This window comes from Taudactylus pleione, unplaced genomic scaffold (genome assembly GCF_031769625.1).
Source record: "Taudactylus pleione unplaced genomic scaffold, aTauple2 ptg000361l, whole genome shotgun sequence".
In the NCBI taxonomy this organism is placed as follows: Eukaryota; Metazoa; Chordata; class Amphibia; order Anura; family Myobatrachidae; genus Taudactylus; species Taudactylus pleione.
Window position 1 is genome coordinate 1,343,194 of NW_028284762.1, and position 144,179 is coordinate 1,487,372.

Sequence of the window (144,179 nt, forward strand, 5' to 3'; positions counted from 1 at the left end):
GGGTATCCCTAAAAATGGCTGATAAATAGGTTCCATAGTCCTGCAATACACAACATTTCTGTGGCACACATTTTTCTCAGCATTGCAATTGAAATGTATCACATGACTTTCCGGCAAATAATCTCATTCCTCGATGTTGATAGGGCAGAAGAGTAATTACCTTTCCTAATATATGATATATAAGTTCATTCTGGGCAGCAAATGCTCTTTTCAAATAGAAATTGCATCAACAAAAAAATTGCATGAGATTTATATTATAAATTCTCATTAAATCTTTGTGTTTTTCTTCCTGAAAACCCCTTATCTATTTTCTGAGCAGATTCAGAGCCGCTCGCTCGCGCTGTGCGTTCGCAAGCGGCCCAATGTTCTGCATACGCGCATGCGCATACTTCGTTCTGCGCGTGCGCGAACTGCACACTGCAATCACATCCCTCTCTCTCTCGCCCAGCAAAGGCAGCCCAGGGTAATGAGTGACAGGAGAGGCCATTTGTGGGTGGTAACAGGGGTAGGACACTAAAAACGGGGGGTTGGAAATGCGAACGCAGGCGTGCCTGGGTGTTTCAACGCCGTTTTAGAGGCTTGTATCATTAACAGCCAGTGTCATAGTACACGTCACTTGCCATTCTTTTACACTGATTTCCTCGCCATGTTTGCGGTAGGGTAAAGCTACCTCAAGCACTGCGTTCGCATCCGATGGTGCTCGATGTACCAATGTTTTAATACACTTCCTGTCGATGATGTGTTGCTGATGGGCGGCTCTGCCTGTGCGATTGGGCATATGCAAACACAAAGTGGCTGCTCGCTAAGACATGGTGAGCGTGTTTATGCCTTGGTGAGCGATCGCTTCCAATGGCGTCACTTTGACAAACTGGCATACGCATCTAGCAAGCGTACGCAGATAGCAAACGGGTCTGAATCAGGCCCTATGTGCATATACCAAACCAGAAATGATGAAAGCTGGATTCAAAGTCAGTAAAGTGTATCATGCTTTGCTATTGCCATGAGAGAAAAGGTTACAGATTGTGGAATCCAAATACCAGTAAGCTTGTTAAGTCACGAGATGCTATCTTTAAAGAAACAACACAAATTGAAGAAAAGTCAGAAGTTGATATACAGCGTAAGTATGTGTCACTGGACATGCCAGCAGCTGAATATTTATCTGAGCCAGAGACTATCAGCGTAGAAGTTCAACCACAGAGGAGGTCTTCTGTAAGATCAAATATCAGCAAACCACCTAGGAGGTATGATGAGGATCCTGCAAACCTTGCATTCAGTGATTCTCAAGGTATCCAGAAGACAAAACCAAAGTCTGATTGGTGTGAACGAAAATCCAAAATAGAATAAGAGACTTTGCAAGATTTAAAAACCACAAGAGCAAAAAGCTTTAAGAATCGTGATAGTTGCAGCAGTCCTAAGTTCATGAGTTGAGAGACTGTTGTTAAGGAACTTTTGCTAAAGTATCTTCCGAGAAAGCTAAGTTGAAGTCATGTGATATGGTCAGTGTTGGACTGGGGCATAAAGGACCCACCAGGGAAATGTAACGGAAGGGGCCCGCTGAAGGGGCATGACCAGCCAATAGGTAGGCGTGGTCATTAACTGTAGGGGTGTGGCCAAAGAGCTTTAGGAAATTAGAGATAAAAATATTATGAATGGAGGCCAGTTTATTGAAGACAGATCTAGCAATCCAGAAAGTGCCCAAGAATGTTGGAGAGGGAAGTGGGGAGATGTAGCAGGATTACCGGCAACCAGGAGAAGTAGTAGGAATAGAATGTAGGAGGAAGATTTATAGGTGAGGGGAGTATTGTGGAAAGAGTAGATAGGTGAGGGGATGTAACTAAGGGTAGCAAAATGTATCATAAGAAATTTGTACCAGAGGGAAGTAAGGTGGAGGAAAGTGGGTGAGGTGAAGGATGAGCTGATTAGGAGGAGGTGGAGGAGGAATAGTGCAGAGGAAGCATTTTGGAGCAGTGCAAAGTGAAGGGACATAACCAAAAAAATGAATTAGATGCATGGTTGTCGGGACTATGTGCTAATATACCTGTGCTGACATTCTACAGTCCTGCAAGGGAGAACTCCGCCTGCTCTGTTAGTGGGAGAGCTTTTAGGGCCTGATTGTGAGTTGGACACTATGTTGATGCTGGACACAGTTAAGCAATTTTAATAATTTTTTTTACTGCGTATGCATTCCGATACAGAGTCGCAGTAGTGATGTCCGATACAGAGTCGCAGTAGTGATGTCCGATACAGAGCCGCAGTAGTGATGTCCGATACAGAGTCGCAGTAGTGATGTCAGATACAGAGTCGCAGTAGTGATGTCCGACAGAGTCGCAGTAGTGATGTCAGATTCAGAGTCGCAGTAGTGATGTCAGATACAGACACGCAGTAGTGATGTCAGATTTAGAGTCACAGTAGTGATGCTAGATACAGAGTCGCAGTAGTGATGTCAGATACAGAGTCGCAGTAGTGATGTCCGATACAGAGTCGCAGTAGTGATATCCGATACAGAGTCGCAGTAGCGATGTCCGACACAGAGTCGCAGTAGTGATGTCCGATACAGAGTCGCAGTAGTGATGTCGCAGTAGTGATGTCCGACACAGAGTCGCAGTAATGATGTCCGACACAGAGTCGCAGTAGCGATGTCCGATACAGAGTCGCAGTAGTGATGTCGCAGTAGTGATGTCCGATACAGAGTCGCAGTAGTGATGTCCGATACAGAGTCGCAGTAGTGATGTCCGACACAGAGTCGCAGTAGTGATGTCCGACACAGAGTCGCAGTAGTGATGTCCGATACAGAGTCGCAGTAGTGATGTCAGACACAGAGTCGCAGTAGTGATGTCCGATACAGAGTCGCAGTAGTGATGTCAGACACAGAGTCGCAGTAGTGATGTCCGATACAGAGTCGCAGTAGTGATGTCAGACACAGAGTCGCAGTAGTGATGTCCGATACAGAGTCGCAGTAGTGATGTCAGACACAGAGTCGCAGTAGTGATGTCAGACAGAGTCGCAGTAGTGATGTCCGATACAGAGTCGCAGTAGTGATGTCCGATACAGTCACCGTAGAGATGTCCGACACAGAGTCGCAGTAGTGATGTCTGACACAGAGTCGCAGTAGTAATGTCCGATACAGAGTTGCCGTAGTGATGTCCGATACAGAGTCGCAGTAGTGATGTCCGATACAGAGTCGCAGTAGTTATGTCAGATACAGAGTCACAGGAGTCGCCGTAGTTATGTCAGATACAGAGTCGCAGTAATGATGTCCAACACAGTCGCAGTAGTGATGTTCCACACAGAGTCGCAGTAGTGATGTCTGATACAGAGTCGCAGTAGTGATGTAAAACACAGAGTCGCAGTAGTGATGTCCGATAGAGAGTCGCAGTAGTGATTTGAGATGCACGGAAGCAGAAGTGTACTGAAAATGGATTGGACATTCCTTGGTGGTGACAGGGAGGTGGGTGGTCACACACATGGAGACGGTCCACCTTATGGGCGTGTTATGGGTGTGCCCCGGGCATGTCGCTGAAATGGTTCTGTACACAGACAGACACTTAATCGGTCACATTGGAGCCCATACTTAGACAGAGATTCTGCGCCTAGCATGGGGTTCACGCAAGTTCCTTTGCACCAAGATGCACCAAGCATGATAGCAGTGTCTGGCGGCGCTCTAAATGGAAGTCCCTGTCCTTACACAGTCATACACACAGGTGTGCACCAGAGGAAGCGGATGTAGCGGCATTAACATAAAGTCACAGACGTGCTACTGGCAAAAGATGCTGCGTCCCACTCTGAGGGTCTGATTCAGAGCCGGACGTTATTTGCGGTCGTTCGTTCAGAAAAAAGGGGTGGCTATTCAAATGAACCGTTCACTCTTTGCGGTCTGTTGACGCCTCTAGGTCTGAACGAGCGAACAAAACTTGCGGCCGTAATTTAGAAAAATACGCCCCCCTGGCCGCTCGCACCATACGTCATGTCCACTATTTATTAGATTAATCGAGTACATCGAACAGCGTATGAACTGCTCGCTATTCTTGTGGTTGGTTTTTCCTACCGCTATCTTGCGAGCAGTTCTGACTTTAAAATAACCAAGTGACGTGGTCAATGACGCTGCTGTATTAATTATGCACACCCTTAAAACGCCCGTCTTGACCTTTAAGCACGCCTGCGTTCTGAATTCCACTCCCCGTTTCAAGCACCTTCCCCGGTTACCACCCACATACGCCTCCTCCTGTCACTCAAAATAGCAGGCATTCACTATTTAGCGAACAAACGATTTTCGGCCGCACTGACTGGTTCGCGCATGCATACTACAATCCGTACGCATGCGCAGATGAGCGAACATCGCTCATAACGAACGAGCGGCCGCTTACGAGCGGCTCTGAATGAGGGCCAGAATCAGCCCCTTTGTCTCAGCTTAAGTAATATCCCTGCCATATGTGACGCTACTTTATAATGTTTCTTTTAAATGGCCACTAAGATATCAGTATCAATATCTTACTCCTGGCCTGCATAGAGCCTGCACAGAGCCTGCAAAGAGCCTGCACAGAGCCTACACAGAGCTTACACAGAGCCTGCACAGAGGCTGCACATAGGCTACACAGAGCCTGCACAGAGCCTGCACAGAGCTTACACAGAGGCTGCACAGAGCCTACACAGAGCCTGAACAGAGTCTGCACCAGAAGTTGTTTCCTCACAACCCCCTACTCACCCCTGGTAGCAGAAGTCTCAAGTCCATTGTGATAGTGAATTTTGGGCCTGATTCAGACCCACTCGCAAGCGGCTGTCCGCTCACAAATGGGTCGATGTTGTGCACTGCGCATGCGCACGACGGCGGGAGCTCCGTCGTGCGCATGCGCCAAACGCGACGAGCGAAGGAAAGTCCTTAGCTCGTTGTGTCTGATCAAAGGGGGCGTGCTGTCGATGTTGATTGACAGCACGCCCCCTTTGGTGGGCGTGCCGGGGGGGGCGTTCCCAAGGGAGCGCCTACCGTCAGAAGCCGGCCCACTGGCATCACTAGTGATGTCAGTGGGAGTGATTTTGGCTCTGATAGAGCCAAAATCAGTCCGGGCCTTGCGGTTGAAAACCTCAACCGCAGGCTCCGGCTCGCAGTTTCGATGGTCGCGATGGTCACGACCATCGCGGCCATCAAACTGCACGCTCGTATAGGCTGTGGGTGGTGACCCACAGCTATACGAGCGTCCAGGAGGACGCTCCAGAATTATGGAGGGCGGCCCTCATTCAGAGCGTGCGCTCTGCTCAGAGCGTACAGCTCTGAATGAGGGCCTTAGATCTTTACTCACCATTATTGTGCCTGGTCAGATGTGCCCTCCATAGACATGGCTCTCCTTCAGAGGTTTGGGCAGAAATTCCCACTGCTGCTGACACGGCAGTGGATAGATCCCCTTCCGTAGATGTACCCTGACGTCATTAGTTACTGTCCAACGTTATTCCTTTCTAAGTATCAACGTGAACATAGACGGGGAATATAAGCCTGCGGCGAGTGAAGTGAGTGCACACGTCCATCAACTATAGAGCTCAGCTCTCTAACTGTAAAGAGCAGAGCAGCATGTGGTAGGAGACTAGGGACAAGGTGCAGAAGCTGGCAGGAAAACCTGGCTTGGGGGGACCCCTGAGAGAGGATTAATGGGCAATTTAACATCATAACTAGGCTGACTGCAGCAGGGATCTCTGATCCTCACAGAACTGCTCCCGGTGATAGGCCTCGCTCCCTGCATTAGGCTCCGTTCTCGTTGCTGAGCTGCTCCATAGCAGCATTAGGCAGGGATCTGGGACACGGTGCAGGTATTGAAAGGCAGTGCCCTGCCTAGTACTGGTAATGGGACGGCAAGGGGCACTTACACAGGCTGGGCAGCAACCCCTCCCCCCTCCTGATCGTGGCCCGCTAAGCACCGCCCCCTCCGGAAAAGGGGCGTGGCCTGAAATCAGTGGGGCCCACCAGGGAAATACCTGAATTCCCAGCAGCCCAGCCCGAGCCTGGATGTGGTGATGCCTTTTCATGTGTTTAACCCAATTTATTTTACAGGTCGCTGTAATTAAATGTAAAAAACCCCTGAAATGTAATGTTTGTGTAACATGGAGAAGCTTGTAGCGAGGGTGTGTTAGATAGCAGTGCGCTCCTGCACTGTCTCCTCGCTGTGCATACATGGACCCAAAGTTTGCAGCCATCTTGTTTGTACTGTGTAGAGTGACATGGTGGGAGACAAAAGTTTGCTACTGAGCTCCTAAAGAGAACCTGGTTACTTAATACCTGCAAAAAAACCCTGTTCATTAAATAAAGAAATTCTGGAGGTTTAAACCTTTAGTCAAGGGAGAAATTCTGATGAAATGGAGCCAGGGCTGTCCAAGGAGAATAATCTATAAAACTTGAGTATCAGTGATCGACCTGATCGTCATCCCTTAAATATCCCGCCCGCCCCTCTTCCAAACGAATCTTAATGGACTGTTTCACATTCTAATTAACAGATCAGTATTTCTCTTGAGATGCTCTGTGTACTAACAAAAAAACATTTTTATTCTGCCCAGGTGAATATTATAGTGTTTTGGGAAAAGTACCGCAATAAATAGGATTTTAGGGAATTGGTGTATTCATCAACAGTCGCCTTCCGGTGTCAGTCCCTCTGAGGTCCTAGATCTATTCATGCTGGTTAATGATGAGATGGTCTCATGCTTCCTTGGATCATTCTGTGAAATTGCGATCCGGGCTTCATATCGCCTACTTGTGCGTGTGCGTGCATCACACGGATCAGCTGCTAAACCTATCATTGCATGGCAGAATATCCTGGCCTAAAATGGATTTCACTCGTGCAACCACAGCACCACCCAGGCCCAGATTAACAATGGGGCAGATGGGACTACACCCCCAGGCCTCGACATAAAAATAGGGACAGTAATAATCGGGAATCTGCGTGGGACAGTTTATCTGTGTCCTCTGCTAAATCACCCCCTAAGTCAGTGGTTCCCAAACTGTGTGCCATGGCACCCTAGGGTGCCTCAGGACATTTGCAGTGGTGCCTCAGGTTGGTAGTCCAGTACCAATAAAATGATTTTTAGTAGGGGTGTGCACCGGCCACTTTTCGTATTTTGGTTTTGGATCTGGATCTTTCTTCGTGGTTTGGATCTGGATTGGTTTTGCCAAAACCACCCTTCCATGTTTTGGATTTTTGTGTTTTGGATCTGTATTTTTTTGGAAAAAAGCACTCATTGCCAGTCTATTCTGAACGGAATTGGTATGAAATACTGCCGGCCGGCAGCGGCAGCCCGACATCAGCAGAGATCCCGGCAGCGGAAGCCCGACAGCGCTGGAAATCCCGATCGTGGATAGGTAAGTATTGTCTAACCTAACCTAACCCCCCTAACCCTCCTTAGGGGTGCCTAACTCTAACCTCCCCCCCAAGTGCCTAACCCTAATCCCCCCTCTAAGTGCCTAACCCTAACCACCCCCTTCCCCGCTGCCTAAACCTAAGTCCCCCGGGGGGGTGCCTAACCCTAAGTCCCCCCCCGAGGTGCCTAACCCTAACCCTCCCTCCCCCTAGACTAACCCTAACCCTCCCGGGGGGGTGCCTAACCCTAAGTCCCCTCCGGGAGCCCTAAACCTAACCCTCCCCCCGCGGCTGTCAGCTCGCGGCGCCCGGCATCACTACGGTCGGGATGCCGGGCGCTGGTCTCCCGACGTCGGGGAAATGCCGGGCGTCTACATCTAGGCGCCCGGCATTTCACCCTTGCCGGGATATGACAGTCGGGAAGCTGGCTGCCGGTATTTAGGCAGTCGGCTTCCCGATTGCATACCAATCTGAACACCACACAATATTGTTTTTAGGCCAAAAGGTTGCATCGAGGTAGCTGGATGACTATGCTAAGCGATACGAGTGCGTGGCACAAACACGTGGCCCATCTAGGAGTGACACTGCAGTGGCAGACAGGATGGCAGTTTGTAAAACTAGGCCCCAAAGAGTACATACAGAACAAAAAGAGGTGCAAGATGGAATTGTCCTTGGGCCCTCCGACCCACCCTTATGTTGTATAAACAGGACATGCACACTGTAACAAACCAATCATTTCAGCGCCAGGGTCTGCCACACGACTGTGGCTGAAATGATTGGTTCGTTTGGGCCCCCACAAAACAAGCTGGCAATCTGTCCCTGCACAAACTGGCTCTACGGAGGCAAGATGTCATGACAGGCGTGCCAAAGACAGTGACAGCGACAACGATGCCAGTGACAGCTACTTCGATGACAGTGACAGCGACAGCTACGCTGGTGACAGTGACAGCTACGCCGATGATAGTGACAGGTGGTTTTTTGGGGGTTTTTTTTCGGGGCACCAGCCCTTGACAGACAGCAGCACAGCACTGGACAACAGTAGCCAGCCAGCCCCTATGGTCAGCGTCAGCAGTATGTATATGGACAACAGTAACCAGCCAGCCAGCATCAGCAACAGCACCCAGCTCCCTCCCTCTTCACAGCAGCCAGCCAGCCCAGTATTGTCATGTATTTAACTATATAAGTAGTAGTGTGCTACTAAGTTTATTATTTTTATTTATTATCACAACAGTACAGTAGCCAACAGCTCCCAGCTCCCCCCTCTGCCAGCCCCAATGGACAGGACAACAGCCAGCCCCTATATGGACAACAGTAGCCAGCCAGCCTCTTCACCAGCCAGTCCAGTATGTATCACACAACAGTATCACACAACACTAGCTCCCAGCTCCCTCCCTCTGCACGCACGCTCCACAGCTGGAATGAAAAATGGCGGCGATCGTGGGACCTTTTATAGAATCCAAAACCCGCGAGAATCCGACAGCGGGATGATATAGTTTTGCCTCGATTTTAGTTCCGAGCCAGGCATGAAAACCGGAGCCGGACTCGGTTCCTGGCTCGGATCGAGGGGGTTCGGATTTCGAAATCCGACCCCACTCATCCCTAATTTTTAGTCAGTGTGATAGGCAAAATCACTGCTAATGGTTGCTAATCAAAATATGTGGACAAAAAGAAGCGCAGCCCTGTCGCCCACCACATAACTGACCCTAAGGGTGACATATAAGCACAATTTACTTCATTTCATTGTTGCTGAATCTCTCAATATGAAACATTTGGCCCAGGGGTGCTATGGAGAAAATGCTGATGCTCTAGGGCGCCGTGATTCAAAAAAGTGTGGGAACCACTGCCCTAAATTGTACATTCAGTCCAGCTCGCTACCTTTAATGCCCATTTGAGAAGACCACCATCTAGGTTAGAATGATTTATCAGGACGCAATTACCATATTTCAGCAACAGATCCATCCAAACTTCAATATTTCTTTGGTAAAATGTGTCCTATTTCCCTCATGTCTGTCCGTAAAAGCTTGAAGGCATCTGGGATATAGGGTCTGATTCAGCGTCATACACTATGCCAATGTACCCTTAGTTGAGCGATTTTTTGCTAATTCGCATACGCGGTACACAGAGGATAGTCCCACTGCGCATGTCTCCATAATCGCACAGTCTTGAGCAGACCACTCTGATTCGTTTGCGTTCCAGGGTGGAAAGTGTTTGCAAAGGAAGTCCTTACCATGGGCGTGTTAGGGGAGTTCCGAGGGTGAGTCTGCACTCGTGGCTGCGTTCCCAATTACAGAACCACAGTCTCAGAGGCCAGAGAAACTGTTGACCCAGAGTCTGCGCAGCATAGTGCTTACTCGAGTAGTTGATGTGCGTCCGATGTTGGGTGGATGGTGGTGTGTTGTCAGCCTTCGGAGGTTCAGCACACAACGCAGACAGAAGAAGTGGGTGTAGCACAGTCCCTACAACGCTATTTCAGGCAGGGCGTCTGTTGGCAGGAATTAGCATATTTTCACACATAAATTGCGAGCACAATTGCTATTGAGAATACAATAGAGTGCAACTCCAAATCAGGCCATTAGTGTGGAAAGAATTGTTGATCCATCTTGAGTCATTTTGTGATACCTGGGTATGTGCCAGGGCTACATCTGTGAAGAATGCTCATTTGACCCATCCTCTGGGCTCCAGGCCACTCACGGACTGTAGCTCCTGAGAGATCACTTCTGCTGGTGGCTGTTAAGGCTTGGGCATGACCATAGGGAATTAGTCCTGCAACAGCCTTGAGGGCAGGTATACCGTGGCTGGATGCGGCCGTGCAGTAGCCTTGAGGGTTGGGTATGACTTGGCTAGCCGTGGCCCGAGGGCCAAGGTTGAGATGCAGCCTTTGGGCCGTGGAGGCAGCCTTGAGGGATGGATTCAGCCTTTGAGTTGTGGAGGCAGCCTTAAGGGCTGGATACATATACAGCCTTCCATAAGAGGAGAAGGGGATAGATTTGGGAGGTTGTGTCAACGAGAGATCTATTGGACCTTCCAGTTGGTCTCACTATTCCCTAGTGGATTAAATGAATCATTAGAACTAAACGCCATCAGATAATCACCTGTATCTGTCTTAGTAGGGCTATCTAGTGGTCGGTCGTACTTGGATTTTGTTCAACTTTGAAGGGTTACTGGAGTGGAGGTAGATGGTTGTTCTACTCACTCCAGAGTTTGTGTCCTATTCTAATTTTAGGAGATGGGTCAATCATGTCATTATTTCGCTGTCCCATTTTAGATTTTTCGGGGGACTTTCCATTGTTTACCCTCACCTTTTCTTCCCCTCTTCCTCTTTCCCTTTCTTCCCTCCCCCCCCTTTTCCCTCCCCCTCTTCCTTTTTTCAGGAAGGAAGTCACATTGATTTAGAATAGTGAACAATTAAAGGCATTAATGGTAGCTATTGCATTTTAATTTCATTTTGTTTAATTCTGATTATGTTAGATTTTATTTGATCACGACAATATCCATTCATTCCCATGTAGCTAGGTCTGAACATAGACTTGGCATACTAGGGGTTTATATTCAAATTGGTTAACTATATAACCTGGGTTCTAGAATGGGTATAATTGTTATTTTTAAGTTCATATCCCATGGGTATTGACAGAGGAGAATACTGTGGACCGCGACGTCATTTACGCTGCACTCCACTGATTATGCCGTTTTCAACATGGAGTATCATATGATTGAATCCTACATTGCTGTTTAGGAGAGGCCTGAGTGGAACGCGACGTTGCTTACATTACGCTCCACGAGACGCTCGGGTTGATCCGTATCATCTGTTCCCTTAAGACCCGTTCTCTGTTAGCGGTTGGAGGCTGGAGATGCAACGTCATTTGGACGCCACCCCTTGCCATACTGATCTCTCCCTGCTACAGAACACGTGGTCGACATTTACCAATGAACGATAAGTAGATACTCCTTCCTAGGATGGAAGAACTATCTACATGACTGGAATATAAGTAAGTGATTTATACATTCCTCTTTTTTATATATATATTTTTTTGATTGTTTAAGTGATCGGTTTGCCTCCATTTACTATATATTTTTTATATATGGTTTATTAAACTTGGAATATATGTAGGTTTAGTGTGTCGTCTTTGAGAACTTAGATGTTGTGAGTATTGTGATTACACGCAGTGGAAATCAATCAATCTTAATGAAAGGGATTATTTAAGTGGCACTTGAGAGAGTCTAAAACAAAGCTGCTAGAGGAGCAGTGAAACGCGTTGGTGTATTACCAGGATTCTGGCACTACCAGCACCTTTACCTACACAGCCTTGCACTTCATTTGCAAGCTTAACTTATGTGGACTTACCTTCATTGGATGCCCCTACGACTTCCAGCTCAGTACCAAGATTTTGGGGATATTGAATTGCGACTTTGAGCACCCATTTCCACATCACCGCCACTGCATATTGGACTACTCCTAAGAGACTCACAGAGGTAATATTTGTCCTTATAGGAGGGTCCTAGCGGTGTGGACCACATGTGCTCAGTCCCCCATTGGACTTCCATCCTTGGCTGATGCTTCATGCTTTATCAACAAAACTATTTCCTTGTATAATCCAGGGTGCGGTTCATTGTGTAGTGCCTGACATTGGGTATTTAAGAGATTGCTCAGTCATCACGACTTTTTGACATGCATGTCGATTTTTGAAGTATTAGTGCCTTTTTTTCAATTCATACAGTTTTTATTTGTATTTTTTTTATAATTGTTTTCATACTTGCAAGTATCGTCTATGGATTGATTGACACGCACAGTCATTTTTTATCTTGTATGTATTTATATGTTTTGGTATTATCTATTAAATGAGTTTAAGGTTTAGCGCTGCTTTCTATTGTTAGTGTTTGGCTTTTCCAAGGGATTAACTACCCCCCCTTTTTTAGCAGCTGCTTAGAGAGACAACCTTGTCAGCGCCGGTGTTATCTCCATTCGTTCACTGGATACAGCCTTTGGGCTGTGGAGGCAGCCTTGAGGGCTGGTAAGTCTCTGGTGTAATATGCCCAAGGGCGTGGAGGTGCGACCAGTGTCGCTGGGTTGACACTGGTGGTGGTGCGCTGGATTGTGTACTTTAGATGCTGAGATGAGACCAATGTTACTGGGTTGACACTGGCGGTGGTCCGCCGGGTTGCGCACTTTAGACGCAAAGGTGCGACCAATGCCGCCGGATTGACACTGGCGATGGTGCACCAGATTGTGCACTTTGGACGCTGAGGTGCGGCCAATGTCGCCGGGTTGACCCTAGCCGTCGGATGCTGACATGCACCCCAGGATGAGAATGCACGCCGTGCTGCCTAGATAGCACAAGCATCTCTAGCAGATAGCGTGCGAGCCGGACCACCTGGATGGAACAAACGACAGTGGGTAAATACAGCAAAACAGGATTCTGGAATTGGACTGAACAGGAGACTGGGCATAACTGGAAACTCGAGAAACACTATCACCGGCATGGAGTGAAGGGCTGGCTGGAATTTAACAGAAACAGGCCCCAACCAGAGCAAGCCTCCCTAATGACAGACTAGTGTGCAGCTGGGCTGTGCATAGACAGGAGAATCAATTAGTGTGCACACAAACAGGTAGTAATTAGTGCAGAGCCTCAGTAGCAACTAAGGCTGAAACTGCAAACAATTTGCTGCAACCACATATCCTAACAGGAGGCAGGAGGAGACTTCAGGGAATGCTTGCCCGGCATTCACCCCGCACAGCATTGGCAGCGCGGCGGCTTGTGACAGTGGCTCCTCCTGTCAGTGTGTAGCTGTCACGTCTGCTGGTGGCTCCTCCTTTTTAAAGATTCTGTCACACGACAATGTGCTGCAATTAGGAATCTTTGATCGCTAGAACACTTTACCCGAGATCAGTAAGAATTAAAGTGATCACTTCACATCCTCCTTCGAACTGTCCGAGTTCAAGACGTCCTCCCCTCATTCAGACCGACCGCACGCTCTGTGCGACCGGCTCTGAATGAGGTCCATAATGCACCCAAAAAAGGGCCATGGCTTCATGGGGAAGGGCCAGGGAAGAGATAGGAGAGGCCAGGAGATGCTGGGGATGAAATAAGAGGAAGCTACAAGCAAGAATGATAATAAACAGAAATTTGACAGGCCCAAACAGCGACCCCTGCCCTGTGGTGCCCTGTGCGATGGCACCGGCCGCACTACCCTAGCTATGGCCCTGCCTAGAGGCTACAGGGGTTAAACCATCTGAAGATGTCGTTAGCTACTGGAGCTAAGCTCCAAAATGCTTTGCATTGTGGAACTTGGTAAATTCGCAAAAAGCCCCCATCAAAACCAATGGGGGCTGCTTTTGTGAATGAAAATAGGGGATCGCAGCAGATACCTCCAATATCTGCTGCGTTACCCTGTACATACATTCAGGGTTGCTTAATATTTGCGGCTACCTCCCAAAAATGGGTGTCTTTGGGGTATATCCCGCAAATAGACTTGATAAATAGGACCCTAAGTCCACTTTCATTGGTCACGGCGCTGGATTAATGACAGGGCTGCCGGGTAGTCGCCCATAGCCCCATGTGTACATACATATAGCTGCTTTACAGCATTGGGGGCACTCAGGCAGAACTGGGGATTCCGTGTGGCATAATATAAACTGGGGCAGTGCTCGAAGTGGGAAGTTTGAAGTGGGGGTATGAAAATTTTTGTTGAAACCACTTCCCCCCCCAAACCTTAGAGACTACTGCAGGCTCTTTCCCTCTCACCCCCTGCACCTCACACTACCATCTTCCCTTTCCCAAAGCCCTGCACCCCACACTACCTACTTCACCCAGCCCCTGCACCTCACAATACTTACTTCACCCAGCCCCTGCACCTCACACTACCTACTTCACCCAGCCCCTGCACCTCACACTACCTACTTCACCCAGCCCTTACACCTCACACTACCTACTTCACCCAGCCCCTGCTCCTCACACTGCCTGCTTCCCTCACTCATCCCCTGCACCTCACACTACCTGCTTCCCTCACCCACATCCTGCACCTCACACTGCCTGCTTCCCTCACTCATCCCCTGCACCTCACACTACCTACTTCACCCAGCCCCTGCACCTCACACTACCTACTTCACCCAGCCCCTGCACCTCACACTACCTACTTCACCCAGCCCCTGCACCTCACACTGCCTGCTTCCCTCACTCATCCCCTGCACCTCACACTACCTACTTCACCCAGCCCCTGCACCTCACACTACCTACTTCACCCAGCCACTGCACCTCCCACTACCTACTTCACCCAGCCCCTGCACCTCACACTACCTACTGCTCTCACCCACCCCCCTGCACCTCACACTACCTGCTTCCCTCACCCACATCCTGCACCTCACACTGCCTGCTTCCCTCACCCACCCCCTGCACTTCACACTACCAGCCTCCCTCCACCCACCCTCAGCCACTCACACTACCATCTTCCCTTTCCCAAAGCCCTGCACCCCACACTACCTACTTCACCCAGCCCCTGCACCTCACACTACCTACTTCACCCAGCCCCTGCACCTCACACTACCTACTTCACCCAGCCCCTGCACCTCACACTACCTACTTCATCCAGCCCCTGCACCTCACACTACCTACTTCACCCAGCCCCTGCACCTCACACTACCTACTTCACCCAGCCCCTGCACCTCACACTACCTACTTCACCCAGCCCCTGCACCTCACACTACCTACTTCACCCAGCCCCTGCACCTCACACTACCTACTTCACCCAGCCCCTGCACCTCACACTACCTACTTCACCCAGCCCCTGCACCTCACACTACCTACTTCACCCAGCCCCTGCACCTCACACTACCTACTTCACCCAGCCCCTGCACCTCACACTACCTACTTCACCCAGCCCCTGCACCTCACACTACCTACTTCACCCAGCCCCTGCACCTCACACTACCTACTTCACCCAGCCCCTGCACCTCACACTACCTACTTCACCCAGCCCCTGCACCTCACACTACCTACTTCACCCAGCCACATCCTGCACCTCACACTGCCTGCTTCCCTCACCCACCCCCTGCACTTCACACTACCAGCCTCCCTCCACCCACCCTCAGCCACTCACACTACCTACCTACCTACTGCTACCACTTTCACCCCTTGTACCTCTCATTCCATGTGCGGAGTTGGTGCTGGCAAAGTCCGGCTTCTCCTCCTCCTGTTCACCGGCTGGGCTGGCACTGAGGCTCCGCGTGCAGCTCATCACCCTCCCTCAAAGCTTTGCACTTGACCCCGGGCGGTCCGGGCTGTGAAGCAATCACAGCATGCACCAGCAGCCAATCAGATGCAGCAATGTGGCTACTTCTGATTGGCTGCCGTTCCGCAAGCCGTGATTGGCTAGCGGCTGGCACCAAATTTAAAGGGCCACCACTGATTTTTTTTTTATTGGCTGCCGGTCCGTGATTTATACACGACCGGCACAAGGTTTGTACTGTGGCTGCATCTGTTCTGGGTTTAGGACCAGTCTCCCAATGCATGGTCAAACCAGTAGTGCTCAGAGATGTGTCCACAGCGGGACACATCTCCAGCAGCTGCTCTTTAGCTCCCAGCGCTGACTGCCAAGCGGGAGTCTGAAGTGGCGGTATGGCATACCGCTGTATACTGTCACACTTCGAGCCCTGAACTGGGGGCACTACAGTGTTTGTTTATTATACATTTCTGGTGCTGGGAGTATTTACACATTGTATGTTTTAAAAAAACATTGCCAGCATATCATATTGACAATTTTGCTGGTAGGGGCTTCCACGAGTTATGCTGGCCATACATGCTACAATTATCGGGACGATCCGCCCGATATCGGCGGATCGCCGCGATAATTGTAGCGTGTGGGGGGGGCGACCGAGGGTTAAATATTGCTCGGTCGGGCATGCAGGATTGTCCAGCATGCCCGTCCGATGCGATATTTCCCGGTAAACTGTCGGCCGCATCGGGCAGTGTATGCCCAGCGCAGCCGACAGACAGACATTTCCTGTGTTCCTTCCTACGGAAGGAACAGGGAAATGTCTCCTCCCCCGGGGGCGGAGCGCAGATGTCGGGCTAATACACTGTGAGAGAAATCTCACAGTGTATGCCGGCGACTTCTGCGGCTGGCAGCCGGCCAGATAAAATGTCTGTCGGTCTGACAGACATTTTATCTGGTAGTGTATGCCCAGCATTAGTTGCACTGGTGCCCCCACATACCTTAATCTGGTCCTGATTGGTCATGGCTTCTTTTGCCCGCTCTGGAGCACATATCCCCCTAAAATGCCCTGCAAAACCAAAGCGTTTTAGGGGGTACTTTACATATATGAATTTAACAAAAATGTGGGTGGTTCTAGATTGTTCTTTATTATTACAAAATGCAGATAATTCATTTCATTATTTGGAGAATTCTGTCATAACCGATTTGCAGTTATTACGCAACTTTCAGAATGTTTACAATGAAAGTTTATGAGATTTGTAGATTTGTACCAAATCTTTTATCAGACAACCGTCCTTGTCTTCCTCAGAGGTTTATCTGTGCAGAAAATGTGAATAAGCTGCTGCTTTGCATAGGAGAAAACACTTAACCTGTTCAACTTATTGTGAAATGCTTCCAAGGCAGAATTAAATAGGCAAATATATGCTTAATATATGCAGAAATATGCATTAGAGGTGTGAAATTATGCAGCTTCAAGTCCCCAACTCTCATCGTCTCGTAGGCAGTAGCACAGACTTTGTGAGGGATATACTGTACCAACCTGAAAGCTAGAAATGGTTTAAAGAAGAACTATAGAATCATTTAGTAATAGAATGGTGCAAACAGAACATATGTGTGGTTACTTACAGCAACCAATTGCATATCAGCTTTCATTAATCTGACCAGGGCAGTTTCTAGGGTCTGAGGCTCCCAGTGCGAGCAGTCAAAATGCGCCCCCCCCCCTTCCCTCAAGAAGCAGTAATATTGTGGGCGTGGCCTAATCATGGGGGGGGTGGTACCACAGTAAGGGAGCGTTGTCTTGAAAGACCACAGAATGTCAGCTGCTGTGACTACTGAGCCCAGGGGTGGCTAACCTGTCAGAGGCAAAGCGCTGAAAAATATATGTAGTTAAAAGAAAGACAGACATCATGCGCGCGCCGAAGGCGCGCGAGCTAAAAAATTGGGGTGTGGCCTAGCTGTCACAAACCCACGCCGCACTTGTGTGTGCATGCCTTTGGTGTGACCCCATTAGTAGTGCCCCCTATAGTCTTGTGCCCCTTGTAGTCATGTCCACATTAGTAATGTCCCCAACAGTGATGTCCCCAGTAGTAGAGCCCAGGTGCCCCCAGTGGTAGTGTTTCCCCCAGCAGAAGTGCCCCCAGAGTAATGTCCCCAGTAGTAGTGCCCAGATGCCCCCAGTGGTAGTGTTTCCCCCAGCAGAAGTGCCCCCAGAGTAATGTCCCCAGTAGTAGTGCCCAGGTGCCCCCAGTGGTAGTGTTTCCCCCAGCAGAAGTGCCCCCAGAGTAATGTCCCCAGTAGTAGTGCCCGGGTGCCCCCAGTAGTAGTGCCTCCCCCAGCAGACATGCCCCCCCCTCCAAGTATTGTCCCTAGTAAAAGCCGCGTGCACACACAAAAAAAAAAAAAACACTAATACTTACCATAAGCCCCGCTCCGGCGTCCGCTCCGCTTGGCTGCTCCTCTGCACTATGGGAAAGACGTCATGAGTCATGACGTCTTTCCCATAGTGCCCACTGGGGGAGCCGGAAGCCGGAGCTTCCGTCTCCGGCTGCTCTGCTCTGCTCTGCCCTGCCCTGCCGGGCGCCCGCTGGTAACTGAATCTCAGCAGGCGCCCGGCAGTTCACAGGCTTTCTACAGCAGGGGTCGGAGGAGGCGCGCCCCGTGCGATTGCACGGGTCGCCCGGCCCTAGAAACGGCCCTGAATCTGACTACACATAGTACTCAATGCTGATATATGATTGGCTGGTAATTACCCGGGCTCAGGCTTGTTGGAGGAGCCCGGCGGGGCCTGGGTCTGACACCGCCCTCCCCCCCCCTCCCTTTTACCTGTCAGCAGCCAAGCACATGCAGCTGTTTGCTGGGCTGCAGTGGGGGACCAGGTAGTAGCAGCAGTCTTCTCTCTCCTGCCTGTGGGGGGAACGATCTCGTTGATTGCTTCCCAGCCCTCGGTTATTGCAGGATACTGAGGTGCTTGCAGAGACCCCCTTTCCAGCGCGCAGCGCCACTTTACAGATCTATAAATAGTATTTATTTATTTTTCGAAGGTGGTTTTGCCACACCTCTCGCATGCCCCCCCTGATAATAATGGAGCCAGTGTGGGCTCTCTACGGCCCTGACTAGCGGTGCGCCCGGATCCTTCTCTGCACTCCGGAGCTCCGCCTCCCAGCTCCCGAACTGTGTGTGAGAAGAGACGTCGTGATCATTGGCGTCCCTCCCCGTGGTGTTACCCGATGCAGGGAGGGACACTGCCGGCGGAAAGGTGGTGTGGCCTAGTAAGCAAAGGGTGTGGCCTCAGGTAGGGGCGTGGCCTCACAGCTTGAACCACTGTGTTCCCGTGTTTCTTATGGGGGGGTGCAGGAGGTGCGGGTGTAATACTACAGTGCAGCACTCGGCTCCTGTCACTGAGGGGGAGTCTGCACCTTGGTGTCACCCGTCGGCGGGTGACACCCTGGTGGAGCCCGCACCCCCATTGTGACGCCACTGGTCGTGATGTCTCTCCTATAGTGCTGAGTGAGGAGCGGCTGCTGAATTATGTGTACCGCGGCTGAGTAAGTCAGTCGGGACTCGGATGCACAGTCCTGACCTGCAGTGGGAGACCTCCCCATATTCCATCACACTGTGCCAACTGCTGTAGGACTAGAAGTCCCAGCATGCCCTGACTGTCCGGAGGGGACGCATGCTTGAGCTTGTCTATTCACCACAAGCTTACTTGCTTGTTGCAAGGTGACATTACCAAAACTCATGTCTGCAGCAGATTTATTTCTTGCTATATTTCAGCATATCCTTTACTTGCATTTTATTTTATTATTTTTTTCTTGTCGGTGGAACATAATCTAGATCTAATAATAAGCCATTGGGGCCTATTCATCATACCTAAAATATCGAGGGAAGTAGTTAGGTTTAGAACTGGCATGGAGTTCTACCTAATTACCAGAGGAATTCATCATTCCTCCTCCCTATATCTATCTATTCCGAAAAGCTGTCATTTTTGCGATGACAGCTTTTTGGGAAATAGATAGTTTTCCCTGCCTGCTCTAACGTACCGCAGCTGGAATCCGTGCTGCGCATGCGCTGTTACAATCGTAAAACCCAGCGCATGCGCAGCACTACTTACAGCTGCGGTAAGTTTGTGTGCGTCCCCCCAAACCCCCCTCCCCCCCACCTCCCCCCATCCTGCACTTACCTGCCCGCTTCAGCGCCTCTGGCTCCGTCCTGCTGGTCTGTCATGTGGTTTCCCAGCAGCCCACAGTGCAGTTTAGAAAAAACAATTTTTTTCTAAACTTTATTGTGTTCTGCTGGTAGAACACAATGTCAGCATAGCAGACGGAGCCAGAGGATGCATCAGAGCACCGGAGGGAGACGCCGGGGGACCTGCACAGCTGGAAGCAGGTAAGTCTGTCCTGCTATTCGCCACCTCACAGTGGCGAATAGTAACTCCATCAAATTCCGAAAATACATAATTTTCGGAATTTGATGAATACCATAATTTCCACATCCCCATACTAATGTACTAATGTACTAATGTCCCCATACTAATGTACTAATGTACTAATGTCCCCATACTAATGTACTAATGTATGGGGAGTGTGGAAATTAACGCAGGGGGACTTAGCAAGGAGATATCAGTGTTATCTCCTGTGCTAAGTGGATTCATGAATACTAAAATAACATTATTTAAGGAAAATGTCCTTAAAATTTTTATTTTAGCGTTGATGAATAGGCCCCATTGTCTCCATGTAGATCATTCCATGTCCTATGCAGAATAATCAGCAGCAAATGGGGGGTGTGCTGCAAGGCCACACCCCTTCCCACAAGACCACACCCCTTTGGTGCGCTTAAAATCCTTATCTAACATATTAGGGGAGGGTGGGCGGCGACAAAGCTCTTTCTTTCACAGGACACCAAAATGTCTGGCTACGGCTCTGCTTTTTATATCTGTCAATGCTCCGTATATATTATCTCTGCCTGACACTATGAGGTCTCCACCTGGTGTGGCAGAGCCTGTAGTATGTGTAGGACAAAGGGCCTATTTATCAATAATCACATATTCAATGCGATCTAAAAGCGATATTAGTGGCCATGATTGTATTGCAGTATGCGATAATAGCACCCGCACATGTTAAATAGCACCTGCAGGAACTGGGGCCCTGATAGTAAGTCTGACAGCATCGGACCCCCCCATAGAAAGCTGTCAGAAATGGATGGATCTGTGAGCCCTCCATAGTATGCGTGTGGGATTATTTAAAATTTGTGGGTATCACCCCAAAACGGGTGTTTTTGGGGAATATGCAACAAATATTTAATGATAAATGGGACCCCACAGCATACTTGACGGCATTCAGCTCCTCCGGGAGGGAGCTGAATGTCAGTTTACAGCGAGGGGCGTGGCTGCACATTAATGCTGTTGTGGAGGCGTGGCCCGGGTAGGCCAGGGGCGTGGCCGCTAGATTGCGTCATCGCGGCCTGCCCCCTCTACACAAAGCTGGAATAAACAGCATTGTAAAGGGAAGGGTGGGGCCACGATGACGTGATTCAGTGCAAATCGCGTCACCGGGCCCCCCGCTGCAGGGGTTTTGATCTTAACTCTGCGGGGGGCAGGGAGGGATGGCGGCAGCCGGGAGGCTTGCCTGCTTTTCCGGGGGCGGCACCCGATATTCGGGAGGCTCCCGGACAAATCGGGAGGGTAGGCACTGCCTCACAGTGTCTGCTGGTGATGAGGGGCTGTGAATACAGTAATGATGATGTTGCATTACAGTATGTAGTAATTATGTCAATATGGTCGAAATATCGGCCATTACAATGCTGAAATCCACAATGTCGACGTGGACATGTCAGTGTTAGGGTTTGGCTGCAGTTAGTATTAGTGGTGAGTGTTAGGGTTAGTTAAGGCTCAAACATTGAAAAAACGCTATATCGACATGTCATACTTCAAGTTCAACATAATGCCCATGTCGACATTTTTGAATGTCAACATGTCATACCACACCCTGTTTTACTGTACAGCTCTACCTAAAGCAAGGGACGGTGTTTAACTGCCAGGAAAGGATTTTAGGCAGCGGAGGCAGCAGTCTGGGGCATCAGGACTTTTGAGGCACAGGGCCAGTGCTGAACTTGTATCTCATTTCTGTCTGCAGCAACACGAATTTAAGCTTAATAACACTCTGAATACAAGGATTATATATATATATATATATATATTATATATATATATATATATACATATATATATATAATCGCCTAACTGCCTCTCTTCCAATCCCTGTCGCATCTCTGGATGGCGATAGTGAGGATAATAAAAAAAAAATAATTTGTCTTTTGCAAGGTTTTTTTTATTTTTTTCTATATTTAATTTTTTTTACATACAGAATCTGCAAACTGGAAGCCTTAAGCTGGCCACACACTAGACCAACTTACATCCAACCAGCCAACTTGTTGATTGGTTGGAATGAAAATCTGGTAATGTATGGGAGTAACTGGTGATCAGCAATTTGCTCCTAAATGCCAGAAAACAGATGAAAATGGTCGTTCAGACAAGTTTTTTAAATGTTTGATCTAAACCATTTGTTCAAACAACAGTTTTTGTCCATTTTTCGGCGTTTGGGAGAAAATTGCTGATTGTCATTTGCTTTCATCCCTTACCAGATTTCCATTCCAACCAGTCAACTAGTTGGCTGGTTGGACAGATAATCTTTAGATGTGTGGCCAGCTTAAGTCTGGACCTCCCAATGCACTGCACATATGATCCGGCAAGGCACGTGAAGTATATACACAGGTACTTAGGTAGATTCACAACAAAGTTTAAAAAAAAAAAGAAGCAATTATTCCACTATTATTTGCTCTTGAGCTATAAAAATAACTAAATCAGAATTAGATTGCAACGGTAATTACAGGTGTAAGATCCACTACCTGGAGTGTTCGGGACTTTTCCACATAAGTGTTTGATTTTATGCTTTGTAGCAGTACTCCTAAAATATATAAATTGTATTAAAATATATAACAGAATTGTCCATTTGTTCCTCCTCCTTTCCTCGTTATGCTGTTTAGCAGTGCTCCTCGCGGTGTAGCTGATGCAGATTCCTCCCTAAATCGCTTGAGGAAAATGCGTTCACTAAGAAGCTGCCATTGCGGGGGTGGCATTTATCGCAAGCTGCGCTCGGGTTTGCACCAGAATTTAGGGGGTCCTCCCCAGCTCCCAAGAGAGTAGACCACTTCCCCAGTGCTGGCGATTTCTGGTTTTCAAGACTTTCTAGATGACAGATTTCCAGATCTACCTGTATTACAGTATAATATCTTTGTACATAGCAGAGAGATCCGAATCTGTAATAAACTACTTTTACAATATTCATTATACAGACAATTAACTTTCGCAGAACATTTTTGTGGCCGCTCTTCTAGCCCTGCGATTTGTACCTGTCACCTATGTGTTTTGGCTGCTGTGTAGGGATTACGAGGGTCCCTGCCCCCTCCTCCAGTGGTCTCACAGGCCCGACATGCCATGTGTGGACACTATCAGCAGCCAATGTAGGGCTGATACTAAATTTAGAAGGCTCATTCTGAGCCTGGCTGGTGTGTCTCCTCTCTCCGTCCTTCCTGTGTGAGACAGCAAATCTCTGAGAGGGCCTTCGCTGAGGAACAGGTAACCGCGCTTGTTGCATGCCCTGTACATGTTACTGAAGACAGGTTTGCTGGCTGCCAGGTCTGAGGTGACAGCAGCAGAGGATACATGTATTTTCTGGGCCGTGCTATGTATATGCATAGTTAGCTGGCGTTGGACATTAGGGACCAGCTGTCTCCTGGTCTCAGTGACTTGTGACAGTCGGCTAATCCTCAGCTAGCTCAGCCCCAGAACCCAGACTAGATTTACTTCTAATCAACTTTATTTCTAGGTTCCCAATATCACAGCTTTATGAGCTGGGCAGGGCGCACTGGTCTTCTCTTTGTAACTGGCCGTAGATTTCTCCAAAGGTTACACTATTTGCTTTTAGCAATGCAAGCTGGATGAAACACTGGCGTGAGCAATCACTAATGTAACACTTTGTATACGCTGTACCGTAATCCAATGAGATTTATGTGTATATATTAGTTATTTACTTAAGGTGCATACACAAACAACGATTTTTTGAACGATTATCGTTAAACTATATCGTTTAACGATAATCGTTTGAAAAAATCGTTCACTTTCTGAGTCAAACGATGAACGATTATCGTTCATGCGCGTTCACGTTTGTAGTTTGTAGTTCAGTCAGACTTGTCAACTCAACGATTTTCATTAAGGGAATATGCAAAAATCGTTTGTAGTTCAAAAAAATCGTTCATTACACTTTAAAAAATCTGACAAATATGGAGCGTACACACGGTCAGATTTGTCAGACTTGTCAGATTTGTCAGATGAACGACTGAACGACTAAACGATTTGAACGATTTGAACGATTTGACCAAAGTTTTGAACGATTTGAACGACTGAACGATTTTTAAATCGTTATCGTCCATATCTGAAGAAAAAATCTGATCGTGTGTATGCACCAATATGGAGCATACAGACGGTCAGATCTGTCAGATGAACGATTTGAACGATTTTACCAAAGATTTGAATGATTGAACGATTTTTGACTGCATTAAAATGAATGGAATCGTCCAAGTCTGACTGCAAGCACATCAGATGTCAGATATCGTTATCTGACCATCAGGATCACGCATCGTTCAAATCGTTCATCTGACAGATCTGACAGATATGTCAGATTTTCCTTCAGATATGAATGATTGAACGAGTTTTTTAAATCATTATCGTTCAGATCTGAAGAAAAATCTGACTGTGTGTATGCACCAATAATCTGACCGATAATCGTTCAGAAAATCGTTGGTAACAAAATGTTGTGTGTGTATGCAGCTTAAGCAATGGATTTTCAAACCCTCGATTTTTGCAGATTTTGCCTGCCATATTTAAAAGGGCAACAATAGCAAATGCAAAACCAGGTTTGTTTTGCATTAAGTATGATTGCCCCTTTAAATCTGGCAGGCAAAAACTGCAAAAATCGAGGGTTTTGAATACCCATTGCTTAATAAAATATATATTACCCTTATTTTCTTTAGCATTTTGTAGTATTGTACACATTTTGTTTCTAAATACGCTTAACTCAATTGTGCTGCGGCGCTTGCTTTCAAATCTATTTGTTCCATTTGTTATGTCACAGACACGTGGCTTATAAGGTGTATATTTACTAAAGCTTCTAAAAAGACAAGTGGTGATGTTGCCCAAAGCAACCAATCAGATTCTAGCCATCATTTCTTCTAGAAAATGATACACAGAATCTGATTGGTTGCTATAGACAACATTACCACTTGTCTGTTTTAGAAGCTTTAGTAAATACAGGTTGAGTCTCCCAATATTCAGAAATACGGAATATTCCGAAATACAGAATGATTTTGGCATGACTGAGAAAATGAAACCTTTTTTTTTTGATGGTTCAATGTACACAAACTTTGTCTAAAGCACAAATTAGTAAAGATATTATATAAAATTACCTTCAGGCTGTACGTATAAGGTGTATATGAATCATAAATGAATTTCATTTCCGTAGACAAACTTTGTTTGAGCCACAAAATTATTTAAAATATTGTATAAAATGACCTGCAGGCTGTGTGTATAAGGTTTATATAACACATAAATGCATTCTGTGTGTATATTGGGGTCCCATTCCTAAGATATTTCATTATGGTATGCAATTATTCCAAAATACGGAATATTCCGTTATCCAAAATACACCTGGTCCCAAGCATTTTGGATATCGGAGACTCAACCTGTATAGTATATACCCCTAAGACTCTGACTGAATAAAGTTGCAAAATGCATCTAAACACATTTCAAATGTACAGTATATAATGGAGCATACTCACGGTCATATTTGTCAGATGCATCAGAGGAACGATTGAACGATCTGAACGATTTGATGAACGATTTGACCAATGATTTGATTCATTTGAACTATGAACGATTTTTGACTGCATTAAAATGAATGGAATCGTCCAAATCTGACTGCAAACACATCAAATGTCAGATATTGTTATCTGACCATCAGGAAAGCGCATCGTTCAGACATGTCAGACATGATAGCAATTCAGATAGAGAGAATTGCATTTTACTACGAAACAGCTTCAGTCAACATAATAATAACGTAATAATACCGCCGCGCTCGGTAGCAAATTGATATGATATGATTGTATGTCCCTATGTCATATATTCTGTGTGCAATTCCCTAAACCTGATATTAGTATGTTTTTATGACATTAAAGTGTTTTATCTCCATTTTCTCCTCGTGCATATGTGGTGCAAACCCCAGGCGCAATTTGTGTTACAACTACAGATGTGCGCTGACTCTGTGTTTTGGTTTTGGATCTGGATTCATCTTTGTGCTTTGGTTTTGGATCTGGGTTTTAAAAAAAAAAACTTGATAAAAAGTTTTTAAAAAACAGCTAAAATCATGTAATTTTTGCAATTAAAATCTGAATTCCGAACCACGGGAAGATCAGAACCGCAACTCTGAGTTCTCCGTATCTCCTCAGGACAGAACTGCGACTCGGATCTGTCCGTATTCACGAAATTCGGTTAGATTCGGATTTCTGGAGAACCGAACCGCACGTCTCTAGTTACAACAGTAACAATATGCGCAGGGTCAGTTTTAGAGAGGAGTGGGCCGGAGTTCGGTTTCTGTGTGCCCCCCCTCATCTCTCGCTGGCACAGTTGCAGAGTACACTATAGCACTATTCCAGGGTGCGCTGTTCATTCGCAGGTCTCCGATAGCATGTTCCTGGTCATTTCTCTACTGCACTTGCGCAAATCTTCAGGAAAATGGCGTCCGCCCATGCCATTTTCCCAGTGATTTCTGCAGCGCCAGACTCCGGAGACATAAGTATAATGTATTGGTGCAGGGTGGGCAGGGGCTGGTGTGCATCACACACTTTGCACCCATTGTAGATAAACTCATTGCTATGGGCCTGGTAATAGCGTGTGTGTGTGGGGTGGGGGGGCACATCCTGATTGGAGGACCATTCCTTTGGGACTGTCCCACTGATATAATTATGGTTTGGATGTCTCTCTTGCGGACATATTTATAACCATTTATTTTGTTTGAACTATGGCCCTGATTCAGAGGCGCTTGCAAAAAGCGAGCGCTTGCTCTGAATCGGGGCGGCCGTTTTTTTTTTTTTTTAAACCAGCCTCCTGGCCGCTCGCTAAGCTGTGGGTGACCACCCACAGCTTTTGCGAGCGGCCAGGTGATGGTTGCGATTATCGCGACCATCAGGCTTGCGACGAGACCCTTGTGGTAGGGTCTCGTCCAGGGGCGGATTGAAAACCAGCCCGGGAGATTTTTGAAAGCAGCCCTGATGGGGGCGGGCTCTATTGAGAGGGCGGGGTCCTACTGAGAGAATGGGATACTCCCTCCGTATAGAGCCTGATTCTAAGTTGTATGCAGTCGCGGCTACTACTAACCCCTGGCAAGGTGCACACCCCTGTGCAGTGCCCCCAGTACCAGTCCTCCCCTGTGCAGTGCCCCCACTAGTAGCCCCCTACCAGTGCCCCCAGTAGTAGCCTCCCCCCCAGCAATTCCCCCCAGTAGTAATAGAGCCCCCAATAATAGCCTCCCCCTAGCAGTGCCCCCAGTAGTAACCTCGCCCCAGCAGTAGTCGTGCCCTCAGTAGTAGCCTCCCCCCAGCAATGTCCCCATAGTATTCGTGCCCCCAGTAGTAGCCTTCCCCCAGCATTGCCCCCAGTAGTGATCTCCCCCCCAGCATTGCCCCCAGTAGTAGCCTCACCCCAGCAGTGCCCCCAGTAGTGATCTCCCCCCCAGCAGTGCCCCCAGTAGTAGCCTGCCCCCAGTAGTGACCTCCCCCCCAGCAGTGCCCCCAGTAGTGACCTCCCCCCCAGCAGTGACCTCCCCCCTCAGCAGTGCAGTGATCTCCCCCCTCAGCAGTGCCCCCAGTAGTGACCTCCCCCCCAGCAGTGCCCCCAGTAGTGATCTCTCCCCCAGCAGTGCCCCCCCAGCAGTGATCTCCCCCCTCAGCAGTGCAGTGATCTCCCCCCTCAGCAGTGCCCCCAGTAGTGATCTCCCCCCCCAGAAGTGCCCCCAGTAGTGATCTCCCCCCTCAGCAGTGCCCCCAGTAGTGATCTCCCCCCACCCCCCAGAAGTGCCCCCAGTAGTGATCTCCCCCCAGCAGTGTCCCCAGAAGTCATCTCCCCCCAACAGTGCCCCCAGTAATGATCCCCCCTCAGCAGTGCCCCCAGTAGTGATCTCCCCCCTCAGCAGTGCCCCCAGTAGTGATCTCCCCCCCAGCAGTGCCCCCAGTAGTGATCTCCCCCCTCAGCAGTGCCCCCAGTAGTGATCTCCACCCTTAGCAGTGCCTCCAGTAGTAGTCGTGCGGTTCCCCCAGTGGTAGCCTCCCCCCAGCAGTGATCTGGGAAGTCCCAGCCAATCATGTAAACAAAAAATTTAAAAATCCACTTACCTTAATCCCCGCTCCGGCGTCCGCTCCTCTGTCCCCCGGGTGGGCGTGCTCTGCATGATGGGAGAGACGTCATGACATCTCTCCCATCACCCGCTGCGGGAGCCGGAAAATGGAGCCCGGCTCTGACAGTGGGCGCAGCAGCCGATGAGAGTCTGTCTGACTCTCATCGGCTGCTAAAACAAACACACAGCTGCCGGCGCCGGCGGCTGTGTGTTTGTTCCTAGTAGGTAGTGCGGACGGCACTTATGTGCCAACCACACTACCGCCCTGCAGTGTCCGTCCCGCCCTCCCCCCGACGGCTGTGGTCCAGGAGGCGCCGAGGCGGGCGGCAGGCAGCCTGTAGGCGGAGCCGTCAGTTATGACTGACAGCTCTGCAATGGCTTAAGGGGGATCTCCCCTGTCGGCCATTATTATTATGGTCAAAACACTGCCCGATCGGAGCTGAGCTCCGATCGCGGCAGAGTGCTGGGTAAGCTGAGGTGTGGTTGCCGGCAATGTCCAGAAGCTGCAGCGCTGCAGCTGGGCCGGCAGTGGGGTCGGTGAGGGAAGGGCGGCCGTCGGCCCCTAAAGGGCATAAAAAGGGGCCGGCCCAGCGGGAACCGGCCCGGCGTCCCCGGCGGCCCAATCCGCCCCTGGTCTCGTCTGCCGCAAGCCCCAGTGAGCTTCCTGCTCAAATAGAGCAGGAAGCTCACTACTGACATCACGAGTGTTGTCAGTAGGACCGCCCACAAACGGCAGGCATTCCTTCAGGAACGCCTCCGTTTGACCAGCCACCCCCCCTCCCAGCCTACAAAACGGGGCGAGCTGTCGGTCAACATCAGCAGTCGCCCCGTTTGTAGCGAGCCCTGGAGCGAGTGAATTTCTCACTCGCTACAGGGCTTGCGCACGCGCGGCACGTGCGCAGTGCCCTACCATCAACCTGCTTGCGAGCGGGTCTGAATGAGGCCCTATATGTATTTGGTTTTAGTCTTCAATAAAACTGCTAAAACTTCTGTGAATACCACAAAAGTGACTCTCTAGTGCACAAAAAGAAAAAGGTTTCCTGAGCGGCAAAGTAATCCTCAGTATGCATCAGCGGTGCTTTTGCAAGCAACCAAGCACAAGCGACGGTCATCTTCACAACCATTCTCAACCACTCTGATCCCCTAATAATAATGGACCTCATTCAGAGCCGGTCGCACAGAGCGGGCGTTCGGTCTGAATGAGGGGAGGACCTCTTGAATTTTCAAGACGTCCTCCTTTGCGGTGGTAAGGCTGTGGGTTAACACCCACAGCCTTACGACCGCCTAAGGTGATGGTCGCGATGGTCAAGACCATCGGGGCTAACGACGAGACCCTAGGGTAGGATCTCCCTTGTCGTAAGCCCCGGAGAGCTTTCGGCACTGTCTGAGCCGGAAGCTCTCCACTGACATCACTAGTGATGTCAGTGGGGCCGCCCCCAAACGGTAGGCGTTCCCATGGGAACGCCCCCGTATGGGCTGCCACCCCCCCCGGCCCGCCTTCCAAACGGGGCGAGCTGTCAATCAACATCGACAGCTCGCCCCCTTTGGATCGAGAACCGCTACGACCGGCGCTGTCGGTCGTAGCAGGTCTCACGCATGCGCACGACGGCGCCGGCGTGCGCATGCTCTGTGGGGGGCCATCGACCCAGTCCGAGCGCATCGGCGCTAACAACCGGGTCTGAATGACCCCCCATGTCTCTGGCTGCATGTGTTCGCAACCGCCCGTACTGTGCTCACCTTATGTAAGACCGCCCATCTCCCCTCTCCAGGCACAGACAGGTAGATGTAACTGGGAGAACCATGCATGGTGCATCCGCTTTCTGGGCATAAAAGGGAAAACACGCCATGCTCGCTTCTGTCTCATATTGTTTCCCACGGAATTCCATATTAAATCTTTTATACCAGAATATGGTGTAAAAATGTACAGTCTAATCTTTCTATCTAACACATTTTTAATAACATTCTAAGACAGGATACAAACTAGAACGGTATCTTCATGATTTGTCATATTGGAACAACAAATCGTGAAGATCGTTTAGTGTATAACCACAATCGTTTAGTGTATAACCACAATTGTTTAGTGTATAACCACAATTGCGCGCTCCCACAGGTTGCATATGAAATCTTCTGGTTGGCCATGCTACGCGGCCAATCAGCAGTTATCGTATGTGGGGCTGTGCAGTTTAATAAAGGATGGAACGAGGTATCGATCCGTCGTTCATTAAATCTCATAGTGTATAGGGCAATCTTGGATGGTCCGGGGCAAAGGGAGTTCATCCCAACCATCAGCAAGATTGCCCGTCGGTTAGATGTGTACCAGGCCTTAGATTCCTGCACTTCCATTACAATACTCACCTACGGAGGTGATTCAGAGGCGCAGGGGCGTCGAGAGGGGAGGAGTACTAATTACCGAGGCCTGGGCTTGCTAGAGGAGCCCGGGTCTGGACCTGCCTCTCCCTCCCTCTTACCTCACAGCAGCCCAGCACACGTCGCTGTGCGCTGGGCTGCAGTGGGAGACACTTGCGCCAAATGGCTTACTTGCGTCCACCGAGTCTGTATATATTTTTAAGTGATGAATACAGTCAACAAGTTATTTTTCCCAATTCCGCAATATGTTTATAGCGTGATCGGAGCTTGGGGCTTCTGTTGGGCCTGACAGAGAAGTCGCAGCTGTAGGCAGAAGCTACATAAGTACCGTTAGTCGTTTTTCTTTTCCTGAATAAATATGGTTTTATAAAAGCACAGTGGTGAATCCGCTTCTGAAAGGCATCAGATGAAGCCGAGATAGCTGCCTGGTAACCTGGGAGCCCTTAGCAACGTGCACTTAGTCAGTGTGTTTGATATGGAATGATGAGAGGGAAAATAAGCTATTTCACATAAGGGAACGGCCGTTTCCCAGACTGTTCCTGAAATACTCGCTGAAATGATGTTTCCACAGAACATTTTTAAAGCCAATATTTTATGATTTGATCCACTAGTTATCGGCATTAAACGTGTCCTATTCTTATTTATTGGTGGTGTCATATCGCTGCTGAAAAAGCTAGAGAAGCGTATCGTTCATAAGTACTCGGCCGCGCCTGTGGTTGCAGAGCGAAGCGACAGAAGGACGATCCTCCGCTGTAACACTTGATGTTGCTGAGTGCAGCGTTGTCGCATCTGCGTGACTCCATCATTACAAGTTGCCGCATTTATGAATGCTAGGCTTAAGACACTTTTAATAGTCAATAATAAGCTTTAATAGAGCAAAATGGTAACACTAATAACATCATTATTAGTTAATTATTATCATATCTGTTATCGCTATTGTTGCTATTTGCAGCAATAACTGACTAATTTACTATAATAGTTATCGCATCCCAAATCTATTTACAAACTATAAATTGAGTGGAATTTACAAATACAATGTGCAATAGCCCAAACTTCGCAACTGTATGGAACACCTTGCTCCACCGCAACATAGATTTGCTGGTGGCCAGTCATCACCATAGATGCTTGGCTAACTATTAGGCCTATCTTGGTGTAGTTTCCTTTAGAAGGGAACCATGTCCCCATGCTGATCAGTGATCCTGCTCCACCAGTTAACTGACTGTTACTTTATTATACAATCTATAATTTGAGGTCTAGAACCTGACACCTAGAGGAGATGGGTGGGCCCACCGGGGGTTTTCCCCTGTGGGCCAGTCCAACCCTGTAGAGCAGGGGTCTTCAACCTTTTACACAGGGTGGGCTACATAAAAAAATTCAATGAAGCCCGAGGGTCACTAAGCTATACGCTACACACAGGGCCGATTCTAGACATTGTGGAGCTCAGGGTGAAAGTTCACAGTTGCGCCCCCCCCCCCAAAAAAATAAAAAAACAACTTTTTGTAGATGATGTTCCTCTGCACACGCTGAAAGCACACGCGCTTCCGGAAAGGGGGCGTGTCCTTGCGGAACACCCCCAATTCATCACACTGTGGGGTGTGCCCAGCACTTATGAAGGTGCTGGGCTTCCCCCAAGCTCTCCCCTCATGGCGAATAATTGCCATGTGCAGTAATGCGCCTTACACAGTAATGCCCTTTATAAACACATTACGCCACATGCAGTAATGCCCTGTATAACACATTATGCCACACGCAGTAATGCCCTGTATAACACATTATGCCACACGCAGTAATGGCCTTTATAACACATTATGCCACATGCAGTAATGCCCTGTATAACACATTATGCCACACGCAGTAACAGCCTTTATAACACATTATGCCACACTCAGTAATGCCCTGTATAACACATTATGCCACATGCAGTAATGCCCTGTATAACACATTATGCCACATGCAGTAATGCCCTGTATAACACATTATGCCACACGCAGTAATGCCCTGTATAACACATTATGCCACACGCAGTAATGGCCTTTATAACACATTATGCCACATGCAGTAATGCCCTGTATAACACATTACGCCACATGCAGTAATGCCCTGTATAACACATTATGCCACATGCAGTAATGCCCTGTATAACACATTACGCCACATGCAGTAATGCCCTGTATAACACATTATGCCACACGCAGTAATGCCCTGTATAACACATTATGCCACACGCAGTAATGCCCTGTATAACACATTATGCCACATGCAGTAATGGCCTTTATAACACATTATGCCACATGCAGTAATGCCCTTTATAACACATTATGCCACACACAGTAACAGCCTTTATAACACATTATGCCACACTCAGTAATGCCCTGTATAACACATTATGCCACACGCAGTAATGGCCTTTATAACACATTATGCCACATGCAGTAATGCCCTGTATAACACATTATGCCACACGCAGTAACAGCCTTTATAACACATTATGCCACACTCAGTAATGCCCTGTATAACACATTATGCCACATGCAGTAATGCCCTGTATAACACATTATGCCACATGCAGTAATGGCTTTTATAACACATTATGCCACATGCAGTAATGGCTTTTATAACACATTATGCCACATGCAGTAATGCCCTGTATAACACATTATGCAACATGCAGTAATGCCCTGTATAACACATTATGCCACATGCAGTAATTCCCTTTACAATACAGTATCCCCAATTCAAATTATGCCACACATTAGTCCCTTATTCATGTTATGACACACAGTGGTGCCCCTTTTACACAATGCCCAAATTAGTGCCCCTTATACACAAGGCCCACAGTACTTAGTAGTGCCCCCTTATAGACATGTCCCCAGTAGTAATGCCCCCTTATAGACATGCCCCCAGTAGTAATGTCCCCTTATAGATATGCCCCCAGTAGTAATGCCCCCTTATAGACATGCCCCCAGTAGAAATGCCCCCTTATGGACATGCTCCCAGTAGTAATGCCCCCTTATATACATGCCCCCAGTAGTAATGCCCCTTTATAGACATGCTCCCAGTAGTAATGCCCCCCTATAGACATGCCCCCTTATAGACATGCCCCCAGTAGAAATGCCCCCTTATAGACATGCTCCCAGTAGTAATGCCCACCTATAGACATGCCCCTTATAGACATTCCCCCCGTAGTAATGCCCCTTTATAGACATGCTCTCAGTAGTAATGTCTCCAGTAGTAATGCCCCTTTATAGACATGCTCCCAGTAGTAATGCCCCCCTATAGACATGCCCCCAGTAGTAATGCCCCTTATATACATGCCCCCCAGTAGTAATGCCCCCTGTAGTAATGCCCCTTATAGACATGCCCCCAGTAGTAATGCCCCTTATAGACATGCTCCCAGTAGTAATGCCCCCTTATAGACATGCCCCCAGTAGTAATGCCCCTTATAGACATGCCCCCAGTAGTAATGCCCCCTTATAGACATGCCCCCAGTAGTAATGCCCCATTATAGACATGCCCCCAGTAGTAATGCCCCCATGCCTCTCTTCTGAAAAATAAAAAATACAAACACAATACTTACCTTAGGCCCCGCTCCTGCATCCACAGCCGTCTGGTCCGACCACGGCTCCACCATGGATCAATGGGAGAGACGTCATGACGTCCCTCCCATAGTGCTCTATGCGGGAGCCGGAGCTCTGGAGTGAGCTTCAGCTGCCTTTGCAGGGAGGGAGCCGGGTGCCCGCTGATAACAAATATCAGCGGGCGCCCGGAAACGCGGGGGAGACCGGCGCTGTTTTTTTTTTTATTATGGGAATTATTTTTTTTTACCTTCTGGGGACTCAGTGGCGCCCTCTAGGGGTCGGCGCCCCGGGCAACAGCCCTGTTGGCCCACCCATAGAGCCGCCACTGGCCACACATTAGCACAATCTTGATTCACCCAATTCACATTACACCACATAGTCATGTCACATAGCAGTGCCCCTTTTACACAATGCCCACATTTGTGCCCCTTACACACAATGCCCACAGAGGTGCCCCTTACACATAATGCCCACAGCAGTAGTGCCCCTAAAGCAATGCCCACTGTAATGGTGCCCCTTATGCAGTGCCCCCAGTAGTGGTAGTGCCCCATGTGCAGTGCCCCCAAGTAGTGGTAGTGGCTGATATGCCATGCCCCCAGTAGTGGTAGTGCAGTGCCACTTATGCAGTGCCCACATTGAACCCAGTAATGGTGCCCCTTATGTAGAGCACACAGTGGTAATGCCTCTTATTTAGTGCCACCAGTAGTGGTAGTACCCCTTATTCAGTGACCCCAGTAGTGCTGCCCCTTATGTAGAGCCCACAGTGGTAATGCCCCTTATCCAGTAGTGGTAGTGCCTCTTTTGTAGTTCCCCCAGGAGTGGTGCCCCTTATGCAGTGCCCCTATGCAATGCCCCAATTAGTGGTGCTCCAGTATTAGTGCCACCAGTAGAAATGTCCCCAGTACTAGTGCCCCTAATAGAAATGCCCCCTAGTAGTAGTGCCCCTAATAATAATGCCCCCTAGTATTAGTGTCCCTAATAGTAATGCCCCCTAGAAGTAGTGCCCCAATAGTCATACCCCTAGTAATAGTGCCCCTAATAGTAATGCCCCCTAGTAGTAGTTCCCCTAAAAGAAATGCCCCCTAATAGTAGTGCACCTAATAGTAGTGCCCTGTAGTAGTAATGCCCCCAGTAGTGAAGCCGCTTACAAAAAAAAAATACTACTACTTACCTTAAACCTCGCTCCCACGTCTGCTGCCTCCGGTCCGCCCGGCTGCACTTCTGTGAACTATGGGAGAGACGTCATGACTTCTATCCCATAGTGCACTGCACACACTGCGGGAGCCGGAAGCCAGAGCTCAGGAGTGAGCTCCAGCCTCTGGCAGGCGATGCAGGTAGGGAGCAGGCGCCCGGCAAATGGAGGCTGTTGGCTGGCCGTGGGGAACAGCTCCCCCCAGACGGCGGGCTATCTGACAGAGCTCCGCAGGCCACGGGTTGAAGACCCCTGCTGTAGAAGATTGTGATGATTGGTCCAAGGAAACATCCATCTGTTAACATTGAGTCAAAACAAAGGGGTATATTTACTAGCCAGCGTGTTTTCTAAGCCGCCGATCATTGACCAGGGGCCCATTTATCAACAAGTTTTATAATACGCAACAAGTTTTAAAACTCGTTGCGTATGATAACAGCTCTCCAGTCAATCAGCTCTCAGCTGTCATCTCTTTGAAAAATGACAGTTGGGAGCTGATTGGCTGGAGCACCATTTATCATACGCAACAAGTTTTAAAACTTGTTGAGTATGATAAAACTCATTGATAAATGGGCCCCTAATATAGCAATAAAATGAATTGCTAAATAAGCCTGAGGTTTGAGATGGAATTCGCAATGTCTCTGCGATCGCAAAGTCCTGAGTAGACCTCTGCGATACATGGGCGTTCCTGGGTGGAGTCAGGGAGGTGGCCAAAAGTGTTTGCAAAAAGAGGTTGCCCTGTGGAAGTTTTATGGGTGGGGGGGGTTCCAAGGGTGTCTCTGCGCTCATGGCTGTGCTCCCAAGTGCAGAACTACAGTCTCAGAGGCCATTTTTTTAGTGAGACAGTTGATCTGGAAATTGGGCAGCCCAGGATTTACCCGAGGAGTCAATGGGCGCCCCCGATGTTGCACCACCATGTTGGTGGTGTGTTCTCAATCCCTGGTGGATCTGCACACAACGCAGATAAGGAAAATGGCTGTAGCACCATTTGCACAGTCCGTTGCGCACTATTTCAGCCTGCTGGCAGGCACAACTCTAAATGAGGCCCTTTGACTACAAACGAACGCAAAATTAAATCAGGCAGAATTTTTTTTTTTTAATGTATGTTATATTCACAGCGGAGAAACACAAGTTCCATCACATTGTGAAATGCTTTACGTTTAGGTATGTCAGTGACTGATTAGTGTATTTTCGGTGATGCGTGCGAGGTTTCCATTTCCATCAGCCCTCACGGTAGCACAGGTTCTTGTACCACCCTCAGGTTTGGGGAACAGGGGGACAGAGGAGAGACACAAGCACTTTACTGGCAGTTGTAGAAAATGTATTTTTGTTCAGCAGATCTTTCTTTATAGCCGTTACCAGGGGCCGCATAACATTGCCGTCCACATTGTGTTTGCTGTGCTCTGCAAGGTAAGGTTGCCTCTGGGGATGATTCAGCCTGCCGTTCAGTCATCCTGCTCTCTCTGTGCCACCACTGACAAGTGTTTATGAATGCTGATGCCCTCTCCTCCGGTTCCCTGACATTCCCTCTACGGTCGTTTGCCAAACACAGCGAGCGGCCCTCGGTGTGAAAGAACAGCTTGACTTTATGTCCCATGGCTAGTAATAAGATGCGCCAGAGAGGCCAGACGCGCACGTCTTTGAAGACTGTCCTTTCTGTCTTCTCAGTGGCTCTTCAGATGTCTTGTCGGAGTGCGGCCTTCGGCAGACGTACAGGAGATGGCTGTTGAAAAGTAAAAAGCCCTACGGCAGCAGAGGCCCCAGCCAATATGTTGTGTCATTGCTGCGCATTTTCTGACAGGGATAAGGGCGAAGTGAAGACAAACTTTAAAGAGGAAATGAGAAAGCCCTACTTAGCCTCAGCAGAGGAGCGCCTGCGATGTGCGCGTCCAAGTTGTCAGTGGAATAAACAGCAGCACGCGGGATGCTAAGTTCGAAAAAACTTGTCAGAGCGGCGTAGTACTGAGCCATAAGTATTCATACCGCGCAAAATATCCAAGCGGTGCCACGTACCGCAGGGGTGGGTGGGGGAAGGGGGGCTGTACACCCCCCAAAATAAATAAAATACTTCTTTTAGATATTAAAATAGTTTTGTTGTGATTTTGTTCCTGTTTTTTACGTACGCCTTTACATTAATAAGGACATAGGGGGAGATGTATCAAGCTTTGGAGAGTGATAAAGTGGAGAAGTTGCCCAAAGAAACCAATCAGCTTCTTACTGTCATTTTTCTAACACAGTCTGTGAAATGTCAGAAGCTGATTGGTTCCTATGGACAACTCCCTCCACCTTTATCTCTCTCCTATGGGGTAAATTTAGGTGAGAGTTTTTAGAAGTGCAGATGTTGCCCATAGCAACCAATCAGATTCTACTTATCATTTAACGGGCACCTTCTAGAAGATAATAGCTAAAATCTGATTGGTTGCTATGGGCAACATCTCCACTTCTAAAAACCCGCACTTGTTTACCTCCTAGGCCTGTTACATCCCCCTTGTAAAGAGTCTTCTAAGGGGCATATTCAAATGGGCGTGAGGTTTAGCGAGGTAAAAAATCCTCGCGCCCAATTTTGGAATACCGCGGGTGTGCGCGCTCCCGATACCCACTGTATCCAATTCTAAAAACGTGGCCGTGGGGTTTTCAACTCAGAAAACCCAGCGTCGCATAAAAAAAAAAAGAATTCGGCACTTACCTGCCCGGGTGTCTCCGGTGGTCTCCGCGGCTCCCGGTGGCCTTCCCTCTGTCTTCTCACTGGAGAGGGGGCTGCTGGGAGGCTCCAGGGGCTGGTGGGAGAGGCAATGGCTGCTAGGAGATGTAGTTTTCCCAGCGCCATTCCGGGGGGGCAACACAGACACTGGGGGGCTACACAAACCGGGGGTCACACATACACACTCATACACACTTACAAACAGTAATAAACACTCACACACTGAGATACTCACCCTGCTGCAGAAGACTCGGCTTCCGATGCTGGATGAAGAAGACAGCGCTTCAGAAGGTAAGTAATTAAGGACTAATTAAGCTAATTGGTAACTTCCAATTGCTTAATTAGTCCTCAGGGGGGGTACCGCCGGGGTACCAGAGCAAGTCCCGGGGATTTTTCCTAAAATTACCAATTTTAGGAAAAATCACACTTGCTCTGTAGGTGCATGAAAAACTCCCGACGCGTAAAAACAGAAAAAATCTGCAGCTATTTGTATAGCGAAAAAACCGTAACCCGCACCTGCTGGAAAAACCTCGCAAGTGCCGTTTTTTTGCTATTCTCGCACCCAATTGAATCTGCCCCTAAAAGCAGGTCAGCGATATTGAAACTTCAGTAGTAGTTTGTCTGTTTGGCTTCGTGTTAAAATGGAAAGTCAATCCTGTCCCCAAAGGGTCTATTCATCATATCCATTCATTTCTACATAAGTAACTGGAAATTGACATCTATTATACAGGTAATAGCTGTCCCTATACACTAGTATGGGGACCTAAATTCATCAAGTTCCTAAAATACAACATCTTTGGAGCTTGACTTCATCACAATGATCTCTCTCTCTCTTATCTGTTTGCTGGAAATTACAAAAAAAACCACCATCATGTTCCTGGACAAATATCATTTTGTAATTATTGTATTTGAAGTTGAACATCATTTAATAAAAGTGGACTACTAACAACTTGTGTTAAAATAAATTGAACTGAATCTTGTATTCTGTACCTGCTAATCAGGACAGGATTTACATTGCTGGAAACTGTAGATGCACAACCTTTGGCTCATATTTCTCCCTTTATCTGACTAGCCAGGGGCCTGGAATGCCGAGCGCTTCGGACAGCACCGTTGTTTCAGTCGCTTTTGGCCTTGCCCCCCCCCCCCCCCGTGGCATGACATAGGGGTCTAGTTACTAAGCAGTGTTAGGAGACAGAGTGAAAAGTGATAAGGTGCCAGCCAATCAGCTCCTAACTGCCATCTCACAGGCTGTGTTTGAAAAATGATAGGAGTTGATTGGCTGGCACCTTATCACTTTTCACTCTGTTTCCTAACACTGCTTAGTAAATAGACCCCATAATGCACAGAGTGGGGCGTGGCCAGCAACGGGCACTGTAATTCGAAGTTACGGTACTTCGAATTACTGCGCCCTCAGAATAATGGGGACTGTGGTCTGGCCAATTTAACAAGCTCAAAAAAGCTTAGTCCAGATATCTGATGCTGGTATGGGGGAGAGCTTCGCCGCAAGAGATCCTGCAGCCTCCACGCTCCTACCCTCCATTGTATATAGCAGTTTTATTCTGCGCAATCACTTTACTGCTCGCCTCTTCGCCAGGACAGGCTCTTATAGGAACGGCTGTCCCGGTAATAGTTCTTTTGTTAAATCTCGCTGCGATACGTGGCTATAAAACAAAAATACTTTTCTGGCACCGCTGTCATCCATGGTATACAGAACGCATAGTGCCACTACCCTACACAATCCAATCCCTTTATCCATTCTTCTCGGTCGATGAAAATAAATTGTGAAATGCCATCTCTCAGTTGCTGTCGCCCTTAGGCTCTTGCCTACTGTGGCTACGGCTAAATCTGCCCACGGTGCTATATGAAAGATTGTCAGCAAGGGCCAGAAAATCTTATTTTACAGCAGCCTGGAACCGAACAACAGATAACTACGACAGCCTCACACAGCTGCATTTGAGATTAACTTGGATAAAGGGGGAAGGGATCATCTCCGAGTAATATTTAGCACGAAGCCCGCTGTTCTGTGCGTTGCGTAGAACTGCGTCTGTGCTGTCATTATTAAATGTAAATGACTTTAATAAGGGAACAGCCTGAACTAGGAAACCCAGTGTGAGGCGAGACATTGACTTGTGTAAGAGATTTATGAATAAGAGAAGTGTCTGGATACTGCAGTACTGTGGGGGTCTGTGTACACATAAGAGATTTCTCCCGTGTAAACAGGTGAATATGTATCAGTGTCTGCGGAGTAGGAAGCTATCAGTAACCTGGGAGAAAATTACAGCTTAATACAAATATAAGTGTTGTACGCATCTTACCCAAAGAGAAATCTGAGCAGAAAGATTTCAGGTATAAGAGAGTGCGGCTGCCGGGGCTATTAATCGGCCAGTGGGCAATAATGTGAGGCATTGTTAGAGAACAAAAAGATAAAACACAGGGCCTGATTCAGACCCATTCGCTAGGATGCTTACGCTCGCTCCCAGCGTATGCAAATTCTGCTAAGTGACGGCATGGCAGGCGATCGCACGGCAAGGCATAAGCATGCCCACTATGTCTTGGCGTGCGATCGCTTAGTGTATGTAAACGCCCACCAGCCTGTCTTAAGACGCACACTAGCGAACATCGGGCCTGATTCAGACCCACTCGCGCGCGGCTGTCCGCTCGCAAGTGGGTCGATGTTATGGACTGAGCATGCGCACGACGGAGGAAGCTCCGTCGTGCGCATGCGCCAGACGCGACGAGCGAAGGAAAGTCCTTCGCTCGTTGTGTCTGATCAAAGGGGGCGTGCTGTCGATGTTGATTGACAGCACACCCCCTTTGGTAGGCGTGCCGGGGGCGTGCCTCCCTGACGGGGGCGTTCCCACGGGAACGCCCCTTGTCAGAAGCCGGCCCACTGACATCACTAGTGATGTCAGTGGGAGTGATTTTGGCTCTGATAGAGCCAAAATCACTCCGGAGCTAGCGGTTGAAAACCTCAACCGCAGGCTCCGGCTCGCAATTTCGATGGTCGCGATGGTCACGACCATCGCGGCCATCAAAATGCACGCTCGTATAGCCTGTGGGTGGTGACCCACAGCTATACGAGCGTCCAGGAGGACGCTCCATTTTCATGGAGGCCGGCCCTCATTCAGAGCGTGCGCTCTGCTCAGAGCGTACGGCTCTGAATGAGGGCCATCATCTCCAGGAAGTGTATGCAAGCATCGGTTACCATCGGAAGCGAACACAGCGCTTGAGGTTGACTATACCCTACCGCAAGCACTGCGATCACTTCAGTGTGAAAGACAACCAGATGACGTGTACTATGACGCATCTTTGCTAATTATGCACACCCATAAAACTCCGTTTTGACGCCCTGACACGCCTGCGTTCGCAGCCCCACTCCCCCGTTCACAAGCACCTTCCACTGTTACCACCCACAAACGGCGCTATGTGTCACTCAAAGTAGCATCCAGTCTGTGTACTACGAGCACGCAATTTCCGACCGCAGTGACTGGTTTGCGCATGCGGATTTTGCCTCATACGCATGAGCAGATGGGCGACTATCACCCATAGCGTGCGTCCATGGCTTAGCGATCGGGACTGAATTGGGCCCACAGATCAAAGAATCTAAACAGACGCATTCAGAAAAAAATAAAGAGCTCGCACAGGGTTGTACAGATGCGGTAGGCGGGGAAAACAATATAATTAGATGTCTTCTGCCCAATCATTATTATTACCACATAAAATACACGGTGTAATAAAAATGTTTGCGCTGCACAATAATCACAGGTGACAAATGTCACTAACTGTAGCTTTAAAGCAATATCGGAATCTGCTTCATTTTACCTCCAGTCTTCATATGAACTGCGCACTTTACTTTTCACGTAACCCGCGTTCAGCACAAGCCAGGCTAGTGACACACGAGCAGATGTCCAACTTGCCGTTTATTTAGCCAAGAGTTGGAAAAGCGGCACAAAAGTCATTTGCAAAGTTATTGGACTAGTTTGGAAATTTTCCACAGTTTAGATCGCGGCATGTGGCCCTGATTCACTACCGATCGCAACTGCGAATGCAATAACGATTATACACGCAATTCAACTGCGATAGTATGCTAATCCATTGCGATCGCTATGCCGCCGCGGCACAACATAAGGACGCCCACTTTACCTTACACACATCTGTAATGCTTAGCAAGACTGCAAAACCATCGGTACAATCGAGTACCATCGCAGCCTCACGCACGCTTGCACCTTACTCAGAAATTGCTAACTTCCTCGCACGCTATGAGACGGCATCGCAGTGGCTAATTTATACACGCCCCTGTAACGGCTAGTAGAAATTAAGTGATAATGAATAGACCCCTATATCCTTTACATGCAACAGAGGCAGACATTTTATAGGCACGTGGTGGTACAAAATGTCCCAGTGATATCATTGGTTCCTAGGAAAGGGATTGTTCCTCTCATTGGTCCTGATTCAGTGGTGCACTCGGTTCCTGCGCGGCTGCGATTTCTCTCGGATTCGCAAGTGCAAAAATATGCAAATGTCAGCTTTAGCATTCCTCGTGTATTTCTTTCCATGCGACGGGCTTAGCAAACCCTGCGGCGCCCACATTACATATCGGAACAATGCTCAACTGTGTTGGTGGTTTTTCTGATCGACTCGGTGCTCAGCCTCTGCCTGGTGCACAGCCTCCCTTGTAGCTTTCTCAAAGTATGGGCACTGTGGCTGCTGCACTGGAAAACAGACTGAAGCGGAATGCCGAAACACACCCATGCCACTCCCATAACACCCATGCCACTCCCATAACACACCCATGTCACTCCCATAACACACCCATGTCACACCCATGCCACTCCCATAACACACCCATGCCATTCCCATAACACACCCATGTCACCCCATAACACACCCATGCCACTCCCATAACACCCATGCCACTCCCATAACACACCCATGCCACTCCCACAACACACCCATGCCACTCCCATAACACACCCATGCCACTCCTATAACACACCCATGCCACTCTCATAACACACCCATGCCACTCCCACAACACACCCATGCCACTCCCACAACACACCCATGCCAAGGGTTATATTTACTATTAGACGGTTTGTTAGGCACTTGGGAGAGGGTTAGAGTTAGGCACTTGGGGGAGGGTTAGAGTTAGGCACTTGGGGGAGGATTAGAGTTAGGCACTTGGGAGAGGGTTAGAGTTAGGCGCTTGGGAGAGGGTTAGAGTTAGGCACTTGGGGGAGGGTTAGAGTTAGGCACTCGGGGTAGGATTAGAGTTAGGCACTTGGGGGAAGGTTAGAGTTAGGCACTCGGGGGAGGGTTAGAGTTAGGCACTTGGGGGAGGATTAGAGTTAGGTACTTGGGGAAGGGTTAGAGTTAGGCATTTGAGGGAGGGTTAGAGTTAGGCACTTCTGAAAGGGTTAGAGTTAGGCACTTGGGAAAGGGTTAGAGTTAGGCACTTGGGGGAGGGTTAGAGTTAGGCATTTGGGAGAGGGTTAGAGTTAGGCACGTGGGGAAGGGTTAGAGTTAGGCACTTGGGGTAGGATTAGAGTTAGGCACTTGGGGGAGGGTTAGAGTTAGGCATTCGGAGGAGGGTTAGAGACAGGCACTTAGGGGAGGGTTAGAGATAGGCACTTGGGGGAGGGTTAGTGTTAGGCACTTGGGGGAGGGTTAGAGTTAGGCACTTGGGGGAGGGTTAGAGTTAGGCATTTGGGGAGGGTTAGAGTTAGGCACTTGGGGAGGGTTATAGTTAGGCACTTGGGGAGGGTTATAGTTAGGCACTTGGGGGAGGATTAGAGTTAGGTACTTGGGGGAGGATTAGAGTTAGGCACTTGGGGGAGGGATAGTGTTAGGCACTTGGTGGAGGGTTAGAGTTAGGCACTTGGGGGAGGGTTAGAGTTAGGCACTCGGGGGAGGATTAGAGTTAGGCACTCGGGGGAGGGATTAGAGTTAGGCACTTGGGGGAGGGTTAGAGTTAGGCACTTGCAGTAGGATTAGAGTTAGGCACTCGGGGAAGGGTTAGAGTTAGGCATTTGGGGGAATGTTAGAGTTAGGCACTTGGGAGAGGGTTAGAGTTAGGCACTTGGGGGAGGGTTAGAGTTAGGCATTTGGGGGAGGGTTAAAGTTAGGCACTTGGGAAGGGGTTAGAGTTAGGCACTTGGGGTAGAGTCAGAGTTAGGCACTTGGGGTAGGGTCAGAGTTAGGCACTTGGGGGAGGGTTAGAGTTAGGCACTTGGGGGAGGGTTAGTGTTAGGCACTTGGGGGAGGGTTAGTGTTAGGCACTTGTGGGAGGGTTAAGGTTAGGCACTCGGGGGAGGGTTAGAGGTAGAAACTAGGGGGAGTGTTAGGTTGGGTACACAACTAAATGACCAGCAATCGTGCCGATGTTCAGGGCGATTTGCCTTCACCCTGGACATAGCATGATTGCCAGTACACACTTAAAAGATTTAGGGGTCTATTTACTAAACTTTGTTAGGAGATAAAGTGAACAGTGATAAGGTACCAGCCAATCAGCTCCTAACTGCCATTTTTCAAACACAGCCTGTGACATAGCAGTTAGGAGCTGATTGGCTGGTACCTTATCACCGTTCACTTTATCGCCTAACACAGTTTAGAAAATAGACTCCATAATGAATGACGGAACAATGTCTGTTACGTCCTTCATTAATATGTACAGCCTAACATGCGATATCGTGTGATTGACTGTGCAGCACGGCCGATCACACGATATCGTATGCGACCGCGGGAGCGTGCAAATCGGGCATAAACACTGCACAATATGCCCAATTTGTCGTTCTGATTTAGCCAAATTGGCCAAATCTGGCCGATATCGTTCAGGTTTGTACCCAAATTTAGGATTAGGTTTAAAAAATAAATTAAAAAATTTGTCGACCATTTTGTGTCTTCCATAAGTGTTTCGACCACTTGTCCCGTCGACTTATTGTACCCTTCGACCTTTTGCACTGTCAACCTTTTGTCAGTTGACCTTTTGTACCTGTCAACTTGTTACCTGCCGACCATTTGGTGTCGACCTACTGTCAATCTTTAATTTAACAATCTTCTATACTACACCCATAGTAAATAAACCCCTAAGACATGTTTCCCTTCATAATTGTAAACCTCATTCTCTTGCTTCAGGTCCATTTTACAGCAAATCACCATGGCATCCAGTCAAGATCAGGACAGCGACCAAGTGGTTCCTGACAAAGGTGATGACGATGACGTTCTGGCCGTCCAAGCGCGATACCTGCGCAGCCCATCACCCAGCAAGTGAGTAACTCACACCAGCGAACTTGCCCTGCAATAATAACTGGCGTGTAAGCTTAGTGTGGTTGATCTGGAAGAATAACTGGCGTGTAAACTTAGTGTTATTGATCTGGAAGAATAAATGGCAGGTAAGCTTAGTGTGGCTGATCTGGAAGAATAACTGGCGTGTAAGCTTAGTGTGGTTGATCTGGAAGAATAACTGGCATGTAAGCTTAGTGTGGTTGGTCTGGAAGAATAACTGGCGTGTAAGCTTAGAGTGGCTGATCTGGAAGAATAACTGGCGTGTAAGCTTAGTGTGGTTGATCGGGAAGAATAACTGGCGTGTAAGCTTAGTGTGGCTGATCTGGAAGAATAACTGGTGTGTAAGCTTAGTGTGGTTGATCTGGAAGAATAACTGGCGTGTAAGCTTAGTGTGGTTGATCTGGAAGAACAATTGGTGTGTAAGCTTAGTGTGGCTGACCTGGAAGAATAACTGGCGTGTAAGCTAAGCTTAGTGTGGTTGATCTGGAAGAATAACTGGCAGGTAAGCTTAGTGTGGCTGATCTGGAAGAATAACTGGCGTGTAAGCTTAGTGTGGTTGATCTGGAAGAACAATTGGTGTGTAAGCTTAGTGTGGTTGATCTGGAAGAATAACTGGCGTGTAAGCTTAGTGTGGTTGATCTGGAAGAATAACTGGCGTGTAAGCTTAGTGTGGTTGATCTGGAAGAACAACTGGCGTGTAAGCTTAGTGTGGCTGATCTGGAAGAATAACTGGCATGTAAGCTTAGTGTGGTTGATCTGGAAGAATAACTGGTGTGTAAGCTTAGTGTGGCTGATCTGGAAGAATAACTGGTGTGTAAGCTTAGTGTGGTTGATCTGGAAGAATAACTGGTGTGTAAGCTTAGTGTGGCTGATCTGGAAGAATAACTGGCGTGTAAGCTTAGTGTGGCTGATCTGGAAGAATAACTGGCGTGTAAGCTTAGTTTGTCTGATCTGGAAGAATAACTGGTGTGTAAGCTTAGTGTGGTTGATCTGGAAGAACAACTGGCGTGTAAGCTTAGTTTGGCTGATCTGGAAGAATAACTGGCGTGTAAGCTTAGTGTGGCTGATCTGGAAGAATAACTGGCGTGTAAGCTTAGTGTGGTTGATCTGGAAGAATAACTGGTGTGTAAGCTTAGTGTGGCTGATCTGGAAGAATAACTGGCGTGTAAGCTTAGTGTGGCTTATCTGGAAGAATAACTGGCGTGTAAGCTTAGTGTGGCTGATCTGGAAGAATAACTGGCGTGTAAGCTTAGTGTGGCTGATCTGGAAGAATAACTGGTGTGTAAGCTTAGTGTGGTTGATCTGGAAGAACAACTGGCGTGTAAGCTTAGTTTGGCTGATCTGGAAGAATAACTGGCGTGTAAGCTTAGTGTGGCTGATCTGGAAGAATAACTGGTGTGTAAGCTTAGTGTGGTTGATCTGGAAGAACAACTGGCGTGTAAGCTTAGTTTGGCTGATCTGGAAGAATAACTGGCGTGTAAGCTTAGTGTGGCTGATCTGGAAGAATAACTGGCGTGTAAGCTAAGCTTAGTGTGGTTGATCTGGAAGAATAACTGGCGTGTAAGCTTAGTTTGGCTGATCTGGAAGAATAACTGGTGTGTAAGCTTAGTGTGGCTGATCTGGAAGAATAACTGGCGTGTAAGCTTAGTGTGGCTGATATGGAAGAATAACTGGTGTGTAAGCTTAGTGTGTCTGATCTGGAAGAATAACTGGCGTGTAAGCTTAGTTTGGCTGATCTGGAAGAATAACTGGCGTGTAAGCTTAGTGTGGCTGATCTGGAAGAATAACTGGCGTGTAAGCTAAGCTTAGTGTGGTTGATCTGGAAGAATAACTGGCGTGTAAGCTTAGTTTGGCTGATCTGGAAGAATAACTGGTGTGTAAGCTTAGTGTGGCTGATCTGGAAGAATAACTGGCGTGTAAGCTTAGTGTGGCTGATATGGAAGAATAACTGGTGTGTAAGCTTAGTGTGTCTGATCTGGAAGAATAACTGGCGTGTAAGCTTAGTTTGTCTGATCTGGAAGAATAACTGGCGTGTAAGCTTAGTGTGGTTGATCTGGAAGAATAACTGGCGTGTAAGCTTAGTGTGACTGATCTGGAAGAATAACTGGCGTGTAAGCTTAGTTTGGCTGATCGGGAAGAATAACTGGCGTGTAAGCTTAGTTTGGCTGATCGGGAAGAATAACTGGTGTGTAAGCTTAGTGTGACTGATCTGGAAGAATAACTGGCGTGTAAGCTTAGTTTGGCTGATCGGGAAGAATAACTGGTGTGTAAGCTTAGTGTGAGGAGCAGAACACGCTGATAAATGAAAGTAGAATCAAAGAGCTAAATGATATGTATTATCAGTAATAAACAAGCAAAACCATTTCTCCACTCCGTGCAGCCTATTTCACCTATACAGATATGTCCTCATACCCCCAGCCTCAATGCGAGTTACGGCGCAAGATGACTGGCGTGACTGAGCCCCTCCGAGAGGTGTAGCGTAGCGACTTTCTCTTTCAATTTTGCATCTTATTCACGTCACAGATGCAGCAAAACACCACTCAGTGTACTAGAGACGCCGGACTGAGACTTTACCTGCACAGGAATTCTTTTTAAACATGTACAAAGTCGCTGATGAACAATGGAACTTGGCGTGAGGAAAAGCCGCGGCCGCTGCGTCATTGCACTATTTCTTATACAGATTCAGACTCAGGGGCTTATTCATCATCGGAGGCCGGATTTAGTATTGAACTCAAGTATCCAACTCGCAGCGGGGGATAGTTACACCAGAGCAATTCATCATTGCTCCGGTAAGGGGACAGCTGCTCCGAAAAGCAGCTGTCCCCTCTGTTAGTATCGCACCTACAGAAGTAGCTACGTTACTTACCTCCTCCCTGTCGTCCCGGCTACGCATGTGTGACCCGAGGTCACGCAGGTGCACAGCTGCCAGGGAGGTAGTGAGGAGGCGGCGGAGGGATCCTCTCGGATCCCTCTTTGCATCCCCGGAACTCCTTCCCATAGGAAGGAGCGAGGATCTGAGTGCAAATGAAGATGGCGCTTGTTCTCAGCAGCAAACTCAGAAAACTTTCAGTTTTCGTAGTTTGCTGAATATCAGGGGGTCCTATCGGACCCCTGATGATGAATGGCCTGGTAAGTAAAATATGCGGAAACTAATGTTTCCGTATGGTTACTGGGCCATTTATCACTGATGAATAGGCCCCTCATTCATGCACGTATGTACAAATGTCGCACATCAGATTGATTAGTGTAAGCTAGCAAAGTAGTTTCGTGGCTTCCAGTTCTTTTATTTCTGTGAATTAGATGCGCATTTTGAGCGAAAAAGATGCTCTGTGCGGCCGAATCGCACGGGACCTGTCGCTCTGAGAGGGGCTGTTTGGCACAACTGAAGCCCAATGTATGAGGACATATCTATAGGTGACCATTATTATTATTATTTATATAGTGCACCAGGGCACTTTGTAGGGGCCCACGGCTCAGCATGACACGGTGAGACACGGCCCAAACCATAGTGGTATTGTGTGACTTTGTGAATCTTAATTACACCACACTACAGCTCCGGGGGTGGGGGGGACTACCCAAAAAATTGCGAATCCCCTGCAACTTTCAGGAAAGTATGTCACAGACCAAGCCCTAGTTTGTGGAAAGGCCACCGGGTCCGTAACAGCTGCATCCATGATAGTTCTGTGGTACCCTGGGTGTTGTAGTAGGCACAGATGAGTTAGGTGAAGATGGTACCTCACAGCTAAGATGGCCGCTCCAGCGGATCCTTCTTCTTTGGCAATGGCTCCACTAGGTTTATCCATCTCAGGCTGTAGCAGAGAGGCCGGCCCCATACACACAGTAACATGACATAATGTGGCAGCCTTGGTAAATAGAATAATCTAGTAGATTTATTAAAGGGGGTAGGAGGACGTAGAGCCAGGGATGGTCACTGTGCGAGAATAATCATCACCACACATATGACAGGAGATTGCAGCAGAAAAGTGAATATAGCAATTTCAACACAGTGATTAGCCAAATGAGTTTCTTTATCTTTTGCTGCTGCAGCACCTCTTTGGCGATAACTAGGAAAAGGGCGATGTCTTGGCTGCCTCAATAACATATACTTTAAACACACATGAATCTTTGCAAAACACAGACCCCGGCGGTTTGGTGGTGGTTTGACGGCGGGTCCTATTCTGTTCTAAACCCTGGGGTTTGGTGGCGGTTTTGTAGCTGTTTCTAAATGTCAGCCCTGTTCTATTGTATTCTAAAATGTGTTTTGACGGCGGTTTGGCGGCAGTTTTGCTATCTGCGGATTTACTAAGGCCAAAACCGCTGCAAAACTGCAGTCAAAACACATTTTAGAATAGAATAGAACAGGGCTGTCATTTAGAAACCGCTACAAAACCGCCACCAAACCCCCGGGGTTTAGAACAGAATAGAACCCGCCATCAAACCGCCACCAAACCGCCGGGGTTTAGAATCCGCCGCTTAGAAAATTTTGCCCAGAGTGTTGTGGGTGTGTAGCTTAATCTCCGCGCGATTCTGAGCCATGCAGACAGGGTCGGGAAGCCTGACTGATCACTTGCCCCTTTCATGGGGATGGTGAACGTGCCAAGCCCAATACCAATGATGACAATTGCGGTGTAAAATAATGGACGGTGCGGCTTACCACTTGCACACGAACACCAGCATCTGCCCTACGGATTCTCACATTAGCGTAAGGCAGTAAATCAGACTTCTGAGGCTGGCCGCATCTACCGCCATTTTGTGTGCGAATCAGCCCCATAGCGTCAACATACCCAGGTACTTTCTTATCACCTTTCCTGGAAATTCTAGAGGGAATATCCAAGTGACAAGTACAAGGCATGTGGGGATGTCACTCACTTCCTCATAGCCCAGTTGCCTACAATTGGCTTCGATTAGTACAATACAGTAGTTTGGGCGGTGCTACATAGCTATGGAATAAGAAATAAAAAAGTTAAACTGTCACTAAACAAATATATAATTGCATAAAAAAAAGTGTCTATATATATATATATATTAAAAAAATAATAATTTATATATATATATATATATATATATATACAAATAATTAATATTTATATATATATATATATATATATATATATATATATATATATATATTCCAGCCAATCCTTCCTGGCAGATTCCCTGTAGTGTCATGAAAGACTGAAACTATTAAACTATTGTAAAATTTGCAGAAAACTTTTGACTACAGATTTATAGAGGGATCTGTGGGATTTCTTATGTATGCAAATCAGACCATGCATATGCAAATATCCATGAATATAGCTTAGTGGCATAACTTTGCATATATAATTCTTATTTGAATATGCTAATTAATGCTGATGTTATGTAAGTGGAGAACAGGATATATTTAGCTCCCTGAGTGTGAATCAGAGAGATCTGTGTGCAGGATTGTTAACCCTTGTGCGGCTAGTTGAGAAATAATTATGGATTTGTCCACTTGTACCCAGCGAATCTTATCACCGATGAGGGAAGGGGGGGGGGAGTCAGGTTGCCAGTGCCACCGCTGCCGGTAACCACTTGATGGGGACGGCCAGGTTTCACCATCAGTAATGAAGGGGGAGATGCATCAATACTTTAAAGAGGACAGGTAGAGAAGTTACCCATAGAGCCAACCAGATTCTAGCTATTATTTTATAGAATGCACTAGATAAATGATAGCCAAGCTTATTGGTTGCTATAGGCAACTTCTACACGTGCCAGCGGTTCTGTACGCAACAGCGCATTTGCCCATACACACAGGCTGACGCACTGACGCATGCACCAAGGGGTTCTCAGAATATTTTTGCATACAGAGATGCATTGTCATAGGAGGCCATACTCAGACGGAGAAACTGCCCCTGCCATAGGGTTAGTGCGAATGATGATGATGATGCTGTCTACAGACGCACTGGGTAAAATCTCACTGACTTAAGACGCTGCAGGTGGACGTCTCACTCCTTCCACAATCGCCTCTGTGTACGGGTCTGTACCAGTCCCTGTTTCTGAAGTGAAGTTTATGCAGCGTTCTGCAGTTGGAGTACATTCTAATTTGGGTTATATTGCCCCCTAGTGGCAAGAGAACAATTAGATGCAAATTCTGCATATATATAATTGCATCCAAATTTAGTTTACACTGTTTAGCAGGGGTGTGGTATAAGAGATAGACAGTAAAAAGGTCGACAGTGTCTAAATAGACACCAGATGTTAGACAGTCAATAGGTCGACAGGGACAAGAGGTCGACAGGTACAAATGGTCGACACAAAAAATGGTCAGCACAAAAATGGTCGCCACATGGTTTATTTTTCTAGCCCTAATCTTCACCCTAACCCTCCCCTTGGTGCCTAACCCTAACCCTCTCTCCTGGTGCCTAACCCTAACCGCCCCTTTTAGTGCCTAACTCTAACCCTCCGGTAAGTGCCTAACCCTCCCTCTTGGTGCCTTAAATGTCGGAGTAAGTGCCTAACCCTAACCATTGGGGTAAGTGCCTAACCCTCTGGTAAGTGTCTGACCCTAACCCTTAAAAAATATAAAAAAATAATGTTGACCATTTTTTTTGTCTCGACCCATGTTGACCATTTGTACCTGTTGACCTTCTTACATATCGACCTTTAGTGTGACAATCTTTTGTCCCTGTCGACCTACTGTTTGTCTTACATCTGGTGTCTACCTAGGTCAACCTAACGTATAACCGTGGAGATAAAATCATATTCGCGACATCCCAAAACCCTAAGAGAACACGAAATTCTCCAGTGTGGCCGATCACTGGCAGACGGCGCTGTGCTGACCCAACTAGAATCATCATAGGTATTTTCCTGCCCATAAGATGGTGCAAATGCCATCATCGTATCCGTTGCATCGTAACCGTCTCTTTTTATCCAGTAGACCTCGGGCGGCTCTGCGTTGGGGATATGCAGGGCTTTTTTTACTGGTGAATGGCTAGGGGCATAAGAACCTAAAACAGGCAGAGGAGAATTTTTCAGTGATGGATGTGTGTATAGTGGTTAGAGCTGTACCGAGGGTGGTGTGACCGATGCCACTGCCCAGGGCGCGGGACCGGGGGGGGGGGGGGGGGGGCAGCATGGCCCCACCCATGGTACCCGAAGAGGATTGCTGCTCCCTCTCGCATGGAGATGCTGTCATGGATAGGAAGGAAGGAAAATGTAAGAAGGTGATCTGGAGATAGCAGAGTGAACGGGTAGGGGCAGATGTGGGAGAGACCCAGGTGGGCTGAGGAAGGAAGGGGGTCTGAAAAGGGTGAACAAAGTGCAGGCACGGCTCTGGGCTGGTGGCAGCTGTGGTTGGCGGGGGGTGAGAAGGGGAAAGGTGAACAAAAACTAGTGGGAGAAGGGGGACAGGGAGTGTCAGATAGGAATGAGATTTATCAGATGGGAATGGCAGGTGTAATATGTGACAAGGGAGCAGGGGAAAGGGGTGTGTGGGGGGTGTGTAGGGGCTGGAGTTACAGAGAGATGACAGAGTACAGGTATTAGGCAAGGGTACAGTATACACTACATCGCCAAAACTATGAACACCCTTTCTAATTAGTACGTTTGCCAATTTTAAGCCTCACCCACTGCTAAAAGTGTGGAAGCATTTGCGTATCTATAATGGGTGTCGAGGGGGGCCCAACTACAGTGGCGTAACTAGGGTATTTGGAGCCCAGGGCAAGATGAAAAACAGAGCCCCTCCCCAACTATGTGCACGCCGAATGCGCCCCTTATACACATATAATGCCCCTTATACAGAGCACCCAGTAGTGCCCATTATGCAGTGCCCCTTATATAGTGCTCCCAGTAGTGCCTCTTATACACTGCCCCCAGTAGTGCCCCTCATACAGTGTCCCTTATGCAGAGCCCCCAGTAGTGCCCCTTATATAGTGCCTCTCATACAGTGCCCCAGTAGTGCCCCTTATGCAGTGCCCCCAGTAGTGCCTCTTATACTGTGCCCCCAGTAGTGTCTCTTATATTGTATCCCAGTAGTGCCTCTTATACACTGCCCCCAGTAGTGCCCCTCATACAGTACCCTCAGTAGTGCCCCTCATACAGTGCTCCTTATGCAGTGCCCCCAGTAGTGCCTCTTATACAGTGCCCCCAGTAGTGCCCTTTATACAGTGCCCCAGTAGTGCCCCTCATACAGTGCTCCTTATGCAGTGCCCCCAGTAGTGCTTCTTATACAGTGCCCCCAGTAGTGCCCTTTATACAGTGCCCCCAGTAGTGCCCCTTATACAGTGGCCCCAGTAGTGCCCCTTATACAGTGCCCCCTGGAGTGCCTTTTATACAGTACTCCCAGTAGTGCCCCTTATACAGTGCCCCCAGTAGTGCCCCCAGTAGTAGTGCCCCTTATGCAGTGCCCCTAGTAGTAGTGCACGGTACACATAAAACACAGATAGTTATACCTACCCGAATCTCCGCTCCTGCCGCCGTCCGCCCCTCTGGTCCCACTCGCTCGGCACTATGGGAGAGATGTCATGACATCTCTCCCATCACCCTCTGCGGCTCTAGCCCTGGGTGCAGCAGACAATAAGAGTCTGTCTGACTCTTATTGGCTGCAGTGGTAAAACAAACACACCAGCGGTGGCATGTTTGTTTTAGTGTGTAGTGCCGCGGACCGCACAGCTCTGGACAGTGGCGTGCCCCGCACCCCGCCGGGTCTGACAGCAGCCAGGGCACCCCCTAGATACGCCACTGCCCACCGCACACTATGCACCCATATAATTATTATACTTTCCTCTCCAAAGTCCCACGTTGGCCGGAGCTGCAGACTAAAATAACCAGGAAAATGGTGCGGCTGACATTTTTCCGGTGATTTGCATAAGCACACTAGAGGCGTCGCGGGCACATTGCCAGAGTCTACTGCACTGCCGGAGAGGAGGGGGCCAGCACGGAGGCTACACACACCCCTTCCTCTCTTACACCGCCCCTGTGCTGAAGTGCATAGAGGTCCTGATTCAGCAGCGTTCGCAATTGCAACTGCTCAGATCGATTGTTTGTCATGGTGCATACTATATCAACTTGCCTACCCTACCGATTTGGGCTGGGAGCCTGACGAAAATTGGGTGCCACTCCCGGCCCCCCGGATAGGCAGGCAAGCCTCCCGGCCCCCGGCGACCCGTCTTTATAAACCCCGGCAGCGGGGGGGGTTGGTCAGACTTGGTGTAAATGCGGCGTGACTGGCCGATGTGCGTCGATGGTACCGATGTTTACACAGAAGAGCGTGGTTGGACGGATGTGAGAAAGCAGCAGTCGGCGTCTTTATGTCGGCGGTGCTTTTGCAAGCATTAGCAATCGCAATCGTTATTGAATCAGGCCCAGTAAGTGAATAAGGTCTGTCCTTGGCTGCAGCAGTCACTACAGAGATCCAAACTGCTTCTAGACGCAGCACAAGAACTGTGTGACCGCGGTTCCATGGATTCGGCTTCCATGACAGCGCAGCCGCACACAAGGCTCACGGCCCCATGCAGAATACCAAGCGTCGGCTGGAGTGGGGTAAAGCGCACCGCCATTGGACTTTGGGGAACTGGAAATGCGTTCTCTGGAGAGATGAATAAAGCTTCACCAAGTGGCAGGCTGGGTTTGGCAGATGCCAGGAGAACTTTTCTTGCCAGGATGCGACAGATAAAGTCTAGTGGAAGAGAAATGATGGTCTGGAGCTGGTTTTCATGGTGTGACCTGGTTCCAAAGAAGGGAAATCTTAATGCTACATCATACAATGACATCTATATAATGTATGCACTCCATCTTATTGCTAACAGTTTGGGGAAGGGTCTTTTTCAGCATCACAATGCCCCCTGTGCATGATTGGGTCTATTTATGAATTATCGGGTCTTAGAAATAAGAAATTAAGCTTCACCCACATTAAACAATTGTCACCTCCATGGAGAGGGGCGTTGTCCCTGCTATGTGTAAAAGTAAAGCAATGTGATCCCTTTACTTTCAATTTCGGGGGTCGACTGCGCTACTGCACATGTGCCATCTGATGACGGCGCATGTGTGAGCGGAGGGCGAAAATTTGCTAATGTCTTCCAAAAGCTTACCTGAGCATAGAGACGCCCACTGCCTATGCACACCCATGAAGCATGTAAACGGTTAGACACACCTGTGTTTCCTCTACCACCCCCTTGTTACCTCCCCCAAATGCTGAATACCTGTCGCTCACAGTGAATCCTCGGTACAAGCGTAATTGCAAACCAACCGGTGTGCGTGCAACGTACGACTGTCACGCATGCGGAATGGCTAAAAATAGCTCTTTCCCATTCTGGTGTTTGGTCTGCACAGCAACTGAACCTCTTGACCATTACTGCGTGCTTTTCACCATTGAGATGCTGCCACAGACTGGTAACTATATATTGTGGGAGGAGCAGGGTGACCAGCAGCACAGAGTATATCAAGAAATGAGTGATGTGATAGTACAGGCAGCAGTGGCGTAACTACTGCCCCCGCAGCCCCCGCGGTGGCTTGGAGGCGCTGGATAGCTTGGGGGCAACGGGGGCAGTAGTTACGCCACTCAGTGGAGGAACTCCCGTGACTCCCTCCATCTGCCGGGCACCCGCTGAGTGTGTTACCAGCGGGCGCCCGGCTCCTATTGAAACCCCCGGCGGCACCCGGAGGACGGAGCTCCCTCTGACATCCGGGTCTCGCAGGGCACTATGGGAGTGACGTCATGACGTCACTCCCATAGTGCCGAGGAGCGGACGCCGGGGACGGAGCTCAGGAGTGAGCTCCGTCTTCCGGGTCCCGCAGAGCACTATGGGAGTGACGTCATGACGTCACTCCCATAGTGCCGAGGAACAGACGCCGTGGTATGGGCGGCAGCAGCACTGGAGCGGGTATAAATTTAAGTGTTTGTGTTTTTGTTTTGTTTTTTTGTGTGTTTGTGTGCGCGCGGGGGGGGGAGAGCAACTACAGAGGGCTAACTACAGGGGGCTCACTACTGGGGGCAACTACAGGGGGCTCACTAGGGGCAACTACAGGGGGCTCACTATTGGGATCAACTAGGTGCAACTACAGTGAGCTGACTAGTGGTTGCAACTACAGGGGGCTCACTAGTGGGGGCAACTACTGGGGGCAACTACAGGGGGCTCACTACTGGGGGCAACTACAGGGGGCTCACTACTGGGGGCAACTACAGGGGGCTCACTACAGGGGGCAACTACTGGGCACAACTACAGGGGGCACTACTAAAATGGGCACAACTACAGGGGGCACTACTAGAAGGGGCACAACTACAGGGGGCACTACTTGAAGGGGCACAACTACAAGGGGCACTGCATATGGGCACAATTACAGGGGGCCCTGCATAAAGGGCACTACTACAGGGGGCATTGCATAAGGGGCACTATTACAGGGTGGCATGTGTAAGGGGCATTGCTGTGTGGCATAATGTGTTGTAAGGGGCATTCCGGTGTGGCACACTGTGTTGTAAGTGGCATTACTTAATGTGTCATAATGTGTAAGGCACGTTGCTGTATCATGTAACCACACACCTTAAACGTCGTCTTTGGGTGTGTTTGATCTTTGGGCGGGAGGGGGCGCCTGAAACTTTTTTGGCATGGGGGAGCAAAATTTATAGTTACGCCACTGACAGGCAGGACTGCATGTGACAGGGGTAAAGTCATGTTGTAAGAAGGGGACAGGAGCCACATACTGTATACCGCTTTTACACCGACAAGAAAATCCTGGGTTAATGCATCTGAACGTGCATCAGCCCGAGATTTTTTTCACTGTAAATGGATGTGCCCGGGTCCAGGGACCTGGGGATCTAACTCGGGTAGCTTGCAGTGTAGGCCACGGGTCGTTCCATCGTCACCCTGCAGTGTAAACGGCGCGATCCGGGTCACAATGACCCGGATTGTGCTGCATGCTGTCCGATTGGCCAGCTTCAGTGGCGCTTGGAGATTACATCATCTCCAAGCGTCCACTGCAACCAGGGCCAGCCCGACCAGCATGGTTGTGGATAGATCCCCTTCCGTAGATGAAGAAGATTTATACACAACCCAACCAGCACAGAGCAGCGCTGCAGAGTGAGGTGAGAGGGAGGGGGAGGGGGCCGATCGGAGTGCTGGTTACCTGCGCCGGAAGAGCTGGGTCACTGCAGACCCAACTCCGGTGTGAACAGTGCCCATCCGGGCATAGCCAGGTCTGTGCTGCAGTGTAAAAGGGCTCTGTCCCGGGTCTGTTCCGGGTTGGAAACGTGTTCCAAATCCTGGGTCAGACCCGGGACTTTGGTGTAAAAGAGGTAATACTGAGAGTTATATAGTGGGAGGAGCAGGGTGTCCCAACCAGGGGCGTAACTGGACCTAGGGGGGCCCCATAGCAAAATTCTCATGGGCCCCCCTAGGTCCGCACCCTCTTCACCTCCCTCTCCTCGACAGTAGACTTACCTGCTCCGTGGTCACGCTGCGCAGGGCAGGAACACTCCCTCTCCCAGTTGGTTCCATCTCAACCGTCCTCACTGATTGATGCTGGGAGCCGGAGGAGGCGGCCACGCCTCCTCCCAGTATCAGTCAATGAGAAGACAGAAGAGCCGGAGCCGACTGGGAGGATGCGACCACGGAGGGGGGGTGGCGCGACCACGGAGCAGGTAAATCAACTAGAGGAGAGGGGAGTGAGGAGGGTGATTTTCCGTTGGGGGGGGGGAGGTGAGCGCTGACAGAGGCCTGGCACCATAGCAGCTGCACCCCCTGCACCTAAGGTAGTTATGCCACTGCCCCCAGAAGCACAGAGTATCTCAGAAAAACAGTGATGTGTCAGTGAGGACAGGACTGCATGTGACAGGGGCAGCTCGTTGATGTGAGGAGGGGAATGGAGGCAGCAGGAAGCCACAATATGAGACATAAGGTGCATACACGCGGGACGATCTGTACCACCAATGACATGAAAGATATCTGCTACATCTACATGCTACATCTCTGAACATGCAAAGTTGACGATATCGTCCAGATTGGCCTGCATGTATGGACGATCATAGATATCGTTATCGCTCATGCGGGAACGCACATCGTTCACTGAATAAAAATGAACGATATGAATGATATATCGATGAACGATATCGTTATCGTTCATATCGTAACGATATATCTGTCCGTATGTACGCACCTTTATGTAGTGGAAGGAGCAGGGTCCCCAGCAGCACAGAGTATATCAGGAGATGAGTGATGTATTAGTGAGGACAGGGCTGCATGTGACTGGGGCAGTGACATGATCTGAGGGGGGAATGGAGGCAGCAGGAAGCCACAGATTGAGAGTTATATAGTGGGGGGAGCAGGGCCCCCAGCAGCACAGAGTATATCAGGAGATGAGTGATGTGTTAGTGAGGTCAGGGCTGCATGTGACTGGGGCAGTGACATGATGTGAGCAGGGGAATGGAGGCAGCAGGGAGCCACAGATTGAGAGTTATATAGTGGGAGGAGCAGGGTCCCCAGCAGCACAGAGTATATCAGGAGATGAGTGATGTGTCAGTGAGGACAGGGCTGCATGTGACAGGGGCAGTGACATGATGTGAGGAGAGGAATGGAGGCAGCAGGATGCCACAGTCTGAGTGGGAGATTTAATAAAGCTTGAAGAGAGATAAAATTGGAGATAAATAGCACCAACCAATCAGTTCCTAACTGTTATTTTTCAAACACCGCCTGTAAAGTGACAGTTAGAAGCTGATTGGTTGGTGCTATTTATCTCCAATTGTATCTCTCTCCAAGCTTTAGTAAATCTCCCCCTGAGTGTTATATATTGGAAGTAGCAGGGTCCCCCAGCAGCACAGAGTATATCAGGAGATGAGTGATGTGTTAGTGAGGTCAGGGCTGCATGTGACTGGGGCAGTGACATGATGTGAGCAGGGGAATGGAGGCAGCAGGAAGCCACAGATTGAGTGTTATATAATGGAAGGAGCAGGGTCCCCAGCAGCACAGAGTATATCAGGAGATGAGTGATGTGTTAGTGAGGACAGGGCTGCATGTGACTGGGGCAGTGACATTATGTGAGGAGGGGAATGGAAGCAGCAGGAAGCCACAGATTGAGTGTTATATAGTGGAAGAAGCAGGGTCCCCAGCAGCACAGAGTATATCAGGAGAGGAGTGATGTGTTAGTCAGGCAATAGTTGCCAATGATTAGGGTGTAAAGAAATGTGGGGGCAGCTGTATTTTTAGTCAAAGCTCCCTTATTGTGATATATCCAGTCACAGGCATTAACTTCACTCTGAAAGGGCACTCACTGACCACTCACTGACCACTCACTGACTCACTGACCGCTCACTGACCACTCACTGACTCACTGACCACTCACTGACCACTCACTGACCACTCACTGACTCACTGACCACTCACTGACCACTCACTGACTCACTGACCACTCACTGACCACTCACTGACCACTCACTAACTCACTGACCACTCACTGACCACTCACTGACCACTCACTGACTCACTGACCACTCACTGACCACTTACTGACTCAGTGACCCCTCACTGGCCATCCATGTATTGGCTGTCAGTGAGTTCCCTATCACAGTGCAGTTAATAATGCCTGTGACACGCAGCCCCCATCCCCAGCCACCATCACTGTATATGACGCAGGTCTCATTGGCCGCCTACAATTATATTTGAGGCCGCAGTTAGGGGAGATAAGGCCACCACACCTGCGCTGATGTACCGGATCAGTGCAGCGCTGCTGTTAACAGGCTCCGCTCCGCTCTGCCCGATCCCCGATACCACCGCTGCCACACCCAAGCACACTCCGTGTGTGCACTCTCTGCTGACTAGCCGGCCACCGCTACCCACAACCCCGCGGTGGCCGGCCTTTAAGTATCATGACGTCATGCGTCGTGACGTCATGACGTCCCCCCCCCGCAGACTCCGCCCCTGACAGTCCAGTTTTGCGCATAGGTTTACAGAAACCGGGAGTTCAGGTAATGTTTGCGGGGGAGCGGGAGGCTTTATTAAAAACTGGGAGACTCCTGCTAAAATCGGGAGGGTAGGCATCTCTGAGCAGGAAGCCACAAACTGAGTGTTATATATTGGAAGAAGCAGGGTCCCCCAGCAACACAGAACAGTGATGTATTTGTGAGGCAGGGCTGCCGTCAGGGGGCGACTGCCGGAACTGGAGTCCTGGGCCCTGGTCAGAGAGGGGGGCCCACCCACAATCCCGCTGCCCGCCCACCGCCATGCTATAAAGTTTTCTTTGGTGGAGCCCCGGCCCGTGACGTCACACCATGCCTCTGAGAGAGAGTAGCCGCGTCGCGTGAGGAGTAGGACTCGGTGCAACAAGAAGAAGGTAAGTGTGGGGGCTGGCTTTGGTTGAGGCTGGAGTCACAGAAGGGGGCTAGGCTGGAGACATAGAAGGGGGTCTGGCCGGGGACACAGAAGGGGGACTGGCTGGGGAGACAAAAGAGGGGCTGACTAGAGAGACAGAATGGAGGCTGGCTGGGGGGGCTGCCTAATTTGTCAGTCCCAGACCCCAAAATTTCTGATGGCAGCTCTGCAGTGACATGATGTGAGGAGGGGAATGAAGGCAGCAGGAAGCCACAGACTGAAAAAGAAGCAGGGCCCCCAGCAGCACAGAGGGCTCTATTTACTACAATCCGCATTGGTAATGCAGATTGTAGTGTGATATTACCGAGTGAATTCGCATTGCGAATTCAGGCAATATCACAGGGATTTACTACAAATCCCTTGCAGGGACACAGCTTGCGATAAAGCTCTGTCCCTGCGAATCCCCTCCGCACACTAGTCACGGTATTTTTGCAAAAAATACCGTGCCAAGTGCCCCGCGCATGCGCCAACCACCGCCGCTGCTACCCCCGGCGCTAAGCCCCACCCCCGTTGCCAAGCCCCACCCCCCGCGACCCCCCTCTCCCTTAATTACACTTACCTGCATGATCCGGGCTCCGGTAATGTCCTCCGGTCAGCTGACATCCCATACTGCACTGGGACCCTGTCAGGTGACGACCGGGCCACAGTGCAGCATGGGAGACCAGCTGACCGGAGAGAGGACATTACTGGAGCCCCGATCATCGGTCCTTGGACTCAGGTAAGGTTTTGTTTTTTTGTACTTTTTTTGCATTGTATCAGCTTGCGGTCTGTTTAGACCACACAGCTGATCACTGGGACCGGCTCCAGGCTCTGCTCTGCCCGTTATAGTGGAGCAGGAGTCCGGTAACCGGGGGAGACCCTGGATAATGCCACCTCCAGGTGGCGTTATTATCACAGGGCTTTCCCCGGTATTTTTTCACAATTTATTTTTACTTTTTAGTAACTTTGGTCGGATCACATTTTCCATTACAATTAATGGAAATGCGATCTGATTACTAAAAATATGTGATACTTAGGGGTTGGAGTAGAATTTTACGAATTCTACTCCAATTGCCCTGTAATAACTACAGGTGATACTAAAATAATGTCAAAAGGGTGTGAAAACACAAAACAGCCTTTTTAATTTTATTTTAGTAAAAATAATGTTAATAAATAGAGCCCAGAGTGAGGCTACTGTTGATACAGTAGATGCAGAAGGATTATAGTGATAAACGTTCTTCTATATGATAAGAGGTTCATACGTCCAACGTTTTGTTCAGGGATACAAAGAAAGTCACCTACAGTAATCCTGAAAGGAAAATATTCCTATTATTATTGTACTATACACCGAAGGTTGCAGAGCTTCGTATTCTGATTTGTATTCACTTTAATTGGATCACATTTTATAAGCATTTTTATGCTTTAAGGTTTTGAGCTGAATGGTTTTGTATAAGGATTTGTAACCTGTCTATAAAGAGGAGGCAGAATCTTTTATTCCTGAAGGAAGAGACGTTGGTCTGTGAATATATTGCGAGCGTCCTGCTGATTTCTATGCCTTTATATTGTCTGGTTTATCATACCCTGTGCATTGCGGAGATGCGTTTCCTGCAATGGTTTATTTCACTGGGGCACAGGGCTGTGTAACCAGGGATAATAATAATAATGGGCTTTGTGAGTGAGCAGCCAGATCAGCCTATATACCAGCGCTACTAACATGCGCTCCCTGTATATTTATTCTCTGTAATGATATTGTAATCTCATGGCTCATCCTGAACTTCCTGTCACCTTAAAGATGTATTATCCTTATATTTCCGTATATTTATACTTAGGGCACTGTCTGTTATCAATGGTATAATAACAGAAATCATTGTGTACGCACAGACAATCAGGCTGCGGCTTTTGTTAACTGCGAGGTAATTTGCAGAACCTGATCTGCACATGGGCAGCGCGGCTCCTGCACATTTCTTCAATCATCGGAGATTGACGGGAACATCGCAGTTCCGTAAATCTCTGTATCAGGCCCTCTGTGTGCACAGACTATAGACACATGCGCAGTACATCTTAAACGCATGCACAGTAGGAAAAAGTAGCTCAACTGCGTCAGAATCACGTCCACAGTGTGGTGTTATATAAGGTGGCCGCAAACACTAATTTTGCTCTTTTTCCCCCACAAATTGTTGTACATTTTGCAAATGCGCATGTAGACCGGAATGCAAATGTCCCAGACACATATATTACTGATCTCTCCTGGTATAACCCAGGCGTATATACTACTGTTATCTCCTGGTGTAACCCAGGCACATATACTACTGTTCTCTCCTGGTGTAACCCAGGCACATATACTACTGTTCTCTCCTGGTGTAACCCAGGCACATATACTACTGTTCTCTCCTGGTGTAACCCAGGCACATATACTACTGTTCTCTCCTGGTGTAACCCAGGCACATGTATTACTGATCTCTCCTGGTGTAACCCAGGCACATGTACTACTGTTCTCTCCTGGTGTAACCCAGGCACATATACTACTGTTCTCTCCTGGTGTAACCCAGGCACATATACTACTGTTCTCTCCTGGTGTAACCCAGGCACATATACTACTGTTCTCTCCTAGTGTAACCCAGGCACATGTACTACTGTTCTCTCCTGGTGTAACCCAGGCACATGTACTACTGTTCACTCCTGGTGTAACCCAGGCACATGTACTACTGTTCTCTCCTGGTGTAACCAAGGCTCATATACTACTGTTCTCTCCTGGTGTAACCCAGGCACATATACTACTGTTCTCTCCTGGTGTAACCCAGGCACATATACTACTGTTCTCTCCTGGTGTAACCCAGGCACATATACTAATGTTCTCTCCTGGTGTAACCCAGGCACATATACTACTGTTCTCTCCTGGTGTAACCCAGGCACATATACTACTGTTCTCTCCTGGTGTAACCCAGGCGCATATACTACTGTTCTCTCCTGGTGTAACCCAGGCGCATATACTACTGTTCTCTCCTGGTGTAACCCAGGCGCATATACTACTGTTCTCTCCTGGTGTAACCCAGGCGCATATACTACTGTTCTCTCCTGGTGTAACCCAGGCGCATATACTACTGTTATCTCCTGGTGTAACCCAGGCGCATATACTACTGTTCTCTCCTGGTGTTACCCAGGCGCATATACTACTGTTCTCTCCTGGTGTAACCCAGGCGCATATACTACTGATCTCTCCTGGTGTAACCCAGGCGCATATACTACTGCTCTCTCCTGGTGTAACCGAGGCACATATACTACTGCTATCTCCTGGTGTAACCCAGGCACATATACTACTGTTCTCTCCTGGTGTAACCCAGGCTCATATACTACTGTTCTCTCCTGGTGTAACCCAGACACATATACTACTGTTCTCTCCTGGTGTAACCCAGGCACATATACTACTGTTCTCTCCTGGTGTAACCCAGGCACATATACTACTGTTATCTCCTGGTGTAACCCAGGTACATATACTACTGTTCTCTCCTGGTGTTACCCAGGCACATATACTACTGTTCTCTCCTGGTGTAACCCAGGCACATATACTACTGCTCTCTCCTGGTGTAACCCAGGCAAATATACTACTGCTCTCTCCTGGTGTAACCCAGGCACATATACGACTGCTCTCTCCTGGTGTAACCCAGGCACATATACGACTGCTATCTCCTGGTGTAACCCAGGCACATATACTACTGTTCTCTCCTGGTGTAACCCAGGCACATATACTACTGTTCTCTCCTGGTGTAACCCAGGCACATATACTACTGTTCTCTCCTGGTGTAACCAAGGCACATATACTACTGTTCTCTCCTGGTGTAACCCAGGCACATATACTACTGTTCTCTCCTGGTGTAACCCAGGCACATATACTACTGTTCTCTCCAGGTGTAACCCAGGCACATATACTACTGTTCTCTCCAGGTGTAACCCAGGCACATATACTACTGTTCTCTCCTGGTGTTACCCAGGCACATATACTACAGTTCTCTCCTGGTGTAACCCAGGCACATATACTACTGATCTCTCCTGGTGTAACCCAGGCACATATACTACTGCTATCTCCTGGTGTAACCCAGGCACATATACTACTGCTCTCTCCTGGTGTAACCCAGGCACATATACTACTGCTCTCTCCTGGTGTAACCCAGGCACATATACTACTGCTCTCTCCTGGTGTAACCCAGGCACATATACTACTGCTATCTCCTGGTGTAACCCAGGTACATATACTACTGCTATCTCCTGGTGTAACCCAGGTACATATACTACTGTTCTTTCCTGGTGTTACCCAGGCACATATACTATTGTTCTCTCCTGGTGTAACCCAGGCACATATATTACTGATCTCTCCTGTTGTAACCCAGGCAAATATACTAATGCTATCTCCAGGTCTAACCCAGGCACATATACTACTGTTCTCTCCTGGTGTAACCCAGGCACATATACTACTGCTATCTCCTGGTGTAACCCTGGCACATATACTACTGTTCTCTCCTGGTGTAACCCAGGCAAATATACTACTGCTCTCTCCTGGTGTAACCCAGGCACATATACTACTGTTATCTCCTGGTGTAACCCAGTACATATACTACTGTTCTCTCCTGGTGTAACCCAGGCACATATACTACTGTTCTCTCCTGGTGTAACCCAGGCACATATACTCCTGTTCTCTCCTGGTGTAACCCAGGCGCATATACTCCTGTTCTCTCCTGGTGTAACCCAGGCGCATATACTACTGTTATCTCCTGGTGTAACCCAGGCGCATATACTACTGTTCTCTCCTGGTGTAACCGAGGCGCATATACTACTGTTCTCTCCTGGTGTAACCCAGGCGCATATACTACTGTTCTCTCCTGGTGTAACCGAGGCGCATATACTACTGTTCTCTCCTGGTGTATCCCAGGCGCATATACTACTGTACTCTCCTGGTGTAACCCAGGCGCATATACTACTGTTCTCTCCTGGTGTAACCCAGGCGCATATACTACTGTTCTCTCCTGGTGTAACCCAGGCGCATATACTACTGTTCTCTCCTGGTGTAACCCAGGCGCATATACTACTGTTCTCTCCTGGTGTAACCCAGGCGCATATACTACTGTTCTCTCCTGGTGTAACCCAGGCGCATATACTACTGTTATCTCCTGGTGTAACCCAGGCGCATATACTACTGTTCTCTCCTGGTGTTACCCAGGCGCATATACTACTGTTCTCTCCTGGTGTAACCCAGGCACATATACTACTGCTATCTCCTGGTGTAACCCAGGCACATACACTACTGTTCTCTCCTGGTGTAACCCAGGCACACACACTACTGCTATCTCCCGGTCTAACCCAGGCACATATACTACTGTTCTCTCCCGGTGTAACCCAGGCAAATATACTACTGCTCTCTCCCGGTGTAACCCAGGCACATATACTACTGCAATCTCCCGGTGTAACCCAGGCACATATATTACTGTTCTCTCCTGGTGTAACCCAGGCACATATACTACTGTTCTCTCCTGGTGTTACCCAGGCACATATACTACTGTTCTCTCCTGGTGTAACCCAGGCACATATATTACTGATCTCTCCTGGTCTAACCCAGGTACATATACTACTGTTCTCTCCTGGTGTAACCCAGGCACATATACTACTGCTATCTCCTGGTGTAACCCAGGCACATATACTACTGTTCTCTCCTGGTGTAACCCAGGCACATATACTACTGCTCTCTCCTGGTGTAACCCAGGCACATATACTACTGCTATCTCCTGGTGTAACCCAGGCACATATACTACTGTTCTCTCCTGGTGTAACCCAGGCACATATACTACTGTTATCTCCTGGTGTAACCCAGGCACATATACTGCTGTTCTCTCCTGGTGTAACCCAGGCACATATACTACTGTTCTCTCCTGGTGTAACCCAGGTACATATACTACTGTTCTCTCCTGGTGTAACCCAGGCACATATACTACTGATCTCTCCTGGCGTTACCCAGGCACATATACTACTGTTCTCTCCTGGCGTAACCCAGGCACATATACTACTGTTCTCTCCTGGCGTAACTCATGCACATATACTACTGTTCTCTCCTGGCGTAACCCAGGCACATATACTACTGTTCTCTCCTGGTGTAACCCAGGCACATATACTACTGTTCTCTCCTGGTGTTACCCAGGCACATATACTACTGTTCTCTCCTGGTGTTACCCTGGCACATATACTACTGTTCTCTCCTGGTGTAACCCAGGCACATATACTACTGTTCTCTCCTGGTGTAACTCAGGCACATATACTACTGTTCTCTCCTGGTGTAACCCAGGCACATATACTACTGTTCCCTCCTGGTGTAACCCAGGCACATTTACTACTGTTCTCTCCTGGTGTAACCCAGGCACATATACTACTGGTCTCTCCTGGTGTAACCCAGGCACATATATTACTGTTCTCTCCTGGTGTAACCCAGGCACATATACTACTGTTCTCTCCTGGTGTAACCCAGGCACATATACTACTGTTCTCTCCTGGTGTAACCCAGGCGCATATACTACTGTTCTCTCCTGGTGTTACCGAAGCGCATATACTGCTGTTCTCTCCTGGTGTTACCTAGGCACATATACTACTGTTTTCTCCTGGTGTAACCCAGGCACATATATTACTGTTCTCTCCTGGTGTAACCCAGGCACATATATTACTGTTCTCTCCTGGTGTTACCCAGGCACATATACTGCTTTTCTCTCCTGGTGTAACCCAGACACATATACTACTGTTCTCTCCTGGTGTAACCCAGGCACATATATTACTGTTCTCTCCTGGTGTAACCCAGGCACATATACTACTGTTCTCTCTCCTGGTGTAACCCAGGCACATATACTCCTGTTCTCTCCTGGTGTAACCCAGGCACATATACTCCTGTTCTCTCCTGGTGTAACTCAAGCACATATACTACTGTTCTCTCCTGGTGTAACCCAGGCACATATATTACTGTTCTCTCCTGGTGTTACCCAGGCACATATATTACTGTTCTCTCCTGGTGTTACCCAGGCACATATACAACTGTTCTCTCCTGGTGTAACTCAAGCACATATACTACTGTTCTCTCCTGGTGTAACCCAGGCACATATATTACTGTTCTCTCCTGGTGTTACCCAGGCACATATATTACTGTTCTCTCCTGGTGTTACCCAGGCACATATACTGCTTTTCTCTCCTGGTGTAACCCAGACACATATACTACTGTTCTCTCCTGGTGTAACCCAGGCACATATACTACTGTTCTCTCCTGGTGTATCCCAGGCACATATACTACTGTTCTCTCCTGTGCAACCCAGGCGCATTTACTACTGTTCTCTCCTGGTGTAACCCAGGCACATATACTACTGTTCTCTCCTGGTGTAAAACAGGCACATATACTACTGTTCTCTCCTGGTGTAACCCAGACACATATACTACTGTTCTCTCCTGGTGTAACCCAGGCACATATACTACTGTTCTCTCCTGGTGTAACCCAGACACATATACTACTGTTCTCTCCTGGTGTAACCCAGGTACATATACTACTGTTCTCTCCTGGTGTAACCCAGGCACATATACTACTGTTCTCTCCTGGTGTAACCCAGGCACATATACTACTGTTCTCTCCTGGTGTAACCCAGGCACATATACTGCTGTTCTCTCCTGGTGTAACCCAGGCGCATATACTGCTGTTCTCTCCTGGTGTAACCCAGACACATATACTACTGTTCTCTCCTGGTGTAACCCAGGCACATATACTACTGTTCTCTCCTGGTGTAACCCAGGCACATATACTACTGTTCTCTCCTGGTGTAACCCAGTCACATATACTACTGTTCTCTCTTGGTGTAACCCAGACACATATACTACTGTTCTCTCCTGGTGTAACCCAGGCACATATACTGCTGTTCTCTCCTGGTGTAACCCAGGCGCATATACTACTGTTCTCTCCTGGTGTAACCCAGACACATATACTACTGTTCTCTCCTGGTGTAACCCAGGCACATATACTACTGTTCTCTCCTGGTGTAACCCAGGCACATATACTACTGTTCTCTCCTGGTGTAACCGAGTATACTACTGTTCTCTCCTGGTGTAACCCAGGCGCATATACTACTGTTCTCTCCTGGTGTAACCCAGACGCATATACTGCTGTTCTCTCCTGGTGTAACCCAGGCGCATATACTACTGTTCTCTCCTGGTGTAACCCAGGCACATATACTACTGTTCTCTCCTGGTGTAACCCAGACACATATACTGCTGTTCTCTCCTGGTGTTACCGAGTATACTACTGTTCTCTCCTGGTGTAACCCAGGCGCATATACTACTGTTCTCTCCTGGTGTAACCCAGACACATATACTGCTGTTCTCTCCTGGTGTAACCCAGGCGCATATACTACTGTTCTCTCCTGGTGTAACCCAGGCGCATATACTACTGTTCTCTCCTGGTGTAACCCTTGCGCATATACTACTGTTCTCTCCTGGTGTAACCCAGGCACATATACTGCTGTTCTCTCCTGGTGTAACCCAGGCGCATATACTGCTGTTCTCTCCTGGTGTAACCCAGACGCATATACTACTGTTCTCTCCTGGTGTAACCCAGGCGCATATACTACTGTTCTATCCTGGTGTAACCCAGGCGCATATACTACTGTTCTATCCTGGTGTAACCCAGGCGCATATACTGCTGTTCTCTCCTGGTGTAACCCAGGCGCATATACTGCTGTTCTCTCCTGGTGTAACCCAGGCGCATATACTGCTGTTCTCTCCTGGTGTAACCCAGGCGCATATACTGCTGTTCTCTCCTGGTGTAACCCAGACACATATACTACTGTTCTCTCCTGGTGTAACCCAGGCACATATACTACTGTTCTCTCCTGGTGTAACCCAGGCACATATACTACTGTTCTCTCCTGGTGTAACCCAGGCACATATACTACTGTTCTCTCCTGGTGTAACCCAGGCACATATACTACTGTTCTCTCCTGGTGTAACCCAGGCACATATACTACTGTTCTCTCCTGGTGTAACCCAGGCACATATACTACTGTTCTCTCCTGGTGTAACCCAGGCACATATACTACTGTTCTCTCCTGGTGTAACCCAGGCACATATACTATTGTTCTCTCCTGGTGTAACCCAGGCACATATACTACTGTTCTCTCCTGGTGTAACCCAGGCACATATACTACTGTTCTCTCCTGGTGTAACCCAGGCACATATACTACTGTTCTCTCCTGGTGTAACCCAGGCACATATACTACTGTTCTCTCCTGGTGTAACCCAGGCACATATACTACTGTTCTCTCCTGGTGTAACCCAGACACATATACTACTGTTCTCTCCTGGTGTATCCCCGGCACATATACTACTGTTCTCTCCTGGTGTAACCCAGGCACATATACTACTGTTCTCTCCTGGTGTAACCCAGACACATATACTACTGTTCTCTCCTGGTGTAACCCAGGCACATATACTACTGTTCTCTCCTGGTGTAACCCGGGCACATATACTACTTCTCTCCTGGTGTAACCCGGGCACATATACTGCTGTTCTCTCCTGGTGTAACCCAGGCGCATATACTGCTGTTCTCTCCTGGTGTAACCCAGACGCATATACTACTGTTCTCTCCTGGTGTAACCCAGGCGCATATACTACTGTTCTCTCCTGGTGTAACCCAGGCACATATACTACTGTTCTCTCCTGGTGTAACCCAGGCACATATACTACTGTTCTCTCCTGGTGTAACCCAGGCATATATACTACTGTTCTCTCCTGGTGTAACCCAGACACATATACTACTGTTCTCTCCTGGTGTAACCCAGGCACATATATTACTGTTCTCTCCTGGTGTAACCCAGACACATATACTACTGTTCTCTCCTGGTGTAACCCAGGCATATATACTACTGTTCTCTCCTGGTGTAACCCAGACACATATACTGCTGTTCTCTCCTGGTGTAACCCAGGCACATATACTACTGTTCTCTCCTGGTGTAAGCCAGGCACATATACTACTGTTCTCTCCTGGTGTAACCCAGGCACATATACTACTGTTCTCTCCTGGTGTAACCCAGGCACATATATTACTGTTCTCTCTTGGTGTAACCCAGACACATATACTACTGTTCTCTCCTGGTGTAACACAGGCATATATACTACTGTTATCTCCTGGTGTAACCCAGACACATATACTGCTGTTCTCTCCTGGTGTAACCCAGGCACATATACTACTGTTCTCTCCTGGTGTAACCCAGGCACATATACTACTGTTCTCTCCTGGTGTAACCCAGGCATATATACTACTGTTATCTCCTGGTGTAACCCAGACACATATACTGCTGTTCTCTCCTGGTGTAACCCAGGCACATATACTACTGTTCTCTCCTGGTGTAACCCAGGCACATATACTATTGTTCTCTCCTGGTGTAACCCAGGCACATATACTACTGTTCTCTCCTGGTGTAACCCAGGCACATATACTACTGTTCTCTCCTGGTGTAACCCAGGCACATATACTACTGTTCTCTCCTGGTGTAACCCAGGCACATATACTACTGTTCTCTCCTGGTGTAACCCAGACACACATACTACTGTTCTCTCCTGGTGTAACCCAGGCACATATACTAGTGTTCTCTCCTGGTGTAACCCAGGCACATATACTACTGTTCTCTCCTGGTGTAACCCAGGTACATATACTACTGTTCTCTCCTGGTGTAACCCAGGCACATATACTACTGTTCTCTCCTGGTGTAACCCAGGCACATATACTACTGTTCTGTCCTGGTGTAACCCAGGCACATATACTACTGTTCTCTCCTGGTGTAACCCAGGCACATATACTACTGTTCTGTCCTGGTGTAACCCAGGTACATATACTACTGTTCTCTCCTGGTGTAACCCAGGCACATATACTACTGTTCTCTCCTGGTGTAACCCAGGCACATATACTACTGTTCTCTCCTGGCGTAACCCAGGCACATATACTACTGTTCTCTCCTGGTGTAACCCTTGCTGAGCTCTCCACTCTTTCTGGGGGCAGCATTTTGCACTTGTAATTAGACGCAAATGTGTGCAGAAACGTGCGAAGTATGTGAGCATAAATCTGTGTGCATAATTGTAATAAAGGGCCTGATTCGTTCTGAAAAAAGGAGTGGCTATTCAAATGAACCGTTCGCTCTTTGCGGTCTGTTCACGCCTCTAGGTCTGAACGAGCGAACAAAACTTGCGGTCGTTTTTTTTTAAACTACGCCCCCTGGCCGCTCGCATCCTACGTCATGTCCGCTATTTATTAGATTAATCGAGTACATCGACCAGGGTATGAACTGCTCGCTATTCTTGTGGTTGGTTTTTCCTACCGCAATCTTGCGAGCAGTTCTGACTATAATATAACCCAGTGACGTGGTCAATGACGCTGCTGTATTAATTATGCACACCCATAAAACGCCCGTTTTGACCTTTAAGCACGCCTGCGTTCGGATCTCCACTCCCCGTTTTCATGCACCTTCCCCTGTTACCACCCACATACGCCTCCTCCTGTCACTCAAAATAGCAGGCATTCGCTATTTAGCGAACAAACTATTTTCGTCCGCACTGACTGGTTCGCGCATGCGTATTACGATCCGTACGCATGCGCAGTTGGGCAAACATCGCTCGGAACGAACGAGCGGCCGCTTACGAGCGGCTCTGAATCAGGCCCAAAGTCCGCAAGGGAATAACAGGTTGTTTCACCTTCTAGATTAGCAGTCTGTAAATAGTGCCAAGGAGCAGTATCCTTGGCTGGAAAGGGCCAGCTGCATATACTTAACAATTTAGGGCACACTTATCTATAGTGGCCTTGAATACAAGAACTGCAATTACTGCTGGCAGGCACACTATTGATGAACCGTATGCAGCACAAATAGGATTTTTATTTCAGTAGCCTTCCCTCTCCTGGAATAGCATGCGCCAGCACGATGTGTCCACCAGATGGAGCAAGTGGGTATATAGTTGTGCATAGGATAAATTCTGAGATCACAGCCAGATTTATCCCCTGCTGGGGTAAGTCGCAGAGGGTAACACATTGCTGTCTGGGAATCCTTCACAAGTCTGAATTCCTTCCAAACGATAGACCAGACTTAGCGTTGTAATGAAGTTACTGTCACGCTCCCTGTGCAGGAATAAAATAAGAGGTGGGAAGATGTGCAGAATGTAATACATTAAGAATGACAGATATTTAGGAGTAGAGCGGATAAGTAGTAGCAGAATAATTGGTGTTATATCAAAGTCACATGTAATGGAGGCTGACACTGACAGGAAGAGTATTGTAATAGAAAAGACTGACTTCTATCAGTTCTTGAAATAAAGCATAAGACGCCAGGGGTGACATCATTATGCTACAAGCGTGGCACGGGGGAAAACCACATAAATGATGTTATAAAACAAATCCACGTTAAAGGGTTATTAATATCAATATTTAAAATATTTCACATTTATATTGCTATGTAGCTTTGCGGAGCACCAGACGCTCTATGTTTAGGGTGGGTAAAATATTGCACCAAGTAAAAAAATAAATTACATTTTGATATGTTTTCCTGCAGCGGTTAGTGCAGATTTTCATCCACAGTTTATCATTATTCGCGGTGTTGTATACACCATAGTCGTGAATATCTCTGTATCACTAGTCTAAAGCTGGGTAAACAGTAGACGTTCAGCAAACGACGCAATGGTCGTCCCGATTTCCCTTGAACTCCCGGACAAACGATATAGTGCGTACACACTGTGCAATCTTCCAAATGATATATATCGTACTTCGTTTGGTCGTTTTATTGGTGACTATCTAATGTTAACATATTGCCTGGTTGTCCGGTAGTGCGTACACACGATTTGCCGAAAATCGTTGACGAGATCCGCAGACTGAGCAGCATGTAGGGGCGGTCAGAAGATGCGATGGACGCCGCCGCGGAAGCACGCATAGTGCGTACACACTTGATGAATTGAACGATTTGTCGTTCTAATCCGGCAGAACTGGGCAAATCATTCAAAATATCGTCTAATATGTACCCAGTTTATGGGGTCTATGTACTAATAATCATGGTATTGCTGTGATTATTATATATGGAATGTAGTCGGCATCCGGCGTGCGGGAAGCAGACGGTCTGAATACTGGCGCCGAAATCCCGACAGGTCAGGATCGATGGCACCAGTATCCCAAACGTTGGCAGCCCAAAGGTAAGTATTGGGGTGTTAGGGGGAGGTTAGGGTTAGGTAGCGGGGTTAGGGTTAGGCATTAGGGGGATGGTTAGGGTTAGGCACCTGGGAGGGAGGGTTATGATTAGGGTGCGGGGAGGGGGAGGTTAGGTTTAGGCACTGGGGAGGGGGTGTTAGATTTAGGGTACGTTGAAGGGGGAGGTTCGGCTTAGGCACTGGGGGGAGGTTAGGGTTAGGCACCTGGGAGGGAGGGTTAGGGTAGGGATTAGGGTAGGGGTTAGAAAAATACTCACCGCTGTTCTCTATGGGTGTCGGGATTCTGGCTGTCGCGATGCCGCTGTCGGTATTCTGACCAGTGGCATCCCATCAGCCGGGATTTCATACCAACCCATTATATACCTAACTCGCCAGAGATATTTTGATTTTTAATAAAAATATCCTGGCCATGTACTGCACTATGGGGAACTCACAGGGACAGCGGTTGCAGTCACTGCATGGTATATTCCCAGCATTTAGGAGAATCTTTCACCAAAGTGAAAGTCTTTCCCGGGAAAAGCTGACACTGCGCATGCACACACAGTGTCAGCATCCGGGGCCAGCCAGGGGCTGCGGGGAAGAGATTGAAAGATCTACCAGGGCTAAACTCCGAAATGCTTAGCTTTTTGGAGTTTAGTACATAGGGGTCAGATTGTAGTCCCCATTGACAATAATGGGGACTGTGATGTGCAGTGCTAATTACTACTTTGCCGGCGATCTCTGTGAAATCTCCTGCATTGTGCTTTTAGTAGATAGGATCGATACATAAAATTATGCAGAAACTGCAGTTTCTGCATAATTTTATGTAAAATCAGCTTAATACAAAAGGCTCTATTTACTACAATCCGCATATTGAATGCAGATTGTAGTGTGATATTATCGACTGAATTCGCATTGCAAATTCAGGCAATATCACAGGGATTTACTACAAATCCCTTGCAGGGACAGAGCTTGCAATAAAGCTCTGTCCCTGCGAATCCCCTCCGCACACTAGTCACGATATTTTCGCAAAAAATACTGTGACAAAGTGCCCGCGCATGCGCTGACCAGCCACCGCTGCTACCCCCCGGCGCTAAGCCCCACCCCCCATGATAGCAGAGCCCCCCGCGGCCCCCTCTCCCTTAATTACACTTACCTGCATGCTCCGGGCCTCCGGTGATGTTCTCCATGCCTCCGATCAGGTGATCTCCCATACTGCACTGGGACCCGATCACCTGATGACCGGGCCGCAGTGCACTATGGGAGACCAGCTGACCGGAGGGGAGACATCACCGGAGGCCCAATCACCGGTCCCTGGAGTCAGGTAAGTAAAAAAAAATTTTGACAATTTTTTTTACAGTAATCAGCTTGCGGTCTGTTTAGACCACACAGCTGATTACTGGGACCGACTCCCGGCTCTGCTCTCCCCGTTAAAGCAGGCCAGGAGTCCGGTACCCGGGGGAGAGCCTGGATAACGCCACCTCCAGGTGGCGTTATTATCACAGGGCTTTCCCCGGTATTTTTTTATAATTTATTTTTAGTAACTCTGGTCGGATCACACTTCCCATTACAATTATGGGAAATGCGATCTGCTTACTAAAAATAAGTGATACTTAGGGGTTGGAGTAGAATTTTACGAATTCTACTCCAATTGCCCTGTAATAACTATAGGTGATACTAAAATAATGTGAAAAGGGTGTGAAAACACAAAACACCCTTTATCACTTTATTTTAGTAAAAATAATGTTTAATAATGATCAACATCGACAGCCGCCCCTTTTGTAGCGAGTCCCGGAGCGAGAGAATTTCTCTCTCACTCCGGGGCTTGCGCATGTGCACGCCGCGCGTGTGCAGTACCCCACCATCGAGCGTTGTGCGCTCGTGAGCGGCTCTGAATCAGGCCCAGAGTTTTCTGTTATGTATTATATCAGGCCCAGCGTCAGTCCCTTGCTATCTCTGCCCCTTCTAGACTGATGCAATTTACAGATTGCTTATATTTTCAGAAATGTTCTGAATATATATATATATATATATACAGGTATATATATATGGGTTAGTGCTGCTGTAGTGTGTATATATAGAATCATGTCCAGAATAAATTTGAAAATGTACAATTAAGTTATACTAACTTACTGTCCTCTCTGTGGTTTTAAACCAGTAACTGCGTTTTTCAATGTCATCATTACACTGAGGATTCTCACGCTGGCCACACACATAGCGATATTTTACCCGATCTGGCCAATTCCAACACATTGGAATGGCAGATCGTGTAAAATATGGCCAAATCCTGAGAAAATCGTGATTGCCCACACACGATCACGATGTGATGCGCGTCCCCGCTGGTCGCGCGTCGCATCGTCAGATCTGCCGTGCAGATCTGACAATCTAGGAGGTGATGCACTGTGACAGTCTGGATGCAGGAGAGATCGTATGAAGATTGGACACCAAATCGTGTGCAGATCGTGTGCAGAGCTGCCGGGGAGAGTTTCAAGGGAAATCGTACACAAATCATACTGTACACATCGGCTGATCGTGTGCAGATCGCCATGTCTGTGGCCAGCTTTAAAGGAGAGTCCTCGATTTATAGCCAGTTCTACAAATACATAGTAATGCAGAGCAGTCCCGCTGCTCCTGTGATTATAGTTAGTGCCTTCAGCAATGTGTAAGCTGTAAACATAAATATAATTATTATATATGTGCATTTAGCATAGATATGTTTGTGTATGGTATGTAGTCAGGAAGCTGGTGGTCGAAATGCCAACCGCTGGCTTCCAGACAGTGAAATCCCGGCATGGGACTAGTGATAGGTGTCTACATACCGACGCCTATCATCAGCCCCACGCCGAAATCCTGACGCCCGGCATACTGATCGTAGGCAAGCCAGGCATCGGGAGCGCTTAGCCACGGTGGGGAGGGTTAGGATTGGGGACTGCTATGGGGACTTAGGGTTAGGCACCCCCCCCATAGGGTTAGGTTTAGGCTAGAGGAAGGGGGGGGTAGGGTCAGGCACTACCGGGGGGAGGTTAGGTTTAGACGCACCCCTGGGAGGGTTAGGTTTAGGGTGCGGGTGGGGGATTAGGTTTAGGCGCCCCCCTGGGAGGGTTAGGTTTAGGGTGCGGGGGGTGGTTAAGTATAGGCGCCCCCCTGGGAGGGTTAGGTTTAGGGTGCGGTGGGGGGGGTTAGGTTTAGGCACCCCTGGGGGGAGGTTAGGGTTAGGCACTTAGAGGGGGGAGGTTAGGGTTAGGCACTAGGGGGGGAGGTTAGGGTTAGGCACCCCTAATGGAGGGTTGGGGGGGGTTCGGGGTGTTACTTACCTCAGTCGTTGTATACAGCTGCCGGCCATCCAGCATCTGTATATCATCCGCCGGGCTTAAGTGATTCATACCGATTCTGTTTGTGTATTATATGCACACTGTGACTTTATGAAGAATGTAACATGATAATTAAGACACAAGAATCATTCACCATCCATTAATTGCAAACATTTGGTATATGGGAGTACCTTCGTTTTACCGTACATGTCAAGACTAGAAGAATGTTGCACTTTAAATACAGTTTAAGCATTTTACAATAATATTTTTCCATAAATTATATGCAACTTGATGCTAAGATCCACATGAGTATGTGAGCGCGTACATGTATGTATGTGTGTATTAATGTTTGTGTATCCATTTGTGTGAAGATATGTTTGTGAGTGTCCGTATATGTGGGTGAGTGTGTATTGCACTAGTTTGCACTAGTATGTGTACGTGAACATATGTTTGTGAGTGTGTGTACATAACTACATATGTGTGTATGAGGGTGAGTTTGCGTGTGTATGTGTGTAAACATGTATGTGTGTATCACGAGGGCGATTTTGTGGATGTGTGTTAGTGTTCATGTGTTTGAGTGTATGTATGAGTGGGCATATGTACCGTATGTGAATGCGTTTGTGTGTTCACGTGTTTGCTGCATGTGTGTTGGTGTACACACATGTGCAAATGTATGCCTGTTAGTGTGTACATGTTTCTGTGTGAGTGTGCACATGTATGTGTGTTTGAATGTGTGCATGTGTGTAAGAGTGCTCCTATATGCATGTGTGTAGAGGCGGATCTACTGTGAAACTAATGAAGCTTAAGCTTCAGGGACCCTAACCTCTGAGTGGCTCTGAAACAATTTTTTTTTTATTGAGTGAAATTTTCAACAAAAGTTTTTTAAGTGTGAGTTATTAAAATTAGGTTATTTTAGTGATAGAATCATAAGCCAATGCGTTGAACTACTTAGTATTCACCTTAGAATATGCTCTACAGTAGTGCATGAAGGGGAGGTTTCTGAGTACCCACAAACCCCCCTGCTCAGTACTGGCCTGCAGACACTCTATCTACAGCTCCAACCAAAGGATGGCTTTTAGTTATGACCTGACTGGGCGCAGAATAGAGAGCTGCTGTCAGTGTCACTGCTGAGTGCAGTACTGCCAGGTGCCACTAGATGCTCCCATCTCCATTTGTGCTGTCCCATCTACCAGAAGTTGGCCCTGCAGGTGCTGACCACAAACTGAAAGCTGATCTATCTATCTATCTCATATCTATCTATCTATCTATCTATCTATCTATCTATCTATCTATCTATCTATCTATCTATCTACAGTCTCTCTCTCTCTGGGATATTTCTACATCTATTTATCTATCTATCTATCTATCTATCTATCTATCTATCTATCTATCTATCTACAGTGTCTCACTCTCTGGGGAGTTTCTACATCTATCTATCTATCTATTTATCTACAGTCTCTCACTCTCTGGGGGGTTTCTACATCTATCTATCTACAGTCTCTCACTTTCTGGGGGGTTTCTACATCTATCTACAGTCTCTCTCTCTTGGGGGTTTCTACATCAATCTATCTACAGTGTCTCACTCTCTATTGTGTTTATCTATCTATCTATCTATCTATCTATCTATCTATCTATCTACAGTCTCCCACTCTCTGGTGGGTTTCTCTATCTATCCACTTATCTATCTATCTACAGTATCTACAGTGTCTTTCTCTCTGGGGGGGTGTTCTACATCTATCTATCTATCTATCTATCTATCTATCTATCTACAGTGTCTCACTCTGGGGGTTTTCTACATCTATCTATCTATCTATCTATCTATCTATCTATCTATCTATCTATCTATCTATCTATCTATCTATCTACAGTGTCTCTCTCTCTAGAGGGGTTCTACATCTATCTACAGTGTCTTAATCTATGGGGGCTTTCTACATCTATCTATCTATCTATCTACAGTCTCTCACTCTCTGGGGGGTTTCTACATCTCCGCCATTTGGGCCTCAAGGCCCTTTGGACCTTGTTGGGTGTTGCCCTATTGTTGCTGGTTGCAAAGGGGCCCCCATAACCGTTCAAGCTTCAGGGCCCTAAAAATGTAGATCCACCACTGCATATGTGTATACATGCATCTGTGTGAGTGTGTACATGCATGTATTTGAGTGTGAAAATATATTTGTTAAAACCAGCTCACTAATTCGCTGAGATGACTTGGGGAACAGGAGAAGAATATTACAATATCCAGTTGTGCATTACGGTCTGTGTGTGATGTCTATTTATAATATAGTGATATCAGCAGTGACATGTCAGGAATTAATGACTCACTCGTACTAATCACTACACAATGCCAAATGCTACAGTTTAAGTTTGTGAGTAATGAGGGTAAAATACCCTCTGTGGACTTACTGCTCAACATAAAATGTTCTTTTATCAAGGATTACAACTTTAAATAGCCAATTCCATGAAGATCAGTTAAAAGAAAGAACCAAATTATTCACGGCAAGATCTGAAAATTATTTATGCAAATATATGTAAATTATCCACAACGAATGCATGCAAATAAAAATTATGCATGCAAAGATATGCAACATAGATATGCACAAATATATCTAATTAACCTATTTAACTCATGGTGAGTGGATCAGGAAGTATTTCATATGCAGAAATATGTTGTTAGAAATATTTGCATATGTATGTGTGCAAATGTATTTGCATATGTAAAGAGTGGCATCATTTCATATAGATAGATATGAATACGAGAACAAAAAGCTAGCTAACTATCTTAAAAGAAATGGCATATAGCATCAACTAACCATCGCCTATTTACCAGAACAAAAAGGAAGCATAGTTGAGAGAAATAGATTTACTGTATGTATGCTGGATGATGCAGGTCTTGGGCAGAAGCAGTGCAAATGGCTATTTACCACAAAAATTGAACACCTAAAGTGTCAGTCAAAGACTAGACACCACTGGAGGCGTGGTCAGGCAAAAGAAGGTCGGTTTGGGGTTTTTTGATAATTTTTCCATCGGTTTTGCAAACCCTCCAACTACTAAACTCAGAACCGACAGCAAGACGACCGAAAACACGACTTTAGAACACTTTAAAACATCGAACCAACAAACAATTTTTCCACATAGAGAAAACAGGATCAGCAGATTTACTAATAGCCAGTTTTACAACCGACTATAATAAACTGACAGCAAAACAACAGGAAACCCACCCAAACAATAGATCTGCGAGTTTGGGAGAAGCACTGCAAAACAAAATGTGTGGCCTCCCCCTACCTCCAAATCAGTAACCAGCTGGAAAATAGGGGGGAAAAACGGCAAAGGGTTCCCCCAGTTTTCCAATAACCAGCACCGGGCTGAATCAGCTGGGGGACAATGCCATAGCTGGGGGACACATATCGTTGGGTTCCTCTACTATTAACCATCCCCAAGCTGGTTAGCCAAGGGCTGGAATTCCTTGGAAAATGAGGACTTCCCCTTCTAAGGAACTACCAGTCCAGGGCTGTGAATGCGTGGTAGTTTAGTAATTTAGTAATAAAATAGATTAATAATATTGTTCATTATAGATGAACTAGTTCCAGGCAGTAAGGCCCTGACATTAAGGGGCCCACTGTCACCTGTAGTCCATCTGTAAAGAAAATATAAAAATAAAAACAGTACTCAAACTACTCATACAGACTGTGGTAATCCTTTATTGAAAATAAATAAAAAAAAACAGTTTCATACTTGCCCAATCCTCGGACTGTCTCCTCTTCGGTCCATGTAGGTATCCATTGGTCTTCGGAAAATTAAAAAAAACTACCAAACTCTACAGGTAGACACCGTACACATTCCACTGTACTCATTTGATAGTTTAGAGCTGCAAATAACGACAGACATCGATGTCGGGTTTCAATTGAAGCTGAAACCCGACGGATGACAAATAGTAATTTTTTTTTAGTAAGCAGATTGCATTTCCCATACTTGAAAATTTATTAAAATTAAATTGCAAAAAAATACCGGAGGGAGCCCTGTGATAATAACACTATCTTCAGATGGCGTTATTATGGCTTCCCTCCCGATTCCCCTACTGACAGCCAGAGCAGAGCTCAGAGCTGGCACCTGTGATCAGCCATTTGTGTCTAAATAGACAACAGACTGATTACTGAAGAAAAGAAAAAGTTAAACAAGAAAATTATAAAATAAATCTTACCTGCATGCTGCTGAAGCCAGGGATCGATGTCCAGCTCCTGTGACCCCAGTCAGCTGAGGCTGTGAAACTCCCGGCCGGTATCTGATCAACTAATTGGCATCACAGAGCGAAAGACCCGGACACTGATCCCTGGGTGCAGCGGCATGCAGGTAAGTAGCTTAGCGGGGTGTGGGGTTGAGATGGGGTTGCAGGTGTTGCATGCGTGGTCACACTCTCAGGGTATATTTAGTGAAAAATACCCTGAAAAGTGCAGAGGAGAGTTTCGCAGGGACAGAGCTTTCTCACAAGCTCTGTCTCTGCATGCAGTATTTGATACATCATTGCAATGTATTCAAATATCGCACTGCCAATTTGGGCAAATTTATCACAGCCCATCCACATCTGAGATGCGGATTATAATAAATATGCCCGATAACTAAGTAACTGGCTAATTATTTTTTCCAAAACCGCCCCGAGAAATTGTCGTTTTTTAAATAAATTTAAATAAGTTAAGAACATATTTTCCAAAAGATATTTAAATATTTTATTGAAAAAAAAAAATTACACCTAGTGGGTGTCTAACAATGTTCTCCCCCCACTGTATCCATAGGCCTCCATTGTAAAATTACCTCCTGCCACCCAGTGTTAATAAATTCCCCAGCAACACATTCCCAGTGGCATTACCCCCACCACCCTATTGATGATATATTCCTAGTGGCACAAAACTCCCCTCCTTCCAGTGTCCTTAGGCCCCCCTGTATTGGTACCTCCCCTTGTGTCACTATAAACCTGTAAAACTGCCTCCCTCCATTGTAAAGAAAACTTTTCAGGGGACATCATCTCTCCTCTCCAATGGCAAAAGGGTTCCCTCCATTGCAGTCCCCCCCCCTTCCCCCGGCAATGCCCCTTTGCACCCCTGTTGCAGCTGATCTCTGCACCTGCAGAGATCAGCCTCACAAGGCTCAGAGGGGTACTAAGTTTCCCTCTTTGTACTTTTAGTTTTCAGCGCATGTTCCCCAGAGTGTTCATGAATTTGACAGTGATGTAATTTTGTCTGTCAATGTGTTGTACATGTAGACATTTTGGTGTCTATATAATGAATGTCACAATGTCGATAAAACATACTGGACCCAACATAAAAACATACCGAATCCATCTACCATCCATACTACCCATCTCCCAATGAGACATTTGCTTTCATTGTCCAACTTGCATAAGGTAATTGAAAACTAATTTCCCATTGGTTGCTATGTGTTATGAACAATTTGCCCTCATTTAGTAAATAACCCACTGTGACTTTCTGCATCATCATGAAGTCATTGGGTCGATATGCTCAGTTCTTGTAAGGACAATATATTGGCTACAACCCATGTAAAACAGTAACAACACAAAACTTTCTTGTATGCTAAAAAAATGTAAAGTCCATTCATGTAAGATTAATTATTAACCATCTTCCCAAGGAACAATTCATTATTATACGAACTAAGCTTCTTTCTTAAACTTTTGCAAAACTTTGACTGCAACGATAAACACATCCAATAACTTTAACTCTTAATATAATGTTACAACTATTGTTAATAAAATGAAGTGTCACACCAACATAGTAAAACCAATCATATCTGCTAAGTTTTAGAAAGATTAATTGCAAAGTATTATTATTTTTCTTTGACTTTTGGTGGAAAAATATGCATATATTAAATTGTTTCTAACCTATCTATTTGTGCATGGAGGTAATCTGCCCAGGTGAGAGCATAGCACACTGAATAAATGCTTTGCAAAAATACACTGACAGATCTGCTCTATTGTTGGTTCTGGAACCATAAGACAATAATAAAACATAGTAATAATGTTTGCAAATTAACAGATTAGCAATTGCAGAAAAGTAAAATAAAAATCTATAACATTCTATAGGAATTTTACTTTTAAAAATATTTTAGGTTATAGGTGCTAGCAAATAGGACCATCTAACAATTTGTTTCTATGTTGTTAGCCATGATGATCAATATTAAGAAAATTAATATTATTCATAATAATAATAATAATAATAATAAGCTTCACAAATTAAAATCTGGCATAAAATATAAATTTTTTGTATTATAGTGGTGCATATATATTTTTTAATTTTCTATTGAAACTTTGAATATATTAAAATATTTAGAAAATAAAATATAGAAATATATATTTTTGTCAAGTAAAATATATTATCCATAAATGCAAATCATAATAAATAAATTCCTCAATATGTTTGTATGAATCACTGCATATAATAGTGCCATTTAATAACCTATGAATTGGAAAACATTCTATAGCCTTGTAACCATTATAAAATTACTCTTGTTACAATAGTGCATCATAGACTTGTTAGTTCATGACATAATTGTGGATGAGTAATATTTACAAATGTTCTTGTTAATATCTTCACATATAAATGATGTACAATGCCTATATATATATATATATATATATTTGATATCACATCTTATACTACATACATGGCCACACAACAGTAGCTGTGTTTAAAGTATTAAATCCTATTCTAAGTAACACATTTTCCATTGTAGGATATTTTTCCCCTCGATTCTCTGTATTATTACATTTCAAAGCTGAGAATCCTGTTTGAAGGAGTTATACTGACAGTGTCCTTTGAACAGACTCCTGCTCAGTGCTATGCACTGCAGTATTCAAAGGTATCAGGATTTATTTATTTTTGTGCTTTTTTCTGATTTTGTTTCCTGTCAGATTCACACACACATGCACACACACACAAAAAAAGAAAATGTACTGAAAAAAAAAACACTGGGACTGCAAGATTGACAACAAATAAGGAAAAGAGCATTTTTTTTCTGTGTATTTGTAAAGATTTTTTTACAGTTTAATTAACAACAAAAAAAGCTGTATTTTTTTATTTTACAGCTTGATGATTTAATTTTTTTCTTCAGTGTGAATATATGAGACAAAAAAAAATATTTTTGCTATATAAAAGACTAGACACAAAACTGTGGCATTTTCTGCCCTTTAATTCTCTTCTGAGAAAAGCCGAGCTGAAAAACGCAGGGCGAGACGTCCATCTCATAACTCCCAGAATGCTTTGTGAATGACATGAAAAACACAAGGCTTGATGATCCTTCCCTCTCGACCTGTATCCAGATGGCTACCCTGGTATCGATCCGTTGGTAATATATAACATGATGAATGTAGAGGGCTATTTCTGTCACCTTGGATATAAAAACCACCAGTGTTTGCTGATTGAATCCCCTGCCATTATTTCCACTGCAGAAACTGGGAATTTTTTTTCCTTTTTAAAATGTATCCTTCTGATGTGTTTCCATACCAAGGTTGCGTTCACCGCTGACCATTTCGGCGTGCGTATAATTGGAAGTTGGAATGCAACCAATAACAACAACAAAAAATATATATATAGCTAAGGGGCTTTTGTTGTGGAAAATATAAATTAAATAAATAAATAAAAACATGGGAACGAATGATAAAATCAAGTAACATAGAGGCAAAGCGCAAACGGGCGGTGGATGGAATTCTATATTATTTCTGTCATATTCCAGGAGCTTAACCCCTTACTGTATGGAACATCATAATGCAGTATCTGGACAGGTCAAGACAAGGAATAAAGTATTTTTTTTAATAATGGAACTCTGTTTAACATGGCTAGAGGAAATGGTTAGATAAAAATAATGACTAATTCTAATCACCCTGTGCAGCAGTAGCTTTAGACTTTGTTAACTATGACAGGGGCATATGAGGCAAAGACATATGTGATATTGAAAAAAATTATATACATATATATATGTGAGTGTGTGCAATATATATATATATATATATATATATATGCATATTATTTATATGTTTATAAACATACACATACAGGTGCAATTATATATATATATATATATATACATACAGTATATATATATATATATATATATACTCATACACAAGTCCAAATTCTAAATATAACATACTGCAGAAGTTGATAAAATGTAAACATTGATGATATATAATATGTATTTATGATATGCATAAATATGAAATATATATATTATGTGTATATATATATATATATATATATATATATTTTATGTATGTGGATAAAACATTAAAATATATATATATATATATATATGCATTTTGTTTCCTTTTCATCAATAAAATATTTTTTTGTTGTTGCTTTAGCTGTCTCACAATGGAGTAAATTGTTTGTTGCAGGTCTGTTTATTATAGTGTGAAAACTTGCTTTATTTAAGTGATAATCAGAATGGTAGTAGCTGCTTTTACCTGTTAAGCAGAGTTGTTTCCATGGTAACTGCTAATGCAAAGGGAGGGAAAAAAATCACTGTTGACCACAAGGCGTTTGCTTTACTATATCATTCTGGAGGATTAAGCTCTCCACAGTTCACATTTTATGTGACTTTTTACATGCCTTTTCCAACCTGGCAAAAAAATATTTGGCCTGTCTTGTGTTGCAAAATTTTAATTTATTGTGCCATGCAGGTGAAAATTAAAAGCACTGTGCAGCAGATAACTTTGTGACTGCTGCAGTTCAAACACTGAGTTGGCCAAACCTTGGGCAATATTATGAATTGTGTATTTTATGGGGAAATCTTAGTCTCTGTCACCCAATTAAGGGCAATGAATAAAGTAAGAGAGAGTAGGGAAAAAGTAGCTGTTAACACTTTTTTTAATAGGAACAGAGATCCATTAATGACTTCAGAAGATCCAGTAGAAAGGTGACAAAATAGATATAGTTTTGGGGCAATAATTAAGACATGGTGTGCAATATACATCAATGTCTATTTCTTCTGAGGTCACTAATACAAGATAAAGTCCTGCAGATCTTTAGGGAAGTCAATAAACTAATAACCCACAAATTGTTATTAGATAAATAAATTAAAAGGTTTGGAATAATTCAAGTTTATTGTTAGGCCCTTATTATTTCTTCCTTTTCCCCTGCGGTACAAGACTCTTATTGTTGCATTTTCAATTTACAGCTTATCTATGGTCTCTGATGCCTATACTGAGAGCATCTTCATGGAGCCAATTCACCTATCATCCTCCGTAGCAGCCAAGAAGATCATAAGTGAAGGTAAGCACCATCGTTTTGTACCAAAAAATAAAAAAGAAACTGTGTTTATAATACATGCTATAATATTTTTGGGGCGGGAATATTCATTATAAAATGTCACCATAAATGATTAGAAAAGACCTCCACCATCACATATACACATATACAGTATAAGGACACAGCTGGTGCCCAGAATCCTAAACTAGAATAAAAACAATGACAAATACGACAGCACTACGTAAGACTAGCAAACCACTATTCAAACTGTATATTATTTTACAGTGTAGTCTGTACTGTAGACCAGCCTAGCTAAGACCATAGCATCTGCTGTCCATGGTAAATTTATTTTTAGATTTGTTCTAGAGTCGTCAAGGATTATGCCTTCCATGTTACACACAAAGCTGCATAGTTAAGTTGAAAAAAGTTACCGTCTTTCAAGTTCAACCTTTTATAAATTTTAGTCGAGAGGATACAGAGCAAATTAAACACCCACCCCCCACCCTCCCATCCAGTAAAACAGCTGCTGATTTAACCTCAGAGGGGGGAAATTCCTTCCTGACCCCATACATGGCAATTAGATTAATTTTCTAGGTGACTCAACCCAACTGTGTAATTTGTTACTTGTAACCACTGATACCATTCCCTGTAAGAAAGGCATCTGATCCATTCTTAAATCCATCCAAGTTCTTTCTTTGGTCTCTCGATGGCCATGACAATCCAATGAGCCACTGATGCCTTTGAAGCTGCCTGGCCATTCTTCGGTCCCTTTGGCAGAATAAATAGTTTTATTTGTTTTAGCAGCCCGTTCAGTCCTGTCAATATAGATTTACGACAGCAGAGCAAACCTTGGGGTTGCACATGCACCCTTCTCTACAGAAGATGGTGAGCACAGCCGAATGATTCCCAATCCATGTTGTATGAAGATGTAACTTTTTAGAGGATCTCTGCGGCTGACTTTAAAAAAAAAACAAAGATAATGGGGGCTACAGACAATTCATTTAGTTGGACTGTGACTATCTATTGCATTCTAGAACAAAAAATTTCAAGATCTCCAATAAGTTGAATTGCTAGTGTTTCCTTGCTTTTAATGTGTTTTTCTTTTAAAGAACAGCTTATAAGGGGTCCAGATTTTCAGTCTAGGAGCCATTAAATTCCTCTTTTGAAGTAGGCATTAAAACAACACTTGCTGATGTGGAAATCGAGTCCTTCTAGACCTGTTTGGTATGATTAGATTTTCATCTCTCGCTGAAATTCCAAAATTGATGATTTAGTAAATACTGTGCTTATACTCCACCCTACCCCCCCAAACCACCAGTGATGCCCATAGTTTTCAAAATGAAGCCAGACCTGCTGCTCAGTAAATTTCTAAAGGTCTATGGCATAGCGTTGGGCAGAACATTCTGAGTGTTTTTGAAAAAAAAGTTATTGGAAAATGAAGAAATCTAGTTTATTTCTGCTGGTTATTATTGTGGAAAATGCCTCCAAAAACATTCACTTCAGTCAAGCGAGATTCTCTCTTAATGCTTGAACAATCGAATCAGGCACCCATCAGGGACCTAAGAAGGCGTCTATTCGCACATACTGTGCTCTACGTATTATTGAAGTGTGTTGCCCTGTGTTATTGTATAGTAATCTTCCTGAGAATGTGGTGCAATGGATAAACTGGCCGCCATCGCAGCTCAACTTTTATGGACTGGTTAAACAAAATTTGCCTATCCAATGTCTGCCAAACCCATTACACAACAAAATCCAACTTGTGGAACCTTGCATTCTACTTTGCTCATCTGACTAGAGAAAGGTTAGATATAAAGCCTAGAACCCTGAACGTCTGAAAGGCACAAATCAAAACCTTCATCTAATGGAAGAGATGCTCGGTGGGACGCGCAATATGTCAAACAAGGCTTCTGTATAAGGCAGCAACCGGGCAGGCTCCAGCTGCCATCTTTTTAATTTGACAAGCCACTAATGGGATTGGAGTTTGAAAAAAAAAAAAAAGAAAAGAAAAAACAATGACCTTCATGAGCATTTCTAAGGCTTGTTCTGTGTTATTAATCTAAACCGTCACGGCTCTGAAGATGGATGTCGACACTATCGCCTGGTCACATGCTGCCTCAGCAATAACATGTGTTTTATCTGGATCTGGATCCACATTTCAGTCCTTCGCATCATTGAAAGCAGAGGTGTCATCTAACTCTGATGATTTACGCATCTACCATTAGTGAAGACTTCTCTCATCCAGATACAAGACATCACTTGGAGAACCTATACTGCAAATATATCTCTTTACTTAGATACTTCCGCTCAAAAATTAAAGGATCCTTAAAATCTTCCAGAAAATGCAAAACCTTTTTTCCACTGTACTGCAAGTTAAGCAAACAGCAGAACTTCCCTGCTCCACCTGAATTTCCAAAACATCTTTGATGATTGAACTTTTCATTGACTTAAACTCTTCAGAGGATTGAGAATGACTGAGGTCTCCTCCTTTCTCGCCTGATGCTTTGAATATTCCTCTCGCAAGTGACCCCTTCGTCCTTCTTAAAATTACAAAGAAAAAAAAATCAGACGCTCCAATGACTCGGTCAGAACTACTAGTGAATTCCTTAACATCAGGAAGAGGATCTTGAGAAAACGCATCTTGCTTCTAAGGGCTTTACTGCAAGAATGTGAAAATTCAGTATGTAATATTAGTGGGTCCCAGCTGTCCGATCAAAGGTTCTGATTCAGAGATGATTGGTGATGCAGTCGTTTTTGCAATAGCGGTTGTGGGAATAGGCAAATGCCAATCTCAGCAGCACTCGATGGTGCGATGGAGTGTACGACGCCCACTTTCAGGCTTTGTAGGCTATACATTTGCGAGGGAGATTGTAAACACTCCAACAATGATGCAACATCGGTCGCACCAGTGACATTTGTGGTAGCCCAGGGTCTACTCTGGCTACTCTCTCTAATCCAACTAAACATGGCCTCTGTAGCCGTGGATTTGCGATTGAGAATGCAGCAGCGTTTCCAGACACTCCCATAACGCGCCCATGACGGCCCCTTTTTTGCGATCACTTTAGGTCACCTCCCAGTCTCCACCCTGAAACGCCCAGGGATAGCAACGCCTTCTCAAGTGTTAGCAATGCTGTACGCAATTGTGAACACCATTGGACACTTGGTTTCACGCATGTGCAGAGGGATTTCTGGACTTCCCACACATGTGCAGTCGCAAAACATCGCTCTACTGCTTGAACAACATCGCTGCATCCATCTCTGAACTGCTCGGCTAAAAAATAAAATCCCCCCCATCCATTGTAAACAACTGTATCTCCACCCACACTTTGAGGACAATGTCCTGATGCGTTCTCATGTGGTCCCTTCCTCTGTGTATGAATTAGCCAGTCCACACAGTGCGTTCTGACCCAGCAAGTCTACAAAGCTGTCAGTCAAACTCTACCTGTGAAATTATAGAAAAGCCCCCTGAGTAACATGACAATCTGCTGCAGAGGATATACAGAGTGCATGATGGACTTATCTAGATATTTATGACACTCTAATTATTACATATATATTATTCAGTTCAGTAATACACCGCCTTTGATCTATACAATAAAATGGTGGCTTTATGTTCTCTGTAAATACCTCATAAGTGTAAGAGGACATCCGTTTCATGTTTCTCTGTGATATACTCAAATGTCCTAATTCTTGAGGCGTTGCACTGACAGACAGGCCACTTGTATCACCTCAGAGGAACCACGGAACCTAATTTATATGCATTTGGCTGCTAAACGAGCTGCTTCCTTGCACTTGCCCTGGATTCCCTAGTTCCTCCCTTCAGATGAAAATGCATTTTATATCCCTGCATTTAGTTTGTGACACACTATGGGGGAGATGTACCAATCCTTCTAAAGCGGAGGAGTTTGATATGCCATTTAGTAAATATGACATCACAAAATAGCAGCAGTCCTGCAGGGTCACATATTTTGCACTTCTGTAAATAAACCTCATAAAACTTTTTTTCATAATTTGCAATGTTTAAATGCATAGCGTGTTGTTACAATATTAATTGCCCTGTGTTGTTTCTCTATAAAGCCTGGAGCAGGTGAATTAGAGGGAACCTTGCCTGCCAGGCAGTACATTGCAATAAATGTCACAGTAGTTAATGTACTGTACATTCCACTTGGTGGAAAGCCAAAACACAATGGGAATGTCTGCGAGAACATCTCAGACGGGTATACAAAAAATGAAGAGGACATTAACAGAACACAATATAACGAAGTATTCATGACTCGAAATCAGAGGATATTATAACGTCTAATGGAAAATGGTTTTAAACTAAATATATATATTTGTTTTCTATGCTATTTGTCCTTGGACTCAGTATATAATTTGGCGACAAGTTTAGCATTTGGTTGCAGAAATAAAACCATGCACTGTGACATCTCATAGTATTGTAACTCTTAAAAAAGTTAAATATTTATATTCTGGAAGGAGCAAAAAGATACTGTAACTAAATGTATTTATACTCCTTTATGAACTACTTTTCTAAGGCAAATGTCTATACACTAAAATGGTATGCTAGATAAATAATAAAACATCAAAGGAAAAATATACACATTTTATATGATGTTTCCTTTGTCTCACACAGCGTACGGCTGTTTAAAAAAAAATATACAAGGTTGATTCATTTTAAGAAGTAAATATTTCATCATAAAAAAAGAGGTTGATTTAAACAATTCTACCATTTATTTAACTATTTAAATTCAACCATTTGTTATAAACCTAGTTCTGCTTTTATTGCAAGTAAATATAAGTATGGAGAGGGAGGATGAGAAAGACTAATGGCCCCTACACACTACACGATATCTTGAATGATTTGACCGTTTCCGACACATCGGAATGACAAATCGTTAGTGTAGTGTGTATGCAGTACATTGTGTAGTGCGCGCTCCCGTGGGGTGGTCAGTAAAAAATCGCCTGATCATATGTGCAGCATGTAGGATCAGGCGATGCAGCTGACGATCCCATGCACCGTTATGCAGGGGGGCCGGCATATCGGGCACCAGATCCCCCTGTGTGTACTGACCACCTGATCAGTGGCGGATCTATAATGGGTGCAGTGTGTGCTGCGGGGCACACGGGCCCCCGGGTCCAGGGGGGCCCCGCACCGCACACCCTGCACCCATATTATTTTAAACTCACCTGTCTGTGGTTCCTCCTCAGGTGTCAGCGCTGCTCAGAACACCGGAAAATGGCTGCCGCGGCCATTTTTCTGGCGTTCTGCGCATACGCAGTAGGCTCCCGGCACACTCTAGTGCCCGAAGTCTACTAATGCTCCGGTGGCTGGCCAGCCATGTCAATCGGCTGCCGGCCACTGGGTGGTGAGAGGAGGGGTCCCGCACAGGGAGTGCACATGGGCCCCCTCCTCTCTTAAGATGCCCCTACACCTGATATGTCGGCTCATCGGCGCTGAGATCGTCGGCGACATCGCTGGGTACACACATCGTTTAGTGTGTACCCAGGTTAAGGGGCCAATTCACTTAGAGGCAAATTGCGGATGAGGCCTACAATATGCTGTTGTAACAGCACAATGCCCCGATTTCTGCACCCTAAATCGCCCTGAACATTGGGACAGATTAAGGGACATATGGGCCAGGAGATGGAAATGATCACATGCCTATTGTGAGAAGCAGAGGAGGTGTGACCAGTGCTGTGTGGGTGTGGCCAGTGCTGTGTGGATGAGGCCAGTGCTGTGGAGGTGTGGCCGGTGCTGTGTGGGTGTGGCCAGTGCTATGCGGGTGAGGCCAGTGCTGTGTGGGTGCCATGTTCAACCCTGCTCGTTACCAGGGTTGAAATGCTGGGTCTTGCAGGCTTATTTTAACCTGGCCCTTTCACACTGCACATTACCCCGGGTTGCTGCGTGCAGAGGCATCACCGGGTCTGTCACCTACATCATCTGAAGTCACTGTTAACTACATCATCTGAGGTCACAGTGACCTCACATTAAGTTCATTAGTAGAAACTAAATTGAAAATGTCTTGGCATCTGCTGTGATACAATTTAATTTTCATGTATTGTGTCCTATATTTCATGGAATGACCCTACTACTAAATATTAAGTTCAGCAAAATCATTGAAATAGCTCAAATTAATCTCAACCCTCCAACTTAATCTAAATTCTCAGATGAAAGTTAAATCCCCAAACTAATCTAAACCCTTTAAACTATCACCTCCTCAAAATCATTGTTCTCTAATTTTCCTCACCTGAGGTAATTAAGAAAAACACTTTCCCTGTAGAAATTAGATACTATGGGGTTTATGTATCAAGCAGTGAAAAGCTTGGGGAAGTAGACCAGTGGAGAAGTTGCCCATAGCAAACCAATCAACTCCTACCTATTATTTTATAGACTGTACTTGATAAATGCTACTTCAAAGCTGATTGGTTGCTATGGGAAACTTCTCCAATGTAGTGGGGGCCATTTTATCAGAGATTTGCACATATAGAGCAGTCTCCTTGAACATAGTGCGGACGCCATGTTCCTGGAGACCTACGCATGTGCAGTAGACTGGTACAAAGCCAGAATCTACTGCACTGCCGGAGAGTAGGGGGCCTGTAAGGGGGCTGCACACTGCCCCCTGTCCTGTTTTAAATCACCTCTGGTCACGGTCATAGTACTTTTGTATTGGGAAATTTAATTTACGTTTGTTTAATGGAGTATCATTCACCTCTAACACAGAGCTGAAGACCAAAGAGGTCAAGGTTAACGCAATGGACCCAGAATTGCTGGTGTCGGCCGAACAGCTTCTCGTGGAGGATCTGTACAACCGAGTCAAGGAGAAGATAGATGACAGGAGTCTGTTCAACACTCCCTGTGTGATGGATCTGCAGAGAGAACTCCTGAAGGACCACATGGAATCTCCCCTCAATGCTGTGGATGAAGTCTGGCCCAATGTCTTCATAGCCGAAAAGTAATTATTGGTTAAATAAGATGAAAAGTGTTATAAGGAAAAAGAAGATCAGTGATCTGTATAGACTCAATTATCATATATGCCGGGCATACATTATGCAATTATCGGCCCAATTCGCAGTCTATCGCATTGGCAGTGTATGCACTGCAGTGTCCAACCTCCCGACATTTCTCCTGTTCCTCCACAGGTGAGGAACCGGGAAATCAAACCTCCCCAGGGGAGGAACCCAAATAACGTGTGGCCGTACAATGTGACATATATCACTGTGTATGGCCACAATGTCTTCTGGGTTCAGGTCTGACAGATATTTTATCTGACAATGTATGTTCAGATAGATAGATAGATAGATAGATAGATAGAAGATAGCAAGTCAGACAGACAGAGAGATATATATGAGATAGATAGATAGATATGAGATAGATAGATAGATAGATAGATAGAAAGATAGATATGAGATAGATAAAAAGATAGATAGATAGATAGATAGATAGATAGATAGATAGATAGATAGAAGATGGAAAGTCAGACAGGCAGAGAGATATATATGAGATAGCTAGATATGAGATAGCTAGATATGAGATAGATAGATAGATAGATAGATAGATAGATAGATAGATAGATATGAGATAGATATATAGAAAGATAGATATGAGATAGATAGATAGATAGATAGAAGATAGCAAGTCAGACAGACAGACAGAGAGATATATATGAGATAGCTAGATCTCATAGATATATATAAATAAATAGCTATACAGATAGACAAACATAGAGATAAATATGAGATAGATGATAGATCCCCTTATGTTTTGCCCCCAATAATGCCCCTAATGCAGTGCCCCCAGTAATGCCCCTTATACTGTGCCCTCAGTAACGCCCCTAGTAGTGCCCCTTATGCTGTGGCCTCCCTCCCCTGTGCAGTACTTACCTCTCACGCTGGCCGCTGGGCAACGCTACAGTCCACGCCGTCAGCTCTCCTCCCGCGTAGATCCAGCAGCAGGCCAGGCTCCACTCATCGCGGGTGCATGGATGACATCATGACGTCACCCGCGCACTGCATCACTGGGAACGCTGGCCTCTGAAGCGATCAGAGGTGTCTATAGTCTCTGATCGCTTCAGAGACCAGCGTTCCCAGTTGCACCAGCAACTTGGCTGGCCGTGCTCCAGAGGGTGCAGGGAGACGCTTGCTGGGCTGACGGGCCCCCTAAGCCGCTGGGCCCCATAGCAAGCGCACCCCCTGCACCCTCTATAGTTCCGCTACTGGATAAATAGATTAGATAGATAGATAGATAGATAGATAGATAGATAGATAGATAGATAGATAGATAGATAGATAGATAGATAGATAGATAGATAGATAGATAGGTATGAGGTATACAGATAAATAGATAGATAGATATGAGACAGATAGATATGAGATAGATAAATAGATAGATAGATAGATAGATATGAGATAGATAGATAGATATACAGATAGATAGATAGATAGATAGATATGAGATAGATAGATAAATAGATAGATATGAGATACACAGATAAATAGGTAGATAGATAAAAAGATAGATATACAGATAAATAGATAGTTAAATAGATGATAGATAGCAGTGCCGCAACTAGGGTGGGTCGACCAGGGCTTGTGCCCTGGGCACCGTCAGACCTTTTTGGGAGGCGCTGCCGGCCACGGTCCGTTTCAGTTAATGTAGTGCAGATCGCAGTGATTGCGGTACGCACTACACATTAAAACAAACACATCGGTGTCGGGTAGTACACAAATAAATAGAAGATAGATAGATATGAGATATAGAGATAAATAAGTAGATAGATAAAAAGATAGATATACAAAAAAATAGATAGATAAATAGATGATAGATCTAGATAGATATGAGATAGATAGATAGTTCGATAGATATGAGTTAGATAGATAGATAGATAGATAGATATATAGATAGATAGATAGATAGATATGAGATAGATAGATAGATAGATATGACATAGATAGATAGATAGATAGATAGATAGATAGATAGATAGATAGATAGATATGAGATAGATAGAGATATGTATGAGGTATACAGATAGATAGATAGATAGATAGATAGATAGATAGATAGATAGATAGATAGATAGATAGATAGATAGATAGATAGATAGATAGATAGATATGAGATATACAGATAAATAAGTAGATATATAAAAAGATAGATATACAGTAAAAAGATAGATATATAGTTGATAGATATATATAGATATGAGATAGATAGATAGATATATGAGATAGATAGATAGATAGATAGATAGATAGATAGATAGATAGATAGATAGATAGATAGATAGATGAGAGATAGATAGATAGACAGATGAGAGATAGATAGACAGACAGATGGACAGATAATATTGTGACAGTCAGCAAACATTACACATTATCTCAGTAAAACATGACATTGCTGCACGATTCCTAATCATGTGTCGGCTCAGAGAGAGCAGCTTCACATCTTTGTATTATCCAGCCTGTAATGATACATTACAGCGACCTTTATCCAGTACATTCGCTGTAATAAGGCAGAAATCTCTCATTGCTCTGATACTGTCAGGGAAAGATCATCACCAGTATACATCTATATAATCGCAAATATTATGTGTTAAACTTGTATCAACATGTAGGTCACGTACCCACTGATATTTGACATGCATTGATATGTGTTTTTACTTGTATTGTAAAGAGGATTGAATAGTTTTATAACATGTGTGAGAAAAACAATGAAAAGGTTTCCAGTGGAAGATATGTATGCCCCAGGTGTTTAGCTTCTGTCTAGCAGCCTTGATTGCCAGACCACCTGTGAGAGGCTGATATAGGGTGTATCAGTCTTTGTTGTTAGTCTTTCACTGCCTGGGGAACAGGTCAGAGGCCTTGAGAGACACTATGCCCTGCTAAAAACTTCTGTTTTGTGAGAATGGATGTTAGGTCCCTCCACTCTGAGAGAGGGAATAATTTATTTTAGATAGAGCCATATAGGGCAGGTATTAGTTTTAGATTTAGTTTATTTTTGTGCTGCAAATTAAACTGGACAAGTGTACTACTACTTGGCTGCTGCATGAGATGTGCAACCATTTACCCCAGGAAACAGCACCCTTGCCCTGATTTTGCCACATATATAAAATACGTAATACTAACACCAGTCATATGTAGCTGTAACGTACCAGACTTTGATACCGTATCCAAGGTCTAAACTGGTCAATTTATTAGGAGAAATCCAGATGGTTCCTTATGGCCAGTGCTGGTCAACACGGTAGTTTAATATTTAACTATAATACTAACAGCTATGTGTAAGTGTTTTTGCAAAGCTTACAGAAACAGGATTTGTTGCTTAATTTCAGAAGCGTGGCCGTCAACAAAGGGCGCCTGAAACGGATGGGCATCACGCACGTTCTGAATGCTGGGCACAACACCACCGTGTTTACAGGGCCCGAATTCTACAAAGGGATGGACATTCAGTACATGGGAGTGGAAATCGACGACTTTCCAGATTTAGACATCTCAAAGTTCCTCCGACCGGCTGCCGAATTCCTTGATGAAGCTCTACTCACGTACAGGGGTAATAATCAGCTATTTAATAATATACTGTTTTATCGATAATTCAGGATCACCGAACGTTAGTGTAACCCGCTGACCACCAGATATTGGAGACAAGGAAATTCTGATCACTTCTGTATGAGCTTTTGCTATAGATTTAAGATTTCACTTCAATTCGAATATCAAAATGATACTTTGCTGATGTAAGTTTTAGGACAATGTATCAGTGGCAATGCATGTAACTGTTTGCTTTGATAAATGAATTGTAAAAGCACAGAATGCAATATACCCTAGAATCAGGTTAATTTAATCCAATCCATGAGTTTTGTCTAAATATAAGAGAAATAATAATTCCTCACTGTAACTAATTCTTCTACAGCAATGATGGGCACCAGATAGGCTGAGGGCTGCATAATGCCCATTGAGCTTTTAACTGCAGCCCCAGCTCCTTCCTAATTAAAGATACATTGGTACTTTTCTATTGTTTCTATGCCCTGTTGGAGGCATGCCTCTATTAGCTCTCTTTCTGTTCAGCTTACTGGCCATGGTGTGGCCCCGCCCCCAGCTCTGCAAGCAGTGTCTGACTATACAGAAGCGAGGTTGAGCTGTTGCTGCCTCATCTCTTGTCTCCATGCAGTCCCAGGGAGCTCCAAAAAGCTGGTGAGTGTTAACTATAAAAATGATTACAATAAACAAAGAAGATGTTTATAAGTTATAAATATCCTCTTTGTATTATTCTAATCATTTTTATATCAATCTCAGGAGTAGGACAGGGGAGGCTCTGCCTACTCTGACTGCACGTTCCAGCTGTTAGTAAGTAAATTAGCGGGTAGGCTGAAATGAGTTTAGGGAAAGTGTGAAGGCTGAGAGGAGTCGGGGTAAATGGGGTATATTTGGTGTTTTGGGTGAGTGGGTATTTTGTGGCATCTGAGGGGTATTTTGTGGGGTCTATTCTAAGAGCATATTGGGGGGGGAATTCAATTCAGCACAATGTGGCTCACCGATGCCTGGATGCACACATATAAAGCACTTACGGTAGTGCCGATATGGGGTGCGAGGGACATCTTGCGATGCCAGCAGGACGCCATGTGCCTTTCCACAGTGACACTTTGCATCGCTGTCCGGAGTTGAACTTTCCTCATTGTGTCTCATTCTTTGATTAAATGTATTGTTTTAATTTATTACCAAGATTAAGGGTAATGAGGGTAACTCTAATTCAGAAGCATCTGAAGAAAAGGGCGCATCTCCTGATTTCAAGACGACTGGGCATGCGACTAAATCTAATAATATGGTTTGCCCATGTGCCGCTCAATGTGTCTGAAACAGCAAGCGGGTGCGACCGTGTCAGATGTCGAGCGACCGGAGACTGACGTCAAGTAAGCGTTTTCTGAGTGGCAGCTGGGTAATGATGACCGTTGAAGCACGGATGCAAAAAATAAAGTGGGCGGTGCTATAGGCTAATAAGCAGAGGATAAGAAGATTGCTATACTAGCATATCTCAGTCCGTTGGCTTCCGCAATGGGCGCATATTCAGAGTAACTGATATTTTTCAACAGGAACGCCATTCATGAATCTCTTATTAACCAATCAGGAACGTCAAGCCTGGGCCAAAATATATTTGGTGCTGCAGTGGAGAGGGGGTGAAGTTGAACACTGTATGGTGACAGGTCAGCGCTGTACAGTGGTATCTGTGGGGACAGCGGCAGTTCAGCTCCTGCCCCCTGATTGGCTGCAAGCCTGTCTCTCACAACCAGTCATCATGAGTGAAGTCTTTCACCCACTGTGTGACTCTTAAGGTGGGCACACATTAGGCAACCCCCCCAATGCGATGCCCAATGGTGCCAATGAATGACATATCAGACTTTCGCTACACACTGTACGATTCGGTAACCGCCCAACTGATATGTCGTCCGCCGGTATAGAATTTGCTGGCGTCAGCAGCTGGGTCGCTCCGTCGCCCATGCATGAACGGATGACGGATCGACCCCGATGTCTGGCAGCGGGGGTGCGCATAGTGGGTACACACTAGACGATGTGCCCGATATGTCATCCCAAACCGTGGGATCGGATGACAAATCGTCTAGTGTGTAACCGGCATTACACAGTAACAAGATGGCCGACCTTGGTGGCCATCTTGGATAATGGAATGAAGCCTCTCTGGAGGTACTTTAAGTATGGAGTCTGCACACTAGTGCACTCCACCATCAATAAGGAGGAGCTGGACGGAGTCATGGGCCAGGTCAGAGTATCTTCTTACAAGACTAGAGGTTTAGTGCCGAGTGTGCAGTGGGTCTGGGAAAGAAGGAAGATGCTACTGATACAGTAGAAGATAGAACCATGGAGACATAATTTTTCTGCCCAGCCCCTCTACTATAAAAAAAACGCTCTTCCCCCAGGCCCGAGGTACCTGAACTAATTTGTCCAGAAATATAGCTCCGAGTATGGCTGCCACTCGTCTACTGTCATGTACTAAACATAGTATTATATCAGTAATAAAATCACTATTATTCCCTGCAGTGTAGAAAGAAAAACTACACGTGAAGTAGACTTTAGTGCACTATTTAGTTATATTGGCTTTTTTTTTTTGCTTACCTCCAGCTACCGTGGATAGATAATTATCACACTCTTTCCTTTGAACTGCAATATCTGGCTATGACATCTGTGGTGAATGCACACAGTCAATCTGTACCTGCTAATATAGGGACCAGAAATGGAGAAAGTTTCCGTAAATAATTGTTTTATTTAGACCAAATGTGAAACACAAATACCATCATAAAACAAAAGGGGGACAGTGCGGCTAAGGTGTCCCATATATCCCAATATATTCCTGTCAAATCCTGGTGCACCCACAGTAGAGGGTATATAAAGAGGCACACCAGGACCTTGTTGCTACCCCTGAGGAAGTCCAGAAGGATGAAACGCGTTGGGTCTCCTTAACCCCCTAAAGTGGACTTATCTGCTATACTATTCAACATAAGCATTTACTTTATTTATTCTCTATTTATATTTTGGTTTTACTCTGCGTATTTGTGTATTGTATTTGGTCTAAATAAAACAATTATTTACGGAGACTTTCTCCATTTCTGGTCTGAGATCTACCACATGGTGGTGTATGGAGCCGGAATGTTTATGACCTGGAACACAGAGGAGTGACACCTTTATAAGCATTGATTTATGCACTATCTGGTACGCAGATTTATGTTTGTCCACTGTTGCTACTACCTTGCATAAAAATTACTACACCATATTGCTTTTCTATTGGGCAAAAAATTCTAAGCCCTAATTTTAAGGTTACCACAGAAAGAGTACCCCTTGGAAAAACCCTGGAAGTGTTGCCATTGAAATATCACTTGGACATCAGATAAGCATATATTTATTTAAATTTTGGTACGCACATTATTTACCTTGAGCACAAGTTCAATTTACCCTAAATTACTACACTATTAGGCGCACGTTTTATTATTATTTTTCACCATAAATAATAAGTGTTCCCATATTCCTTTTTTTGCCCTTAGATGATGGCGTACCAGACCAAGGAATACAATTAAAGCTGGCACTACTCTGGGGTATATGAGCCTACTGTATATCCTGTAAAGTAATTCTTGTGCACCCACTAAATCACCAGCCTTTGTACAAAAATAGTTTGTTGCTAAATTTGCAAGAAGGAAATAAATATGAACCTAATTCCAAATTCTGTGACGCCCCCTAGAGGCCAAATTGTCATAAAAGCTGTACAATTATTTTCTTTTCCATCATTTTTAAATAACTCCTCAGACTTTTATGCTTTATTAAGCAAAGACAATTTTAAATAAATAATATTTTTTTGTCCATTTAATTCCTGGTTTCTCTAGCAGCAAAGGAATCCGGGCTCTCACTTCTGTGCGCCAGGAGGTGGACAGCTGCCCTCTCCCAGAGACGGGGCCCCTCAGTCAGGATGACCGATAAAAATAAACTGCTGCTATTTGACAGACCTGATACTTTGTGATGAATCATCAGGGGTTTAGCGTTATTTTCGGAGTAACAATAACAAAGGATAAAAATAAAAGTAGATTATAATAATACAATTAGAGTCAAATGTTGGTTTTGGTTTTCCCCAAATAGTTTGAATGAATGTCTGAGCTATGCCTCACATACACATCTCACGCTGTGTTACTCCGGGAGCCCACCTGAAAATAGTTCTTACACACACGTAACCACACACACACACACACCTACACACGTAACTACACACACACAGAAACATATATTGTAATATTCTGGGGTAATTTAGGGCCTGATTCAGAGGTGCTCGTAAAAAGCGAGCACTCGCTCTGAATCAGGGCGGTCACTTTTTTTTTTATTACCCAGCCTCCTGGCCGCTCGCTAAGCTGTGGGTGACCACCCACAGCTTTTGCGAGTGGCCAGGTGATGCCTGCGATGGTCTCGACCATCGCAACCATCGGACTTGTGACGAGACCCTTGTGGTAGGGTCTCGTTCCCACAAGCCCCAGTGAGCTTCCTGCTCTAATAGAGCAGGAAGCTCACTGCTGACATCACTAGTGATATCAGTAGGGCCGCCCACAAATGGCAGGCGTTCGCCTCATTTTGTCCAGCCACTCCCCCTCCCCGCCTACAAAACGGGGCGAGCTGCTGATCAACACCGACAGCCGCCCCATTTGTAGCGAGCCCCGGAGCAAGTGAATTTCTCACTTGCTACGGGGCGTGCACAAGCGCAGTGCGCACACCGCCCGTGCGCAGTGCCCCACCATTGACCCGCTTGCGAGCGCATAGCGCTTGCGAGCAGGTCTGAATCAGGCCCTTAGTTCAGTAGAGGGGTCAGTTGTGCAGTGTTACATTGCACCCCCTCTCTGCACACTGCTATGCCCCCCTGCCCCTCTCTCACAACTCTGTCCAGCTCTGCCCCCAACTGTGTCGCTCCCTGACCTTTCTCTGTCCACTGCTCAATCGTGCTCTGCCCATGCTTTGGGGGGTATTCATGAAAGCTTGGAGAGAGATAAACTATCAACCAATCTGCTCCTAACTGTCATTGTACAGACTGTGGGCCTGATTCAGACCTGCTCGCGAGCGCATAGTGCTTGCAAGCGGGTCAATGGTCGGTCAGTGTGCACGCGCAGCGTGCGCGATCCCCGGAGCGAGTTAGAAATCACTTGCTCTGGGGCTCGCAACAAAATGGGGAGGCTGTCGATGTTGACAGCTTGCCCCGTTTTGTAGGCGGGGAAGGGGGAGTGGCTGGACAGCCCTACTGACATCATTCGTGATGTCAGTAGTGAACTTCCGGCTCTGGTTCACTCGGGTTTGCGGGAACCGAGACCCTACAACAAGAGTCTCGTTGCAAGCCCGATGGTTGCGATAATCGCGACCATCGCCAGGCCGCTCATAAAAGCTGTGGGAGGTCACCCAGAGCTATGCGAGCGGCCTGGAGGTGGATTTTTTTTTTTTTAAATCTGCCCTGATTCAGAGCGAGCGCTCGCAAATAGCGAGCGCCTCTGAATCAGGCCCTGTGTTTGAAAAATTATAGTTAGGTGCTGATTGGTTTGTTACTTTATCTTTCACAATTTTATCCCTCTCCAAAACTTTCATGAATACCCCTCTTCATGCAGCCCCCTTCGCTGCTTTGACCCCCCCCCCACCCCCCCCCCCCACCCCCGGCCCATCTTGCTTCCTCCGTCCTAGTATACTTACCCATTCCCTCCACGTCTTTCTCCTTTCCGATTTACTGCTGCTTGAGCCTTTGGAGTCAATGGACGGGACTCCCACTGCACATGCATGCTGGAGGGGGAACAAACCTTAGGAAGTTATATTAGTAAGCCGAGCTGTGTTGGTTACTGATGCAACCTGAAAAACGTGGATCTTTCACAGTTACAGTCACTGAGGTCTCCTCTTGCAGCCATGCTAAACACATTTATAGGTAACCAGAAGAGTCCATTATTGTACACATGACCTTGACCATTCTGGGAAGTCTGAAATGTTATTTGCTTAATTTGCATGGGATCCTTTTCTTACAGTATGCCTGGAGTCCCCCAATTACCACTTTACATTTCTTTATGTCCACTATATATATTTATATATATACAGTATATATATACTTATATTCTTCTTGTTATGAAATGTTTTCGTCCTCATGGATTGCTGGTAAATTCTTCCAGGTTATAAATCATTTCTTGTCGGAGACCTGACCCATGTCTGATGCCGTCTTTATAAATAGCATCCAGCCTTGTTCTCCATGCTTCGGCACAGTCCCCAGCCCTGTGGCAGCCTAGTGATAATAGAAGAGGACAAGGTGGAAGATGGTGACTCCTGGAGGACAAGTCTTTTGTTACATTCCTGTTCGCTCCTATGATCCGCCTGCACTCTATATAGGAAGAGCTGCTCTCTATAGCTGCTGCATTCTGTCAAAGGGCGCAGAGGGAACGGGAAGGCTGCCGACCGCTACTTTATGGGCACCGCATACAATGAGTTTATGCAGCTCTGCGCCTGATTCACCATGTATGAGGATGAACGCACGTCTCCGATGGTAAGGGGTCTGTACCTGCGCAGGAAACATTCTGCAGATCTCGCCCGCAGACCACCCAAGCTGTAGCATGATTGACATGCTGCGGCTTTTGGGGGGCGTGCCTGGTCGCCGTTCTCGGAAACGAGGGGCGTGACGCCTCCATTTTCCAGGAGGGACGAGGTCAGCGGCGTCTTTGACGGCACACGCAGATTCCTGGCCTCTTACACGACCAGGCACCGTCCAGGAAAGCTTTAACTCCCACAGCCTGACCGAAGGAGCAACCATCGCTATGGTGATCCCAGCCTGCAACGTCGGCATTTGCAGCTCAGATGGACGGATTTATGTGCGGCTCTGCAAATCCGTCCATCTCTGAATCAGGCGCTCTGTGTTCTGCTTGAGCTGCAATACTTTTGATTAAGCCCATGTGAAGAGCTAGCACATGCATGCCAGGGAATGAAACACATAACAGTATAGTTACACGTTGTCACATAGGGCCGGATTCACAGCTGAACGTACTCTCAAGCAAAGCGTACCTTACGCGTATGCTGGGCAACCTGTAATTTTCTTACCATGTCCACTCAGATTGTCTCATGGCTCTGAGCAGCACTGCAGAGCTATGTGGTGGTTATAATAACTAATGCTAATAATAATTAGTATGTGCATCTTACATAACACGTACCTACTTTAGTTGATGCCTCTCCGGGAGAAGCCTGGAGAGGACATTCAAGTGGACGGTGATGGGGGCGGAGCCAGAGTATTTGCATTTATCATAGAATTGTGTCATCAGGCCCTGACCCCTCCACGCGGAGCGCAGATTGCCAGCAAGATTCTCATCATTCTGCCCACTTCACTAGGAAGTCGGCGGAATGCAAGAAAAGTGCCTACTCTGACTTAACAATGTAGATAGATAGATATGAAATAGATAGATAGATAGATAGATAGATAGATAGATAGATAGATAGATAGATAGCTATGAGATAGATATGAGATAGATAGATAGATAGATAGATAGATAGATAGATAGATAGATATGAGATAGAAAGATAGATATGAGATAGATAGATAGATAGATAGATATTAGATAGATAGATAGATAGATAGATAGATAGATAGATAGATAGATAGATAGATAGATAGATAGATAGATAGATATTGATATGTCCACACTTAGGGGTAAATTTACTAAAGTGCAGGTTTATAGAAGTGGAGGTGTTACCCATAACAACAAATCAGATTCTAGCTATTATCTTCTAGAAGGTGTTAGATAATGATAAGTAGAATCTGATTGGTTGATATGGGCAATGGTCAACCTTGCTGGTTGTCCATCCGCCATATGGTAGTGTAGTAGTGTACCGCATTTTTCTTTCAATTTTGCAACTTAGTCACATCGCAGATGCAGCGAAAAGCCCCTCACAGTGTACTTGAGACGATGGGCTGCGACTTTAAATGCAAAGGATTTGGTTTTACGCAGGTACAAAGCTGTAGATGAAGCGCAACGGAACTAGGTGTGAGGAGAAGCCGCAGCCGCTTGCATTTACACAGACTCCGGCTTAGCCGTATACAGATGTATACATGTTGCACATGAAATTGATCAGTGTAATCCAGCAATGTAGTTTTGTCGCTCCCAGTTGTTTTATTTATGCGAATAGGTACCTGGTGCACCGAGAGGGGCTTTTTGGCGTGACTGAAGCAATAGTGAAAGAGTACATGAGTATATATATGTATATATATATATATATATATACACACATAAATATATATATAGCATCTTCTGTATCTGTTTAATTGATAAGTTGCACAATAATAACTGTTCTCATTCTTCCTTCACAGGTAAAGTTTTAGTGAACAGTGAGATGGGAATGAGTAGATCTGCAGTTCTGGTCGCAGCTTATTTGATGATCTTCCATCACATGACTATACTAGAAGCCCTAATGACCCTACGCAAAAAACGAGCCATCTACCCTAATGACAGCTTTATTATGCAGCTGCGAGAGCTTAATGAAGCATTACTGGAGGAGCGAGAGTATTTTGATCAAAATGGATATGATGATGACGATGATGACAAAAATAGTCAAGGCTCCGTCATACAAGCCAAAGCCCACTCCATAGTTGTGGAAGAAGAAGATGTGGAGAGCATCATGGGCGCCAAGGTCCACTCTATCACCGTTGAGGAAGAGGACACGTCTAGCATCATGGGCAGCGCAATGAGTCTGATGGGAAAGTCTAGTGTAGTTTCTAAACAGCCTACGCTCATTGATGAAGATGAAGAGGAAAAGATTTATGAAGAGTGGAGAAAAAAACAAGGTCTTCCACCGAGGGACATATCGAAGAAAGACAATGGACACGGTGTAACTCTTCCTGAGGATGGCGATGTAAGTGAAGAGTATGTACAACAGATGGTTTATAAATGGCAGAAAGAAAATGCAAAATTTCAGTCGCTTGAGCATGGAGATGACGCAAGCTCTCTGATGAGTGAAAGAAGATATTCGCCAAGCGAAATCAGTGACGTGGACAGCATCACCTCTCAGGAAATACGGATTTTGAAACAACAATTTGAAGCAAGCAGAATGAACAGAAAGACTAGAGGACGTACAGATTCCGTATCTACTGACAGCACTTGGGATATGTGGAACGAGAGGCTCTTGGAAATTGAGAATGACGTCAAAACCAAGACTGAAAAAGGTCATAAAAACAGAGAAAAGGATATAGATGAAGAAAGCCTTTGCTCGGAAGCCGGTTCTTTATTTAACTTTTGCAAAAACAACAAACACAAACTTACTCCTTTGGAAAGGTGGAAAATCAAAAGAATTCAGTTTGGGTACCACAAAAAAGACTCAGAGACTTCAGACTCTCAAAATAAAGAGGAAACTGGTGGGAAAAAAGATGATGATGAAATGAGCCAGTCAGACATTGACGTAACAGCCTACCAAGCATGGAAGTTAAAGCAGCAGAAGAAAGTTGGCAATGAAAACAAAGAGGAAATTGTGGAACTTACCAAAGGAGAAGACACTGCAACCGCTAAACGTAAACAAAGAAGAGCAGAGATCCTAGAACGTTCCAAGCAGAATCTGGAGGAGAGCCAGTCAATTTGTGGCTGGGATAATGAAAGTTCAATAAGTGGCAGCATTCCGCTGTCTGCCTTTTTCCAAAGTGCGCCTTCAGCTAGTGGCCCTAATGATACAGCTTCTGTACTGAGCATGCAGAGCAACAGATCACGACAATCTCACACAAGAAGTTCTGTAGGCCAAGAGCAAATTCCTGCAGTGCTTCCACCAAATATACCACCTGGCGCAGTTGATGCCATTTCCATAGCTAGCATTCAGAACTGGATAGCTAATGTGGTGACTGAAACCATTGCCCAAAAGCAGAATGAGATCATGACTATGTCGCGTGCTTCTTCCGTTCTGGGCGTGGCCTCTGGAGATCCTGGCAGAAAAGACGATGAAAGATCTTCAGTTCTTGGTGCAGCCGGAGAGTCTTGTCTATCTGGATTTCAGCACCGTGACTTCAAAAGCACAGACTCTGTATTGTCCTACAACACATCAATGAGCTCTAATACCAATATGTCTAGTACAAAGAGAAAGATTACCCAGACAAGTGTCCCGCTGTATGGACTTTTTATGGATGATGTGGATCTGAAAAAGCTCAACCAGAAAGAAAATGAAATGAGAGAAGAATTGACTGAAAAATTGTCCCAGTATAGAAAGGAAAAAGTTGAATCTGACAACAAGCGTAGCTATATGTTCAAGAAGAAAAAGGCTAAAGGCACTGATGATGATGACGATGAAAAAGAGAAAATAAGTATTCCAAGCGCTAAGGTCCAAAGTTCTAAGCTGTCCTCAAATCGGGAATGGGACAAATGTGAAAAATCTTCCTATCTAGGTAATTTTGCAAATGTCAACTCTACAAGCTCCGAATTACAGAGAAATGTTAGCACATGGCTCAGTGGGGTGAAAACAGAAGGCAGCACAATATCACAACATGAGAGTACTTCTGAACGGTACTCAAGGAAATCAGAATATCAGAGAGAGAAGAATTCTGAAATCAATGGATATTCCAGGAAGTTACCAGAAGATGACAAAGAGATTCCTTTAGCTTATCAGAGTTATAGAGAAACTGACAGAACCACATCGAGATTTTCAACATCTTCTGAAGAGGAGAGTAGTTATATTAGGAGTTCTACATTCAATGAGGCTCAATATATGAAGGATCATAGAACGGATCCACATTTCAGTGACCACTCACAAGAGGCAAATGAGAATCTTGATGTCACCAGCAGTAGAAGACCCAGAACAAGTCATTTAGAAGATCCTGAAGAGTCAGATAACTCAGATACGTTTGACTTGGGTTCCAGGGGGAAATTTACCCAGAGCTGTAGGAAGAGTGAAGTCAATGAACACAAAGAGGACAATGACCCATCGGAAAGTCACAGTTCCGAAGATCGATGGTCTCGGAACAGAAAGAGCAAAGATGAGGCAGAAGAGATGGATGATGATGATATAATTGCAGCATGGAGGAGACGGCAAGAGGAAACCAAAGCAAAACTTCGGAGACACAAAAAGGATAACTGAACACAAACCCCGGGCACCTCTTTTCTAGAATAATAATCCTTAAAGCCATATCAACCGTCATAAAAATGGATTTACTCCAGGATTGTAGCTGCTATACGCTTCTCCTTTTCAGCTTTGTGCTTCCTTGCTGGCTTTTCAGTCTTCCAATTTAGTTGTCCGTGACAACCATTTCTATGGAGCCGCCACCTCTCACCCTGACATTACTGTATTGCAATTAGCCGGCAAACATAATATACTATACAATGCACTGTTTTATATAAACATTGTGTTCACAGAATAGCCACACAATAACTCAGCTGATCCATTTATCTACAATTGCCAGGGTGCCTACATAATTCATCCACATGAAATGCATAGTAATATTTATATAATATTGTATAATAAACAGCAGGATTTAGCAGACTATGGATTGCTGTTATGTGTAAATGACTTCTACACATTTTGTATTAGTTAAAAATAAAATACAATTTTTTTTTTTAAGATTTAAAATAGCCGTTATAAAATACAGAATTATGCGATTTGACACTTATGAAGTTTATAATGTAATGTAACATTTTGACAGCAATAAACAGTATTGTTTTCATTGTCTAATGTGCAGTCTATGTAGTCTAGTCTTTCACACTTTTTAGGGAGATTATTCTGCCCCCAAAAATGATGAGGATTCTTTTTATATCCTGGCGGTAGCAGTACATTGTGTAAAGTTAGAAATGTACAAATACGTTATTAATAGGCTTTCAACAAAATCAGTGATGGAAGCAAGAGAAGATAGGTAGGAACGGGTTGGGTGTGGGATGCCAGAGCTCGGGATCCCGGCAGTCACAATCCCGACGCCAGCATCCCGACAGGGTTAGAGGGACGGGTTGGGTGTGGGATGCCAGCGCTCGGGATCCCGGCATTTACAATTCCGACGCCGGCATCCTGACAGGGTTAGAGGGACGGGTTGGGTGTGGGATGCCAGCGCTCGGGATCCCAGCAGTCACAATACCTACGCCAGCATCCCGATAGGGTTAGGATACCGACACCTGTTGGTCAGTATCCTAACCCTCCCTCTCTCCCTACCCCTAACCCTCCCTGCTACCTAAACCTAATCTCCCCCCCTAGTGCCTAAACCTAACCTTCCCCCCTCACCCTATACCTAACCCTCACCCTAAACCTAACCCTCCCCCCTTAGTGACCAACCCTAACCCTCCCCTTAGTGCCTAACCCCTAACCTCAATACTCACCGTTGGGATGCCGGTTTCCGGGATTCTGACAGGATGACTGCATCCCATAGGGACACCTGTTTGCAAAGATGCATCATATTCCTAATTTAGTATTTGGTTAAACACATAATTATTTAGCAAAAAAGACTGTACTGAGCTGATAGCTCTGTCCTGCACACACTGGCAGAACTGCTGTCGTTGTATGGGGCCAGGTGGTCATGGTGCCCAGATCGGTTCATGGTAAAGCTCCTTCTCTGGTGTCGTTGGACCTGGTGCCAACATGTTTCTATGGAACTGAGCACTACGGCCGAAAGACTACACTCCAGGGGGAACTCTTAGGGGCTGACTTTAAGTTGACCTCAGCCGTGTCCGTGTCTGTGTCTTTTGTCCCTGTAGCATCTGCGACTATATACTAATGGCGCTGCAAAGCCCTTCCATGATGCCCAGCCCTGCGTCCGAATGTGCAAGGACTGAGACGCCCTCTTTGAGCATCTTTAGGTGTTGAAATACTGCTTGGTGGGTCTTGTTTGCAACCATCGGCCACACCATTGAAAATGCCACCAGCCCCATGCAGGGTGCACATTCTCTGCCTCAGTATGGCCTCCAATGCGCACACAACCTGCGTCATAACCGAGGGACTCCCATGACACGCCCATAAGACGCAGCATCTCCACGAGTCCAAATAGTCACCTCCCTGTCATTTCCCAAGACGCAGTGTGCATGCGCGTACTAGTCCATGCGATCCGGAAGCGGTCGCACCCTGTACACAGATGCTCCGCAAGCATGAGTGGCAGGACGTGCCATTTGTGGGTGGTGACAGGGGGTGGTCGATGGTAAAGGTGGTGTGGTGGTGCGAACGCAGGCGTGTCTGTGCGTCTGAATGCCGTTTCAGGGGCGTACATAATTAAGACGCATCGTCAGCGTACACGTCACATGGCTGAATTACACACAGCAGCAGTTGCAGTGCTTGCGGTAGGGTATGGTCAGCCACAAGTGCTGCGTATGGGTCCGATGTTACTCGATGTTACCGATTGTTTCATACACTTCCTGGAGATGACGTATGTTACTAAGGGAAAGTGGGCGTCTTGTGTCAGGCTGGCGGGCGTCTAAATATACACCGCGATCGCACAGCAAAACATAGTGGGCGTGCTAATGTCTTGCTAACGATCGCGGGATTTGCATACTCAGGCTGCTGACGGCTGCGTGCGAAAGCATCCTAGTGAACGGGTCTGAATCAGGCCCTGTATATGCTATCTAGCAATTTCGAGCATTGCGTCAAGGTGGAAAATAGAGGGAAACGCCAAAAGGCACAGTGTATGCCTGATTCAAGCTGCACGCAATCTGCACGCTTTGCTGATCTTCATGTAATTGATCGATATTTTGCAACTGCGCATGCGAAAAGACCTCTTAAAAGTCCTACGGCGCATGCGTTACACAGAGTGTACACACAAAGGCGCTGTCACATGGTATCAGTAATGTTGTGGAAAAGTGATGGGTGTGACTAGAAATGTACGCAAAAACGGTCCATTCAGTGGGCGCGTTATGGGAGTGTCGCGTTCGTGTCAGTGCAAGCGGCTGCATTCACAGATACCCAGCCGCACACATAGGGGGCCGTGGTCAGGCGGAGAAACTGCACTTGACATAGCGCTGGTGCAAGTTTTGATGGTGCGACCAATAGTGGCCGCACCAATCGGTATTACAGCGTGCACAGACGCTAAAAGTGGGCGGCTCAGTCCTTGCACATTCGACTGCATGGATTTACACAAAAAAAGGAGTTTGTAGCTGCATTTGCATAAAATTGCAGACACATGGGCAAACCCCGGGGTGGGGTTTCCAGTTGCCCAGAAACCCCCATATCCCTTCCAGCAGCTGAAATCATGACCGCAATAGCAGTGGTATATAATATGATTTGTTGTAGAGCTGCAGCCGGAATATGCAGTATAGAGTAACGGAATGCATTTAGTATGCATGTAGAAATCAAACCCGTGGGGGTAAATTTACTAAGAATCGAGTCTGGGAGAATTTGCAAACTCTGGAGAGTTTGGCCATTTTTTCCCACTCGCAAATTTACTAATGTAAAACTCGGGAGAGAGATCTCCTTTGCTACAGGAAAATACTGGACAGTTAGCAAATGCTCATCAATTCACCATCGGCAAAACTCGAGAACCTTTTCACTAGTGAAGATAGGATGTGGGAATTTACCAAGCAGAGAGTTTCTAAACTCTCATGAGATGGGCAAACTCTCCTGTAAAAACTCATGAAATAAATACACCTGCCTGTGATCTGAGAGCTTGGCAGAAATATACACAGATCGCTGTGCTCCATGTATGTTTCTGCCTGTAAATAGAAAAAAAAGGTTAAAAGTTTTATTTTTTAAAATTACATAGGGTCCCCCCCCCTAAAACTTAACCAGCCCTGGACTTGCCAGCCAGTCCTGGTTTCTAAAATTATGGGGAACAAAATGTGTAGGATTCCAACACCAGGCTGCAGGGCCAGTCCTGGTTTAAAATATAGGGAGGAAAAAAATTTGTAGGGTACCCCCTATATTTAAAACCAGCACCGGATCCAAAACGGACGGGCTGTAATGACACAGCCCGGAGACCCTATTACCGGGGCTCCGTGGCCAAAGCATTATCAGCCCAAGCCGCTCAGGCCAAGCCGGGGATCTCAGGGGAAGTGGGGACCCCCCCAAGAAGGGGTCCCCCCCAAAACCCCAGGCTTGTACTGAAGCCCGGGGCTCTCCCTGCACCCCTGGAGCATTGGGTACGGGGGTAATAATGTGAAAAATAAAATTAAACTATTGTATTTTACAGTGGGACTACAGGTGCTAGCATGCCTGCCCTTTGGCACTTGTGGAACTACAAGTGCCAGCAAGCGTCCGTACCCCCGCTGTAAAATAGTCACCCATACCCCCGCTGTAAAATAGTTAAAGAAAGACAAAACACACACACCGTGACAAGTACAACTTTATTTCATACCCCTACCCACTCACACATACTTACCTGCTGCCAGATGTTTCTGACCTCTTCTCCAGTAGAATCCTTAATGAATGGCCCTGCAAAAAAGATTGCATACGCACCAATATCCTGGCACTGGTCTCCGTAGCATCCCCTGGACTTGTCAAAAAAAAAAAAAAAACACTTGCCCGTGCCACGGACCAGTATCTGTATGTGTGTTGCCACACATACAGATAACTCGCGAATGACAGCTGATGGGATTGCAGGGGGGGAAAAAGACTAGTTCCCCTTCAGAAATGCAGTTTCCTGCCCACACAGTCCAGCAGAAAAAGAAAGTTGGCCCCGCACGGGCTCGGTGGCTCGCTACTCTCGCCCCATGATTATATTCCCCCTCTATGCCCACTTGGATGGTAGGGAATAACGTTGGACACTTGCTGATGACGTCAGGGTCAATATATGGAAGGGGATCTAGCTGCTTCCCTGCACTGGGTTTGCACGTCCCACCAGCCAATCAGCGGCCGCTAACTGTAGAGTGGCCGCTGATTGGCTGGTGGGTCGTGCAAATCCTGTGCAATCCAGTCAGCTGGCATTCGTGAGGGATCTGTATGTGTGGCAACGCACAGATCCTGGGTTCGTCTGGATCGTGATTTGTATGTGTGAGTGGGTAGGTGTATGCAATAAACTTTTACTCGTCACGGTGTGTGTGATTTGTCTTTATTTAACTATTTATTTTACAGTGGAGGTACAGGTGCTGCCCGTCTGCTGGCACTTGTAGTTCCACAAGTGCTGGCACATGTAGTCCCACTGTAAAATACAATAGTTTACTTATATTTACCACTTTATTGTCCCGTACCCAATGCTCCAGGGGTGCGGGGAAGAGCCCCGGGCTTCAGTCCAAGCCTGGGGTTAAGGGAGAGGGGGGACCTCTTTTTCCAGGGGTCCCCACTTCCCCTGAGATCCCTGACTTGGCCTGACCGGCTTGGGCTGATAATGCTTTGGCCCTGGAGCCCCGGTGAAAGGGTCTCCGTCTGTGGCATGACATTAAATATAGGGGGTACCCTACGCATTTTTTTCCCCCTATATTTAAAACCAGGACGGGCCCTGCAGCCTGGTGTTGGTTTCTAAATTACGGTGGAACCCTACACATTTTGTTGGCCATAAATTTAAAAGACAGGACTGGCTGGCAAGTCCGGGGCTGGTTAAACTTTAGGAGGGGGGGGGGGGGGCTATGTATTTTTTTTTTTACCTTTAACTCGTTTTTTTTACAGGCTAGAACACAAGCAGCCTTCACATATCTCACTGATGTGCAGGCTGCTTGTTCGGGAGAGTTTTGCATCGAGAAGACACTGCAATCTCGGGTAAGTCATCTCCTGCTAAACCTGGTACTCGGGGAAGAAATCTCGGTCTGCTTCACCATCGGACATCTCACTCTCAGCTAAACTCACTTCTTGGTAAATTTGAGAGTCTCAGGAGCCTGAAATCTCACGAGTTTCAGTGAAGCTAATCGAGTAAAAAAAAAAGCAAACTCTCCCAGACTCGATTCTTAGTAAATTTACCCCCTGGTCTGTGGATGGCTGCCCCTGGACAGACAAGGGTTATAGTTTTGTGTGCCATTAGGGGTGGATGGTCAGCCTATGAGGGTGTTTGGGAGTGTAGTGGCCATTATAGTGACACTCTTTCTTCTTTGCAGATGACCCCCCCCCCAGCCCCCTTTCCCTCCCTGTTGATGGTTAGTTGGTGTCTGACTTCTACGTGGTGGGAAAGAGAGGTAACAGTCGCTATCTGCCTTTAGGTTTTGAGGTGCTGACCTTTCTTTTCCCTTTACATATGCCTCCATAACATTATTTTATTATAGTAATAGTTAGGATATTTAACTTGCTCTGGGGAGGGGCGGTCATGTATGAGGCGATAGGGAGTTTAAGAGACGGAAAGAAATTGTAGCACATGAGCAGTGATAGCAGCTTCTCCTTCCAAGTCTGCTGTGAGTGAGCGCGTGTGTGTGCGTGTGTGTGTGCGCGTGTGTGTGCGTGTGTGTGTGCGCGTGTGTGTGCGTGTGTGTGTGCGCGTGTGTGTGTGCGCGTGTGTGTGCGTGTGTGTGTGCGCGTGTGTGTGCGCGTGTGTGCGCGTGTTTGAGCGCGTGTGTGTGCGCGTGTGTGTGTGCGTGTGTGTGTGTGTGCGTGTGTGTGTGCGTGTGTGTGTGCGCGTGTGTGTGCGCGTGTGTGCGCGTGTGTGCGCGTGTGTGTGCGCGTGTGTGTGCGCGTGTGTGTGCGCGTGTGTGTGTGCGTGTGTGTGTGCGTGTGTGTGTGGATCTCAGCATTCAATAAGGCATCTTACAATGAGTTGGGTTCTGTTTCCTACCGGTTATTATTTTATGTACAGTATATTTATAATGATGAGTGAGCGCTCGCAATGAGATTGGAGGGAGCTGAAATGCCTAGGGAGTACAGGACTGTAGCCATGTCACAGGGATTTAAGGGGCAAAAATATAGTTTGTGACCCGTACAATCTGTTTGGGTGGAGGCATGTTTGGTGGGTGGAGTAAGTCATCCATTTTGGGAGTTGTGAGGCAGGGCTCCGCCTCTTTTTTGCTTGGTTCCCCTCCCTCCCTTCCCAATTCTTCATTTTGATGTCTATCAACCTCTTTGCAGCGGGACAGAACAGCAGTCCAGTGGCCATTTCTCGGCCCTACATATTCTGGTGCGCTTCCCTTTCCCTACACGGGTTAGGCTGATTTCACCCTACTGGGGTCAGCAGCACTGGCTGTCTGCATGATCTGGCAAAGTGTTGTGTCATCAGTTAGCCCAAGGTGATTGGTCACTGATCAACTGGACGTTCTTTCTTTCTACCACTGTATACAGATACTTTTTTGACTGATTTAATAAAAAAGATGACCATTATTAAATGCCATATATAGTCTTTAAATGGCAAACTATATTTATAGTATTTTTGGGCTGTTTAATCTTTTCTACTTAAACAGGCTGGCCCTACTGCCGCATATAACGGCTTACTCTGATCACTCGCCCTGTATATTACATATACTTTGTATGAGGTCGACCATAGCTTGTTAAGTGCTAATTATGGCATCCATGGGCTGGCCACACTCAATCTAAAATTAAGACCGCCAAAAGACGCTGGTACGTGCAACTCTCTATTTGAAATGAACTGTAGTGCTCAGTCATTATCCAGTATTTGTGACTCAACAACATATTCTAGATTGCTACACAACAATTGCAATGCAAACAAATCACAAACAGGCTTGTACTTTAACATGGAGTGAAGATATTCCTGCCCACAGAGCTTACAATCTAGAGATAAATGTATATTTGCCACTCTTCCTGGAGACTGGCGAATTAAGGGGGTGTGGGGGTATGGTGACATGATTTACGACTCAGTGGCCAAGTACACCTCCCTCTTCACAAACCTCCTCAATCTCATAATTTAAAGCAGTGGTTCTCAAATTCGGTCCTCAGGACCCCACATAGTTCATGTTTTGTAGGTCACCCAGCAGGTGCACAGGTGTAATCATTACTCACTGACACATTTTAAAAGTTACACAGGTGGAGCTAATTAGATTACTTGTAATTCTGTGAGGCGACCTGGAAAACATGCACTGTTTGGGGTCCTGAGGATCGAGTTTGAGAACCGATGATTTAAAGGTTGGCAAGTGTGGGTAAATGTGAGTCGTGATCTATGGAGCATGGTGAGTAGCTCAAAGGGAGATACTGGTAAATAATATAATATAGATGATATCTTTCCTGTGATCACTGTAAAAATCCACAGAGAGACCGCGCACAATTACATTTTACAATTGAATTAAAACTAAATGACCAGCGGTTGCCAGTGAGGAGCTGTGGGAATACATGATAATTCCTGGTGGGTTTGTTTGTATGGCTCGCTGGCACTAATAATATTATAATTATACTTTATTTATATGACATACTAGTAAATAAATGGACCCACCGAGTCACCTCAGCTGCTTTTCCCCCTCCTGTGCTATTATACTTACCCCCCTGTTCCCGGACCTCTTCTGTCCCCTCACATCGGTGCCCAGGCACATCACACCTAATGTTGGTGGCATGCACAGTGACGGTCATGTTGCAGACCATACACGTGAGGGGTGGGCATTAGGCATGATGTCTGTGTGTGTGTGTGTGTGTGTGTGTGTGTGTGTGTGTGTGTGTGTGTGTGAGCCACAGTTGCAATTAGGTCATCATCATCCTAAACTTGTGCCCTGGTCATATAGGTGTCAAATGAACATCTTGTAAGGCCCCCTGGAGACACCTTACTTTTGTGGAGCTCTTGCAGACTCCTGAGAGAGTAGACCAGCCTCCCACTCCTGTTTATTTCATAGAAAAGTGGGTGGTCTGGGGGCTCAAGATGCAATGTTTGGTGATATGTGTTGTTGTATGTTGTAGGCCTGCCCTTTGCTGTACAATGAATCGCGCTATTGTACAGCAGGGTGCTGGGCCATGATATTGTGATTTAGTGCCACAATCTCTGCACCTCCTGTCTGGGCCTCCCCTCTAGCATGACTCAGGGGCATACTTACTACTCTTATGGAACATCCTGGGGACTCTCGAAATTTTGGGAAATCCCACAGACACCCAGAAGAATAGGTCACCCTCCCGTATCCCACCCACTTCTTTGTGAAATGGACGTAAATGGGGGTGCCGCGTCCTCGCTTCGAACCTGCGCACCATGGGTTTATGAGGGAGGGGCATTTCTCACCATTAGGCTCTGCCCCCACAGTGATCAGCTGCACCCCCCCTCCAGGAACTCTCCCAGAAAGGAACATTTTAAAGTATGAGTTTATGTATTTCAATATAGGTCAAACTCGGGGGGAGATGTACAAAGCCGTAGAGAGTGAGAAAGTGAAGAGTGACTAAGCCTTGGAGAGTGATAAAGTACCAACAAAAAGCTTCTAACTGTCACTTTACTGGCTCTGTTTGAAAAATGACAGGAGCTGATTGGTTTGTACTTTTATCTCTCTCCAAGGCTTAGTGAATAGACCCCAAAGTACCAACCAATCAACTCCTAACTGTCAGTTTTTAAACACAGCCTGTAAAGTGACAGGAGCTCATTGGTTGGTACTTTATCTCCAGCCACTTTATCACTCTCCAAGGCTTAGTACATTTACCTCAAAATGGCGTGCTTAATTTTCGCTTTCACATCCCTACTGTACAGCATACTTGCCTACCCTCCTGGAAGTTGTGGGATGTCACCGCACCCCCGGAAAGATGGCTGGATCTCCCACATCCAACCCACTAGTGAAGTGGGCAGAATGTTTGAGATAAAAACGTGAATTACCGGTACCCATGGAGGGGGTACAGTGGCAAACTGCATCTCCTCTCCACCACCACACACACGCCGCCATCATTTTTCAAGGGACAGGGTGCTGCAAACATCATTCACGCAACCAGTGACGTGCAGTGCGGTCAATGGCTGGGGAAGCACACGTGGAGATGGGTCTCACCCCCTACTCACTGTAACTCTTCCCTCACTACACTAAGCTTCAGTTTCTATTGATTTTTTTACCTGCATCACTGTGTCTTCTCTTCCTGCTGCTGACTGAGCTCTGATCTCTAAACACTGCAGTGCACTTCCTGGTCACATGACACATTCAAAGTGTCTATCAGTGCTCAAGGCACCCCCCCTCATACTCAGAGGCATGCCTCTATTAACTCGCTTTCTGTGCAGCTTACTGCCCGGGGTGTGGCCCCGCCCCCAGCTCTGCAAGCAGTGTCTGACTATACAGAAGCGAGGCTGAGCTGTTGCTGCCTCATCTCTCGTCTCCCTGCAGTCCCAGGGAGCTCCACAAAGCTGGTGAGTGTTAAGTATAAAAATGATTACAATAAACAAAGAAGATCTTTATAAGTTATAAAGATCTTCTTTGTATTATTCTAATTATTTTTATATCAAATCTCAGGCGTATGACAGGCAAGGCTCTGCCTTCCATGACTGCACGTCCCTGCACGCAACTGTATTATATATGGTACCAGACAGTGCATATGCACAGTTGCACCAAGCCCCATCTTTGCAATTTTAAATAAGCCCCTATTTTTTTTTATTAAGCAGCCAATCTCAGAAACAGCTCCCGGGAGAATGCACAATTAAAGTGTCAGTGGATCATTAGTTAATAACAGCACCCACCCTAATAAAGTTGAGCACTGGGATACTACGATCTTCCGAGGACGCGTCAGACAAACCGGCAAGCTCATATCATTTAAGCACTAACCAGAGAGAGTTATAGGTGACACATTGCTGCTGGCCCCCTCGTTCTCTGAGTGTAGATGGTTTTCCCTGACAAGGCCTCTAGATAGCTGTGAACCAGAGCCGGAGAAATCTGATGTTCAATTAGGCGAGAAGGAACTTGCAGAGAAGAAAGGAGGGGACGTGGCTGCGCAGAGATGGAGATAACGATCTCTGCCCCCCCCCCCAAACACACACCCCACCCTCCTTCCTAAGAGGATTAGCTCCATTTCTTCTACTGCGGCAGTAATGCAAGGACATATATCAGCCCTGACACAAGCAGCTAGAAAATAGTAGGATGGATGTAAGAAACAAGTAACTGGCCTTCACTACTAACCATATCTAAGTCTATTGATGGATAATTCACGCCAGCCCTGTGGCAGGTGCAGCCTACTCTAAACATGGCGTCCTGTGTCGGCGCTACTTCATCTTCAGACACAGCCGCTGTCAGCGTCACGCCCGTGTCTGGCTAGCCACCCCACCCGTTACCTCCCAGCAATGCCCACTGAAATACACAGCTCTTGCATCCAAATTCTGGGTCTCCCTGCGCTAAGCATCGTGACGCATGCGTAGTGCCACTCAGACGAGTACACAGACTTACAACATCGGCCAACTGCGTGCGACACTGAATCAGACCCTGAGTGCAGTGGCGTCCCTCCCCGCGGTGTCACCCAGTGCGGGGAGGGACACGCAACAGAAAAGGGGGAGTGGCCTCGCAGGCAGGGGGCATGGCCTTGTCGCCCGAATCCCCGTGGTCCTGTGCTTCTTACTGGGGGAGGGGGTGCAGGAGGTGCGGACTGCCCTGTGTGCAGCGCCGGCTCCCTCACAGTGTCAGGAACCGAGTGCTGCACTTAACACTACAGGGCAGCACCCGGCTCCTGTCACAGAGGGGGAGTCTGGACCTTGGTGACACCCGGGTGCGGCCCGCTCCCCCCTTGTGACACCACTGCCTGAGTGTAATATACCCTACTGAGCTCTGCTGCTGCTCCAGTTTATACGTTAATATTAAACGGAAACTCCATCTAGCACAAAGGGCTCGATTCCTAGGTGGGCACTATTTAGTTTGCGACTGCGTCTTTGTACACAGCGGTACTGCGAGTATATGCTAATGCCGCAGCCGAAGAAATTTGTACAGGGACGCCCACCGGTTGCGTCTCTAATCCACCGCTTGCTTACAAAGACGGACCATCAGTCGCACCCGGTCGCACCATTGATCTGAGTACATCCGTGCTTCTGATTGTGCAAGGACTGAGACGCCCACTTTGAGAATCATTAGACAGACGTGACATCGAAACTTGCACCAATCCTATGGCAGGAGCAGATTATCCTTCTGTATATGACCTACTATGTGAAGGAACCTGCGTCTCTGAACGCAGCCACTACCAGTAACACGCATGCGACACTCCCATGAGCCAGCCCCCGTCACCGCTCACTCACAGTACAATTCTGCTAATGTGCGTGTAAGTCTGTACTGCAACACTCATAGGTGGGAACAAATTCAGACGTCAAAAAATATGGTGGTTGCTCATATCAGCTTAATTACATAGCACAGGTGCTTGTAAAGGGCGGGGTTTACGCTGAACACTGAAAAAAAGGGATTTGCCCTCCAGCACACTGCAGCAAAATCAACAAAAAATACTTAAATCCTACATGATAATAGAGATTCAGAGGTATTAGTTACATACATTTGCAAATATATGAATAAGCGCCAGGCCATCGTCAAAGCTCCTCTATACTGGCGTCCCTAACATTAAGGGGTTCACGTCCGAGAAGCAAGGTACCCCAAAAAATTCCAGCCAAGGACCATCTCCGGGGCATCACACGAAAAGGGGAAAAAAGGTGATAGTGAAGTGTAAATGATAGATGTGTAAAGATAAATCAATAAGTGTTAATGAAATGAGAAAGAATTAAAATGACATAAATAATAAACAAACAATTAGAAAAGTGATAAAAGATATCTATGTGAATTAAGTGGTGATGCCCTGAAAAAGGTCCAGCCAGAGCAACTCTGGGGGTCCCACTCCCAAACACTCACCCCAAAATAATTATTGCTACATAATAGTAGTACCCACTCTGGGTCATATAATTACAAATTGATGTACTGCATAATAAAAGCACATATAGCCCGTCTGTGCCTTTACGTCTCTCCCATAGTTCAGAGGAGCAGCCAGACGGACCAGACGGCAGCTGATGTGGGAGCGGGGCTTCAGGTAAGTATTAGGTTTTTTGTTATTTTGTTTAAGCGGCTTCAATATAGGGGGCACTACTCAGCGGGCACTACTACTGGGGGCATTACTCAGGGGACATTACTATTAGGGGCATTACTCAGGGGGTACTACTACTGGAGGTATTATTCGGGGCATTATTCAGGGGGCACTACTACTGGGGCCATTACTCAGGGGGCATTACTATTGGGGGTATTACTCAGGGGGCACCACTACTGGGGGCATTACTCAGGTGGTGCTACTATTGGAGGCACTATTACAGGAGGATTATTAACGGGGGCATTGCATAGGAAGCACTGCATAAGCGGCACCACTCCTGGGGGCAACTGCATTAGGGGGGCTCTGCACAAGGGGCACTACTATTGTGGGCACTATTACAGGGGGACTACTAATGGGGGCATTGCATAGGGGGCACTGCATAAGGGGTATCACTCCTGGGGGCACTGCATAAGGGGCACTACTACTACTGTGGGCTCTGCATAAGGGGCACTACCACTGTGGGCACTGCATAATGGGCACTACCACTACTGGGGGCACTGCATAATGGGCACTACCACTAGGGGGGGCACTGCATAAGGGGCACTACTACTGAGGGCACTGTATAAGGGGCACTACCACTACTATGGCTCTGCTTAATCCCAGGTGCCCGGAGGTAAGATAAATGTTGGTGCCCACCCCAAATTAACATATACCCCCCCAGCACCTATGCCAGCCCAAGCTGCCGCCGGCCACTATGCAGTTCCTTTTATACAATGCGACCAAGTAGTGGTCCCCTTATGCAGTGCCCTCAGTAGAGGTCCCCCTATGCAGTGCCCGCCTATTCGTGCCCCCCAGTAATGGTCCCCTTATGCAATGCCCCCTGTAGTAAGGCCCCTGTAGTGCCCCAATAGTAAGGCCCCTGTAGTGCCCCCATATGATGCCCCCAGTAGTAATGCTGCTGTAGTGCCCCCATATGATGCTCCCAGTAGTAAGGCCCCTGTAGTGCCCCGAGTAGTAAGCCCCCTGTAGTGCCCCCAGTAATAAGCCCCCTGTAGTGCCTCCAGTAGTAAGCCCCCTGTAATAAGCCCCCAGTAGTAAGCCCCCTGTAGTAAGCCCCCAGTAGTAAGCCCCCTGTAATAAGTCCCCAGTAGTAAGCCCCCTGTAGTGCCCCCAGTAGTAAGCCCCTGTAATGCCCCCAGTAGTAAGCCCCCTGTAATGCCTCCAGTAGTAAACCCCTGTAATAATCCCCCTGTAGTGCCCCCCCCCGTGCACACACACATACAAAAAAATAAAAATATTTACCTTAATCCCCACTCCAGTGCCTGCTGCCATCCGTCCCCGGCGCCCGCTCCTCGGAACTATGGGAGTGACGTCATGATGTCACTCCCATAGTGCACTGCGGGACCCAGAAGCCGGAGCTCAGGAGTGAGCTCCGTCCTCCGGCTACCGCCGGGGGGAGAAAAGGAGTCGGGCGCCCGCTGGTAACACACTCAGCAGGCGCCTGGCAAATGGAGGGTGCAGGGAGTGCTCCTTCTCCATGCAGCTCCGGGTGACAATGGAGCCAGGTGCCCCCTTCAGGGCTGGAGCCCGGTGGGCTCTGCATAAGGGGCACCACTATTGGGGGCACTGCATAAGGGGCACCACTACAGTGGGCATTATGTGTAAGGGGCACTACTGCTGTGGGCATTGTATAAGGGGCACTATTACTGTGGGCATTGTGTAAAAGGGGCACAAAAGTGGGCATTGTGTAAAAGGGGCACTGCTATGTGTCATACATGAATAAGGGACACTACTATGTGGTGTAATGTGAATCAAGATTGTGCTACTGTGTGGCATAATTGGAATTAGAAATACTATTGTGTGACCACGCCCCTACCTTTTGAGACCACGCCCCTTTTTTGATGCGCTGTCCCTTTATTGAAAAAGCACCAAAGGGGGGCCATCAGTTCCACCACTTCTCTAGGACCACTGCCCCCGTGTATCTCACGCTAACAGTTCTGCTCTATCATCCTGACCCTCCCTTTATTCCAGCCTGTGTGCAACAACTACAGGGACACACGTCTGTGGGACTACAAGTACCAGGATGACCTGTCAGGCAGAGGCCGCTGTGATGGTACAGAATGTAGTATCAGCATGATGAAATTATTTGTTTTTGCCAGAAATAGGAATTGTTTTGCCAGACGTTTTCAGCAGCAATACAGTATGTTTTTTTCTCGTTTTGCCCTTACAGCGGGCAATAGCTGTCACTAATAGCAACACCCACTATTGGTATTGGAAGAATGTTTTAACAAGCATTGCTGCTATTGTTGTATTTCATTTTTTTTAAAGAATTAAAAAAAATATATATTTTGTATTTTTAACTCATACGTCATTTAACTGTGGTTGCCACGGTAATGAAACGACAAATCAGTAATCATTATTAGCAGGTTAAACTTAAAATAAAATTATATGTCTTCCAGCATTTAAGATGAGCGCTGTATATTAAAAATACTAACATTGTTTATTTGAGGGAATCTTTGCTTTATATTCACCTCTTAAAAACGACCTCTCTCATTAGTGCCGTCATATAACTGGATGTCGCCTCAACTATCTGCATTACCCTCAAGGTGTCTCTATGTTTCCATCTGCATGACCTGGATTGCAAGCTCTTGAGAACCCATACTGTACTATAGGGGATGCAGCCATTATCCCGGCACATGGGATGCCGGCGTTTAGAAGACCGGAATATGCCGGAATCCCGACACCTGTCAGAGTCCTGCAATGGATCTATCAAGTCATCCATTTATTTGGCTATTTATTGACTTTCACTATACACCTGTCTTCTGGATGAAGAATAATACACCTGTATTTTCCTACAAGAGAGACCACTCAAGTGAGATACTCTAGTCTAGACGTTAGTCATTTTGTCATTGAAAAGTGCACATGGCTCTTGAGGCATGACCTCGGGTAACACAGTATGTCTTGTGGGTCAAGACGTGGCCTGTTGGAATAAGGATTTGGACTAATTTGTCCCAATTTTGGAGTGTTGGAATATATGGTCACCCAGTGTAATATTAGGTCTGTTTGTGCACATTTGTTGAGAGTTCCCTGGGAATTCCATGCTGCTATCATGCGGGTGGAGTCACCACAGCTATAAAAACCTAGAGACAGATGTATGGGATTCATTGAAAATAGTTCACAACTATTAAAATGTCTCCTCCAGGAGAATCTGTAGAGGACGTCCAGATAGGTGGTGAGCATGATACAAATCATCATGGCATCAAATTGGGCGCAAATTGCATAATCAAGACCTCGGGGAGGCTGGTGTCCTCCCTCAGAAGTCCAGGAAAGCTCCCCGAAAATGTGGATGTCTTATTATTAACAGGCAATCTGCAGTTTTTGTGTATTTCATTCCTGTGCCACTGGGTCCAATATCTCATGGCTGGTGTGTAACCATCATACAGCAGTGCCCATGATCCTGCACAGTTCCCAGCTACGGAATTGGTATGAAACGGCCGGCGGTTCGATTCCCGGCAGCGGCAGCCCGACATCAGCAGAGATCCCAGTAGCGGAAGCCCGACAGCACTGGAAATCCCGATCGTGGATAGGTAAGTATTGTCTAACCTAACCTAACCCCCCTAACCATAACCCTCCTTAGGAGTGCCTAACCCTAACCTCCCCCCCAAGTGCCTGACCCTAATCCCCCCTCTAAGTGCCTAACCCTAACCACCCCCTTCCCCGCTACCTAAACCTAAGTCTCCCTCCCTCTAGCCAAACCCTAACCCTCCCGGGGGGGTGCCTAACCCTAACCCTCCCGGGGGGGTGCCTAACCCTAAGTCCCCCCCGGGAGCCCTAAACATAACCCTCCCCCCCGCGGCTGTCCGCTCACAGCGCCCAGCATCACTACGATCGGGATGCCGGGCGCCGGTCTCCCGGCGTCGGGGAAATGCCGGGCGTCTACATCTAGACGCCCAGCATTTCACCCTTGCCGAGATATGATAGTCGGGAAGCCGGCTGCCGGTATTTAGGCAGTCGGTTTCCCGATTGCATACCCCAGCTACGGTGTACTAATATGATTGGCATATCTGTAAGCCCCCCCCCCCCTGATAGAGATGCTGTACAATATTCAATGCTAATAAAGGTCATTACCACTTACAAGCTTTGCTGACCAATCAGCATTTCCCTTAAGCGCCATGAAATATTATACTAGTAACATGGCTGGTGTGCAGGTTTCCAATCTAAAATATGCCCTTAATATTGAGCTAATTAATGAGTCACAAAGTAACGAGTTACGGGGGAAAATAACCGTCGGTGTAATTTGCTGATGCCCAGGGATTTTTATATTCATTTTTATGGAGATGGTGTTAATCATGTACATATTATTCAGAGCTAAAGAAGTGTGTGGGCAGGAAGCTGAGACAATTTAATGACAAGGGAAACCGTGCGATATTGTCAGAGTGCGATTAGCGTGGCGCTGTTACGTGCTTCAACATACACTATCAAGCAATAGAAAACACGATCAATACCCATGTTATGTGACAACTAAGTGAAATATATTTGGCATTACCTGCAGAGAGATGATGAGAGCCTTATTACCATTTTGTGAGGCTTCACCATTAGCAACCCGCCTTTTGCATAAGGTGCATACACACACAACGATTTTTTTGAACGATTATCAATAACGATATAGTTTATCGTTCAATCGTTGAAAAAATCATTCACTTTCTGAGTTAAAACGATGAGCGATTATCGTTCATGCGCATTCACGTTTGTAGTTCAGTCAGACTGACCAACTCAACAATTTCAGTAAGGGAGTATGCAAAAATCGTTTGTAGTTAAAAAAAAATCATTCATTACACTTAGTAAATGAACGATTTTAGTAAACGATTTTCGTTAATTTTTCCCTTGAAAAAATGAACGAAAATCGTTTACTAAAATTGTTCATTTACTAAATTGTTGTGTGTGTGTATGCAGCTTTACAGCTAGACTATCCCCAAGTCTTCAACTTCAGATAATAAAGGCTTATCACCACAAGCAGGGCTACCATCAGAAATTGTGGGGCCCGCTGCTGACAAAATACCCTTGGGGTATGGGTCAGAGGTGGGCGGAGCTGTGGATAATGTGGGTGGAGTTACTTCAGGGGTGGGGCATCAATTGGTGCGTAACCGTTTAAAAATTCTCAAAGTTTGGGTCGTGAGGGCAAATATTATTGTAACATGTCAATCTATCATATAATTTATGAAACTATTCAAATACAGAAACATAGGAGAGAAAACAGCTGCAAATTCACACACAGAAAACCGGAATCTATACTAAATATAGAGGGAAAGAAACGTTGATTTTCCTCTCTCTCTCTCTCTCTCTCTCTCTCTCTCTGGTTGGCTGGACTAGGGGTGGGTGCAGGGAAGGTTGGCTGGACTGGTGGGCAGTGCAGGGAAGGCTGGCTGGAGGGCAGAATCAGGCACTGGGTCAGCATACCTGGTTTCTTCTGCCAGGCATGCAGAAAACAGCTTTTCCGGGGGGCCCGGGGGCAGCGGTACGGAATGCTCCTGATTGGCTGCTGTTCCGCGAGCTGTGATTGGCTCGCAGCCGGCTCCATATTTCAAATGCCGCTGATGCTCTTTCTACCTGGCTGCTGCCCGGTGCATTCTCCCTGGCTGCCACCCGGTGCTGTAATTAACCGCGGCATGTACCAGAAGACAGGGGGGAATGTACCGCATTGCGGAAACGATGCTTAGTACATCCCGCCCTAAGACTACCTTTGTATGTCATTCTTACTAATTGTTTTTCTATATACTTTAAGCATTGTATCTTTCTCTTTTTGAACTTAATTTAATAAGATTGGTCTCTGCAATTGTAATATTGATCCATTTTGCCTGTGGATTCCACTTATTTATTTTTTATTTTATTTATTAACAGTTTCTTATATAGCGCAGCATATTCCGTTGCGCTTTACAATTGTCAACATTGATAGAACAAAACTGGGTAATAACAGACAGATATATAGGTAGGAAGGCCCTGCTAGCAAGCTTACAATCTATAGGGAAATAGGCAGTAATACACAAGGATAAGTGCTATATATTGCATCTTGGTCCAGCCACAATGCAGAGTTTCTTGGTTGGCTGCATGATCCAGTCACACAGGAATGTCGATCAAATGTCATGAGGATGTGAGAGAAAGACGATGTGTGATGTTATGTGTGGACTGTGAAAGGGGATGTAATTAGATATGGAAACTATGAAGGTTGTGTGGGCGGTTCTGGGATCTGATAAGCTTGTCTGAAGAGGTGAGTTTTCAGGGATCGCTTGAAGGATTGGAGACTATAGGAAAGTCGTATTGTGCGTGGTAAGGCATTCCACAGAGTGGGTGCAGCCCGAAGAAAGTCCTGTAACCGTGAGTGGGAGCAAGTAATGCATAGGGATGAGAGACGCAGATCTTGTGCTGAGCAGAGAAGTCGGGTAGGGCGATATTTTGAGATGAGTGAAGAGATGTATGTTGGTGTGGTTTGGTTAATGGCCTTATGTGTAAGTAACAGTATTTTGTATTGAATACGGTAGAAAACCGGCAACCAATGGAGGGACTGACAGAGCGGGGCAGCAGACGAGGAACGTTTGGCAAGGAAGATAAGTCTTGCAGCTGCATTCATAATTGATTGTAATGGGGATAGCCTGTTTTTGGGAAGACCAGTAAGGAGACTATTGCAATAGTCAAGGCGGGAAATAATAAGTGCATGGATTAGAGTTTTTGCAGTGTCTTGTGTGAGATATGGTCGAATTTTGGAAATGTTTTTTAGATGTATGTAACCTGATTTAGAGACAGATTGAATGTGGGGAACAAAGGACAGTTCAGAGTCAAGGATGACACCAAGGCAGCGAGCTTGTAGGGCAGGGTGGACTGTCGACTTATCAACTGTGATAGAGAGATCAGGTTGGTAACTGTTGTTGGCTGGTGGAAATATAATTAATTCTGTTTTAGAAATATTAAGTTTCAGGTGGCGAGATGACATCCAAGATGAAATGGCAGAAAGACATTCAGTGACACGGACCAGTACAGTTGGTGATAAATCTGGGGAAGATAGGTAGATTTGAGTATCATCCGCATACAGATGGTACTGAAATCCAAAAGAGCCGATTAGTTTGCCAAGAGAGGAGGTATAGATTGAGAATAACAGAGGCCCTAACACAGAGCCTTGAGGTACTCCAACTGATAGAGGTAGCGAAGAGGAGGCAGAATCAGAAAAACGAGCAGTGAAAGAGCGATCAGATAGGTAGGAAGAGAACCAAGAAAGAGCAGTGTCCTTAAAACCCAGGGATTGTAGTGTTTGTATGAGAAGAGAGTGGTCAACAGTGTCAAAAGCAGCAGAGAGATCTAGAAGAATTAGGAGTGAGTAATGGCCTTTAGCCTTGGCAGTGACCAGATCATTTACTACCTTAGTCAGTGCTGTCTCTGTGGAGTGTTGGGAACGGAAGCCAGACTGAAGTGGGTCCAATAGGTTGTGTGAGTTAAGAAAGTGTGTGAGGCGGGTGTAGACAAGTCTCTCAAGCAGCTTGGAGGGGCATGGGAGCTGGGAGATAGGACGGTAATTTGAGAGAGTGTTGGGGTCAGAGTTTTGTTTTTTCAGAATAGGAGTAATCACTGCATGCTTGAACAGTGATGGAAAGATGCCAGTAGAGAGAGAGAGATTACAGATTTTAGTTAGGCTTGGGATAAGCACAGGAGACAGAGCTTTACTGATTTGTGAGGGTATAGGATCTAGAGGAGAGGTAATAGAGTAGGAGGATGAGAAGAGGGAAGATACTTCATCTTCATTTGTGAGATCAAATGAAGAGAATGTTCCAGAGGATACAGGTAGCGAATTGAGCAGGTCACTAGCTGAGGAAGAGCATACCATTTCATTTCGGATCTCATCAACCTTGTCCCTAAAATAGGAAGCAAAATCTTGTGCACAGATAGTAGCAGGTGGTTTGGGTGAGGGAGGAGTAAGAAGCAGTTTAAATGTATTAAAAAGTCGCTTGGGGTTAGAGGCTTGAGCAGAGATAAGAGATTGGAAATATGTTTGTTTGGCAGTGTCCAGAGCAGTACGATAAGAGTTGTAGATAGTCTTATATGTGAGGAAGTCACTTGGAGTATGAGACTTTCGCCACTGACGTTCTACTCTACGTGAGAGTTTTTGTAGATGCCTTGTAAAGTTAGAATGCCACGGTTGACGTCTAAGTTTACGTGGTGTGTGATGGGTAGCTGGAGTTACTTCAACGAGGGCTTTTTCTAGAATCTGGTTTAGGTGTGATGCAGCAGTCTCAGGAGAAGTGAATGTAGAAATTGGTGAGAGTTGTTGTTGTAGAGAGGTAGATAGTTGATGAAAGTTAATAGCATTAATATTTCTGCGGGTTTTAGGAGGTTTGGTTGATTTCACTGACGTTGAGGTTGATGTAATTGAGGAGAGTGTGCAGGTGATAAGGTTGTGATCTGAGAGATGGAGAGGAGCATTAGTGAAATCAGAGACTGAGCATAGTCGGGTGAATACAAGATCAAGGCAATGGCCCTCCTTATGAGTAGCGGAGTCAGTCTATTGGGAGAGGCCAAGAGAGGAGGTTAGAGAGAGTAGTTTGGAGGCATGAGGAGATTGTGGATTGTCAATGGGGATATTGAAATCACCCATAATGATGGTGGAGATGTCAGAGGATAGGAAGTGAGGGAGCCAGGCAGAAAAATGTTCCAGAAATTGTTGAGGTGGCCCAGGTGGGCGATAGATAACAGCAACTCGCAGAGAGAAAGGGGTGAAAGTCCTGATAGAATGTACTTCAAATGATGTAAATGTGAGTGATCCATTTTACATATCGGTACTACAAATTATAATTTTGTTAATGATAATTGGGACTAAATTGTAGTTGTAGGGAAGACTTAAGACTTCCTATTTGGAGTGAGTAGCTCCTGCAAAAACTGTGGCCACAGATAAGTTAGGTGTAGATGGTACCTTACAGTAGAGACGGCAGTTCCAGTGGATCTTCCTTTCTCCTGGCAACAACTCCATTGGCTTTTCCTTCTCATACTGTACCAGAGAGGCCAGGCCTGTACACAGTAAAATAATTTAACCCAACACCCTTAATAAACAGAATAATCTGGCAAATTTATTAACGCAGAAATAACTATTGGCACAGAAATGACTGGGGACTTCACACAATACAGAATATGCAGAAAATAGGTAGAAAGTATTTATCAGACAATGTGACATAGATGAGATGATAATAGTATGCATTAATCTCAATATTATGATGAATAACCAACAAAGGGCCGTATTCAATTAGGTGCGAAAAGTCAGTTTCTGCGGAAAAGTATCGCGAGTGACATAATTTCGCCTAGCGAAAAAAGTTTCCTCCGTGTTCAATACCGAAGAGTTTTTGCCGGTGCAGAAACTCAATGCAATGGGACCTGCGAAAATGTTTCGTCTATGAATAGGTGTCGAAAAAAAGTGCAGAATTGGGGTTATGGGGTGCAAAGCTGCGGGAACCCCCATGCACCTTTGGGACAGTCCCCCAAAGGTAAATTGCGTTTAAAAAAGTTTTTAGAACACCTCAAAAAAGTACTTTCGTTTTGGCGCAAAAAAGTCCAAAGTTGGGGGAAAACTAAACAACTAGCGCAATAGACTCCAGGGGGTCCCCAAGAATGCCCCAAGTGTTTTTAAGTTTGCAAGTGCTTGCTGCAGGTTGGTTTTTAATGATTTTTAAAACAACACTTTAGCAACTTAAAAATGTGCTAACACCCATTTTCAGGTACCCCAAATTTGCTGGGACTAGTTATTTTGAGCCTAAAAAACTGCTAAATGCTATTCTTCACCACTAATGCAAAGATGCGAAATAGCAGCTATTGAGAGCATTAAAGTACCCCAAATACCTTCAGCAGGGCTATTCGGGGGTACCCATAGTGATCCCCAATGTCAATGCATCTTTTTTGGGGGGGAGCTGGCTGATATCCCCAAATCTGACAGTACTTTTCACATGTTAAAGTTTTGCCGGGTCCTGTTGTCGCCAAATTTCTTATTGAATACGTGGAAAAGCGGGCACGAGCGCGATACATTTTTGCTTGCAAAACCAGTGATGTAGGTGAACAGTCCGGCATGCGAAAAGTACGGGACTTTTCACCTGGAATTGAATATGCCCCAAAGTGCGTTTCTTTTGACAATTAAATACACTGCTTAATTTCAGCTGCTGCAGCACCTCTTTCACTATTAGTAAGTAGAAAAATGCACATTCTCAACTACTTCAACACATTATACTCTGAATATTCAGAGAACTTCCTGCCCTGGACAGACCAGTTTGGGGCTGGTTAATGAGATGGAAGGTGGACCCTACACTGTGTGTCTCCCTGCTATGGCATTACCACTCCGGCTGGTTCAGCCCGGTGCTGGTTATAGGAAAAATTGGGGAAACCCCACGCTGATTTTCTCCCCCTAATTTCTTGTGCTAGCCCAGGCTGAAAGGTCCAGGGTTGGTTATGGAATTTGGGAGGGATTCCACGCAGTTTTTGTAAAAAAAACATAAAACCTTTTTACTGCTTTATTTTACTTTTAGCCCTATGAAGCCTGCACAGATCACTATGATGCTTCTTTTTTGGAGGGATTTGCCTTTGTGTTTTAGGTCGTATTTGCAGTCGGTTTTGAACTGAAAAATCAAAAGCGACACCATTTAGCACCTGCAAAATGCCACTGACATCAACATCAATTTTCAAATCAAATTCTGAACCAACTGTCAGTAAATCCGCAATTTAGACACTAAAGCACAACGTCGATGTCTGCCGATTTCAGATGATTTTATCCACCTAGAAACCGATTAGTCACTATTGGCATCTTATCCACGTGACCTCTGGAAGACTTGATAAATTTCCCCCAGAATGCAGTGAGCTTGATAGTGGAGTTGAGTTCAGATTCGCAATGGTAGGGTGATACTGATAGGCAGATGACTAAAAATATAACCAATTTCTTAATAACCCACTTACATCGCGGCTGACAAGAAGAATTCAGGTTTCTCCTCGTTGGCAGCTCTCCGTCCCCTAACAAATAACCTGCATTGCCACATGCACCAGTATATTAGATTGCAATGGTGAGTGGGACAAACCTTTCGGCAGTCACATGCTACACAAGCAGTCCCTTGTACTTTGTACCCAACTGTATAATATGTAGGGGTGTGCACCGGCCACTTTTCGTGTTTTGTGTTTTGGTTTTGGATCTGGATCTTTCTTCGTGTTTTGGATCTGGATTGGTTTTGCCAAAACCACCCTTCCGTGTTTTGGGTTCTGGGTTTTGTGTTTTGGATCTGTATTTTTTTTTTAAAAAGCATAAAAACAGCTAAAATCACAGAATTTGTAGGTTTTTCTGCTCCTATGCTATTATTAACCTCAATAACCTTAATTTCCACTCATTTCCAGTCTATTCTGAACACCTCACACCTCACAATAGTGTTTTTATGTCCAAAAGGTTGCACCGAGGTAGCTGGATGACTATGCTAAGCGACACGAGTGGGCGGCACAAACACGTGACCCATCTAGGAGTGACACTGCAGTGGCAGACAGGATGGCAGTTAGAAAAACTAGGCCCCAAACTGTACATAATGCAAAGAAAAAAAAGAAGTGCAAGATGGAATTGTCCTTGGGCCCTCCCACCCACCCTTATGTTGTATAAACAGGACATGCACACTTTAACAAATCAATAATTTCAGCGCCAGGGTCTGCCACACAACTGTGGCTGAAATGATTGGTTCGTTTGGGCCCCCACAAAACAAGCTGGCAATTAATGTGTCCCTGCACAAACTGGCTCTACGGAGGCAAGATGTCATCCTCATCCTCCTCATCCACCGATTCCTCACCCTCTTCAGTGTGTACATCCTCATCCTCACAAAGTATTAACTCGTCCCCACTTGAATCCACCACCACAGGTCCCTCTGTACCTTCTGGAGGCTGGTCTCCCTGGAAGAGCTGATAATTCATTTTGATGAACATCATCTTCTCCACATTCTGTGGAAGCAACCTCCTACGCCTTTCGCTGACAAGGTTCCCGGCTGCACTAAACACTCTTTCGGAGTACACACTGGAGGGGGGGCAACTCAGGTAAAATAGAGCCAGTTTGTACAGGGGCCTCCAAATTGCCTCTTTTTCCTGCCAGTACAGGTATGGACTGTCTGACATGCCTACTTGGATGCTGTCACCGATGTAATCCTCCACCATTCTGTCAATGGTGACAGTATCATATGCAGTGACAGTAGACATGTCAGAAATTGTTGCCAGGTCCTTCAGTCCGGACCAGATGTCCAAACTTGGTCCTGCCTGCCCTGCATCACCGCCAGCGGGTTGCTTAGGATACCTAAGTTTTTTCCTGGCAGCCCCAGTTGCGGGAGAAAATGAAGAAGGAGCCGTTGACGTGTCACGTTCCGCTTCAGCTGACAGTGTGTTCACCAGCAGGTCTTTGCACCTCTGCAGGCTTGTGTCGGCCGGAAAGAGAGACACCACATAGGCTTTAAACCTAGGATCAAGCACGGTGGCCAAAATGTAGTGGTCTGATTTCAACAGATTGACCACCCTGGAATCCTGGCAAAGCGAATGAAGGGCTTCATCCACAAGTCCCACATGCCGAGCGGAATCGCTCCGTCTTAGCTCCTCCTTCACTTTCTCCAGCTGCTTCTGCAAAAGCCTGATGAGGGGAATGACCTGACTCAAGCTGGCTGTGTCTGAACTGACTTCACGTGTGGCAAGTTCGAAGGGCTGGAGAACCTTGCACAACACGGAAATCATTCTCCACTGCGCTTGAGTCAGGTGCATACCCCCTCCTTTGCCTATGTCATAGGTGGATGTATAGGCTTGTATGGCCTTTTGCTGCTCCTCCATCCTCTGAAGCATATAGAGGGTTGAGTTCCACCGCGTCACAACCTCTTGCTTCAGGTGAAGGCGGGGCAGGTTCAAGAGTGTTTGCTGGCGCTCCAGTCTTCGGCACGCAGTCGCTGAATGGCGAAAGTGGCCAGAAATTTTTCGGGCCACCCAAAGCGTCTCCTGCACGCCCCTGTCGCTTTTCAGAAAATTCTGCACCACCAAGTTTATTGTGTGAGCAAAACATGGGACGTGCTGGAATTTGCCCAGATGTAATGCCCGCACAATATTGGTGGCGTTGTCAGATATCACAAATCCCCAGGAGAGTCTAAGTGGGGTAAGCCACTGGGCTATGATTTCCCTCAGTTTCTCTAAGAGGTTGTCGGCGGTGTGCCTCTTACTGAAACCGGTGATACACAACGTAGCCTGCCTTGTAACGAGCTGGCGTTTCTGAGATGCTGCTACTGGTGACGCTGCTGCTGTTGCTGCGTAAGGTGATACATCTACCCAGTGGGCTGTCACAGTCATATAGTCCTTAGTCTGCCCTGTTCCACTTGTCCACATGTCCGTGGTTAAGTGGACATTGTGTACAACGGCATTTTTCAGGACACTGAGGACACTTTTTCTGATGTTTCTGTACAGTCTCGGTATCGCCTGCCTAGTGAAGTGGAATCTAGACGGGATTTGGAACCGGGGACACACTACCTCCATCAATTGTCTAAATCCCACTGCACTAATGGCGGACACCGGACGCACGTCTAACACCAACATAGCAGTCAAGGCCTCAGTTATACGTTTTGCTTCAGGATGACTGCTGTCGTACTTCATCCTCCTCGCTAAGGACTGTTGGAGGGTCAATTGTTTAGTAAAAGTAGTGGTGTTCCTACTTCCTCTCTGGGATGATGAACGACTCCCAGCAGCAGCAACAGCAGCAGCGGCAGCAGTAGGCGTAGCAATGCAGGATCCTCCAGAGGAATCCCGGATAGGAGAGTCAGTCATGCCAGTGACATGGCCTGCAGGACTACTTCCGATCCTGACTAAGGAGGAAATTGACGAGGAGGGAGTTGACGGTGTGGTTTGCAGGCGCTTGGATACAACAGGACAACGGGATTTAGGTGTCCCTGGACTGCTTACGTTCTTAGCCAAAGTTTCTGAACTTGACAGTAACTTTTTATGAACGCGCTGCAGGTGCCGTATAAGGGAGGATGTTCCTAGGTGGTTGACGTCCCTACCCCTACTTATTTCACCTTTACATATGGTACATATGGCAAGACAGTTGTTGTCCGGATTTGGATAGAAATATTGCCAGACCAAAGAGGTGGAATGTTTGGTCTTCTGCCCAGGCATGACCGTGATGGGCTTTTTCATCCCACGGACAACAACTGTCTCCCCCGGAGCCTGATTTAAACAAACCACATCACCATCAGAATGCTCCTCGCCAACTTCCTCCTCAGCGCCAGCTACACCAGTATCCTCATCCTGTTGTACTTCAACAGTGACATCTTCAATTTGCATATCAGCAAGTGGACTGTGGGTGCTCCTTTCAGCACTTGCAGGGGGCGTGCAAATGGTGGAAAGAGCCACCTCTTCCCGTCCAGTGCTGGGAAGGTCAGGCATCGCAACCACCACCACACTTGGACTCTCCTTGGGGATTTGTGATATCTTCTTAGAAAGCACAGTTCTTCGCTGTGCTTTTGCCAGCTTAACTCTTTTGATTTTTTTAGTGGGAGGAGGGCTTCCATCGTCATGTGAAGCTGAACCACTAGTCGTGAACATACTAGGGATCGACCTTAGCCGTTCCTTGCCACTCCGTGTCGTAAATTGCATATTGGCAAGTTTACGTTTCTCTTCAGCTGATTTAAATGTCTTTTTCAAGGTCATTTTCCTGAACTTTGCCATTTGGGATTGTATGTGCCCTCTACTGTGACATTGGGCATCGGCCTTGGCAGACGACGTTGGTGGCATGTTATCGTCTATGTCATGACTAGTGGCAGCAGCTTCAGCACTAGGAGGAAGTGGTTCTTGATCTTTCTCTATTTTATTTTTATCAGAGAAAGTTTTGTCCTCCATTTATGTTATATCGATTTGATATATACGTGCGGCTAAACACAGAAAATAATTTTTTTTTTGGTTTGGACTGGAGTGTACTTTGGGGGTTACAGCACCCTTTAAAGGTCAAGCCAGCCGGCCCTTTACTTATGACACAGGCGCACGCTTGGCACTACTTTGTTGATGCACGTGCGGCTACTGCGCACACAATTCACAAACACAGAAAATAATTTTTTTTTTGGTTTGGACTGGAGTGTACTTTCGGGGGTTACAGCACCCTTAACGGTCAAGCCAACTGGCCCTTTACTTATGAGACAGGCGCACGCTGGGCACTACTTTGTTGATGCACGTGCGGCTACTGCGCACACAATTCACAAACACAGAAAATAATTTTTTTTTGCTTTGGACTGCAGTGTACTTTGGGGGTTACAGCACCCTTTAACGGTCAAGCCAGCCGGCCCTTTACTTATGACACAGGCGCACGCTTGGCACTACTTTGTTGATGCACGTGCGGCTACTGCGCACACAATTCACAAACACAGAAAATAATTTTTTTTTGGTTTGGACTGGAGTGTACTTTCGGGGGTTACAGCACCCTTTAACGGTCAAGCCAGCCAGCCCTTTACTTATGACACAGGCGCACGCTTGGCACTACTTTGTTGATGCACGTGCGGCTACTGCGCACACAATTCACAAACACAGAAAATAATTTTTTTTTGGTTTGGACTGGAGTGTACTTTCGGGGGCTACAGCATCCATTAACGGTCAAGCCAGCCGGCCCTTTACTTATGACACAGGCGCACGCTTGGCACTACTTTGTTGATGCACGTGCGGCTAGAGCGCACACAATTCACAAACACAGAAAATAATTTTTTTTTTGGTTTGGACTGGAGTGTACTTTCGGGGGTTACAGCACCCTTTAACGGTCAAGCCAGCCGGCCCTTTACTTATGACACAGGCGCACGCTTGGCACTACTTTGTTGATGCACGTGCGGCTACTGCGCACACAATTCACAAACACAGAAAATAATTTTTTTTTTGGTTTGGACTGGAGTGTACTTTGGGGGTTACAGCACCCTTTAACGGTCAAGCCAGCCGGCCCTTTACTTATGACACAGGCGCACGCTTGGCACTACTTTGTTGATGCACGTGCGGCTACTGCGCACACAATTCACAAACACAGAAAATAATTTTTTTTTTGGTTTGGACTGGAGTGTACTTTCGGGGGTTACAGCACCCTTAACGGTCAAGCCAGCCGGCCCTTTACTTATGACACAGGCGCACGCTTGGCACTACTTTGTTGATGCACGTGCGGCTACTGCGCACACAATTCACAAACACAGAAAATAATTTTTTTTTTGGTTTGGACTGGAGTGTACTTTGGGGGTTACAGCACCCTTTAACGGTCAAGCCAGCCGGCCCTTTACTTATGACACAGGCGCACGCTTGGCACTACTTTGTTGATGCACGTGCGGCTACTGCGCACACAATTCACAAACACAGAAAATAATTTTTTTTGGGGTTTGGACTGGAGTGTACTTTCGGGGGTTACAGCATCCATTAACGGTCAAGCCAGCCGGCCCTTTACTTATGACACAGGCGCACGCTTGGCACTACTTTGTTGCTGCACGTGCGGCTACTGCGCACACAATTCACAAACACAGAAAATAATTTTTTTTTTGGTTTGGACTGGAGTGTACTTTCGGGGGTTACAGCACCTTTAACGGTCAAGCCAGCCGGCCCTTTACTTATGACACAGGCGCACGCTTGGCACTACTTTGTTGATGCACGTGCGGCTACTGCGCACACAATTCACAAACACAGAAAATAATTTTTTTTTTGGTTTGGACTGGAGTGTACTTTCGGGGGTTACAGCACCCTTTAACGGTCAAGCCAGCCGGCCCTTTACTTATGACACAGGCGCACGCTTGGCACTACTTTGTTGATGCACGTGCGGCTACTGCGCACACAATTCACAAACACAGAAAATAATTTTTTTTTTGGTTTGGACTGGAGTGTACTTTCGGGGGTTACAGCACCCTTAATGGTCAAGCCAGCCGGCCCTTTACTTATGACACAGGCGCACGCTTGGCACTACTTTGTTGATGCACGTGCGGCTACTGCGCACACAATTCACAAACACAGAAAATAATTTTTTTTTTGGTTTGGACTGGAGTGTACTTTGGGGGTTACAGCACCCTTTAACGGTCAAGCCAGCCGGCCCTTTACTTATGACACAGGCGCACGCTTGGCGCTACTTTGTTGATGCACGTGCGGCTACTGCGCACACAATTCACAAACACAGAAAATAATTTTTTTTTTGGTTTGGACTGGAGTGTACTTTCGGGGGTTACAGCACCCTTAACGGTCAAGCCAGCTGGCCCTTTACTTATGACACAGGCGCACGCTGGGCACTACTTTGTTGATGCACGTGCGGCTACTGCGCACACAATTCACAAACACAGAAAATAATTTTTTTTTGGTTTGGACTGGAGTGTACTTTGGGGGTTACAGCACCCTTTAACGGTCAAGCCAGCCGGCCCTTTACTTATGACACAGGCGCACGCTTGGCACTACTTTGTTGATGCACGTGCGGCTACTGCGCACACAATTCACAAACACAGAAAATAATTTTTTTTTGGTTTGGACTGGAGTGTACTTTCGGGGGTTACAGCACCCTTTAACGGTCAAGCCAGCCGGCCCTTTACTTATGACACAGGCGCACGCTTGGCACTACTTTGTTGATGCACGTGCGGCTACTGCGCACACAATTCACAAACACAGAAAATAATTTTTTTTTGGTTTGGACTGGAGTGTACTTTCGGGGGCTACAGCACCCATTAACGGTCAAGCCAGCCGGCCCTTTACTTATGACACAGGCGCACGCTTGGCACTACTTTGTTGATGCACGTGCGGCTACTGCGCACACAATTCACAAACACAGAAAATAATTTTTTTTTTGGTTTGGACTGGAGTGTACTTTGGGGGTTACAGCACCCTTTAACGGTCAAGCCAGCCGGCCCTTTACTTATGACACAGGCGCACGCTTGGCACTACTTTGTTGATGCACGTGCGGCTACTACGCACACAATTCACAAACACAGAAAATAATTTTTTTTTTGGTTTGGACTGGAGTGTACTTTCGGGGGTTACAGCACCCTTAATGGTCAAGCCAGCTGGCCCTTTACTTATGACACAGGCGCACGCTTGGCACTACTTTGTTGATGCACGTGCAGCTAGAGCGCACACAATTCACAAACACAGAAAATAATTTTTTTTGGGGTTTGGACTGGAGTGTACTTTCGGGGGTTACAGCATCCATTAACGGTCAAGCCAGCCGGCCCTTTACTTATGACACAGGCGCACGCTTGGCACTACTTTGTTGCTGCACGTGCGGCTACTGCGCACACAATTCACAAACACAGAAAATAATTTTTTTTTTGGTTTGGACTGGAGTGTACTTTCGGGGGTTACAGCACCCTTAATGGTCAAGCCAGCCGGCCCTTTACTTATGACACAGGCGCACGCTTGGCACTACTTTGTTGATGCACGTGCGGCTACTACGCACACAATTCACAAACACAGAAAATAATTTTTTTTTTGGTTTGGACTGGAGTGTACTTTCGGGGGTTACAGCACCCTTAATGGTCAAGCCAGCTGGCCCTTTACTTATGACACAGGCGCACGCTTGGCACTACTTTGGTGATGCACGTGCAGCTAGAGCGCACACAATTCACAAACACAGAAAATAATTTTTTTTGGGGTTTGGACTGGAGTGTACTTTCGGGGGTTACAGCATCCATTAACGGTCAAGCCAGCCGGCCCTTTACTTATGACACAGGCGCACGCTTGGCACTACTTTGTTGCTGCACGTGCGGCTACTGCGCACACAATTCACAAACACAGAAAATAATTTTTTTTTTGGTTTGGACTGGAGTGTACTTTCGGGGGTTACAGCACCCTTAATGGTCAAGCCAGCCGGCCCTTTACTTATGACACAGGCGCACGCTTGGCACTACTTTGTTGATGCACGTGCGGCTACTGCGCACACAATTCACAAACACAGAAAATAATTTTTTTTTTGGTTTGGACTGGAGTGTACTTTCGGGGGTTACAGCACCCTTAACGGTCAAGCCAGCCGGCCCTTTACTTATGACACAGGCGCACGCTTGGCACTACTTTGTTGATGCACGTGCGGCTACTGCGCACACAATTCACAAACACAGAAAATAATTTTTTTTTTGGTTTGGACTGGAGTGTACTTTCGGGGGTTACAGCACCCTTAATGGTCAAGCCAGCCGGCCCTTTACTTATGACACAGGCGCACGCTTGGCACTACTTTGTTGATGCACGTGCGGCTACTGCGCACACAATTCACAAACACAGAAAATAATTTTTTTTTTGGTTTGGACTGGAGTGTACTTTCGGGGGTTACAGCACCCTTAACGGTCAAGCCAGCCGGCCCTTTACTTATGACACAGGCGCACGCTTGGCACTACTTTGTTGATGCACGTGCGGCTACTGCGCACACAATTCACAAACACAGAAAATAATTTTTTTTTTGGTTTGGACTGGAGTGTACTTTCGGGGGTTACAGCACCTTTAACGGTCAAGCCACCCGGCCCTTTACTTATGACACAGGCGCACGCTTGGCACTACTTTGTTGATGCACGTGCGGCTACTGCGCACACAATTCACAAACACAGAAAATAATTTTTTTTTTGGTTTGGACTGGAGTGTACTTTCGGGGGTTACAGCACCCTTAACGGTCAAGCCAGCCGGCCCTTTACTTATGACACAGGCGCACGCTTGGCACTACTTTGTTGATGCACGTGCGGCTACTGCGCACACAATTCACAAACACAGAAAATAATTTTTTTTTTGGTTTGGACTGGAGTGTACTTTCAGGGGTTACAGCACCTTTAACGGTCAAGCCAGCTGGCCCTTTACTTATGACACAGGCGCACGCTTGGCACTACTTTGTTGATGCACGTGCGGCTAGAGCGCACACAATTCACAAACACAGAAAATAATTTTTTTTTTGGTTTGGACTGGAGTGTACTTTCGGGGGTTACAGCACCCTTTAATGGTCAAGCCAGCCGGCCCTTTACTTATGACACAGGCGCACGCTTGGCACTACTTTGTTGATGCACGTGCGGCTACTGCGCACACAATTCACAAACACAGAAAATAATTTTTTTTTTGGTTTGGACTGGAGTGTACTTTGGGGGTTACAGCACCCTTTAACGGTCAAGCCAGCCGGCCCTTTACTTATGACACAGGCGCACGCTTGGCACTACTTTGTTGATGCACGTGCGGCTACTGCGCACACAATTCACAAACACAGAAAATATATTATTTTTTTAGCACTTGGGGGGAGCACCCCTGATGGACAGAGCACCCCCTGGACAACACTACAGCACCCATTTAGGACTGGGACACTGCACAGGACTTTGGAGTGGACACAGCCCCTATGGAGAACTGACTGCACAACACAGTCCAGCCAGCCCCTATGGACTTTGAAGTAGTGGACACAGCCCCTATTAACAACAGCAGCACAGCACAACACAGCCAGCCCCTATGGACTTTGAAGTAGTGGACAACAGCAGCACTACACTATACTACACTACACAGCCCTAACTCCCACCCTCCCTCTTCACTGTCCACAGCCGAGTGAGAAAATGGCGCCGACGCGGGTACCTTATATAGGATCCAAAACCCACGAGACTCGGAAGGCGGGATGATGACGTTTTGCCTCGATTTCAGATCCGAGTCAGGCGGGAAAAGTCGAGCCTGACTCGGATCGGACTCGGATCGGGGGGGGCTCGGGGGGGTTCGGATTTCAGAAATCCGAACCCGCTCACCCCTACTTCATACAGTCACCAGCTGATGAGCTGTATGACACCCTGCTCTGCTCAAGCTCCACTCCATCTACGAGTGTAGAGGTTCTCAAACTCAGGCCCTCATTCAGACCCGCTCGCAAGCACTATGCGCTTGCAAGCGGGTCGATGGTCGGGCACTGCACTGCCATCTTGTCACTGTGTTAGAGCGCCACAGTGGGAGACAGTTGTCTTCCACTTAGCTCTGGTGAGAACTGCAAATGCCTGCTGTCACGGTCTTGGTATTCTGTAGATCCGGCTCAGGACCCTTAGGTATGACGGATGTGCATAGGAAACGTGGAGGCTTAATAATACTTTGGCTCATGGGTATAAACAGGAGTGTAGGCACACTAGTGACAATGCAGGAATCACAGGCTAGTGATATGCATGGATACTGAACTGGAACTGGAGTGAGCAGACCAGGTCCATTGGGTGACCCCTCGCCTAGTGACCTGTGAAGGCCAGCAAGACAAGGGATACACTCCACAGACAATGGTGACCTCCAGGACTCAGAACTATATAGTACTGGTAGATTGGAACTCAGAACTCAGGCCAGGAATCGGAGTCTAATGTAGAAAGAGTATAACTTGAGGAAGCTGTAACTCTGGTACTACTCTGACACAAGACCTAGAACTGGACTCTAGTGAGGAACTCAGAAACTGAGAGTCAGGATATGTAATACAGCTTACTGGTCACCTCAGTGTACAGACCGTATACTGCACACTGAACCCTGGCCCTGGAACCAGCACCCTTCTCTGTACCAGCCCAAGACAGTAGCACACAGTACAGGGAAACTAATACAGGGTCAGCACAATGGTAAAACCAAATTACCTGAATAACTGCAGAGCACAGAGTACTACAGCATTGGTAACTTGCATGCACTGTCCCCGTGGTATGATGGAATGGAGACCGCGGTTGTACTCGCCGGCTCTGCCCTGAGGAGAAGCAAGGTGGCAAGCAGCATGGAAGCTGCAGCGCTGACAGGTGGCGACGCACAGTGGCAGATGGAAAGCAGGTAATGGCATACTTACTGGCTGAACAAAGTGGTTGGAGCAGGTCCGCATGCAGCGTGGAAGCTGCGGCACTGACAGGTGACGATATACAGTGGCAGATAAATAGCGAGAAATCCACAGAGTAGCAAAGAGAGTCACAGAGGACACGATCACAGGATACGAGGAGTAAACCTGGAGCTTAGAACCATCCTGGGAAAGGAACACGTTCAGGCAATGGGTTACTCCCAGGAACTGGTTTAAATAGGAAGTGATGAATAGCCATTGGTTTGGCTGACCAGGTCCCTATTCGTGACACTTGCGACCTAAAAGCCCTTTCAATGCTCCTAAACCACTACCCGCTAGCTTCATACTAGGGGTGTGCACCGGCCACTTTTCGTGTTTTGTGTTTTGGTTTTGGATCTGGATCTTTCTTCGTGTTTTGGATATGGATTGGTTTTGCCAAAACCACCCTTCCGTGTTTTGGGTTCTGGGTTTTGTGTTTTGGATCTGTATTTTTTTGCAAAAAAGCATAAAAACAGCTAAAATCACAGAATTTGTAGGTTTTTCTGCTCCTATGCTATTATTAACCTCAATAACCTTAATTTCCACTCATTTGCAGTCTATTCTGAACACCTCACACCTAACAATAGTGTTTTTATGTCCAAAAGGTTGCACCGAGGTAGCTGGATGACTATGCTAAGCGACACGAGTGGGCGGCACAAACACGTGACCCATCTAGGCGTGATACTGCAGTGGCAGACAGGATGGCAGTTTGAAAAACTAGGCCCCAAACTGTACATAATGCAAAGAAAAAAAAGAGGTGCAAGATGGAATTGTCCTTGGGCCCTCCCACCCACCCTTATGTTGTATAAACAGGACATGCACACTTTAACAAACCAATAATTTCAGCGCCAGGGTCTGCCACACAACTGTGGCTGAAATGATTGGTTCGTTTGGGCCCCCACAAAACAAGCTGGCAATTAATCTGTCCCTGCACAAACTGGCTCTACGGAGGCAAGATGTCATCCTCATCCTCCTCATCCACCGATTCCTCACCCTCTTCAGTGTGTACATCCTCATCCTCACAAAGTATTAACTCGTCCCCACTTGAATCCACCACCACAGGTCCCTCTGTACGTTCTGGAGGCTGGTCTCCCTGGAAGAGCTGATAATTCATTTTGATGAACATCATCTTCTCCACATTCTGTGGAAGCAACCTCCTACTCCTTTCGCTGACAAGGTTCCCGGCTGCACTAAACACTCTTTCGGAGTACACACTGGAGGGGGGGCAACTCAGGTAAAATAGAGCCAGTTTGTACAGGGACCTCCAAATTGCCTCTTTTTCCTGCCAGTACAGGTATGGACTGTCTGACATGCCTACTTGGATGCTGTCACCGATATAATCCTCCACCATTCTGTCAATGGTGACAGTATCATATGCAGTGACAGTAGACATGTCAGAAATTGTTGCCAGGTCCTTCAATCCGGACCAGATGTCCAAACTTGGTCCTGCCTGCCCTGCATCACCGCCAGCGGGTTGCTTAGGATACCTAAGTTTTTTCCTGGCAGCCCCAGTTGCGGGAGAAAATGAAGAAGGAGCTGTTGACGTGTCACGTTCCGCTTCAGCTGACAGTGTGTTCACCAGCAGGTCTTTGCACCTCTGCAGGCTTGTGTCGGCCGGAAAGAGAGACACCACATAGGCTTTAAACCTAGGATCGAGCACTGTGGCCAAAATGTAGTGGTCTGATTTCAACAGATTGACCACCCTGGAATCCTGGCAAAGCGAATGAAGGGCTTCATCCACAAGTCCCACATGCCGAGCGGAATCGCTCCGTCTTAGCTCCTCCTTCACTTTCTCCAGCTGCTTCTGCAAAAGCCTGATGAGGGGAATGACCTGACTCAAGCTGGCAGTGTCTGAACTGACTTCACGTGTGGCAAGTTCGAAGGGCTGGAGAACCTTGCACAACACGGAAATCATTCTCCACTGCGCTTGA

At 46.4% G+C, this 144,179-nt stretch overlaps 1 protein-coding gene across 1 annotated transcript; it reads left to right on the forward strand.

Moving 5' to 3' along the window:
- The first annotated feature begins 23,088 nt into the window (after window positions 1-23,088).
- Window positions 23,089-108,379, forward strand: STYXL2 (serine/threonine/tyrosine interacting like 2). Its single transcript, XM_088444406.1, has 6 exons — window positions 23,089-23,172; window positions 45,009-45,140; window positions 86,167-86,261; window positions 92,956-93,187; window positions 96,563-96,780; window positions 105,082-108,379. Exons 2-6 carry the CDS (start codon window positions 45,031-45,033, stop codon window positions 107,820-107,822), a joined length of 3,396 nt encoding a protein of 1,131 aa, XP_088300532.1. The 5' UTR covers window positions 23,089-23,172; window positions 45,009-45,030; the 3' UTR covers window positions 107,823-108,379.
- Window positions 108,380-144,179: the final 35,800 nt, after the last annotated feature.

Bases quoted from the DNA above. Each gene is read 5' to 3' on its own strand.
- STYXL2 (XM_088444406.1), top strand. From the start codon at position 45,031: ATGGCATCCAGTCAAGATCAGGACAGCGACCAAGTGGTTCCTGACAAA. The intron at 45,141-86,166 runs GTGAGTAACTCA...TTCAATTTACAG, and splicing joins CGCAGCCCATCACCCAGCAA to CTTATCTATGGTCTCTGATG. The intron at 93,188-96,562 runs GTAATTATTGGT...GCTTAATTTCAG, and splicing joins AATGTCTTCATAGCCGAAAA to AAGCGTGGCCGTCAACAAAG.